At 39.7% G+C, this 120,730-nt stretch overlaps 1 protein-coding gene and 1 non-coding gene across 3 annotated transcripts; one reads left to right on the top strand and one right to left on the bottom strand.

The window, feature by feature from the left end:
* Positions 1-4,496: 4,496 nt before the first annotated feature.
* ASXL2 (ASXL transcriptional regulator 2) lies at positions 4,497-120,478 on the bottom strand. Of its 2 annotated transcripts, XM_066378710.1 has the most exons (12): positions 119,782-120,478; positions 88,258-88,340; positions 62,399-62,507; positions 57,786-57,936; positions 39,763-39,878; positions 38,483-38,615; positions 36,909-37,052; positions 25,678-25,841; positions 20,898-20,994; positions 17,468-17,573; positions 13,601-14,315; positions 4,497-9,460 (listed from the first exon to the last, which is right to left on the bottom strand). In XM_066378710.1, exons 1-12 carry the CDS (start codon positions 120,103-120,105, stop codon positions 6,989-6,991), a joined length of 4,614 nt encoding a protein of 1,537 aa, XP_066234807.1. In that variant the 5' UTR covers positions 120,106-120,478; the 3' UTR covers positions 4,497-6,988. The 2 variants fall into 2 exon arrangements, with proteins under 2 accessions (XP_066234807.1, XP_066234808.1); XM_066378711.1 differs by lacking the exon at positions 88,258-88,340 and having other exon boundaries at positions 119,782-119,900.
* Positions 98,270-98,377, top strand: LOC136401687 (small nucleolar RNA U13). The gene has a single exon (XR_010750697.1). It is a non-coding gene; the product is annotated as a small nucleolar RNA U13 (small nucleolar RNA).
* Positions 120,479-120,730: the final 252 nt, after the last annotated feature.

Genomic DNA, 120,730 nt, shown 5'->3' with positions numbered 1-120,730 from the left:
ATTTAGAGTTCTGTTCTTTTGGATAGCTCAACTATCTTCAATGTGTTTGGGCAACCCCAATGTTTGAAATTTCAATTGTTAAAAAATAGTAAGGCTGTCTTTTAAAAAGCATTCTATGTAAACTTATTAATTTCCAAAGTATGCTATTTTTTTTTTTTTTTTCATTTTTCTGAAGCTGGAAACAGGGAGAGACAGTCAGACAGACTCCCGCATGCACCCGACTGGGATCCACCCGGCACGCCCACCATGGGGCGACGCTCTGCCCACCAGGGGGCGATGCTCTGCCCATCCTGGGCGTCGCCATGTTGCGACCAGAGCCACTCTAGCGCCTGGGGCAGAAGCCAAGGAGCCATCCCCAGCGCCCGGGCCATCTTTGCTCCAATGGAGCCTTGGCTGCGGGAGGGGAAGAGAGAGACAGAGAGGAAAGCGCGGCGGAGGGGTGGAGAAGCAAATGGGCGCTTCTCCTGTGTGCCCTGGCCGGGAATCGAACCCGGGTCCTCCGCACGCTAGGCCGATGCTCTACCGCTGAGCCAACCGGCCAGGGCCTAAGTATGCTAGTTTTAACAGTGAAAATAACTAGAACTGAGCAATTTGGGGGAGTACTAGTAGACTACAATGAAGTCAGTTTCATGGGTCTTTGGAAACATTCTTGGAATTCTGACCTTATTTTCTTTCAGGTCATCAAATAAATATGTATATATTATCCATTTAAAAGAATGAGCTATATACCTTTATTTCCAAAGACTATCTAGGTATTACTTTCCTTCCTCAAGCATATCCTAAACCCAAGAATTTAAAACCACAAAATTATTTCTCTTAGACATCAGGATCTGATTGTCTCTTAATTACAAACAATGGACAATTAATGTCTAACATCTGGTTTAGTCCAAAACCCAAGTTTGCCAAACTACTCCCTCTCCCTCTCTAGATCAATCAGGCACAAAAAACTGGCTATGAAACTTCTCAGAAAAAAATTGGGAAACAGAAAAATTGTTCTATTATCTTCATGACATTACTTCTTCACACACCCCAGGCCTGGAAGGTGTTGGCAGTGAATGTTAATCAATTATTAACCAGTGGGGAGAAAGGAAAACCTACTTGCCCCTGAGATATTTTCTTACCATTCTTTGTTTTTAAAGCAAACAATGGGCATATTTAAAAAAAAAATTTTTAATCAATAAAAAAAGATTGCCCTTATTTTTTCTCTTTTGTAGTTTTACTTTCCCAGTTACATCAGATGGTTAGGAGACAGAGTTTAAGGGTGAGGACATATTAAGAGAATTTAACATTTTTACTCTAGCTCTGTAAAAAATGCTACCCTTATTTATCACCAAATTACTCATTTTACTCCCTTCCATACAATCAGTGGTGACCTTCCAATAGTAATGTAAGGCAACTACTGAGGGCCCTTACCCACACCGCTCTCAGATGTATGTCAATCTCAAGATTCACCAAAAACTCCAAGGTTTTAATTTTCACTTTAATTATCTTTTACTTAATAAAATGAAAAATAAGAATATATGAATACACACAATCTATATACATATATTTATTGCAAATACTTAAAATTCTTATGTAAAATGATTTTTCTATATTTGTGAAAAAATACGACTTTTTAAATGGTGTTGACACCAACTTCTCTGTACATACCCTCAATTCCAATGATAACAATTCCTTTAAAAAGGCAGAAAGACACAAAAGTTTAGCATTTACCAAACCAGTCTGTACAAACCTTATAGCTAGAAGGAAAAAAAATTAGCTTGTGGTAAATAAGTCAATTTTCCTTTAAAATAAAAGATAAACTCCAAAACTATCCCCCTTATTGCATTTTTGGGAAATAATCTGTGTCCTTAGATAACTTCCTTTGAAATCATTTGTGCCTTAACAGCGAGGTCCTACATTAAACATACCATATATGAGAAATTCAAAGTCTTCCACTGTCACTTTTTACATAGATATTAAAATATATATTACTTAAAATATATTACTGGAAAGCTATTTTTAAAATTGATCTTTAATAGTTGTATCAAATGTAAAGCATTAATAAAAATAAAGTAACCAAGAATCTATGAAGCTCTTCAACTTGAGGAAACGTTTTACCTATTGTTTTCTCTCAATAAGTATGCAGATATTGAAACATGTTAGGAAAGATCCCTGCCTATCATCATGTTTCTCAGTCTCTTTGGACTATTCTATAAATTGAGCTGAAAACTAGCCTTAGCCAAGTTTTTAGCACACGGTTGCAATGCAACGGGGAGACTTTTCCCTCCTTGTCATGAAGTCAAATCTCTATCTAGGTCATAGAGAAAAACCCTGTCACTGCTCATTGACAGTGAGTTCTAGAAATAAATAGCAGTGTAATGACCATAGGAGACCCCCTCATTACATCTAATCATTTCACCCCAGAGTTTTTCAAGGACTCTAAGGCAGAGAACGGCAATAATAAGCAATTAGGATGGCGACTGTCAGGTCATTAATATGTATGAATTTACACCTTCACCTGGAAGGCGATGAGGTCTTCCTTTGGCTATGTAATTAAATCTGAGATAATTTCCTACAATAACTACATCTGAGTGCCCTCTCAGCCCATGCAAGTATGCTCCCCTTACCCCCAAGAGAAAGTACACATTTGTCAGATCTTCTTTAAAATGTTACATGGGATGCAACAGATAGCTTCAATATCTTGAGCACAGGAGTTGAGGAATAAAAGCAGAGCAAACAACTCCAGGTTATTTAACTTTATTTTCTATTTAATAGGATGGAGAATTTTAGTTAAAATTCTTTAAGATTTAAGATTCATGGAGCCTTCTTTACTAGACAACGCACAACATTCTAAGCGAGACTGAGATGATATACTGTTGGTGCTCCCTCTCCAAGGTGACCTAGTGGGAGGTATTTCAAGCACACTTGGAGGCATAAGCATCAGGCATAATGCCTGACTAGTCATTCGAAACAGTGCAACTTAATACCATAAAAATAAGCTTAGCACTTACTAGACTGAATTATAAATTCTGAAAACCTAAAATAAAAATTGTTTTAAAGGTACTGGAGTGCCATACTTTAATAATTTAATGATTTTGTTTCTTCTTATTTTCAAAAGAGCCAGACTGTATTTCTTTTCTTCCTGTTCAGTTCATGACTTTCAGGTCGAAAGCACTGTTTTAAAACAAACTGATAAATGAATTGTACTCAATTTATTGCCAACGTAAGGGAACCCAATATTTGGTCAATATTGAGGCAGTGTACCTAGTTCACAATTTCTGTTTTAGGGGCATTAATAAATGCAAAGGTTTCATTAGCTGGGTATTATATTACTTCTTAAGAAAATCTGGTAAACAGTAAATCTTAGGACCATCTACAAGAGCCTGGGTCAAGAAGAGGCACAATATGGTTTGCTCTCTAAATGAACTTAAAATCCCTGATTCCTTTCCTCCTTTCCTGATTCATCTATCCATCCTTAGATTAAGGTAACCACTTTTTATTTCAGGAAAGGTGAGAAGAAAGCCACTTTAATCAACCCAAATTGGTACTGTAACTGTGTACCATGTGGTTGGTCAGTTCTAAACCCACAACTTCCAGCATGCAGACCAGCCCTCAGTCCTGCCACTAAAGTGCAGCGTGCAGAAGCTGGGCATGGGAACTTTTAACCAGCAACAGGTCTTTTAAAGCCTTCCCGCCCCCAAATAACCCAGGGTACTAACAGAACCATGTTTTCTGTTTACTGGCTGAAGAACTTAATGAACCTTATCCCTGAATCCTTGCAGCTTCCATTTCCCTTAGCTATGTGTGTGCTGAAAGAAAAAGGGAAGCCAGAAGGACATCATATGGTCTCGGCTGAAATAAGAACGTAGGTATTAACCCTCTATTTGCCTTGGACCAAAAAAATCCCCCCAAAATTAAAAATAACAAAGTAAGGAGTTTCTTATGGAGTTTGAAAATATTTAAAGAGTGTATAACATGGAGGGACAGGAGGTGAGGGTAGCAGAATGGGGGCCGAGCAAAGATAATTACTGCTACTTTCTCCTGATCTGGAATGTGACTTAACAAGTTTACACTGTTCTGCATGTTCTAAATATCACATCCTGAATATTAAGTACAACTACAACTGTACTACGTTACAGCAGTATTTTTACTTTACATAGTTGAAATTAGAAAACTTGAAATCAATATGCAAATGATGCACACTGCAAAACCTGATTCTTAAATACCAATTCTGGTAAACTGTAGACTTACTTCAATGTTCTTTAACCATGATCTAATTATATGTACTCAAAAATTCTTTAGTTGCTAGATAAAGGCTTAAATACACAAAAAAGAAAACAAAAAATAAAAACAACAAAGCTTTGGAGGTAATCTCTCTCCTTTCTAGATATCCCCTTAGCCATTCTAGAGTTCTCTTTAAGCCCTTCACTGAAGCCCCTTTACATTAGAAGTTTCTAGAACACACAGTAGACCGCAGTAATCCAAAACAGTGGGCATATTTTTTAAAACAGGAAAGGTGTCTTTTTATAAGTGTGTGTGTGTGCATGCGCGCGCATACAAGTCTTCAAAGTAACATAGTTAGATTACTCCACACTCCTCAGATGCCAGGGAGGTCAGAACAGGTTTAACAGAATGACAAATGTGGTATTAATGAGATTTCCACCTGCAGCAACAGCTGAGTCCAGAACATGTGGTAAAGGATTGGGAGAGAAGAAAGAAGCTACCTGTTTCTAATGTTAAATCCTTTCCCAAAGTTCTCTTATATTCAGTTTCAGCACCTTTACTGCCCTTGCTCAACAAAACACATAGTTCAAATCACTCCATCACTAACCCTTTCCTGTTAATTTTATACTAATATTTCAAACCTGTTGGTAAGCTCCCACGACTAAGTACTTGGATATTATTGCTGGAACTGTTGCCCTGCCCAGGCTATGGTACACAAGGGGCTAGAGAGGCATATCCTTCATGGACCACATTCACTGTATCAGGGCAGGGGAGTGGGATTAGGGAATAGCAGGGACCCACAAATTAAATGCAGAGTGCTTGGCAACAGTATTGGCTTATGGTAGCCAAGAACTAAGTCAGAGCTTTCAGAGTTTGAAGTAGTAGCTGTGAAATTAATACCTTATCAAAAGTTTGAACTTAAGAAGTTTCCATCTAAGGTAAAGGGACTGACTATGTAAACCCTGAATGTGTATTCTGCAAAGGATGAATAAGCCACATAAGACCTACAGGTAGACAGTCAAGACATAATCAGTACGAAGGCTCATTTCTCCAAACCTTTCATTCCTTCCTCTTCCTAGCCTCTTAGGAAAGGACAGAAGGGAGACAAGCTTCCTTTAACTCTGCATGGCATTAAACTTTTCAAAGAGTCACAAAGTATTGGGTTGGGGAATAAGTTCGCAGCGTTTTTACCGGAGACTTTAATTAAACAAAAAACAATAATTATATCAATAAGTTAATCAATTATATATTCGCCGTTGCTGTTTACAACCTCTTCCCACCTCTCGACCAATTTGTTGATGCCGTTCCGCCAAAAATTGCCTGGTCTGGTGTCAAAGAAGTTGTTGAGCCAGTTTTTAAGGACCTCTTTGTTATCGAAGGTAACGCCCTTCATATGGTTTGACAGGGAGCGGAAAAGATGGTAATCGGTCGGTGCAAGGTCCTGAGAATACGGCGGATGCTGAAGGACCTCCCATTCGAGCTCTTGGAGTGCGGCTTTGACGACTTGTGCAACATGGGGCCTGGCGTTGTCGTGAAGGAGTATGGTTTGACCACGTCGATCAGGTCTTTTCAGTCGAATAGCCTCATTCACGCGGTGTAGCTGGGCAATGTAGAGCTCCTTGTTGACCGTGGCATTCTTTTCAAGCATTTCCCAGTGCACCATGCCCTCCCAGTCCCACCAAACACATATCATGATCTTCTTTGGATGAAGGTCCGGCTTGACTCTCGGCTTTGGCGTATCTCCTGGAGCCACCCACTCCTTTCTTTGCTTCATATTGATGTATAGGCACAATTTCTCATCTCCCGTGACAATTCGGTACAAAATGCGCTGTTTATGACCTCGTGTTGCTCGATGGCGGGTGAGATGCTGAGAAGCAATTTGAAGGCGACTTTCTTTGTTTTTTTTTGTTGAGCTCATGAGGCACCCAGGCTCCCAATTTTTCGGTAAATCCCACTGAATGAAGGTGATTGAGAATCGTCTTATGATCGCAGTTCATTTTTTCTGCCAATTCACGACTGGTTTGGCGACCGTTCTCCTTCAAAAGTGATTTGAGACGTTCTTCATCGAATTCAGAAGGCCTTCTGCTGCGGGACGCGTCATCGACGTCAAAGTCGCCATTTTTGAACTTTGCAAACCATTTCCGTGCTGTAGACTCGCCTATGACACCTTCTCCATACACGTCGCAAATGTCCCGGGCTGCTTCGGCAGCTTTTTGACCTCGATGGAAAGCAAAGAAGAGCAGGTGTCGAAAATGTTGATTTTTTACCTCCTGGGTATTCCATTTCTAAGCCTCAAAAATAATAAAAAATTAAGTAACTCAAAAATACAATTAACATAGTTTTGTAGAGCAGAAAGAGTTTTATCGAATGAATACTCACCCTTTGCCAAACAGCAAACAAATCGTTGTAAAATAAAGAAAATATAAAAACGCTACGAACTTATTCCTCAACTCAATAAAACATAAATTTGAATTCAAAGTAATACATTATTACCTAAAAACACTTGGAAAAATATTAAAACAAAATGTGACATATTTACATGATTTTGAAAGTGCAAACTTGTCACAAATTCACAAAGTCTTGCTTGACTCAGACTTACTATACAAGGTGCTCTTCCTCTAAAATGTAAGAACTGGACTCTGTATTCCTGATTAAATAACATTTGTCTCTTGACAACTGAAACCTACTTGTTTATTTCTGTGATTCCAAAAGGACGCAAAAAACACATCTTGCCAACCCTTCCCTTCCTGCCTCCTTTTAGTGTGTTCTCTTTCTAGACTTATTATCGAACAACAAGGCAGGAAACACACAGTTTAGAGGGGCCAATGCAATCATCGTGACAGAAAGCTCCACACCCCTTGCACATGATCATGGCTTTCAATCGGCAATAACATTTCGAAGGTGTGTCCTCTATGCTGTTCTCTTCAGGAAATGCCTGAACAGGAATGGTCTGGCCATGGCTGCTGGGATTCATAGCTTGGCTAGCAGGGATGGTAGTGACCGTCACCGAAAAGGACATGACATCACCTACACTGCTAGACACCTGGCTGCAGTCAGGCATCCCCGGTACAGCAGAATTATGGTCCATGTCAGATGAGGTGGAGACATTGATCATGCCTCTGTAGCTTGGCCCAATCTGTGTGGGGCTTCCATACAGCTTTGGAGTTTGCAGTGGTGGAAGGAGGAGAGGCTGACGGGTGGGGCTGTCCGGTGGAGGAAGAGTAGTGGAATTGAAAAGCTCAGAGCTGCTATGCATTGTCTTACCTCTCACTGCATGAGCCATTTGCTTCTGTGCTGCCTGAATAAAATCTCTGGCTAGTGTCTTTTCATCAAATGTTTGGCCTCTAGTGAACAGGTAATTCTCCTTGCTTAAAGTGGTTTGCTCACGCACTGGTGTCTCTGCCTTCACGTTCTTTTTAGCTAAACAATCAGTGGATAGGGTTTCTCTACTATGGGATCCTGAACTTGCTTCACACTTGCCAGAACTCTGGGAAACCTGGGGCTCCTCCTTCACCATGACAGATTCTTGCTCATCACCAGTACTTTCCTCATCAGTATCTTCTTTGCTGCTGCTACTGTCTCCTGCTGCATTTTTACAGTCTGTATATCCCATTTTCAAGGCTTCAGTGGGGCTATTTAGACAAAAACGGTCTTCAGGGTTTACAGAATGGGTCCTCCTAAAGCTCTCTGAACCTCGGCCATAGGTGGAAATGTTAAGCAAGTAGTGGCCTGCCATTGCAGGCTTTGATGTCCTTCTGCCAGCAAAACCCAGCATGAACCGCTGGCTTGTGGAGATGTCTTCTAAGTGGAAACCTGAGTGAGTGAAGTTGAATTGGGAAGGCTGCACAAATGAGAGAACATTCTGCCTCTGAATATGAACCCTTTGGATAAGAGTCTGAAGGATCTGATCTTGGGTTGTTTTACTTAGTCCTTCTTGGTGTGTGTCAATGCTAGAGTCCCTCAGATCCTTACCTGAAAAGAGCTGAAGGGGTCTGGAAACCTGGGGGAGATGCTTACTTTGCAAGGTTTTACCCAGCTGCTGTATAGCTGGATAAGAAGGCCTCTCATGACTTTCCTCTCTGGTGCTGTTTTCCATTACGTTGGCACCTGTGCATGATCCTATCCCTATTTCCTCTTTTGTAGTCAGTGGAACAGTTTTCATTTCAACTTTGGTAAGCGGTTTAGGCAGAATTTGCTCCATGGGGACATCTTTACCCTGAAGCAGCTGAGTGACCAAAGGATTATTAGCAGGGATACTAGAGCTTGGCCGTGAAATGGGTCCATTCATATTTAAAGAACTTCCTGGAGTTTTAAGGCTAGAAGCTGCTGGCAAAGTGCTCAAGGATGGCGCTTCTCCAGTAGATGCTACAGTTACACTGACCTGGGGTATAGAAAGCTTTTCTAAAGTGGCTGCTATTAATAAAGATGTTAAGGGGGAGGAAGTTATATCCACTGAAGTCCTGGCAGTTGTCTCTGCTGAGGTTGAAGGGTTTGCTGTACTCTTATTAGAACCTGCTTTGGGCTCAACTGTACCATCAGCTGCAAAATAAACAGGTGAGGCACCTGAGATTAGAGCAGGACCTGCTGAAGCAGAAGGTACTTTCTCATGCCTACAATGACTGGGCCCTTTTGGGTGGCTTAGAGAGGCCACTGTGGCTGCTGCCCTGGTGGCATTCCGTTTTTCATTATTCAATTTCTCTAAAGCTGGTGGGGATACATTAGTATGAGCTGGTGATGGGACGCTTGTGCGTGCTCCACTGATGGCGTATGTTGGAGGCACTGAGGAGGTTTGCTGTAGTTGTGCTCCAGAGACACTATGAGGCTGTGGCTGGCCTGGGGTGTTGGTCTCAGATTGGGGCTGAGTCTCTGTGCCACCACAGGGTAAAAGCTCTCTCGTACTTCCCCTGCTTCCAGTTCCTGCCAGTTCCAGTGTGGGGTCCTTTCCAGTTTCTCTGACTCTGTCTGAGTCTGGACTCCCTCCTCTAGCAGTTTTCCTTTCACCACCGTCTCCTGGACTGTGTCCACCCCCTGGGCCAGGTCCTGGAATGGTCCCTCCAACTGAGGCGGCTGCAGCAGCTGCGGCTGCAGCAGCAGCTGCTGCCCTCTGTGCTTTGACCAGCTGGGCTTTTGCTTTGATGTCTGCAAGAGTTCTGGCTCCTGTTCTGTTAGGACTAGTGATGGAGATTGGAAAACGAGCCCTGGGAGAGACCTGCGATGTAGAAAACAGCATGGGGGAGATTCTGGAGACCGGGATCTGAAAGAAGTAGGGGAAAAAACAACAGAGCTTAGTTTTCATTTACAAGAATAACAAAATTTCATTAATACTTACGTTTTTAAAGTAGGATGAACATTACAACACCTGTGACAACGACGGGAGGTCTCTGCTGAGAAACCAAATCATGCAGATAGCAACACAATTTTGTTTCTAGGGTCCTTACACCTCCTTTTCTGGTGCCAAAGGCACTCCTCACTCAATATCCACTCCCACCTCTTCTCAACTCTCTCCTAAGGTCATAATTACAACTGCTTATTGTTTAAGATATAAACCTTTCTACCGTATCTGCATTTTCAAATGTGAGAGAGGAAACAAGCAGAAAGAGGGGAGTAACATAACACACCTGTCTTTTGCTACTTGTAAGCTTTACTACAAAGGTTTAGGGGGCAAGTCTTGCTCTCTCTTGTTCTATGTGTGCGCCTGTGAGTGCAAGTCTGCACAATTAAGTGTATAGGCTGAGTTATCTCAAACTACAGTGGCTTCTAAATCACACCAAGAGGAAGAGTGTACATGTGGCTCCGCAGGTGCACCTTACTCTGCCCATCCACATGATGGAGTATGAATGTAATGCGTATAATGTTCACTGGTCACTCCCATCCCTGGATGGTATTATACGTAACCTGGGGAGCTTTTGAAAAATACATATTCTCTGAGAACTATCCCAAAATTTACAAATCAGAACCTGTCGTGGGAAAAGTACTTTTCCAAAAAGCTTCTTGTGAGATTCTGATGTATCATCAGGTTTGAAACCATTGATTTTCATATCATATGTCATATGTGGGAGGGGGTGAGGAAACGGGGTCAAGGTGAAGGGATTGAGAAGTATAGACTGGTAGTTACAAAATAGTTATGGGGCTATAAAGTACAGCCTAGGAAACACAGTCAATAATATTGCACTATATATGCTGCCAGTTGGGTGCTGCTGGAAATATCAGTGAGAACACTTTGTAAAGTATATGATTGTCTAACCACTATGATGTACACCTGAAACTAATACAAAATAATATTGAATGTAAGCTGTAACTGAAAAAACTTTAAATTTTTTTAAAAAGAAAAAAAATCTTAAAAACTACTAAACCTCATAACCTTACTACATATTTAAATACAATCATTATACCAATAAACTAATGAAAAATTAAACAAAAAAAAATACCATATTGGAAAGAAATCTGATTTGTTTGACCAATACTTTGAGAACTACTGGTGTTAATTAGAATCCATCAAGATCCAGACCCTTCTAGTGGTTGGTGAGAGTTTGCAGATGGTCTAGGACATTTAACTTTAAAAAATAATAAGTTACAGTGCTCTAAGAAAATGCATGTCATCTTTCTGGGACTCCTTAAATTAAAAATAATAGTCACTAAAGATTGTTATTTGTAGTACCCATTTCTGAACAGGCCAGCAGTCCTGAAAAACTGGATCCTGTCGTTCAGATGTTAGAGCTGCAGGACTGTTAACAGTTGTCAGAAAGTCCACACACTTCACATCATGAGATATACAAAATCTCTCTTAAAATTTAAAATGAACCTATATTACATTTAACTGTCCACAGTAATTTAGAAGCTGCCCATAGTAAGAAAGAAGCAGTATCGCCTCTTGGTAATTATCATCTAGAAGGGATCACTAGTGCAGGAAAAAAATAGGTTAAACTAAAAAATACAAGAAAGTAAAAAAAGTACAGCTATTCAGGTGACAACAACCTTGTATTAGAATAACTGTGAGTGTAACAACATACCTAGCACAATAAATATCTATTATAATGACTGAAATAACATGTTGAATAAGAATAATCATTAAAGGTGGTTAAAATGAAAAGTTTTAAACTTATTAAAATACTTTTGTTATTTATGTAAATAGCCCTGTTACCTTTTTATATGGAATAAATGAGATTATACTTTCTTTTTAAGTACAGTACCACTCAAAGGCACCGAAAATGGTTTAATTTTTGCTGATAAGCCCTACCTGGTATAGAAAAGGAATTAAGATTTCCTTCTTGGTCCTCACCAGTTGGCTCAGTGGGTAGAACATTGGCCTGGCGTATGGACGTCCCTGGTTTGATTCCCCGGTCAGGGCACACACAAGAAGCAACCATCTACTTCACTTCCCCTCCCTTTCCCTCTTCTCTCTCTCTCTTTTAAGTCTCACAGCCACTGGCTGGATCATTCTGAGCCTCAGCCCTGGGCTCTGAGGATAGCTCAGCTGACTCAAGCATCAACCCCAGATAGAGGTTACTGGGTGGATCCCGGGGAGTTCACACAGCAGTCTGTCTCACTATCTCCCCTCCTTTCATGTAAAAAGAAAAAAAATTATTTTTCTTCTTTTGAAATGTGTATTGAATGGAAAAAAAAAATACAATGTGTATTGAAGATTTCCATCTCCCCTTCCATATATGAACACACATTATATTGTAGTATATATAACATACATATGTGCATATATACATGTATAATATTTGTAATAAAATTCAAAGTTTGTTCTACTTAAATTTTGTTTAAAAGGTATTTTTTTAAAACTAATTTTAGAGAGAAGGGTGAGGGAAGCATAAACTTGTAGTAGTTGCTTCTTGTATTTGCCTTGACCAGGCAAGCCCAATGTTTTGAACCGATGACCTTAGCATTCCAGGCTTGACGCTTTATCCACTGCACCATCACAGGTCTAAAAGGTATTGATTTATCATAAATTAATTTAAGCTTTGACTAAGAAAGTGGAATTTGAAGTAAGAGTCTTAAGGTAAAATTAGAGTTACTAAAGCAACTTCTGGTAGCAAGTCTTTTTTGGGGATATGAGGAATGAGAAGTAAAAGGGAAAAAGTTAAATAGTATTAACTTGATCAAAGTGGATTTAAGTTTTCAGCCTTGAGCGTCTTTGAATTAGCAGACTATGATGTAACTCAGCCTCTTTACAGATGAGGAAACAAATGATGGCTCTTACACCAAGTGTCATTTATATAAAGTAAAACCTAAACTGTAACTCATCTCTCAGGTCTGGAGATTAGTTCTCATTGACATTTATTACAGAAAGGTTTCTAATATCTGGCAAAGCATGACTGAGTAAAAAATTATCAAAAAATAAAGAGATTAGTTAAGTACCGAAACCATATTATCTTAAAAATAAAAAGTAATGAGGAAAGCAAAATGAGAGAGAGGAGTCATATGGTGCATGAAATGGGTCAAGTACTAGTAACTGAATGTTTCCAAAAGATATTTCCTGTTAGAACTAAGTTAAATTAAAAAAAAGGAGGGGGAGTATTTCTATATGGCTTATTTTTCTACTTAGGTCCTAATATGAATGAATGCCTAGTGCCCATAATAAATAAAATGATATTAATAAATACTATTATTAAAAAGTATTAATACATACTATTTATTAAATGAATGAAAGGACTAAAAACTGATATTAAGAAGACCAAGTATTAATCTTTATATCACAAATATAAATGTGATTTTTTTTCAAAGGTACAGTACTGATCAGATGCAGTCTTTATATGCTGAAATAGACAGACTGCTATAGGAATTTAAAAGATTTGACACATAGCAATGTAAGGTTAAAAAGGAAATTAATGACATATCCTAAGCAGCAGAGCTTAACAAGACTATTTCATCTCACCAATGTCCTTCAAGCAACCAACAGTGACTATGGTAGCCACTCACATTTCCTTTAAAAGGATGGAACTAAAGGTGGCTCTTGACCTACACAACATCCAATAAGTTACAGCAGTAAGAAAAAGGCCAAGGTACACTTAAATATAATGGCTCTTGGTACAAATATATGATCTCTTGGTTACACAAATAGCCTCATGTTTATCATTATACTTCTAATTTTGCCACAAGAGACAGAATAATTTCCACAACAGTCTTAAGAGACAATAGTAGCCAGCAGGGGTGTGGGTGGAGGTGTTTTACATCAGATATCTAGGTACCTTACATATTCAAACACCAACAAAGATCTGTAGGAATGCAGTTTTAAATGGCTGTTTATTAATAAGAGATCACAGTATATGAAATATATACAACTGCTTCTGCATTAAGAAATACCACAAATTACTTGAAATTTGATAGCTATGACCAAAAACTTAGTGTTTAGGTCATTTCTTTCTTTCAGTTCTTCCCATTCTCTTACCTTGAGAGGTGGTACTCTCCGCACTGGGATCCTGTCCCCTCTGTTGAGAAAGGGCTGTGGAGAGACTTGAAATGGCTGCTGGTGCTGACGATTCTCAGTGAAACGCGGCCTTTTCTCCCAGCTCATCGGGTCCTCCTCTTGGGTGAGAGAAGATTTCCTCTTGAGGCTTTCTGGGCTGTGATCAACCAGAGTTGATGAAGGCTCTTTCATAGAGGTCTCCTGTGGAACAGCTTCTATTATAGGCTTCATTTCTGGTTTCTCCACTTCAGGACTTTTGGGTTTGCTTGGAGATTTAACTAAAGCTTCTTGGCTTTCATTTTTGTTATAATTAGAAGCTGCAGTGAGATAATTCTCTTTTTCAGATTCCTGTTCGGCAGAAGCAACTGGCTTCTGTTCCAAGACCTCCTCATCCTTCGGGCACTTGATGGGAAGAACGCTGATCAGCTCGTTCATGTCAGCAGCACAGGAAAGTAGCGGCTCAGTGGAGTTCGAGTTTGGCTGCACCTTATCTTGGCTTTCACGCTCTTCTTTTCCGACTGGTGATGGCATATGCACTACTTCTTTAGCTTCCTCCTCGAGAATTACGGGGACTATGCTGACAGGAGAGGCCTCTGAAGGAAGCATGGATTTTGGTTGCTCAGTTGGGGTTTCCTTTCCTTTGGGATCACTGGGTGAAGCGGTCAATTTCTTTGAATCCTCAAGGCTCAGGCCAGAACTAAAAGGTGGAAGAAAAAATATTCTAGTTGAGAAACGGTCCATGTTACTGAAAGCATTATGAAGCACTGCCTAGAAGAACCTGACACATAGAAAGTATTCTTTATATAGTATCTTCACTATTATTAGTGAAGGCTCTGGAGCCAGAGTACCTAGATTCAAATCCTGGCTGATACAGACTATCCATGTGATACTAAGTTAGCCTTCTATACCTTAGGTTCTTCAATTGTGCACTGAGCTTAATCATTTCCTAGTGTTGGTATGATGATTAAGTTAATATACGTAAAGTATTTAGAACAGTAGCTAGCCCATAATAAAAGTTCAATAATGTTAATTATTATTAGTATTTCCTGTTATAAAGGGGCCACATTGTTGGAGACATGAATCACGGGCTACCCAAAAAAGAACTAAAAGAAGGCCAAGACACACGTACCCTGAGATTGTGGGTTTCCAGGGGTCCCCAAACTTTTTACACAGGGGGCCAGTTCACTGTCCCTCAGACTGTTGGAGGGCCGCCACATACAGTGCTCCTCTCACTGACCACCAATGAAAGAGGTGCCCCTTCCGGAAGTGCCGGGGGGGGGGGATAAATGGCCTCAGGGGGCCGCATGTGGCCCGCGGCCGTAGTTTGGGGATGCCTGGTTTAGACTGTGATCAACTCTCTTCTGCAGCACCTGTAGAAAGACTAGCCAAAAAAACCAGAGACCCTGAAGAAATAGTAGGGGGGTCAGCTGTCAATGTTCTCCAGAGGTTGAGAATTATAAATGAGCGTTTGGAAAGCCTATTTAAAGTTCAGTTGGTAGAGCTCTATAATTCTGAGATCCAGTGCCTCTGAGCTATCCTTGGGGTAAAGGCCAATTGAGACTTTCATAGTGTAGCCTGGCTAAGAGCTTGGATACTCTGTAGGGGTAACTAGAGACTTCTCCTAAGGTTTTTGAATGCTGTTTAATGGGAAACACTGGTGGTTCAGTGGTAGGATTCTTGCCTCCCACTTGGGAGACCTGGGTTCCATTCCTGGCCTATGAGTTCAGTTTCTGACCTACACATTCTAGAATATTATTGAATAGGCAAAAACAGGCAGCCTTCTTCGGTGACTTCAAATAATCAGTACTGCACTGATGAGATGCAATGGCTAAGGACAAAACTGGACAGCAATCAAAAACAGTCCTTCTATAAAAGCTGGCAAAAAGTGCTAAAACTGAAGGATACAAGAACTGCTATAGGCCCTGGCTGGTTGGCTCAGCGGTAGAGCGTCGGCCTGGCGTGCGGGGGACCCGGGTTCGATTCCTGGCCAGGGCACATAGGAGAAGCGCCCATTTGCTTCTCCACCCCCTCCTTCCTCTCTGTCTCTCTCTTCCCCTCCCGCAGCCAAGGCTCCATTGGAGCAAAGATGGCCCAGGCGCTGGGGATGGCTCCTTGGCCTCTGCCCCAGGCGTTAGAGTGGCTCTGGTCACGGCAGAGCGACACCCCGGAGGGGCAGAGCATCGCCCCCTGGTGGGCAGAACGTTGCCCCTGGTGGGCGTGCCGGGTAGATCCCGGTCGGGCGCATGCGGGAGTCTGACTGTCTGTCCCCGTTTCCAGCTTCAGAAAAATACAAAAAAAAAAAAACTGCTATAATGCTCTAATTGCCTAATGAGGAGAGAATGAACAGTATTTATGGAATAGCTGATATATGTAACAATGGTCTAAATGTATATACACACACCATCATTTCTATAGAAGAACTCAAACCTCATACCAAGAATATAGAAAAATCAGTATATGAGACTCTTAATCTCAATAGGAATCATTTCCTAAATGACTATGAAGGGGGTCAATGAACACTACTTGGAGATAAGGAAGACAGCAATAGTTCTCAAGCTGTGGTTATGAGGTCTCTTTAAGGTCTGCCATTAGGTATGCAGAAGGAAGGAAGGGAGACTAACAATTAAGAGTCTGTGTGTTCAATCTTATTTCAAACAACACAGCTCCACTGTCACCTATTTAAATGTCCCATGTTAGGACTTCACTTGGATTTCTTTGTTAGAAAAAAACTGATTTAGACTACAGACCCTTGAGAATAGAATTTAAATCTAGCTTCAGCTATATAAATCTCCCAGAGTGTCCTCTATAGAGAAGAGGTTGATTAATTATACATTGGAGCCCTGGCCAGGTGTCTCAGTGGATAGAGTATCATCCCAGTGCGCCAAGGTAGTGGGCTCAATCACCAGTCAGGGCACATACAAGAAGCAACCAATGAGTGCACCACTATTTGGAACAACAAGTTGATGTTTCTCTCCCCCCCTTCCCATCTCTCACACACTCTCTCTTTCTCTCTCTCAAATCAATGGAAAAAAATTTTTTTAATTGGATATAACAGTCCTTATTACAGGATTCTTAAGGATTCCTTAGTAATTCTTGGTAAGTTCTCATACTGTGGGATTAAAATGAACTACAAGAAATATATAGAACTTCTATATTCTTATATCTTATAAAGTTATCAGAAGAAAAGCCAATCTAATTCAAGATAATTAAAAAAAATTTTTGTAAGTATGTGTGACAGAGACAGAGAGAGGGACAGATAGGAACAGATAGCAAGGGAGAGATATGAGAAGCATCAAGTGTTTGTTGCGGCACCTTAGTTGTTCATTGACTGCTTTCTCATATGTGCCTTGACCAGGGGGCTAGAGCAGAGCGAGTGATCCCTTGCTCAAGCCAGAGATGTTGGGCTCAAGCCAGCGACCTTGGGCTTCAAGCCAATGACTTTTGTGCTCAAGCCAACGACCATGGGGTCATCTATGATTCCATGCTCAAGCCAGCGACCCCGCTCAACCTGGTGAGCCCGCACTTAAGCCAGTGACCCCGGGGTTTTGAACTTAGGTCCTCTGTATCCCAGTCCAATGTTCTATCCACTGTAACACCACATGGTCAGGCAAAAAAAAAATCTTTTTTTTTAAAGTAAACCTTCCACCCACAATGGTTATGTTTTAAGAATTAAGGATTGTAAGTAATCCAACTCTGTGCATTTGGGATTCATAAAGAGAAAAAATTTTCTAGGAAAAGAAGAATTAGTGAAAAAAATCAAAGGAAATTGAGGACCTAAACTTCCAGAAAGGCAGTAGGATGAAGCACTGCATGATATGTGAGCATGAACAGAACCTGTCGTCACATTACCTCTGACCATAGTAGCTTTCAAAGAATTGTTCTTTCCATGGCTCTACTTTTTTCTCCTTCTCAATCTCCTGTCGAATTCTCACCTGCATCTCAGGTGTAAACTCACCTATAATGTACACACATACACACACACAAAAAAATCAATACAAATATGCTGTTCACAACTTTTAACTATTTATAAATCAAGAAAGACTCATGAAAGAGTCAGAATGCTATCCTGTGAAAACAATAGAAATTTGCCCAAATTCCTCACTGTACTGGAGCATCTAAGTGCCATTAGCTGAAATAAAAACACTTGTACACTAGGCCGTGTACTTTTCAGTACACAGTTGAGGCCAATTGGGCCTCTTTGAATTTTCCTTGTAGTTCCTCCTCCCTCTCCAAACATCAGAGTCCCTACAGAGTTCTTTTATCACCTTTATCACCAACCTTGAATTTGTAACAGCTTTTCATTGGAAAAATACTCATGATCTTTCAGTAAATAGTGCCACTGGACATTTTATTATTTTAAAATTATGTTTTCTCTAAAGCAACGTGTACTTTAGGACTTCATCTCAAACTGCATAATGAACAGTGCTGGCCCTGATTAAAGGCATTTGAGATTCCAGTGCAAAGGTAGGGAGTTATTTTGGAGTTGTCAGTTTTCTAATTGCACCAGTCTTTTGCTCTAATAACAAAGCAGGCAACAAGCCAAAGACCCAGCTACTTTGAATATGCCATTTATTTGCATACACTACCAACCACCTTAATCCTTCCCACTCCATCAGCAGAGAACAGTTAATGTGCTTGGCAGGCCATCTTCAAAGTTGTGGCTCAGAAAGGTTGCTCCCTTTTATACTTAAGACACTAAGAATAAGAGGTAGAAATGGCTGACTTGAAGTTTAAAACTTCCTGGGAGAGAGAAAAGGGAAAGGGAAAAGATTTAGAGAACAGCGAAAATCACAGTCCTGAGCATATGAGTACAAAAAAAGGAATTTGGCTGTCTATACTTCCCAAAGCAATGTATAGATTCAACACAATTGCTATCAAGGTATCAATGGCATACTTTACAGAAAGAGAACAAATATTCCAAAAATTTTTATGGAACCACAAAAGACCCCAAACAGCAACAGCAATCTTGAGAAAGAACAAAGTTGCAGGAATCATAATACCTAATACCAAACTATATGACAAAGCTATGGTAATGAAAATAGTCCAGTATGGACACAAAAACAGATTAGATCAACAGAAAAGAATAGAGAGCCCAGAAATAAACCCATTCCTTTATGGTCAATTAATATTTGAAAAAAGAGGCAAGAATATACAACAGGGTAAAGACAGTCTATTTAATAGATGGTGTTGGGCAAATTGGACAGATATGTGCAAAAAAAAAATAAAAAAACAACAAAAAACTAGACCACTATGTTACACCATATACAAAAATAAAATAGCCTGACCAGACGGTGGCACAGTGGATAGAGCATTGGACTGGGACACGGAGGAGGACCCAGGTTTAAAACCCCAAGGTTGCCAGCTTGAGCATGGGCTCCTCTGGTCTGAGCAAGGCTCAACAGCTTGAGCCCAACGTCATTGGCTTGAGCAAGGGGTCACTTGCTCTGCTGCAGTCCTCTGGGGTCAAGGCACATATGAGAAAGCTGCAAGAAGAATTTATGCTTCTCATCTCTCTCCCTTCCTGTATGTCTGTCCCTATCTGTCCCTCAAAAAAGAATAAACTAAAAATGAATTAAACCATAAAAATCCTATTAGAAAACATAGGCAGTAAAACTTGGACATTTCTCATAGCAATAATATTTCTGGCATACCTTCTCAGGCAAGAGAAATAAAAGAAAAACAAACGGGACTATATCAAACTAAAAAGTTTTTGCACAGCAAAGGAAACCATCAACAAAATGAAAAGACAACCCACTAAAGGGGAGAACATTATTTATAAATGACACATCTGATAACGAGTTAATATCCAAAAATCTAAAAAAACTTATACAACTCAACTCTGAAAAAACAGTGTAAAAAATGGGCAAAGGACCTGAATAGACACTTCTCCAAAGAGGACATTCCAATGGACAATAGACACCCCAATAAATTTAATAAAAATTTTAAAAAAAGAAAAAGAAAGAAAAAAAGAAAGACAGACTGAAGCTCAAGCACCATCCTAGATCAATTAGGGCCCTAGCCAAGTGACTCAGTATATAAAGTGTCATCAAGGTCACAGGTTCAATTCCCTGTCAGGGAATGTAGGAAAAGCAATCAATGAGTGCACAACTAGAACTAAGGGAAATGAGTTTATGCTTCTCTGTCTCTCAAATCAATGGAAAAATTAACAGAACAAATGGCTGGATAGCTTGGTTGGTCAGACTGTTGTCCCAAAATGCAAAGGTTGTGGGTTCAATCCCCAGTCAGGGCACAGCCACGAACAGATGGGTATTTCTCTTTATCTTGATCTCTCTCCCTCCTTTCCTTTTTCTCAAAAATAAATAAATAAAAATTAAAAAAGAACTGCTAATATGTTTTTGTATCTCTCAAATTAATAAAAATAAAACTGCTAATATGACTAATAGATAGTACATGCTGTGCAAAAGCAATCAGTCACTTTTACACTTCATAATTTATTACTGGTAACTGTTAGATCATAATCAGAAACAAGGCTTACATGACAAATCAGCAATTCTCAATCATCCTTCTAAAAATTTTTTTAAATTTATTGACTTTAGTGAGAGAGAAAGGGAGGGAGAGAGAGAGAGAAACATAGATCTGTTTCTGTGTGTGCCCCGACTGGGGATCAAATTGCAATTTCTGCGCTCTGGGATGATGCTCCAACCAACCAAACTATCTGGCCAGGAATCAGCCATAATCTTTATTTATTAAAATGCTCTGAATGCACTGAAATGTACACTTCCAACAGGTGAGTTTTATAGTACGTAAACATTTTTCAATAAAACAGTTTGTGTGTTTTTTTAAAGTTCTTAGTGATTCTTTTTACTGTTGGTTTTACTAAGGTTGGACAGTAATAAAAAGCTTGTCTCACTGCTTACCAAACCATAATTCATAGTGCCATGAAATAACTCTAATTTGACACTGTACTTTTATGGAGCTTATTAAATTTTATTCCTAGGAATTAATCTAGAATTAATTAGAATCTTTAGAAATAACGGCCTAAACAAATGTACCTTTACAGTTTCCCAGGTGACTTTAAATCCTTAAAAGAAACATATTGTTAGATTTCGTCTGGAGCCAAACCTGTTTACACAGGCTCAGGATGAAAAAAAAGTCTTGCAATGTATTTTACAAAGGCTAGGTGTCCTACCCTATGGAAACATACTGTCCTTTGCCTTACAAAACTGTTCAAACATCCATTGAGGCGCAGAGTTGCCAACACATCTCATAGTGGCTCCAAGTATGCACCCACATTAGGAAATTAAGGCTGAACACTTACCTTCTGAGAGTCTTTCCTTCCAGCCTTGGGCTGCAGAAGTGAAGAACTCATTGTTAAGGGCTGAGCCATTTAACTTCATCAGACCATCTGGACCAACCTGAGTCAAAGAATAAGCAAAAGAAAACTTACAAAGAAAGCTAAATGTAGCATGTAGAAGTTGACTTTCTTTTCTTTATAGAAAAGAATGCATGTATGTTCAATTTTACAGAAAGATGACTATCTCATACCATGCTGCTTATTATGGATATTTCTGTTATAATGTAATCTTTTTCCTAATAAATATATTTCCTCTTTACCTCTTTTCTCTTTTTCCTCTCATTTCAATTCTATGCCCCATTGATTTATACTAAAAAAAAATCATCTGCAAACAAATACGTAAGAGTTTTTCTTCTGAGAGGTTTGTTATCTGTTTTATAAAAACTGTGACTAAGTTACATACACTGCTCTGAATCTTACTTGGCTCATGTAATACACTGGGGAAGTCTCTCCAAATCAGCGGGCATAATTTTAGTACCTTTGTAATACCTGCATATTATTTCACTGTATAATGTACCTCAATTCACTTAACAATTTCCTATTAATATATTGTACTTTGTTATCCATAATCAACAAAGCTATACTAAGTACTTTGATAAAGATAAATATATGAGAGTTTTATATCTTTTTTTATTTTTTTATTTTATTTATTTATTTTTCTTTTGTATTTTTCTGAAGTTGGAAATGGGGAGGCAGTCAGACAGACTCCTGTATGCGCCTGACCGGGATCCACCCAGCACGCCCACCAGGGGGCGATGCTCTGCCCATCTTGGGGCATCACTCTGCCGCAATCAGAGCCATTCCAGTGCCTGAGGCAGAGGCCACAGAGCCATCCTCAGCGCCCGGGCAATTGCTACTCCAATGGAGCCTTGGCTGTGGGAGGGGAAGAGAGAAACAGAGAGGAAGGGGGGGGGGGGGGTGGAGAAGCAGATGGACGCTTCTCCTATGTGCCCTGGCTGGGAGTCGAACCCGGGACTACTGCACGCCAGGCCAATGCTCTACCACTGAGCCAACTGGCCAGGGCTTATTTCTAAGGGATAGGTTCTGAGAGCAAAGAAATATTTGTGTGTAACTAGATACAGAGGTACCTTGAGATACGAGTTTAATTCACTCTGTAACCGAGCTCGTAAGTCAGTCAACTTGTATATCAAACAAATTCCTCCCATTTAAAATAACTGAAATAGATTTAATCCGTTCCAGCCCTGTGAAACATCCCCAAACCATCCTAAATTATAAAAAAAGACATGTATTTAATTAAGAAACACACATGTATACTTTACCAATGCATAATAAAATATATGAAATAAAAGAAAAAAAAGTGTTATTTAGTACTGTATTCTTACCTTGGAGACAGGCGAGTGTGGCTAACGGAGGTGAATGGCGGAGGAGGAGGGAGGGATGGAGGAAGGGATGCAGGTACTGTAGACACGTAAACCTAAACTGCACTTTCTTAACACTAAATGTAAACTAAAACTGCACTTTTACTTAAAAATGAAACCAGAAAAACTTGATTGTAAAAAAAAAGCACTTTCTTAACTTTAAACTTAACCTAAGCTTAACATTACATATTTTTCATTTAATCATCACCTATTTTTGCCTTTTTGGCGGCACTTTCACTTGCAGGACTTTTGAATAAAAATCTATCCAAAGAGGTTTGCTTTTGCCTGCCTTTTAAAATGTTACGGAAATGTAACAAACAAGTGTCATTAAAAAGCACTGAAGCACAATCCGTTGAAACTTTTTCTGGGTGTTTCTTTTCAATGAAACAAGAAAGCTTCTCTCACATTGCCGGCATGTCTTTAATTTCACTTGTAGAAATCACTTCCTCCGACTCTACCTCCTCCTCACTACTAATCTCTTACAGAAACTCCGTATGTTGCATCATCTGTAGCTCCTTCAACTCCTCAGTTGAGAATTCTTCCTCATGTTCCTTGACAAGCTTGTTTACGTCACCCTCATCTACCTCCAAACCCATCGACTTTCCGAGGGACACAATTTCCTCCAACGCTTCTACCTCAGTCTCTGGTTCGAATCCTTTGAAGTCCCTGTCTGCAACAACATCAGGCCATAACCTTTACCATGCTGAGTTCAAGGTTCTTCTTGTAACCTCTTCCCATGCCAATTCAATAATGTGTAAACATATCACAATGTTGTAGTGATCTTTCCAAAATCCTTGAGGGGTTAGAATTGTATTCTCAGTCACCTCAAAGCAGCGGCGGAACAAGTGCTTTGTGTAAAGCTTTTTAAAGTTGGAAATGACCTGCTGATCCATAGGTTGCAAGATTGAAGTCGTGTTGGGAGGGAGGTAGAGGACTTTCATGAATTTGAACTCATTGAGAATGTCATCTTCAAGACCAGGTGGGTGGGCTGGAGCATTATCAAGGATTAGTAATGTTTTCATTGGGAGTTTATTTTCTTGAAGATATTTCTTCACTGCAGGATCAAAGACAAGATTTACCCATTTAATAAAAAACTGCTGTGTAATCCATGCCCTAGCATTGGCACGCCTCATAATCTGCAGTTTTTCTTTAAGAATCTTGTGAGTCTTAAAGGCTCAAGGATTTTCAAAACGATACACTATCAGTGGCTTTACTTTACAGTCACTGCTAGCATTTGCACAAAATGCAAGGGGGTCAGATGGTCCTTCATGGGTTTATGGCCTGGCAGCTTCTTCTCCTCTGAGATGATTAAAGTCCTCCGGGGCATTTTTTCCCAAAACAATCCTGTTTCGTCATAGTTGAAAACATGTTGGGGGATGTAGCCTTCCTTTGCGATAAGCGCAGCAAAACGTGCGATGTACTCCTCAGCTGCCTTAACGTCAGCACTTGCAGCTTCACCATGCCTCACCACCAAGTGGATGCCAGATCTCTTCTTGAAATTTTCAAACCAGCCGTGACTTGCCTTAAATGTATCTTCTGCTGCCTCTTTTGAGGTTGACGGTTCTTTCTTCTTCAAGTTGCTGTAAATAATACGTGCCTTTTTGCATATTACAGTATCCGTCACTGTATCTCCTGCCAGCTCTTTCTCTTTCACCCGCACCAGCAGAAGCTTCTCCATTTCTTCATGGATATTTGTCCTTAACTGGGACAGAATTGTAGTTCCTTTTGCTGGATTTGCGCTTTTGATGGCATCCTTTTGTTTAAGGATGGTACAAATTGTAGATGTATTGCGGTCATACAGCCTTGCCAGTTAATCACTCGTACACCACGCTCATATTTTTCTATTATTTCTTGCGTTACTTCTATCAGCATCATTCTCTTCTTCTTCTCACTACTGTCCTTTACACTCACATTCTTCGGCCCCATGATAGCACACAAAAAAGTTAGAAAAAATGCAAAAATGATGCAAGTATGAGTGCACGAAATTCAACTTGATTCTGTGGGTAACATGTGAGAAAGAACGAGATGCTGGTGTTGTGCTGCTGATACTGGACCCGTACGCCAACACGTCAACTAGTGGCAGCTTCCCGAATCACAACTCGTATCTCGGAATTTTGCTTTGATCTCGAACAAAAATACGGACAGAGTCGCAGCTCATATCTTAAAAAATTTGTATGTTGGTCTGCTCGTATCACAAGGTATGACTATTATTTTCTAAAAAGGCTAAAACAATTCACATTTTTACTAGAAATATTTGAGTGTACCTTTTACCCAGCAAACAGGAGATGTTAATATTCTATTTAATTTTTGCCAACCTAATGAGTTTGAAATGGTAAAAATTCCCTTTATCCTGTGTACTAGAATGTTGTGCATCTTTTTGCACGTTTATTGAATATTTATATTTGTCATCTATAAAATGCTAATTCCTGTCATTTGCTCATTTTTCTATGAGGCTGCTTATTTTATTATCATCTTGTGAAAATCCTCTACATATTATTAAAAGTAAAAATATCACAGGTCAAAATATTTCACCCAATCTGTATATTGACTTGGTTTGTGATGCTATGAGATCTTGCCAAAAGGTTTTAAGAGTCTTCTTTTTATTACAGATTTTGGATTTCCTGTCCTGGTTTTAAAAAAAAAAAAAAAATCACAGAATTTTATTTAAGGGCATAAAACACAAGACCTAAAAAAAACCTTTTTTTTTTTTTAAAAAAAAGTGTAATTTATATTGGGTTTTATAAGTTCTTTATAATGAAAGCAATAAATATTTATTTATAAAATTTAACATAGAAATAAAAATAATATTCCTTTTTTAAAAGATCTGTTGATTTTACAGAGGCAAGGGAGAGCAGTGGAACGAGAAGCATCAACTCATAGTTGCTTCATTTTAGTTGTTCATTGATTATCATTATGTGCCTTGACTGGGCAAGTCCAGGGTTTGAACTGGTGACCTCAGCATTCCAGGTTGTTACTTTATCCACTACGCCACCACAGGCCAAGCAAAATAATAAATATTCTTGATCACTTCAAAAAATCCATTCAAAACCTCTCTGCAATGCCTTAAACAAGACAACTCTTCCTCCTGAACTGTATCCTACGAATGCCTACATCCTACTATGATAGCTAGACAAATTTTATTCTATAACCCTGACGTTTTGACAAGAGAGTTTTTTTCCTTTATAAACTTTACAGGGCCAACCTATTAAGAACACTTACATAAAAAATTCTTATTTTTGTTTACTACCTTTAATATCACCTCTTAAGTACAAATACAAAGTTATTTAAAAAGCCTTAAAAAGTTCTAAACGAAACGAGTGAAGTAAGCTTCAATCATAAAACTGCTTATGATTGAAATGACGCACCTGTCGATCCACCTCTGGAAGCAGTAAAAGCAATCGCTGTTGGCAATCTCCAGGAAGGACTGAAAAAGTATGTTTGTTGATCAGTGCTCGAAGATTTGTATTAACCAGAATGGAGTCTGGTGTTTCAACATCAATTTCAGCACATTTAGTCCTTTTCATCTGCCCTACAAAAAACAGAATGAAAGAATCATTTTATTCTCTTTCACATTCCTGTTTCTATCTCAACTACAGCTTGCTCTGCAGTGAAAAAAACAACTATACTTGTAAGTACTTTAAATATCACACTGTGAAGAAGGTAACACTTAAGTTTCTTAGAAATTTCTTCTAAGACAAAGAAAGTGTTGTTTATTCATAAAGCATAAAAGAATATAATTTATCGTCTCTGCAAAAAGAGAGCAAGGTCTATAAAAGTGAACCATTTGCCATGTTAAAACTACATTTTACGTATGAGACTTGATTGTTTCCCAAGTAGAACTGTGGAAGTTTATGAAAAATAATACATATACAAAATTTTACTTAAAAAATAGAAAAACTCAAATCTATATATAAATTGTACTGAGGCCCTTGTTCTCTTCCCATGAGAAGCTTTTCAACAATCTAAATTTGCGTTACCTAAAAATGTTATGATTGAATGCTCAGCAGTTTCAGAAAATCTGTTCACAATCAGAAGGTTACAGTGTTTTCAAATAATGACGGATTTGAGTATACAAAGTTTTAAAATGTAAATAACAAAAAAATATATATATTTTTAATATATTTATTCATTTTTTTAGAAGGGAGAGAGAGAGAGAGAGAAAAGAAAGAGAGAAGGGGGGAGCAGCAGCATCAACTCCCATATGTGCCTTGACCAGGCAAGCCCAGGGTTTTGAACCGGCGACCTCAGCATTTCCAGGTCGACGCTTTATCTACTGTGCCACCACAGGTCAGGCACAAAATATATTTTTATATAAACAAATGACTAACTAGGCAAAATGTCTGAAGGCTATGACCAAAAATTCATATTAAATGTGAATTTGTAAATCAAAAGGAAAAAGACAAGTATCACCAAGAGAAACATGAGCAAAGGAAATTAATAGACCGTTTATAGCTGATTAACTATAAAAAGATGCTAAGGGAGCCCTGGCCAGTTGGCTCAGCGTGCCTGGCATGCGGGGGACCTGGGTTTGATTCCCGGCCGGGGCACATAGGACAGGCGCCCATTTGCTTCTCCACCCCCCCTCCTTCCTCTCTGTCTCTCTCTTCCCCTCCCGCAGCCAAGGCTCCATTGGAGCAAAGATGGCCCGGGCGCTGGGGATGGCTCCTTGGCGTCTGCCCCAGGCGCTGGAGTGGCTCTGGTCGCAGCAGAGCGACGCCCCGGAGGGGCAGAACATCGCCCCCTGGTGGGCAGAGCATCGCCCCTGGTGGGCGTGCCAGGTGGATCCCCGGGCGCATGCGGGAGTCTGTCTGACTGTCTCTCCCCATTTCCAGCTTCAGAAAAATACAAAAAAAAAAAAAAAAAAAAAAAAGATGCTAAGGGGCCCTGGCCGGTTGGCTCAGTGGTAGAGCGTCGGCCTGGTGTGCGGAAGTCCCAGGTTCGATTCCCGGCCAGGGCACACAGGAGAAGCGCCCATCTGCTTCTCCACTCCTCCCCCTCTCCTTCCTCTCTGTCTCTCTCTTCCCCTCCTGCAGCTGAGGCTCCATTGGAGCAAAGATGGCCTGGGTGCTGGGGATGGCTCCTTGGCCTCTGCCCCAGGCGACAGAGCAACGCCCCGGAGGGGCAGAACATCGCCCCCTGGTGGGCGTGCCGAGTGGATCCCGGTCGGGCGCATGCAGGAGTCTGTCTGACTGTCTCTCCCCATTTCCAGCTTCAGAAAAAATACAAAAAAAAAAAAAAAAAAAAAGATGCTAAGGTATCAATACCTAAGAAATACCAGTTAAACCATGAACATATTTTGCCTATCAAAACAGCGCGCGCGCACACACACTCACAGAGTTATTATTGTTGGCTATTTATATAAATAATGCTTCAAATAACACCAAACTTTAAAATTTAAAGAAAACAAACCCAGCAAATATTGCAATATAGTCATAGGACTATGCAGTGAAAAAGCAAAAACTACTTTCAAATACTGGTGAGGCTAAAATTAGAATAATCTTATTAGAAGAAAAGTTTTATAATATACAGCAAAATTTTAATATGCACAGGAATCCAAAATCCAGAAATTCTACATTTAGAAATACCTGCACAAAGTTACACAATTCTGGATGTGGTTAACCTCTGGCTCTGGCCCAACTACATGCAAAAGTACTCTCTCACTCTCTTTTTTTTTTTTGTATTTTTCTGAAGCTGGAAACGGGGAGAGACAGACAGAATCCCGCATGCGCCCAACCGGGATCCACCCGGCACACCCACCAGGGGCGACGCTCTGCCCACCAGGGGGCGATGCTCTGCCCCTCTGGGGCGTCGTTCTGCCGCGACCAGAGCCACTCTAGCGCCTGGGGCAGAGGCCAAGGAGCCATCCCCAGCACCCGGGCCATCTTTGCTCCAATGGAGCCTTGGCTGCGGGAGGGGAAGAGAGAGACAGAGAGGAAGGAGGGGGGGTGGAGAAGCAAATGGGCGCTTCTCCTATGTGCCCTGGCCGGGAATCGAACCCGGGTCACCTGCACGCCAGACCGACGCTCTACCGCTGAGCCAACCGGCCAGGGCCAAAAGTACTCTCTCTTAAGAGGAAAGGATTTCCCTTAAATTAAGCTCATAGAATTCCTACAATTTAAAATCCAGTACTACCTTACAAAGATTATCTTGACAAACCAGACAGTATGCTACTATGAGAGTCAGCAGAAACCAGAAAGAAAAGATTAAGACCTAGAACTACATGAAAACTGTCACTTACATAGAATACGGAATAGCTATGTATAAAATGATTTCAAAAATAAAAGATGTAATTGTAAGGATGGGGGTAGTTAGGAATAAACACAAAGATTTGAAAAAATAAGAGTTCTAAAAATTATAATAAAAATTGCTGAAAACAGATGCTATGACAAGATTAAACAAAAGTTTAGATAGTGTAAAAGGGAAATCATAACCTTGAATACATAGCCATTTTGCCCAGAATATGAGAAAGACATATAAGGTTAAATATTTTGAGTGCTTCAGCAGAAACATGAAGGATAGAATGAGTTCTAATGAATGCTTAATTGAAGACCCAGAAGGAGAAAATAGAATGGAAAAAAGTATTTGAAAAATTGACAGTACTATATATATGAGAATTGATGAAAACTACAAATGCCTGGCCTGGGGTGGCAGAGCAGATAAACTGTCAGCCTGGAATGCTGTGGTTGCTGGTTTGAAGCCCCAGGCTTGCCCAGTCAAGGCACATATGAGAAGCAACTACTCTGAGTTGATGCTTCCCATTCCTCCTCCACCTTTCTCTCTCTTTAAAAATCAATAAATAAAATATTAGAAAGAAAACTACAAACCAAAAGATCGAGATCTAGAGCAGTGATTTTCAACTGGTATGCCATAAGAATTTTTAAAACATGTAATCCCTATCTATTCAAGAGCACTGAACTCTTTCCCTTTAGATCGTCAAAAAAATGACAACAGTCTCAACAATAGTTGTCTGGTGTGAATGAATCAAAAATTATACTTCTTATTTGTCAGATCAGCAATAAATATATTATTTGGTGTGCTACAGAGAATTATAGTAAATACAATGTGTCTGTAAAGTCATGGTGCACTTTTGACCGGTCACAGGAAAGCAACAAAAGACAACAGGAATGTGAAATCTACACCAAATAAAAGGAAAACTCCCAGTTTCATACCTATTCAGTGCAGTTCGATGTGGGCTCAGGCACAGATTTTTTAGGACTCCTTAGGTAGCTATCCCGTATAGCCTCTACAGACTCGTCACTGACTGATGGCCTACCAGAATGGGGTTTCTCCACCAAACTGCCGGTTTCCTTCAACTGCTTATCCCACCGAGTAATGTTATTCCTATGTGGTGGCGCTTCATTATAAACGCACTAATATTCACGTTGCACTTTGGTCACGGATTCGAATTTTGCGAGTCACAGAACACACTGAACTTTCCTCTGTACCGTCACATCTCGACTGGCATGGCCGTGGGCTGCTCTGCTGTATACATGGTGTTATGTCATCATCTGCGCATGCACACATGCTGTCACATCATCCTACAGAAACTGGGAGGGTTTTCCTTTTATTTGGTGCAGATTTCACATTTCTATCGTCTTTTGTTGCTTCCCTGTGACCGGTCAAAAGTGCCCCATGACTTTACGGACACACTGTAGTTTACGTGTGCTATGAGATCAAAAAGGTTGAAAAATCACTGATCTAGAAGCATAACATAAATAATTAAAGCAGGATAAAAAGGAATCCATGCCTAGACTTATCTCAGTAAAACTGCTCATGAAAGACCAAGAGAATAGCTTGATAGTATGCTTAAGTAAGGGAAAGATTTCTTTCTTTTTTTTTTGTATTTTTCTGAAGCTGGAAACGGGGAGAGACAGTCAGACAGACTCCCGCATGCGCCAGACCGGGATCCACCCGGCACGCCCACCAGGGGCAACGCTCTGCCCACTAGGGGGTGATGCTCTGCCCCTCCAGGGCGTCGCTCTGCTGCGACCAGAGCCACTCTAGTGCCTGGGGCAGAGGCCAAGGAGCCATCCCCAGCGCCCGGGCCATCTTTGCTCCAATGGAGCCTTGGCTGCGGGAGGGGAAGAGAGAGACAGAGAGGAAGGAGGGGGGGGTGGAGAAGCAAATGGGCGCTTCTCCTTGTGTGCCCTGGCCGGGAATCGAACCCGGGTCCCCCGCACGCCAGGCCAATGCTCTACCGCTGAGCCAACCGGCCAGGGCCAGGGAAAGATTTCATAAGAAGGAAAACAAAACAAATAACGGCAAGCTTCTTAACAACCAAGTAATCCAGAATAAAGTGTTTAATAGCTATAAAAGGTTGAGAGAAAATAACCATCAACCTCTAATGGTATATATACCAAAATCTCCATCAGGAATGAACATGATAACAAAGATATTTAGAGATAAAAATTGATACCATTTACTATCAAGAGACCTGTTCTGAATAAAATTCTTAAAAATGTATACTATAGGAAAGAAAATCATTATAGAAAGATGGGTTAAATTACAATGAAGAACAGTAAACATTTAGATCAATTTACATCAACATTGTTGTACAAAACAACAGTCTAGTGTCTGATTTGTGAGATTAAAAAAGAACAGAAATGTCAGACAATATTATTTAACTGCAGATATAAAATATCAGGGCTAAATTTTTATAAAGCACTTCTGTTCTGGAGAAAAATCAAAATGATTACTTTTTTGCTAAGATAGTTGTCAATAACAGTAGCGGTAAACACTTACATAGGCCTCCTAAGCACCAGACACGATTTTAAACTTTGGCAAGTATTAACATTTATTTTTCATATAATCCGATGAAGTAGGAATCCATTTCAAAGTTGAAGAAATTGATGCCCAGATATGGTAAGCAACTTGCCCAACAGTATGCTATTAAATTACATGCAGGAATTAGAACCCAGACATGTGGCTTCAGTCTTATTTATCACTGTATTTCAGAGGCACAGGCATTATACAGTGCGTGATTTCTGATCACAAGGAACTTAAGCTAAAAGTTTATAACAAAGACATAAAAATCCCTATATATTTGGAAATTGTTTTTTTAAAACTTCAAAATAACTTATGGAACAAAGGGGAAATAATTAAAAAATTAAAAACTTTTCAAACTAAATGATAATAAAAATAGTATTTGAAAGATAAAGGTAAATGTTCCAATTGGAATAGTACCAAAATATATAAAATGTAAAGTTTTCTACATTCAAATCCAGTGTACCTAACAAAAATGGAATTTTTATTTGAAGAAACGAAATCAGTATACACACTAATATTTTTTCTTTCACTGAATCCTTTGAACATCTTTCCAAACTATTACCTACAAATTCACCTTTTTCTTGTAAAAAAGCTGCACCATATTCCAAGGTATGTATGATTCATTAACTGGACACTCATTGATGATGACACTGCCTTGGCTCTACAGACCCAAAAGAAACATTGTAGCTTCCTTTTTTTTTTTTTTTTTTAAACAGAGACACAGAGAGAGAGTCAGAGAGAGGGATAGTCAGGAACGGGAGATGAGAAGCATCATTTTTCGTTGTGCGTTATGACACCTTAGTTGTTCATTGATTGCCTTCTCACATGTGCCTTGACCACGGGCCTTCAGCAGACTGAGCAACCCCTTGCTCGAGCCAGCAACCTTGGGCTCAAGCTGGTGAGCCTTGCTCAAACCAGATGAGCCCGCGCTTAAGCTGGCAACCTCGGGGTCTCGAACCTGGGTCCTTCCGCATCCCGTCCGATGCTCTATCCACTGCGCCACCACCTGGTCAGGCGCTTCCCTTTTTAATATATATAGATAGCATAGGAGTGTCAGCATTCCTTGAATAGTTTTTACTATTTTGCATTCACGGTGTACCTTTTCATGAGAATCAAGCTTTAGTTAAATTTTAACAAGTGAAACTGAGAAGTAGTTGTAAATTATTCTGATCAAATAGTGCCTTGAGGATACTTTTACATACCTTAAAGGTGGCTTATTTTTAAATTTAAAGTTTAAGTCCTCTAATTTTGGTAAAGTTGACCTTAGTTTTTTTCAGTTTATGTTGCCTTATTCTATTATTTTGTACTTGCAATCTGATCTATTTATTCTTCTTATTGAATCTGGGAAGTAAAAAATATATGATATACTATTAATTTTACTGAAGCTAAAACAAATACCAACATTAACTAAAATAATTTCATGTATATTACCTAATTGTTTTATCATTTATGTTTTACACAAAATGAATAGCTTCTTTCATGTTTTGAAAATACTGTGGCAAAATGTATAAATTTCCATTATTTCATTTAATATTTATTTGCATGAAAGAAGACAAACTTTCACCTACTTTTTGACCATTAGGTCAAACTTAAATAATATCATGCTGTTGGTCAAATAAGTTTGCAAATATGATACATACATTTGCTAGCTTATAGTTTGCATTGTGTGGGGGGGACAGGCTGTAAGCAGGCAGGGTCGTTATAGCCTAAGGCTTAGTTTTCCCACCCTAAGTGACTTTGTATCAGAGACTTCCTTGTTTGTATATTGGATTAAAGGTTTTGATTTCTACACTATAAAATGGGGGCAGACCGGGAGTTTGCTCTCTTGGTTTCTGAGATTAGCATTAGAGAGGAGAGCAGAGAAAGGCCACGTGGAGGAGAGGAGAAGCAGCCAAGATGGCTGAGTGCTGAAGGAGAAGCCAGTTTGTACAGAGAGAAAGGGATGGGGAACAGAGGTGAGTAAGGCTGGTTAGGTAGAAACCTTTGATTCTAGGAAACTCGGATAAGTCAGTGGATTTAGGAGCCCTGAATGGAAAGGGAAGTGTTTTCCCACTGTGTGTATTTCTTGCCCGCCCGGTGCAAGCTAGGATTAAAGCTAATGGCCCACCAGTTCTTGGCTCCATTGTTTTATTACCATCTGTTCAAATCAAATGCGAACCTGCATTGGCCAGGCGGCTGTGATGGTGGCCGTGGCTACTGGCTTTACACATGCCCTTTTTTTTTTTTTTTTTTTAAGAGACAGACAGAAGAGCCAAAGAGGAAGGGAGACAGATGAGAAGCATCAACTCATAGTTGCGGCCCTTTTGTTGTTCACTGACTGCTTTCTCATACATGCCTTGACTGGGGGTTGGGTGGGGCTGCTCCACTTGTGCCAGTGACCTTGGAGTCATGTTTATGTTCCTACGCCCAAGCGAGTGACCCTGGGCTCAAGAAGGATGAGCCTGCATTCTACCCACTGTGCCACCACTTGGTCAGGCTCCCACCATGCCTTCTTTCTTTTTTTTTTTTTCTGAATTTGGAAACGGGGAGGCAGTTAGACAGACTCCCGCATGCGCCCAACCGGGATCCACCCGGCATGCCCACCAAGGGGCGATGCTCTGCCCATCTGGGATGTTGCTCTATTGCAACCAGGACCATTCTAGCGCCTGAGGCAGAGGCCATGGAGCCATCCTCAGCGCCCGGCCAACTTTGCTCCAATGGAGCCTTGGCTGCGGGAGGGGAAGAGAGAGACAGAGAGGAAGGAGAGGGGGAGGGGTGGAGAAGCAGATGGGCGCTTCTCCTGTGTGCCCTGGCCGGGAATCGAACCCGGGACTCCCGCACGCCAGGCTGATGCTCTACCACTGAGCCAACCGGCCAGGGTCACCTTCTTTTCAAAATGGTTACTATTTCCTAAATTTGGAAATTTTCAGTACATAATTTCTCTATTTTGTACATCCATATTTCTACTTCTATTTAATATAGATACTAAAATTGTGACTTTAAATGAACTGAAGTTAAATATAGGCCCAAGAAGAAACTTTGTTCCGTTCACTGACATGTCTCCAGAGCCCTGAACCAGTGCCTAGCATGTTAGTGTATCTTCTGTAAGAATTTGTTTAATAAATAAATATTTTAAACCTTTAGCAGTAGAATTAATAACCAAAGGGCATATTCAGTTCATGGCAGATACTATCTCTAGGAAGAATACACCAATTTATAATCACACCTAGAATCAAACCATATTTTTATAAAGAGGTTGTCCAAAGTTCTATTCTCCAACTTCATAATTTGGAAGGGGTCTAGAATATATAAAAGAGAGTAGAACTTTCCCTTGGAATTATGTCTGCATTGCTGCACGACCTTTTAGTTCCTATGCTGCTTCTGAGATGTCTGTGATTCTAATTTTTGAATCTTTATATATAAGAATTTTTTATCTTTCTGGGGGCTTTTTTACAAATCATCTCATTATCCCAGATGTTTTGAAAATTTTTAAAATGTGCCTTGGAATATGTTTCTTTTTATTCATGTTTCTTGACATCAATTATGTACTTCCAGTTTGAAAACTGTGACTTTCAATTCTATAGATCTCTCTTATGTTATTTCTACTTATTATTTACCTTCCTTCCAATTTCTGGGTTTTATTTTATTTTATTTTATTTTGAGAGAGAGAGAGAGAGACAGGAAGGGAGATAAAAGTTGTATCACTTTCGTTTTTCATCGATTGCTTCTCATATGTGCCTTGACTAGGGACTCAAGCCAAGCTAGTGACCCTTTACTCAAGACAGCAACCTTGGGCTTCAAGTCAGTGACCTTTGGGCTCAAGCCAGCAACCCTGAGATCATGTTGATGATCCCACACTCAAGCTGGTGCACCAGCACTCAAGCCAGATGAACTCACCCTCAGGGTTTGGAACCTGTGACCACAACATCCCATGTCGACACTATCCACCCACCACCACTGGTCGGGTCTGTTTTTTATTTCTGACGGTCCTACTATTTAAGACATCGAACAGCCTAAGTTTATTTTTCCATTTTCTTACCTCCTTTCTCCTTAGACTTCTACACTGGGAAATTTCTTTACTTTGAATGTTTTTCTATTATAATTTATTTCCACTACCACATTATTTAACATCCTAGAAGTCTGTTTACTCTCTGATATTTAATACAGTAATCAGGTGCAATATCATCTTTTATTTCTTTTTGTGGCTATTACAGTGTTAAAACTTGTTTTATATAGAATTGTATACCTGAATCCTATAATTTTATTATCCACTGTTACCCCAATAAATTCAATTAAATAAATAAGTAAAAATAAATGAATAAAATAAAGTTAGTTTGTTTCTTTTGAGTCTATATTTATTTTTTCTTTTTTTGACAGAGACAGAAAGAGAGTCAGATAGGGACAGACAGGAAGTGAGAGAGATGAGAAGCATCAACTCTTTGTTGCAAGCTCCTTAATTGTTCAGTGATTGCTTTCTCATATGTGCCTTGACCGGGGGTGGGGGTGGGGTGGGGGTGGGGCTAGAGCAGAGCGAGTGACCCCTTGCTCAAGCCAATGACCTTGGGCTTCAAGCCAGCAACCTCTGGGCTCAAGTCAGTGACCATGGGGTCACGTATAGGATCCCACGCTCAAGCCAGTGAATCCTCGCTCAAGCTGGTGAGCTCGCATTCAAGCCGGTGACCTTGGGGTTTCGAACTTGGGTCCTCTGCAACCCAGTCCAATGCTCTATCCACTGTGCCACTGCCTGGTCAGACTGAGTCTATATTTCATATACTCTCTCACACAATGGAGGCTTTCTTCAAAGGTGATCCTTAGTAATTATTATTAAAGACAGACATTTTTAAAAAGTTGACGGAAAACTGAATGCAATGGGTGGGTTTTATAGACTGGAGAGCACCGCAGAAGTGTGACCAAGATGACTCAGTTTAGCAGGGAATCTATATATCTGCCTGAAGAAATCGAGGTTATTCCATTTCTTTAGTTACCAATCCACCTATCTCCTGCTGCAGCACAGCTGAGGAGGAACTAGTGGCAGTAGAAATATGCCTCACTACTAGTAATTTGGCAGCCAAGCAGGAGGATCATTATCCAGTATTCGTATTTTGTTTAACAGCCCTAATTTCAAACATGGCCTCATTGTCTGCCCTCCACTATGTGTAGCATCTCTGAAATTTAGACCTGTATAGTTTAATTTCACTTCAAAATAAAACTCCTGTGTCCTACTAGGGTGAGGCATTCAACTGCTTCTTACTAACTTTTAAAGAATGTTCTTCTTTTCAAACCCATGCCTCACCCTCTCTACTGTAATACATGATCTCTCTAATTCTGGAACCTTTCTGGTATTCTATAGCCTTAGCTAGCTGGCTTATTACTAGCATCTGCTCCTCAGCTCTGTGAAAAACCCTATTCAGTTTTCATCTTTCAAAACTGTTGGCACTGCCTGCCCATTTATTGTCTCTCTTGTGTTCTTCACCCTTATAGATTTAAACTTTTATATTTCCATATTCTCATTTTAGTGGAATTCAGAGGGAGCAGGAAAAAAGGTTCAGTTTGCCATGTGTAATTATAAATCCTTCTACTTTCTGTGCAGTTAGGGAAAAAACCAAATAATGTGCTGGACAAAGCAATTTATTATCAGAAAAAGAAATAAACTACAAAATGGCTAATACCAGATCTTACTCTGAATAGTTTTGGTAAGGATAGGACAGGAAGAACATGAACACAGTCAAGTCCTTGCAGGTGAACAGGAAGTAACAAGTAAGCCAGACAGCTATGAATTTCAGACATGGAACTTATAAACTGATTTTAAAAATAATCTACAAAGAAATGAAGTCTTTGTAAATTAACTTACTTGTGTGGAGTCTGTCAGACCTTTGGAATGACTTCTTCCCCAAACCTAGCAAAGAAGTTTCCACTTTAACCGAAGAAGAAAAGCTAGAGTTTGAATTCTGGGGGATGCTTGACTGTCCATCAGATTGCTTTCCTTCCCATATTACTAGGGAGAAAATATATACAAGACTGGTGACATTAAGGTTTTAGATAGAAATCAACTAAACAAACAATTAATTCATTCAACGCTAAATAAAAGTAGCTACATATGAGGCAATGTGACCTTGCAAATGCGTTTTGGGTATGAGAATTAAGCCTCAAAAAGGAAAGTAAAAACTACTTCTTCCACTTAGCACATTATTTGTTTCTAGTGGTAAATTTCCTTCATAACATAAATGCAAAGTTTTGCAAGCCCCAGTTTAAATATGGCAGGCACATATAATCAGCTGGCATCAAACTGAATTGTGTAATAAAACAAAAAATCTGTATCCAGACCAATTTAGATTAAAAACAAAACAAGTATCAACAAAAAATCTGAAGGCCTATAATATGTCCAATGGAAACTCAAAAGTAGCATGTATTCCTAGTAAAACCTTTTATTTTTAAAGGAGAAAACTGATACAGAGTTTGAGTATCTTTTGAAAACATCAGCTTTCTAAGGTTTTTGACTGGAGGCTTCCAAATATTTTTAAGTAAGACATCTTCGAAGTTAAGTTAGTCATAGATCTCATTTTAACATACAAATCCTACTGATGTATTTTTTAAGTAACTGCGTAATTTTGCATAAAATTTCCACTTACCCTGGAATGATTTAAATCAATGATTTGGCAGTACAAGGATTATGTAAATAAATACAAGAATTTTAGCTGTGGCCGGCTAGCTCAGTGGTGGAGCATCAACCCGGTATGTGGAAGTTCTGGGTTCAATTCCCAGCCAGGGTACACAGGAGAGGTGCCCTGCTGCTTCTCCATCCTTTCCCCTCTCCTTTCTCTCTCTTCCCCTTTTGCAGCCAAGGCTCCCCTGGAGCAAAGTTGGCCTGGGCACTGAGGATGGCTCCATAGCCTCCACCTCAGGTGCTAGAATGGTTCTGGTTGCAACGGAGCAATGCCCCAGATGGGCAGAGCATTGCCCCCTAGTGGGCATGATGGGTGGATCCCAGTTAGGCGCATGCAGGAGTCTATCTATCTGCATTCCTACTTATCACTTCAGAAAAATACAAAATAGATACAGAGATACATATATACATACAAAATTTTTAAAATAAGTGATATAGCATACAAATTAGTAAATCAACACAAATATACTAGAAAAAGGAACTTCCATTGATAAAGGGATTAAGAAAAAATAAAAAAAAACCTCATAGACAAAACAACAGTATGGTGATCACCTGAGGGAAAGGAGAGTGGAGGGAAGTAGGAGAAGTTAAAGGAGAATAAATGGTGATGGGAGACTTGATGTGAACACACAATATAATATACAGATAGATGATGTATTTTACAAGTGTACCCCTGAAACCTATATAATTTTATTAACCAATGTCACCCCAATATATTCAATTAAAAAAACTTCAATTGAAAAGACACCCCATGTGCCTACCAGGTTTGGCAGTTACAGAGTCACTGGCTGCTTTGACAGACTTCAGAGAGAGATGTTGACTAGAGGAGATGGACATGCTTGGCCTGCATTGCTGCTGCTGCTGCTGCTTCTTCTGCTGTTGCTGTTTTAGAGCCTATAAAAAGAAAACTGACTATAATAAACAAAAAAATCAGTTTTTAATAATAAAAAGTAAATGACTTCTTTTTAAGTGGTAAAGAGCCTACAAGATTTTGCTACTACAAACTTTAACACAATATTTTTGTTTTTGTGTGTATGTATGTATGTACATATTTTCCCAAAATGTTCAACTGCTTTAGTTATGAAGTATGTGTATTTAAGATTTTAATAAATACTACAAAATTTTTCTCCAAGTAACTATAACAATTTATATTCTATCAGCAAACTATAAGTAGCCATTTTTCTATACACTTGCCAAAACTTGATATAATTAAGACTTTTATACCAATCTAAGGATAAAAGTAGTCTACTATTTTAATGTTTCCTTAATTACTAGTGAGTTTATATTTACTGGTCATTTGCATTTCAAAACATTTGAAAGCAAACTCTTTGAAAAGACTAATAAAATAGACAAATTGTAGCAATTAGCATTGGGAAAAAAGATACAGAATAAATGAACAACACTAATAAAGAAAAAAGACATAAAAATACTATATACAACTTTATGCCAATGTTTGAAAAAATCAGGTGAAATGGATCACTAAGAACAAAATCCACGCTAAAAATCTTAAGAAAATTCCATAATATACTTAAAAATATATAACAAACATCTAGTTTATTTCAGAAAGCTAAGTCTAGATTAAAATTTAAAAATCTAGTCATGGGATTCTGTATGTTACTAGATTTAAAAAGAAAAGCTACCAGATTACCTCAATAAATGCTGCATAAAACAAAACAGAAAAATTCAACACCTACTCATAATCTGAAAAACCTCTTAGAAAATTATAAACAAATTAAAGTGATAAAAAAGGATATAAAGGCCCTTTCAGGAAATTTTCAATGGTTCTCAGAGTCATTTTTTTTTTTTTTTAAGATTTTATTTATTGACTTTAAAGCAAGAAAGGAGGAAGGAATGGGAAGAATCAACCCATAGTAGTTGCTTCTTGTATGTGCCTTGACCAGGCAAGGCCAGGGTTTTGAACCGGCAACCTCTCAGTACTCTAATATCGTTTTATTCACTGTACCACCACAGGTCAGGCCAGAGTCATGCATTTTTAAAGTAGGAGATTATACTTCTGATAAACACAGACTAGCTTGATTACCTGCTTTAGTGCCTTCTTGCTGTGCTTCTGTGATGGAGAAATGACTTTACCTGCTGGAATGGTGGGTGATGGGCAGCCTGACTGGGGAGAGGATGGCTGTGACAGTCTAGACGATACTAGGGGGAAAAATAACAATGAAAATTTCGTTATCAGAGCTGATATCAAGCACCATTCCTTCCCCAATCATATGCTGCTACCTGTATTAAGAACTGTGACCAAACACTTTTGGAAAGGATCTTCTTTTTGGAGCTCTACGGCAAACAGCCTCCCTTTTCAGTTAATTTCCTCAGAAAGTTCTAGTGAAGGATGATAGGATGGGGAAGGGGTGGGTGTTAGTATTCATCACTTTTCATTCTTTAATTTTTCAGTAGAAATGACTGAAGAAGTAGGAAGCAGAATATAAACCATTAGTCACCAAATTAGAAAACCTTAGAAAAGATTCTAGAGCCTTTTGGACAGTATGTAAATCCTTTAAGAGTCTAACATGATACAGTGGATGAAGCCTGGATTGATAGAATGGATCCCAGTTTTTCCTATTTTTTAAATAAAGGCAGTAAGGCCATTCCACCTCAAAATCTCTACCACAGCCCTGGCCAAATAGCTCAGGTGGTTGGAGCATCATCCTGATATGCCAGGGTTGTGGGTTTGATTCCTGGTCAGGGTACATACAAGAATCAACCAATGAATACATAAGCAGGTGGAATAGCAAATCAATGCCTCTCTTCCTAAAAACAAACAAACAAACAAAAAAACACCAAACAAACCTCTACCATAGTTTTAATATTGTTATTCCTATATCTTTCTTAAATCAATAATATTAGGCCTACCAGTGTTGAGAGGGCACTTTAAGATTTCTCTAACGGAACAAGGTAGATTTACAAAATGTAACCACTCTCTGCCTCATTACTAGCTATTTTATACCTGAGAGTTTAGCCAAATCTTAGTCTTATGTGAATGACGGTCTTCCTCTTCAAGAGCCTATACCTCTTGTAATAAAGAACAATTGGGCCCTGGCCAGTTGGCTCAGTGGTAGAGCGTCGGCCTGGCGTGCAGGAGTCCCAGGTTCGATTCCTGGCCAGGGCACACAGGAGAAGCACCCAACTGCTTCTCCACTCCTTCCTCTGTCTCTCTCTTCCCCTTCCGCAGCCAAGGCTCCACTGGAGCAAAGTTTGCCGGGGCGCTGAGGATGGCCCTGTGGCCTCTGCCTCAGGTGCTAGAATGGCTCTGATTGCGGCAGAGCGATGCCCTAAGATGGGCAGAGCATCGCCCCCTGGTAGGCATGCCGGGTGGATCCCGGTCAGGTGCATGCAGGAGTCTGTCTGACTGCCTCCCCGTTTCCAGCTTCGGAAAAATACAAAAAAAAAAAAAAAAAAGAACAATTGATATTTATGGTTTTATAAAGTTCAACAGTGTATTATTTATAAAAGATAAATTGTTCATTCAGACCTCTTAATAATAAAAATAGTAAAATAATCACTACTGCTAGTGATGACTTTGAAGAACGTATGTTTACTAATCCCATCTCCTTTCATAGCAGTTGGAATGAAAAAGTTTGATAGCAAAATGGCATTCCATGTTGTACGGGCTAAAGAGCTTTAAGATCCCATAAAGTACAATATAAAATGCAGAAGCACTGTTCACTGGAATACACAAGTTTTGGAATACAGCATTTCAATGGACTCTTAGACATTCTAAGAAAATACACAGTAGATAACACTTAAAGAGGACAAAAATGGGCAATATTAAGATGACATATGTAGGTAGCTTTAGCTTTGCATCCCAACCCTTATGATGATTTATATGTGAGGAAGAACGAACAATACAGTAAGAGGGACATTAAAAAATGTTCATTGTACCCTGACCAGGTGGTAGCCCAGTAGATAGAGTATCAACCTGGGATGTTGAGGACCCAGGTTCAAAACCCCAAGGTTGCCAGCTTGAGCATGGGCTCACCAGCTTGTCCGCATGGGATCACAGACATGACCCTATGGTTGCTGGCTTGAACACAAAGATTGCTGGCTTGAGCAAGGGCTCACTGGCTCAGTTGGAGCACCCATCCACCCTGGTCAAAGCACACGAGAAAGCAATCAACGAACAATTAAAGTGCCACAACTATGAGTTGATGCTTCTCATCTCTCTTCCTTCCTGTCTCTCAACTGATCAATCAAGTTGGATAATTCCCGAGATGGCTGAACAACAAGAAACCATATCCTCAGTGCATGCAGAGGTTGATCTGTTTTTAAAAATAACAGCTTTACTGAGATATAATTTGTACATCACACAATTCAAAGGCTTTTAATATATTTGTAAAGTTGTGTGACCATCATAAAACAATTTCATTATCTACTGAAAAAAACCGTGTATGAGTTATCTGTCACTCCTCTTTCTCAACTGTATGCTATGTTTTTAGTACTAGGCAACAACTAATCTACTTTCTGTCTCTATGCATTTTCCTATTCTGGGCATTTCATATAAATGGAATCATAAAATATGTGCTCTTGCGTGATGGCTTTTTTCACTTAGCATATTTTGAAGGTTCATCCATGTTAGAACATGTATCAATACTTCATTACTTTTTATCACTGGATACTATTCCATTGTATGCATTAAGTCACTTTTTTTTCATAGCTAATGTTCATTTGAGTTATTTCCACTTTTTTGGTCATTACAATGATATAAAGAACATTTGTTTAGGGAGATATTGTATTGAACATGTTTTCAATTCTCCTGGGTTCATTCCTAAAAGTGGAACTGCTGGGTCTTCTGTAAGTGTACATTAATTTTTTAAGAAACTGCCAGATTGTTTACCAAAATGAACACACTTTTCTAACAATTCTACCAGGAATGTATAAGATTTTGAATTTCTCCACATCCTTGCTATTTAATGTTTTCAAAGGGACATAATAATAAAGTTTAAAACTATTAATATTTAACTATGTTTATTTCATTTTTTAATGGTTTGCATAAATCTGAAAGTAAACATTTCCTTATCTGCTTCAAATACTGCCTAAATATAAACAGAAAATTACCAAACCCCATTAGAAAATATAAGAATTCTACTTTGAAGCCTGGAAAAGAAGATAACAAAGCTATCTGTAAATGCCATGGCAAAAATGCTTGGAATGTGTCCTTAAGGCAGTGGTTCTCAAACTTTTTGAAGTTGGGGCACATTTAAAATCCTACAAATAATTGTAGGCGCACTATATACAAATTTCTGAGAAATGTTATAATAATTAAGTCAAATATTAAAGAAAAAATATAAAGTCCAAGTGTGCTTTTATGGTAATTAAAAGAAATATGACAAATTTATTCTGACTTCAAAAAACATTATGTTACTTTTTTTTTTTTTTTGTATTTTTCTGAAGCTAGCAACGGGGAGAGACAGTCAGACAGACTCCCGCATGCGCCGGACGGGATCCACCCAGCATGCCCACCAGGGGGCGAACCTCTGCCCACCAGGGGTCGCTGCTCTGCCCCTCCGGGGCGTCGCTTTGCCGGAACCAGAGCCACTCCAGCGCCTGGGGCAGAGGCCAAGGAGCCATCCCCAGTGCCCGGGCCATCTTTGCTCAAATGGAGCCTCGGCTGCGGGAGGGGAAGAGAGAGACAGAGAGGAAGGAGAGGGGGAGGGGTGGAGAAGCAGATGGGCGCTTCTCTTGTGTGCCCTGGCTGGGAATTGAACCCGGGACTTCTGCATGCCAGGCCGACGCTCTACCATTGAGCCAACCAGCCAGGGCCATGTTACATTTTTTTTTTTTTTTCCATTTTTCTGAAGCTGGAAACAGGGAGAGACAGTCTGACAGACTCCTTGCATGCGCCCGACCGGGATCCACCCGGCACGCCCACCAGGGGCGAAGCTCTGCCCACCAGGGGGCGATGCTCTGCCCATCCTGGGCGTCGCCATGTTGCGACCAGAGCCACTCTAGCGCCTGAGGCAGAGGCCACAGAGCCATCCCCAGCGCCCGGGCCATCTTGCTCCAATGGAGCCTTGGCTGCGGGAGGGGAAGAGAGAGACAGAGAGGAAAGCGCAGCGGAGGGGTGGAGAAGCAAATGGGCGCTTCTCCTGTGTGCCCTGGCCGGGAATCGAACCCGGGTCCTCCGCACGCTAGGCCGACGCTCTACCGCTGAGCCAACCGGCCAGGGCATGTTACATTTTTTGAGTTATGCTTTTTAGAATTCATAAACAGGGGTTAGACATTTTTTTTTTTGGTATTTTTCTGAAGCTGGAAATGGGGAGAGACAGTCAGACAGACTCCCGCATGCGCCCGACCGGGATCCACCCGGCACGCCCCTGACCAGGGGCAACGCTCTGCCCACCAGGGGGCGATGCTCTACCCCTCTGGGGCGTCGCTCTGTCGCGACCAGAGCCACTCTAGCGCCTGGGGCAGAGGCCAAGGAGCCATCCCCAGTGCCTGGGCCATCTTTGCTCCAATGGAGCCTTGGCTACGGGAGGGGAAGAGAGAGACAGAGAGGAAGGAGGGGTGGGGTTGGAGAAGCAAATGGGTGCTTCTCCTATGTGCCCTGGCCGGGAATCGAACCCGGGTCCCCCGCACACCAGGCCGACGCTCTACCGCTGAGCAACCGGCCAGGGCCGACATTTTTTTTTTTTAATGACAAAAAAGTCATCTTTTTATATATATAGATACATTCTTAGTAAGATTTAGTAAATTCAGCAGGACCTGGTGCAAATGTGTTAAGTTTTTCCATTCTTGTGTTTATGAGAAACATGAACCTGATGTGTCCTAGCAATTTCTTCAACGTTTGGGCATATATTTGAAAGGTAAACTCTCATTGCCTCATCAATACATTGAAGAATTCCTTTCTTTTTACTCTTGTGTTGAGGGTAGAAAATCCTAATTCACATAAATAGGATGTTGAAAATTATAGTAAAATGTTCACAGCTTTTTAAGGTATTGCCACATATTCTTCTTTTATAGAAATCCAAAAGGCTTTAAGAGACAATTCCTTAAGTTTAATCATCAATTCACAATCAGTGGATATAGCTGCCAGTTCTTCTGCTAATGTGAAACCAAAATCACTTGAAGCTTCCATGAATGGGTTTCTAACACAATCGTATTATTCAGTGTTAGGTGATGGAAAATGCTATAAATAAATTCTGCCCGTCAGCCTTCAAGTCCTATTTTATTTACACTTAACTTTTGCTCACTTTCAGAATCAGATTCTTTAATATAATGCTTCTTTTTGAGAAATCTATTCATTTTATTTGGGTATATTTATCTAAAAATAATATAATGATGTGTTAATAATAAATATAATAATGATGTGTTAACAAAAAGAGCGGTATTTCCATAATGAAATGGTATAATAGAGTAAATATTTATTTATATATATGGGCACATATTTCTCTGGAATACCATTGGGTGGACCTGGAAATCTTCTAGGGTGCACCAGTGCACCCTGGCGCACACTTTGAGAACCACTGCCTTAAGGCAAAAGCCCTTTCTAACAAATGAAATAATAAACATATCTCAAAGCAAACTTAACTAAATAAATCATAAAGATTCCAGTATCCACCAGTGAAGAACATCTCCCAAAGCTGACTTAAAGCCAACTATTGGTCTCATAACTTCTATGAAACTTAAATTCTGTCCTAACAATTAAATATTAAAGGCTAAGAACTACAAACAGCAAACAAGATTTAAATACAAAGATTTAAACACATGTTGGGAAACTTATCTCTTGTGATTCCTTTTAGTGGCTACACTGTCTTCAAAAACACATAATTTTATTAGAGCAACCAAAAATTAAATATCTTCTATGTGCCCAGCAATCTGTGCTAGGTTTACTGGAATAAGATTTTATTTATTTATTTATTTATTTATTTATTTATTTTTAGATTTCACTTATTAATTTTTAGAGAGAAAAAGAAAGTAGGGAGAGAAACAGGAAGCATCAACTCATAGTAGTTGCTTCCTGTACATGCCTTGACCAGTCAAACCCAGGATTTTGAACCGGCAACCTCAGTGTTCCAGGTTGACGCTTTATCCACTGCACCACCACAGGTCAGGCTGTAACAGGATTTTTAATCCTTTAAGGTGGTTACAAGTTCTGTTTCTACCCCCATCAAATTTCCTCCAATTCTACCCTCTGAAATAACCAAATAAAATATAATTGGATTGCCATCCTTACTGGTATTTTTCTATACAAATAAAATTATAAAATGATTTAAACATATATTTATACACAAATTTTATACACATTCATCTGCATATTATGATACTATTTAAATTTTATGGATCAGGATATTTAGCTTGCCAAAGGGGACAACTACATAGTAAGGAGCACAGTGAAGCTTTAAACTTTGTGTAATTTTAGAATGAGTGTCTACTTGTAGTTGGCTAAATGGTAGTCACCAAAAAGGTATGTTTATATCCTAATCCCCAACAACTATAAATGTCATTTAGGAAAGGAGCCTTGGCAGATGAAGTTAAGGATCCTGAGAAGAGATTATTGTTCTAAATCCAATGGCAAGTGTCCTTAGATACATAGAGGAGACAGATACAGAGAAGGCAATATGAAAACAAGGCAGGTAAGTCAGTAATCACAGAAACTAGAAAATACAAGGAACTGATTTCTACCCTGCAGAGCCACTGTAGACATGTGAACCTGCTGGCAACTCAACTTCAGACTATTGGCTTCCACAATTGCAAGAAAATAAATTTCTGTTGTTTTAAGGCAGTCAGCTTGTGCTAATTTGTTACAGCAGCTTTGGAAAACTAATACTAAACTTAAAACTAATTTTCTCTCTAAAAGTATTATTATCAACTCATATACCATTATATACTTGAAGTCAAAAGCAACTACTACAAATTTAGCACTCAAATTGTCCTCTTTTGGGATTATGGGAGCTCCTTCAAGTAGTAAACTATGTATCTTTGGAACATGGCTTCAACAGTATCTAACTGCTTCCTTGCAGTCTAGCACCACAGAAAGTCACAGGCAAGTCTTGTATAATTTCTTTGCCCAGAATTTGATCAGCTACTTCTCGAAGGAGCTGGTATCTTTTCATTGGAAATGGTATTAAAATACCATGTGCTGCACACTTGTGCTGCTCACTGCTACTGGGTTTCCATTGGTTTTAGGATCTTTCAATTTCTGCAATAAGAGAAATCTTTTTTTAAAAGGAGAAAAATTCATGCAGATATCAAATTCAAATTTTGGATAACAGGATTGGCACTTAACTTTTCTGATTTTATGTTTCTACCACTTTTCTTCTTTCCTGATAGTCCTGGTTCCCCAAAACATTGCTGTACTTATTAACTTGTTATTATCATTCTAGTTTCAAAAAACACATACCAATTTAATTGCTGAAAATAAGACTACTGAATGCAGTTTAAGATTTCTTTGTCTCTGAACTCCAACAGCTAAGACATAGCCTACAGTAACTTACTGTGGGGAGGGCAGCTGTGTTAGGCTTGCTCGCTGGTTTCCAGGCTGCAAGCACTTCTGTAGGGGTATAGGTGCTCTTCCCAAGGTAGATTAGAGCAGATGGCACTCCTACCAATGAGAGGTGTGGTTTGTTTCCTGATCCCTTGCCCTCCACTGTGAAAAGCAGATTCTCCTTTGTTTAATTTTCTTTTCTTCTTTTGGCTTGCCTGTCTCTGTGAGCCTCCAATAAATTTATATGGTTTATCATTTTCAGGCTCCACAGTTCCTTTACCATCTGCCTGAATTCAACACAAATCTGCATGGCCACAACCACCGGCCTCACACTTGCATATGTTGTTATACAACAAATTTGATGTATACTTGAGTTTGCTTTAAGTTGTTTCATATTTCTAGATAGTATATTTAATTTTTGTTTTAATTAAGTAAAGCTATAAAACAAGCTACTTTTACATAAGTCTAACTCCCACCCTTGTCTATAGTACTTTATTACCTCTTCCCTGTAGATCATTTATATTAGTTTTATTTTTATTCTTGTGAAAACAACATATATATATATGTATATGTATTTTAATACCTTTACTTATTTCTTTAAACAAAATATTGTGTATATTAAACTGTCCAGTAACTTCCTTTTCTTTTTTTTGAGAGAGAGGCAGGGAGGGAGAAAGAGGAACATTGAGCTGCTTCTGTATGTGCCCTGACCAAGTAATTGTACCGGCAACCTCTGTACAGGTATGATGCTTCAACCAAAGAGCTATCCAGGGCCAGGGTTTTACTGATTGATTTTTTAGAGAGAGAGAGAGGAAGGGATAGAGAGAAAGGGATAGAGAAGAAGAGAAAGGGAGAGAAAGGGAAGGGAGAGAGAAGCATTCATTAGTTCTTACACTCAGGTATTCACTGGTTGCTTCCTGTGTGTGCCTTGACTGGTGATCAAACCCACAATCTTATTGTTTTGGGACAATACCCTTAACTGACTCAGAAAAGCGGCCAGGGCCCACCAACCTCTTCTTAATTAAGATATCCTAGGGAATATTCTAGAACAGAACAAAGAGATCTTCTACTTCCCTTTTAAGAGCCACATAGAATTCCATTGTGCAGATGTAGCACTTTGATAGTGCTACATCTAGACTTTGATAATATTTTGTTTTTGCTCTTATTACTCCAATGAGCAAACTAGACTTTGATAATATTTTGTTTTTGCTCTTATTACTCCAATGTCTTAACCAAGTGGTTCTCAAACTTTTTGAAGTCGGGGCACATTTAAAATCCTACAAGTAATTGTAGGTGCACTATATACAAATTTCTGAGAAATATGTTATAATAATTAAGTCAAATATTAAAGAATAAATATAAAGTCCAAACGTGCTTTTATGGTAATTAAATGAAATAAATGTGACAAAATTAAATTTATTCTGACATTAAAAAACATTGTTACATTTTTTGAGTTATGCTTTTTAGAATTCGTAAAAAAGAGGGGTTAAAAAATTAAAAAGTGATAAAAAAGTTATCTTTCTATATATATAGATACATTCTTAGTAAGATTTAGTAAATTCAGCAGGTCCTGGCACAAATGTGTTAAGTTTTTCCATTCTTGCGTTTATGAGAAACATGATGAGCCTGATGTGTCCTAGCAATTTCTTCAACGTTTGGGCATATATTTGAAAGGCATACTCTCATTTCCTTGTCAATACATTGAAGAATTCCTCTCTTTTCACTCTTAATTGTGTTGAGGATAGAAAATCCTAATTCACATAAATAGGATGTTGAAAATTGTAGGAAAACGTTCAAAGCTGTTTTAGATATTGCCACATATTCTTCTTTTATAGAAATCCAAAAGGCTTCAAGAGACAATTCCTTATCTTTAATGATCAATCCAAAAGCCCCACCATTCATATCATCTTAACTTTACACCAAACAAAGGACAGAAGAAACCTGCCTCCTGTCTTTCCAGGGAACATGGAGGGTAATGTAAGCAATCCAGCACCACAGCTTAACAGCCTTTTGCAACCTAATCAGGCAAGTGAGGTGGGGGTTGGGCAGACTGTCAGTTTACAGCCAATTCCCCACACCTCTGTCCCCCAAAAATCTAAACTCCAAAAACCCTGTTGGTTTTTTTGGTCCCCAGAAGGCACATATTTCTCTGGAATACCATAAGGCACACCTGGAAATCTTCTAGGGCGCACCAGTGCACCCTGGCACACACTTTGAGAATCACTGTCTTACCAGTGGTCCCTTAAGGTGTTGTACAAAGACCACCACCATAGTTACTTAAAAATCTGTGGGAAACGGGAAATTACTGGATCCTCGTTCAGATCTATTAAGTCAGAAACTCTGAAGAGAAGGCCAGGAATAGGCATCATAACCCCTGCAGGTGATTCTGAAGCATGCTCAAGTTTGAGAAGCACTGGTCTTAGATATGCTATGCTATTTTGCTTTTTTCACAGTATATCTGTGGATTGATTCTTAGAAGGAGGTTTGCTAAGTCAAAGGATAAAAACATACTTTCACAAAAACAGAAGTTTCTGTTGTTAAAGACCTATTCTCAGGTTTTAAAAGAAATTTTCATACATTTTCCTTTAGTACTTGGTTTTCACTTAAAAACTCGCTTTTACCTTTTCTATATCTTTCATATGTCTGGAATTTCAACTGAGATAAAAAATTTCAAGTTTATCCAATAATCAGATCTGCACACAGGTAGTTCTCCCTTCTCCTGTCATTTATTATACCAAATGCTTACTTGTGTTGAGATAAATACTTCTAACATAATGTTATATAGGCATACCTCAGGGATATGCAGGTTCAGTTCCGGGCCACTACAATAAAGTGAGTTGCACCAAGTTTTTGTCCCAGTGCATATATAGGCATGTTTACACTACACTGCAGTCTATCAAGTGCACAACATTAGCTAAAAAAAAAAAAAAAAAATATATATATATATATATATATACACACACACACACACACACACACACACACACACACATACCTTAATTTAATAATACCTCATTGCTAAAAAGTGCCAACCATCATCTGAGTTTTCAGGAAGTTGTAATCTTTTTGCTGGTGGAGGGTCCTGTCTCACTGTTGATGGCTGCTAACTGATCAGAGTGGTACTTGCTGAAGGGTGGGGTGACTGTGGGAATTTCTTAAAATAGTACAACAGTGAAGTCTACTGTATTAACCAACTCTTTCTTTCATAAACAATCTCTCTATAGCATGCACTATATTGTTTGACAGCATTTACCCACAGAACTTTTTTCAAAATTAGAGTCAATCTTCTCAAAACCTGCCTCTGCTTTATCAACTAAGTTTATGTAATACCATATTATAAATATATATTTTGTGGTCATTTCAACAATCTTCCCAGCTTCTTTACCAGGAGTAGATTCCATCTCAAAAACTACTTTCGTCTGACCTGTGATGGCAGAGTGGGTAATGCTTGGACCTGGAATGCTGAGGTTTGCTGTTTGAACCCCTAAGCTTGCCCAGTCAAGGCACATATGAGAAGCAACTACTATGAGTTGGTGCTTCTCATTTCTCCCTCCTTCCTCTTTCCTTCTCTGCCCTCCTCTCTCTAAAATCAATAAATAAAACCTTAAAAAAAACCAAACTACTTTCTTTGCATAGAAGCAACCCTCACCCATTCAAGTTTTATCATGAGATTGCAACAATTCAATCACATCTTCAGGCTCCACTTCTAATACTAGTTTCTCTTGCTATTTTCACCACATCTGCAATTACTTCCTCCACTGAGGTCTTGAATCCCTCAAAGTTATACACAAGGGCTGGAATCACCTTCTTTCAAACTGCTGTTTGTTGATATTTTGACCTTTTCCCATATACCACAAATGTTTTTAACAGCATCTAGAATGGTGAATCCTTTCTAGATTTGTTTACTTCGCCCAGAACAATCAAAAGGATCACTATGTCAGCTATAATCCTATGAGAAAATGTATTTCTTAGTAAGACTTGAAAGTTGAAATTACTCCTTGATGCATGGGTTGCAGAAAGGATGTTAGCAGGCATGAAAACATTAATCTTGTTGTACATCTCCATCACAGTGCTTGGATGACCAGGTGTATTGTTGATGAGCAGTCACATTTTTAAAAGAATCTTTTACTGAGCAGATCTCAACAGTGGGCTTAAAATATTCATTCAATAAACCAAGTTGTAAACAGACATGTTTTGTTGTTCCATTTTTGTCCCAGGCTTTGTTGTTCTGTTTTTAAAGCACAGGAAGAGAAGATTTAGTGTAATTCTTAAGGACTCTGGGATTTTCAAAATGGTAAATGAGCATTGGCTTCAACCTAAAGTCACCAGCTACGAAGTCACTCTGTCCTTTAAAGCCAGGCATTGACTTTTCCTCTCTAGCTATGAAAGTCCTGGGTTGCATCTTCTTCCATTATAAGGCTGTTTTGTCAACACTAAAAATCTAGAGTAGCTGCCTTCACTGATTACGGTACCTAGATCTTCTGGATAACTTGCTGCAGCTTCTATATCAGCACTTGCTGCTTCATCTTGCACTTACATGCTACAGAGACTGCTTCTTTTCTTAAATTTCATGAACTAACTAACCTCTGCTAGCTTCAAACTTGTTTTCTGAAGTTTCTTCACCTTTCTCAGACTTCACAGAATTCAAGAGATTTAGGGCCTTGCTCTGGACTGAGGCTTTTGCCTAAGCAATGTTGGGTCTGGTTTGATCTTCCATCCAGATCACTGTAACTTTCTCCATACCTGCAATAAGGTCTTCTACTTTCTTATTATCCAACTGTTCACTGGAGTAGCACTTTGAATTTCTTTCTCTCCATGATATGTCCCTTCTTCACTAGAGCTTATATTCTCAAGGAAAGGATAGTATATTAAATTTTTCTGTATCTCATAGAATACTTACTAACCCAGGAAAAGGTAACTATTCTCTTCTCTAATTCTGCCATAATATGATAAATATAAACACGTTATTTATTAAATTACTTGCTAACTACCTGCTTATTTTCTATACCTCTCAGTATGGGTGGAACCCACACCTTATTCAAATTGGTTTTCCAAATACATGGCAAATGGTATATAATAGAAAAAGATTGAGTGTAGTAAATAGTTTAAATAGAGATGGTTCTTTGGTTTTGTAAATAAATAATGACCTAAACAATACAAATTATACCCTGATCAAGAGGTCCTCCAATGTGAACTGCTCAGTAGAGTAAAAGCACTCACTTAGAAACATAGTTAGGTGCCCTGGCCGGTGGTGCAGTGGATAGAGTGCCACCCTGGAGCACTAAGGCTACACCTGGGGTTGCTGGCTCCATCCCAAGGGTGCTGACTTGATCCTGAGGGTTCAGGCTTGACCCCTGAGATTGCCAGTTTGAGCCCTGGTCAGGGCACATATGAGAAGCAATCAATGGCACAACTAAGTAGAACAGCGAATGGATGACTCTCTCTCTCAAAGTAAATAAATACATACATACTTAGTATCTGATTAGAAATAAAAATGCTTGCTTTCATATAAAAATGTATATGAATAAAATATATTAACACAATAAAAAGATTAACAAATTCTGGTCAAAAGATCAGCAGTTACTTATTATTTGATTTTAAAAAGAAACAAGCCTGACCGGGCGGTGGCGCAGTGGATAGAGCGTCGGACTGGGATGCGGAAGACCCAGGTTCAAGACCCCGAGGTCACCAGCTTGAGCATGGGCTCATCTGATTTGAGCAAAAGCCCACCAGCGTGAACCCAAGGTCGCTGGCTCCAGCAAGGGGTTACTCAGTCTGCTGAAGGCCCACGGTTAAGGCACATATGAAAAAGCAATCAATGAACAACTAAGGTGTTGCAACGCGCAATGAAAAACTAATGATTGATGCTTCTCATCTCTCTCCGTTCCTGTCTGTCTGTCCCTGTCTATCCCTCTCTCTGATTCACTCTCTCTGTAAAAAAAAAAAAAGAAAAAAAAAAGAAACAAAAAAATATCAACCCCCCCAAAAATAGAGCAACCTGATGGAGAAACTTTTAAAACGTTTAAAATTAAGTTTTGAAACTTGGTACTCATTAAAGCCAATTTTGTATTATTTACTAAAGTAGTTTCAGGTTGTTGGATATCTATGTACTACCCACTGAGTATATATTGAGAAGATACTACTTTTCAGATATATTATAGCATTGAGAATGAATGGCTATTATATTGAACAAGGTCAACAAGGTATGAACTATTCATAAAAGATACACTTAAACTTAAAGCTTTACTAAATGATCATTGACATTATGTTCTCCCGAAAACATCCCTTAGAAATATTAGACTATCAAAAACAATGAAGCAGTAATATGAAAATTAAAACTCTGTTTTATATAGCTGGAAGTTAAATTAATAGCTGAAACAGTGATAACAACTGAAGTTTCCAAAATTGTTTTAGTCTTCAAAAACAGTAATACCTATTTCCCTAAAGGGAAAGTTCTTATTTTCATGGTAGTCTTTCTTTAGAGGAATTTCATTTCCAAAAGTAACTGTTTTAGTTCTAAGCCCCACCTTCCCACAGCAAGCATAGTCTACTCCAAACTGTGCAGACTGTGGTTCCTGATAATAGTCAAACAAGTCTCCTCATCAAAGATGGAAAGGCCACACCTGAATACTTACCCTTGCTTCTGAATACCCTATTTAAGTCCTAAAAGTGTAGCCATTTTTAATACGTGACAGACCTAAAACCTCCAACTCAGCCACAAACCACCCCAGAGCAGAAAGAGAACATCTCTCCCAAAGTTAGTTAACTCTGCCACAGGAGTTTTTCTCCTCAGTATACTTTTTAAAAGGAGACAGTTCTATACATGATCATCCCCATTCAGTAACTTAACACATACATAAATGATGTTAGAGGGCAGGGAGGTCTAACATTATTTAAACTGCAAAGACAACATATATCTAATTTCTGATTTAAAGTAGTTCTGAATAAGAGGTAAAATTAATCTTTTCAAGCCATGCTCCTGAAAAGAACTAGTTAATTCCTTGATAGTTAAAAAGGCGTATGTCACAATTTTTTTTAAAACATTTAAAAGCACACCAATATCTAACAAACTTTTCTCTATTAGAAGATAAAAATAATACTTCTGCAATAGCTTCATGCTGCAATATTTACATGTTATTTGAGGGAAAAGGTAGCTATGAACCTACCAAAAAAGGTACAGAAAAAGTTGATTTTAATAATTTTTCTGGAGTCATTCCACCTTACCGTGACTTGTAATTCCATAAAGCTCTTCTCTGAACATTGTTTCCTGTCTGAAAATTAGGAACTAAAACTACAAGCTTCTAAGTTCTTCCACTTTACATGACAATCAATAAATTAGTTTTAATATTGGGCTGAATTTCAAAGCCCTGTTCTTTATTCTTATTTGGCTGAAAGGTATACCTATATCAAGAGAGTTTCTATCAATTTTCAACTAGAAGTATCAGTTTTGCTGTCAGAGCTCTTTATTTTTGTACATAAAAGGAAGTGGGTTTTGATACTATCTCAGTGTTCTTCCTGTCTTACAATGCATTTGAAATAAAGTGATGTCAGATTGAGAGTAAAAGCCCTAAATAAGAAAAAGGAATAGGCACAATTAATTTGCTTTACCTTTAATTAATAACTGCAACTGATTTAGAACTGCTTTGCTGCATGCTGTTACTATCTCTGCTAATTACAAGTTTTCCACTTTAATTTGCACTGGGCTACAAAAACATTTATAAATATATACTATATATCTAAAAATGTACATAATCTATGCTATATGTATAACCCATAATGAATGAATAAATCATTCTTCATTACTGGTAGTCAGCATTTATCCCTATCTTAAAGAGTATCAGAGCTACCAGAGTAAGCAAGAATTCCATAACATCACATGCACCTCTCACCTCCACCTTCCAAAGACCACATATAGCCCATTCTACTCTGTTTAACAGACTACCTATAACCAGAAAAAATCTTGATAGAACATCTCATTGTAATGTAAACTGAGGATAAGTATTCAGCATTGCGACAATATCTAGAAAAGGAATCAAAGGCAGTTCAAAACAATTTATCAAGACCACAACAATTTTGATTTTGCTATTACCTTGCTGTGAGTATTTTCTATTATTATGCTGAGTATTGGACAAGGTTATGCTACTTAATCCACTTCATAAACTACTGACAATGGGGTTTTGTTATTTCTTAGATTTTCCTCTATCATAATACATTTATCTTCAATTAGAAATAGCCTTTAACAACCATCTAGCAGCCACTATTCAAAACAGCCACTGCAGCCCTGCCTGGTTGGCTCAGCGGTAGAGCGTCGGCCTGGCGTGCGGGGGACCCGGGTTTGATTTCCGGCCAGGGCACATAGGAGAAGTGCCCATTTGCTTCTCAACCCCCCCCCCCTCCTTCTTCTTCTCTGTCTCTCTCTTCCCCTCCCGCAGCCAAGGCTCCATTGGAGCAAGGATGACCCGGGCGCTGGGGATGGCTCCTTGGCCTCTGCCCCAAGCGCTAGAGAGGCTCTGGTCGCGGCAGAGCAACACCCCGGAGGGGCAGAGCATCGCCCCTGGTGGGCGTGCGGGGTGGATCCCGGTCGGGCGCATGTGGGAGTCTGTCTGACTGTCTCTCCCCGTTTCCAGCTCCAGAAAAATACAAAAAAAAACCAAAAACCAAAACAGCCACTGCAGCACATGTGGCTACTGAAAAGCCAAGACCTCAAAACCATGATTTCGTTTCCAGTTTACCAGTCTGGCCTTCTTCAATATTGATTTCCCTGTTTCTAGCCACATCCAGACATTATGAATCTTATGTTTGTTTCTCCAGCCTGATGACTTGGAACTGGTTCCTAATTTTTGATCAACAATTTCCAAACTTGAAAATTTGAAACTAAGGAAGCACAGAGGAGAGACAGAGCTTTAAATATGTTAAGCTCTACACAAAAGACCTTAATGCATAGGAATACAGGCCAGATGGACCAAAATTCCTTTCACTATTGACAGGGATTACTTTAAAAATATGTATCAGAAAATTGGCCACAGGTTCTGGCTTTGTCTTACCTTTATTCTATTTGTTCCCAATATTGAGGTATGGGTTCCTCTCTAAGTGGCTGTGATCTTAAAGCTAAAATTCTCACAATCACAAAATTTCCCCAGATGGCACGTATAGTAGCTATTCCAGGGAACCCAGATGGTGCCACCAATTACTTCAATTCTCTCCAGAAGTAGCACATACATTATTAGCACAGGAATAATAATGAATAAAACTATTTTTCTGATATAGTTGTACATCAATAGGTCTAAAGGCATGTAAAATTAATGAATCAAGTATTATGAAAAACGTTTAGTCTCGTTTCTAGATCCAAAGACAGCTCATCTAAGAGGCTATCCAAGCTAGGGAAACTCTTGGATGTCTATTTTGCTCTAGAAAATCATTAGAGTAAAGAACCCTTTTATCAGTCCTTATAACGGAAACATCCCAAGTTGGCTTAAAATCCACCTTGCCATGTACAGCTAAATTTATTAATACTTTGGTATAAACAATTTGCCCTCTTCAAAACTCTGACAGGAAGCTACAGGTAATTAGCAAGGATAGGTAGTAAAATGTATCCGTAAGTGGAAAATCCATCCCAGGGAAGTAGAGCAATGAAGACACTATTCCTTAAAAAGTTTCTTGGGTAAGTTATGATGTAGGCACCAACCAAGGGACGAGAGCAAAGACCAGCAAATTAAATTTAATCTTTGCTAGCATAAATGAAAAGCATTCTTTTCCTAGTAAGGAGAGAGTTGTTAGAGTAGTAACTGCTCAAATTTTAGAAGAGAGGATTACAGGGGCAAGTAAAATCAGAGCATCCTTAAAAAAAGGCTATAGGCCCTGGCCAGTTGGCTCAGCAGTAGAGCGTCGGCCTGGCGTGCGGGGGACCCGGGTTTGATTCCCGGCCAGGGCACATAGGAGAAGCGCCCATTTGCTTCTCCACCCCCCCCCCTTCCTCTCTGTCTCTCTCTTCCCCTCCCGCAGCCAAGGCTCCATTGGAGCAAAGATGGCCCGGGCGCTGGGGATGGCTCCTTGGCCTCTGCCCCAGGCGCTAGAGTGGCTCTGGTCACGGCAGAGCGACGCCCCGGAGGGGCAGAGCATCGCCCCCTGGTGGGCAGAGCGTCGCCCCTGGTGGGCGTGCCGGGTGGATCCTGGTCGGGCGCATGCGGGAGTCTGTCTGACTCTCTCTCCCCGTTTCCAGCTTCAGAAAAAAAACAAAAAAAAACAAAAAAAAAACAAAAAAAACAAAACAAAACAAAAGGCTATAGATGGCCAAGAGCAGACAATAAACCTAAAACCTAGAGCTGTGTTGTCCAATGTAGTTGCCACTAGTGACAAGAGGCTACTGAAATTTAAGTTAAAATAAAATAAAAAATTCAGTTCCTCAGTCACACTTGCCATATTTCAAGTGCTCAACAGACACATGTAGCTACTGGCTACTCTGTTGGGTTGGAGAGCATAAATACAGAATACTTCCATGACTGTAGGAAATTCTATTGGACAGTATGGAAGACGACTGACTGAGGGTCTGGAAAAAGAGGACCTACTAACAAGGGCATTTGTCTTACAGCATTCAGTACTTTAGTAGAGGGATCAGGTGGGTTTACCTTTCCTTTTCCACCTGTTCTTTTTTCCCTCCTTGTTGCTGCCACCATCACTGCTGCTGCTGCTGTTCTCAGAACTCTGAGAATCTGACTGACCATCACTGCTTTCTTCTGAACCTTCTGATAGCTCTTTCACCCCATCCGGCACATCTTTCTGAAAATGTAGGCATCCAATTAGGATTAATCATTATCATTTCAGCAAGTAGGAATTAAGTCTCTGATATGTATTGTTGCAACTTAACTGTGCTTATCAATTTTTAGTATCATAGAATCCAACAGCAGAACCAGTAATATTTTCTGAATCCCTGTCATCCCTCTTCTTTGGGTCAAATTAGGTAATGTGTCCATCTATATCCAAAGGTAAAACTTACATGACAATCATTTGTAGGCACAACACAGAGACTTAAATTAGACAAAAACTAGATATAATAAGTCAGGCAAATGATTATATGTTCAGGATTTAAAAAACGATATAATAAAAATTTTATAAAATGCGTATATCCATCACCCACATAATATACCATATAATATGTATGTATGTGTGTGTGTGTGTGTGTGTATTTTAGTACCACTATGTATTGTGAGTGTAATTAAGAGTTTGTGTAGCAAAAGACAGTCCCTTATTGAATCTAACCAGTCCCTGAATATTGGTTAGTAGCTAGCAGGAATCAAATACAAGAGACATCCTTTTATTTTAAAATCACATGAGTATTTGGTTTCTGCACTGGATTGTGAAAATATTAGTCAGAAAGGATACCTGTGTCAGCATAGTATGTAAGAGCTATAATAGGATGTCATAGGATAGTTGTAAGACCAAATACTAAGAAATTAAGACTTTCTGGGTTTGAATTCTGGATTTACCTTTTCCTGTGTCGCCTTCATCAAAGTTTTAACCTCTTATGATGAAAAATAGTGCCTGGCATATAATAAGAGCTCAATAAATATTAGCTACTATGTAGTATATAAAAATATACACATATAATGAATGTTACTTCTAAGTGATAAAATTATGGATGGTTCTTTTTCCTTCCAGTATGTATTTTATTTCCCCCCATAATTTATTTTTCAAATCAGATAAAAATAACCCTGACATGTGACCCTCCTACCTACAACTGGTTCTCATAACAGACAAGATAGTAAACTCTGATCTAGTAAGGAACTGCTTTTTTCCATTTACATTTATATCCCAGTGCCAATTCTTTTTTTTTTTAATTTTTTTTAATTTATTCATTTTAGAGAGGAGAGAAAGAGGGAGACAGAGAGAGAGAGAGAGAGAGAGAGAGAGAGAGGAGAGAGAGACAGGGAGGAGGAGCTGAAAGCCTCAACTCCCATATGTGCCTTGACCAGGCAAGCCCAGGGTTTCGAACCGACGACCTCAGCATTTCCAGGTCGACGCTTTATCCACTGCGCCACCACAAGTCGGGCATCCTAGTGCCAATTCTTATGTTATAATACTTCATTAAAATACATGCCCCATATTTTTCTATTCTTTCCTTCAAAATGCAGGATAACTTTTTATCGAGTTAGCTGCTAGCCATACCTCTTAACCTGCAGGTTCAACAAGTATTTTAAATACAAATATAACTAACTTCTTTTCTTTTCTTTTATTTTATTTTTTGTATTTTTTTCTAAAGGTGGAAATGGGGAGGCAGTCAGACAGACTCCCGCATGCGCCCGACCAGGATCCACCTGGCACGCCCACCAGGGGGTGATGTTCTGCCCATCTGGGGCGTCGCTCTGCTGCAACCAGAGCCATTCTAGTGCCCAAGGCAGAGGCCACAGAGCCATCCTCAGAGTCCGGGCAAACTTTGCTCCAATGGAGCCTCAGCCGGCCGCAGGAGGGGAAGAGAGAGACAGAGAGGAAGGAGAGGGGGAGGGGTGGAGAAGCAGATGGGCACCTCTCCTGTGTGCCCTGGCCGGGAATCGAACCTGGGACTCCCGCACACCAGGCCGACGCTCCACCACTGAGCCAACTGCCAGGGCCCTAACTTCTTTTCTTAAACATATAATCCCACTAGGATCATGTCCCAAATCTTGGAATCATTTCATCCATTCTTTTCCTCACTCCATATATTATAAACTTTATTTCTCTAATGTCCTGTGCTTCCATCTCTTTTACTATTTTTGTATTTCAGGGTAATTATCACTTTCAAACAACCATAATGATCTTTTTGACAAGTTCTCCTGCTTTATCCTTAAACATATCCTAATCATCTTCCTAAATATGTAAGGCAGGTAAATGATTATATGTTCAGGATAAAAGAAACAACAAAAACTGTATAATAAAAATAGATTTGATCATGCTATTTTCCTGAAAAACCTCAGCCATCTCCTCAACACACATGCTCTCTCTCTCTCCCTCCCTTTCTCTCTAACTGCTCAGTCAGGTTTTCAAAAGCATCCAAAGTTTGATCTTTAGCTAACATTTACCCCCCCCCCTCAGACCTGACTCCCTATATTACACTAGCCCACACACAGAGCATCTAATCTCTCCAATTTACTTTCAAAGCCATTCTGAATCTTATCTGTGCCTTTGTTTAAGGTATTTCCTTGTTCAAGAAGACCAACTTCTCCTTACTTATCTGCCCAAGTTCAACACAAATCTTACAAGTTTAAAAAAAATACCAGGAAATGCTGAGGTCGCAGGTTCGAAACCTTGGGCTTGCCTGGTCAAGGCACATATGGGAGTTGATGCTTCCTGCTCCTCCCCCTCCCTTCTCTCTTTTCTCTCTCTCTCTCTCCTTTCTAAAAAAATGAATAAGTAAGAAAAAAACAAACTTTCTAGATCCCTTTATTTAAAATTAATCTTTCTCGGTCCTGGCCAGTTGGCTCAGTGGTAGATCACTGGCCCGGCATGCGGAAGTCCTGGGTTCGATTCCCAGCCAAAGCACACAGAAAAGCACCCATCTGCTTCTCCACCTTTTCTCCTCTCTTTCCTCTCTCTCTCTTCCCCTCCCACAGCCAAGGCTCCATTGGAGCAATGTTGGCCCAGGCGCTCAGGAAGGCTCCATGGTCTCTGCCTCAGGCGCTAGAATGGCTCCAGCAGCAACTTAACAATGCCCCAGATGGGCAGAGCATCGCCCCCTGGTAGGCACCGGGTGGATCCCGGTCAGGCACATGTGGGAGTCTGTCTGACTGCCTTCCCACTTCTAACTTCAGAAAAATACACACACAAAAAAATCTCTATACCATCACAGTACTTGACAGTATATTACTTTATATCACAGTAAGTTTGGTCAAGGTGCAATTACATATTTCACTAACTATATGAGCTTCAAAAGCTCAGGGGTCAGAGTCTATCCTTCTTTATAGCCTCTACAGTGTCCATTACGGAGTATGCATTTAATAAATGTTATTGGTTATTAACAATACAGAAAGTCTAAAATGGCTAGAACCTAAAAGAAACGTAGAAAACTCCATGTGGGACTACAGCCCTGTAGTCTAAGAAAGTTCAACACAATGCATAAAAAGGAGGTATTATAGGTAAAAATTATATATTTTTAATGTTAAGGGGTTGCATACAACCACTGAGCACAGTGATACCTATAGCTCAAAGCTAAAAAAAGGGGACAGACTCACACATAAATATGGACAAAATCATCACATGCTAAGCATTAATTCTCCTGCTGGTAAATTTCCTTTTGGCAACAACCCATCTTCCCAGTTCATCTGGCTTGAGCAGGCTTAACTTCAACCTCACATTAAGGGTAATCATGAACCTAAGAGTAGCCAATAAGAAGATCAATACACTAGGCAACATCAATCACTCAGGTATACACATAGGCCAAGCCAAACTAAGCCAAATCAAAACTAACGGTTCCTACTTTAGTTTCTGAGACTATTTCCTCTCCAGACTTTCAGTTTACAGAGTGGGCACTGGGAGTGAAATCATATACAGTGAGGAGACAGCCTGCCTCAGAATGAACCCAAAAAAAGTGAAGAGACCTGATAACATCCCTGTTATCAACTGTTACCAATCCCTGATAACATCATTTCATGTCCTGGATCAAGGATGAGTTTCACTAGAATTTTCATTTATATGAACTAATAAATTCTGTTTTACTCAAGTTCATTTGAGTTGGTTTTCCTTGTAACTGAAAGGACACTAATAGGTCAAGGTCCTTTCTCAGTGTAGAAATTAAAAGTTAGCAAGCCTGCTACAGTAAAAAGAACATCAGCTTAGAAATTTAGTCAGATCTGGGTTCTGATTCTGATACTACTTGGCCAACACTAGACAAGAAAACCCAATCTTCTAAACTTTAGCTTTCTCCTATAAAAAGGCAACAATAACCACAACTCTGAATCATATCAGCTGTATGCTCCACCGTAACCCTCATTTTTATTCAAATATTGTGAGGCCCTTGAAAAAGTTACTAAGAGTCATTTTCATTCCATCCTTTCAAGATATTATCATAAACAAAAATAAATTTACTTCTCTAATCTATTTACAGATGGTTACAGATTAGTAAAAGAAGATATTGAATAAAGAGTTGAAATATTACCTCTATCCAAAAATAAGTCCTTCAAGAACCAAATTGTCCTCTATGATGCAAATATTATATATGCAGTCACTTCATGATTCACTTTTTTAATGATTCCCCAACAAAAATATTTACCTTCAAGGTATATACGCCCATCCTTCCTGGAACCTTATAGAAGATGCCCTCCTCGCCTCGGGAGTTCGTGTGCAGCATTGCGTTCAGGCACGCAAGAGGGGAAGTCCCACTGCAAAAAACAAACAAACAAAAACCCACAATGATTAGTTTGTCTCAGAATATCCAATGCAACACCAATTTAGGATAAAAATTAACTGATCGACACTTGTTTGACATAAACACATTTTACAAACTATAAAAAGTCTGTCAATCTACAGAGAGGCTGCCATGAAGAAATGGATGTCAAATTCATTCTCATATATCTAAAGTAAAAATAATTATTTAATTTTCTTAATCCTCATTCAGTATTTAACATTTACACCAAGAAAAATTTATCTCACAGAAGTATCACAAATACAACGTGTAAAAATTCTTGTCAGGCCCTGGCTGGTTGGCTCAGTGGTAGAGTGTCGGCCTGGCGTGCAGAAGTCCCGGGTTCGATTCCCGGCCAGGGCACACAGGAGAAGCACCTGTCTGCTTCTCCACCCCTCCCCCTCTCCTTCTTCTCTGTCTCTCTCTTCCCCTCCCGCAGCCAAGGCTCCATTGGAGCAGAGATGGCCCGGGTGCTGGGGATGGCTCCTCGGCCTCTGCCCCAGACGCTAGAGTGGCTCTGGTTGCAACAGAGTGACGCCCCGGAGGAGCAGAGCATTGCCCCCTGGTGGGCAGAGCGTCGCCCCCTGGTGGGCGTGCCGGGTGGATCCCGGTCGGGCACATGCGGGAGTCTGTCTATCTCTCCCCGTTTCCGGCTTCAAAAAAATACAGAAAAGAAAAAAAAAAAAACCTTGTCAATTAAGTTTGTCAATTATACTTCAATGAAGCTGAATTTTAAAAAAACAGACTATCTCATTCAGGCCCTGGCCGGTTGGCTCAGTGGTAGAGCATTGGCCTGGCGTGCAGGAGTCCCAGGTTCAAATCACGGCCAGGGCACACAGGAGAAGCGCCCATCTACTTCTCCATCCCTCCCCCTCTCCTTCCTCTCTGTCTCTCTCTAACCTCTCCCGCAGCCGAGGCTCCATTGGAGCAAAGATGGCCCGGGTGCTGAGGATGGCTCCATAGCCTCTACCTCAAGCGCTAGAATGGCTCTGGATGCAACAGAGTGACGCCCCAGAGGGGCAGAGCATCGCCCCCTGGTGGGCATGCCGGGTGGATCCCGGTCGGGCGCATGCGGGAGTCTGTCTGACTGCCTCCCCGTTTCCAGCTTCAGAAAAATGAAAAAAAAAAAAAAAAAAAGAAAAAAGAGACTATCTCATTCAGCACAAGCTTTAAATGTTCTGAAGTAAAAAAGTAAATCAGAGGGGAAAAAGAACACACAGATTCCAATAAAAAACATTAATCTCCTTGCCTAATGCCCTACTAGACTAAATATGAATTGTGAAATAAACACATTTCAAGTCTCTTGATTTCTTTTTTTGGCAATATAATTGACAAATAGTTTCAAGTATACAACAGGAGTCCATATTTTTATTACTCTACTTGAATTTGGACCTATTATGAGATCACTTAAATGTAGGCTTTGGTATAGCTATTTATCTTCTATATCAGTGGTCTCCAACCTTTTCTGGGCCACGGAATGGTTTAATGTCAGAAAATATTTTCATGGACCAGCCTTTAGGGTGGGACAGATAAATGTATCACAAGACCAAGACAAGCGTCAAAAGTGAGTCTTAGACAGATGTAACAGAGGGAATCTGGTCATTTTTAAAAAATAAAACATCATTCAGACTTAAATATAAATAAAACGGAAATAATGTAAGTTATTTATTCTTTCTTTGCGGACCGGTACCAAATGGCCCGCAGACCGGTACCAGTCCGTGGCCCGGGGGGTTGGGGACCACTGTTCTATATAACAACAACATGGTTAAATATTTGCTAATTCTAACACATTTACCATGATTTCTAGAGTTTTTCATATATAAAAAAGAATCTGTAAAAAGTAAATTATTTTCCTTTCTAATTGTAATCAGATTTCATTTTCCTTTTTTTGTACTTAATAAATAAGCTTCCTAGAAGAGACTGCTAGATATCTTGGGTGTCCCTAAAGATAAGAGTTCTCTGTGGGTCAGAGCAAGGCCAAAGGTCTATTGTCTTCTGATACTGTGCAAGTGTTGAAGACAAAGAAAGTAACGTAAGACCTTTTGCTGAAGATTCAAGTTTTGAGTGTCTCCATGATGATTTTAATAGTTATGTTTTTCTAATTTGATTATTTCCATGTTAAAAATACATATAACATATTTGACTAGGCGGTGGTGCAGTGGATAGAGAATCAGCCTGGAACACAGAGGACCCAGGTTCAAAACCCTGAAGTCACTGGCTTGAGTGTCGGGTCTCTCGTTTGAGCATGGGGTCATAAACATGACCCCAGTTCTTGGCTTGAACAAGGGATCACTCGCTTGGCTACAGCCCCCCAGTCAAGGTTCAAATGAGAAAGCAATCAATGAACAACTGAGGTGCCACAATGAAGAATTGATGCTTCTCATCTCCTTTCCTGTCTATCCCTATCTGTCCCTCTGTCTCTCATGCTAAAACACAAAACAAAAAACACATAATTCTAGTCAGAATCCCAAAATTTATATCAAATAAATGCAAAGAGAGGTAAAAGTAGATTTACAGTTATGAGTACACAAAACAGACTTTTTCTTTTATTATATTAGTTGTTGTATTATTTTTCATATAAACAACTGTAAACCTACTTTTGGCCACCCCTGTATATAAAAATCACCAAGAAACATCTCAAGGAAACATGATGGGAGAACTGCTTAAGAAGATATTAAAATATAGTGTAAACCAGTATTATTGAAGCAATACATATCTGGAATAGGATAAGTAGGGAAATGAGCACTCTTTCTAGACTGCTAGTGGAACAAAATAAAAAATGCAGAAACATCATAGTAAATATAAAAGGTACTATTCTGTGTAGTAAGAAGATGATGCCGCCTGACCAGGCAGTGGCGCAGTGGATAGAGTGTCGGACTGGGATGCAGAGGACCCAGGTTCGAGACCCCAAGGTCGCCAGCTTGAGCGCGGGCTCATCTGGTTTGAGCAAAAGCCCACCAGCTTGAACCCAAGGTTGCTGGCCCCAGCAAGGGGCTACTCGGTCTGCTGAAGGCCCGCGGTCAAGGCACATATGAGAAAGCAATCAATGAACAACTAAGGTGTTGCAACGCGCAATGAAAAACTAATGATTGATGCTTCACATCTCTCTCCATTCCTGCCTGTCTGTCCCTGTCTATCCCTCTCTCTGACTCACACTCTGTCTCTGTAAAAAAAAAAAAAAAAAGAAGATGATGCCATCATGATATAGTCACCTGTGGTTTGACTACCTGGCATCTGTTCCCTCTTCTTCTGGAAAAAATACCTAAATTTCTTGTGAAACATTATCCCTTTCCCACTATTATGCAAGTGGTTGAGATGGATTTAATCCCATGCTCATCAGAGGTATAAATCCAAACTGTTAAACCTGCACATCCTGGTTGGAAGAGTCAATAAGTATTTCTGTGTGCAACCCACATCCCACCCCCACAGTGACAGATTCAGAAACAGTTATATGACTAACACAGGCCAACAATCCAAACCGCTATTTACTTGGGCATTTAGAAAAAGAAACTTTCTCTCCCGGGAAGCTTCAGCAAGAGAGACTCTGTCCTCTCCTGAGTAGTATGAACAAAAAATGCCTAAAACTTTCATAGTCACTATGTAACCATAAGGGAAGTATCTGGAATTGTGGTAGAAAAACACAAAGGACAGACAGAGGAACACCTAAATAAGGATTACAGGGGAAAAAATTCAATACCCAAGAAGGAAGAACTAAGAAAAGAAGAAAAACAGTCTTAAGCCACTCTTATCCTTTGGAATTTTGTTGAGGTTTTAAGTCACAAGAACTAAAGAGTCCAAAATACAAATAATTTATTTAATAAGTAGTGCTGGGCCTGACCAGGCAGTGGCACAGTGGATAGAGCGTCGGACTGGGATGCGGAGGACCCAGGTTCGAGACCCCGAGATCGCCAGCTTGAGTGCGGGCTCATTGGTTTGAGCAAAGCTTGCCAGCTTGGACCCAAGGTCGCTGGCTTGAGCAAGGGGTTACTCGGTCTGCTAAAGGCCCACGGTCAAGGCATATATGAGAAAGCAATCAATGAACAACTGAGGTGTTGCGACGAAAAACTGATGATTGATGCTTCTCATCTCTCTCCCTTCCTGTCTGTCTGTCCCTATCTGTCCCTGTCTCTGTCTCTGTTTAAAAAAAAAAGTAGGCCCTGGCCGGTTGGCTCAGCGGTAGAGTGTTGGCCTGGCGTGCGGGGGACCCGGGTTCGATTCCCGGCCAGGGCACATAGGAGAAGTGCCCATTTGCTTCTCCACCACCCCCCTCCTTCCTCTCTGTCTCTCTCTTCCCCTCCGGCAGCCAAGGCTCCATTGGAGCAAAGATGGCCCGGGTGCTGGGGATGGCTCCTTGGCCTCTGCCCCAGGCGCTAGAGTGGCTCTGGTCGCGACAGAGCGATGCCCCGGAGGGGCAGAGCATCGCCCCCTGGTGGGCGTGCCGGGTGGATCCCGGTCGGGCGCATGCGGGTGTCTGTCTGACTGTCTCTCCCCATTTCCAGCTTCAGAAAAATACAAAAAAAAAAAAAAAGTAGTGTTGGCCTATCATGTTGTACCATCTGGGGAAAAAAATTCTCACAAAAACATATTCCCAATGGATTAAAAGACAAAATGTAAAATGGTAGATTCTACAGGATATGGAAACCTTCCAACAGAAGAGAGGAGAACTAAAAATCACAAAAGAGAAAGCATATTGACTAAATAAAAGAAAAAATTTATATACCAGAAAAATATGATCAATGAAACCATAGGAAGTACAGCAAGCTGAAATACGTAACTGCAAAACAAGTGACAAAAAATTAGTCCTAGGAGAGTGTCTTTTAGAAAAACATAATCAAGTAGAAAAAAATGGATAAAGAATAGGAATAAATGACCATAAAACATGCAATGTACATAGCCAATAAATCACATTAAAAGAACACCTAACTTAACAGTGGTCAAATAAAAACAAATCGAGATACCTTTGGTTAGACTAGGATAAATCAAATGAATTCAAATCTTAGCAGAAGTATACTACATTTATATAAGATGTTACCACTAGATGAATCTGGATGAGGCATATATGAGACTATTTTCAAACTTTCCTGTGAGCCTATTATTACTTTAAAATAATAAATAAAAAATTAATCACCTGACCAGTGGTGGTACAGTGGATAGAGTGTCAACTTGGGATGCTGAGGTCCCAGGTTCAAAACCCTGAGGTCGCCGGCTTGAGCGCTAGCTCACCAGCTTGTGCACAGGGCCACCATCTCAGGTGTGGAATCATAGACATGAACCCATGGTCACTAGCTTGAGGCTCAAGTTTGCTGGCTTGAGCAAGGGGTCACTAGCATGGCTGAAGAAGACATGAGAGAAACAATCAATGAATAACTAAAGTGCTGCAATTACAAGTTGATGCTTCTCATCTCTCTCCCTCTCCTCTCTGTCTTGCTTTAAGAAAGAAAAAAAATCTATAAAATCTGTTGCTGGTCTCTCTCCAGTCTGTAAAATAAATAAAACCCTAAAAAAACCCCCAAAACTTGGTGATAAAAGGTACGGGCAATTGGGCAATCTTATACAGACCACTGGTAGAACATGTATATAAAGATTAATTTACAGCATTGTTGTGTCCAAGGACAGAAAATTAAAGTCCATTAATAAGGGAATGGTTGCCCATATTTTAGCAAAGTAACAGGATATGAATAAATAACGGCTACATTAACAGTAAAAAAAGTGTTAAATTCCAGAGAGCATTCTGTTTAGCCCTCACAAAGATCCTTGAGACAGGCAAAATATGTAATTATGCCATAAAAACAAAAAAACTAACGTATAGAGGTGTTAGTAGGATGTTCAAGATCACATAAATAATAAATGGTAAAGCTAGCATTCCCATAGGAAGGAAGAAAACCAAAACAGAACCAGAAAAGACTACTTTAAAAAATATAATAATGGGCCCTGGCCGGTTGGCTCAATGGTAGAGCGTCGGCCTGGCGTGCAGAAGTCCCGGGTTTGATTCCCGGCCAGGGCACACAGGAGAAGCGCCCATCTGCTTCTCCACCCTTCCTCCTCTCCTTCCTCTCTGTCTCTCTCTTCCCCTCCCGCAGCCGAGGCTCCATTGGAGCAAAGATGGCCCGGGCGCTGGGGATGGCTCCTTGGCCTCTGCACCAGAAGCTAGAGTGGCTCTGGTCGCAACAGAGCGACGCCCCGGAGGGGCAGAGCATCGCCCCCTGGTGGGCGTGCCGGGTGGATCCCGGTCGGGCGCATGTGGGAGTCTGTCTGTCTCTCCCCGTTTCCAGCTTCAGAAAAAATAAATAATAATAATAATAATAATAATAATGCCTGACCAGGCAGTGGTGCAGTGGAAAGAGTGTCAGACTGGGATGCGGAAGACCCAGGTTCGAGACCCCAAGGTCACGGGCTCATCTGGCTTGAGCAAAAAGCTCACCAGCTTGAGCCCAAGGTCGCTGGCTCAAGGAAGGGGTTACTCAGTCTGCTGAAGGCCCGCGGTCAAGGCACATATGAGAAAGCAATCAAGGAACAACTAAGGTGTCGCAACGAAAAACTGATGATTGATGCTTCTCATCTCTCTGTTCCTGTCTGTCTATCCCTCTCTCTGACTCTCTCTCTGTCTCTGTAAAAAAATATATATATATATGATAATAAAGAGTGTGTATACATATATACGTGTGTGTGTGTGTGTGTGTGTGTGTGTGTGTGTATACACAGTGTGTCCATAAAGTCATGGTGCACTTTTGACCGGTCACAGGAAAGCAACAAAAGACGATAGAAATGTGAAATCTGCACCAAATAAAAGGAAAACTCTCCCAGTTTCATATCTATTCAGTGCAGTTTGATGTGGGCTCACGCACAGATTTTTTAGGGCTCCTTAGGTAGCTATCCCGTATAGTCTCTACAGACTCGTCACTGACTGATGGCCTACCAGAATGGGGTTTCTCCACCAAACTGCCAGTTTCCTTCAACTGCTTATTCCACCGAGTAATGTTATTCCTATGTGGTGGCGCTTCGTTATAAATGCGCCGATATTCACGTTGCACTTTGGTCACGGATTCAAATTTAGTGAGCCACAGAACACACTGAACTTTCCTCTGTACTGTCCACATCTCGACTGGCATGGCCGTGGGCTGCTCCGCTGTATACACGGTGTTACATCATCATCTGCGCATGCGCACATGCTGCCACATCATCCCAGAAACTGGGAGGGTTTTCCTTTTATTTGGTGCAGATTTCACATTGCTATCTTCTTTTGTTGCTTTCCTATGACCGGTCAAAATTGCACCATGACTTTACGGACACACTGTATATATGGTCCTGGCCAGCTGGCTCAAGGGATAGGGCTTTGACCCAGCACATAGATGGCTGGGTTCAGTTCCGGTCAGGGCTTACAGGAGAAGCGACCCTCTGCTTCTCTCCCTCTTCCTCTTCCCCTTCTCTCTGTCTTCCCCTCTCACAGCCAGTGGCTTGACTGGTTCAAGCACTGGCCCCAGACACTGAGGATAGCTCTGTTTTTTTGAGCATCAGTTTCAGGCGCTAAAAACAGCTTGGTTGACTCAAACATCTGCCTCACAGGGGGGTTGCCAAGTGGATCCCAAACGGGACCCATGTGAGAGTCTGTCTCACTACTTACCTTCCTCTCACTTAAAAAAAAAGTAACATTTGGGGGAGGGGAACATTATAATTGGTAATTCAATAACCAACCATCTTGTAAAATTTGCCCCAACTAATGGATTCAATTTCAATATTAAGTATCTACCCTGTTAATGCCACCAAATTAGGTTCTGTGGATCCAAAGAGAAAAGCTTTCTTAGCTTAGACTCTGAAACGGAAGAGAGACAAGGGAATAACCACAGCACACTCTAAATTATTATTTTTTAAGATTTTATTTATTGATTTAACAGAGGGGGGCAGAACAAAAAGTATCAACTCATAGTTGCTTCACTTTAGTTGTTTGTTGCTTGTTTGTAATATGTTCCTTAACCGGGCAAGCCCAGGGTTTCAAACCAACAACCTCAGCATTCCAGGTCAACCGTCTTTTCACTGTGCTACCACAGGTCAGCCACATTCTGATTTAATCAGTGCCATTAACACAGACTGCTCAAATACTAAAGGCCAAGTGTTTCAGACATAAAAATCTTTTAGATCTTTAGAAAAGTAAATGGTATGCCTTATGTGATAAAATGCCACCAGGGAGTTTAGGGCAGCACCCCATAACCAAACAGCAAAACACAAATATTCACATTAACTGAGATAAACAAAGATTACATGCAGTTTCATGTCAGTTCAAGAGAAGTACTGTCAAAGGAATTTTAGTAACAAATGTACAGAAAAAACGTTCCCCAGCATTTTAAAATTAGAAATTATGGAATAGAGATCACATACATACATACAGCGCTTCGGGTCAGAGAGAAAGAAACAATCAGGTCTAGGGTTCAGTACTTAGAACCAAACCAAACCAAACAAAAAATATCTGACACCAAAACAATAAAAAGCTTAAAGTAAAACCCATAAAATGAAAGTAAATGGCACATATATCTCATGAAAAGATGTGGTAAAAGAAATACAAACACAATCATAATTTTTTCCTTGCAAATCTGGGTATAATTTTCCAATGTAGGAAATAAAGTTTTGAAAAGCCCATAGGACACATAGAACATTGTACTGTTTAAGACAAGTATTTAGATTTTATTTCAGGAAAATATAAGAGGTCAGAGAATCCTGGCAGAGTCTAATTTTATAAATAATGAAGCAATGGCAGAAAGTAAAATAGACAATGCCCATAATGACAGAAATATATCTTAAAGGGAAGTAACTCCAGAATTATATAACTGAATAAAAATAACTGAATAAGTTGAAGAAATAGGCATCATCTACATCGGTGATAAAACCCTTGTACTGAGATCTATGTCAACATAAAGCTAAGTATAGCTGACCCTTGAAAATGTAGAGTTAGGGGCACGAACATTCTGTGCAGTAGAAAATCTGCATGTAACTTAGGACTCCCTCAAACTTAAGCTGTTCCTTGGCAGATGTGGGTAATTGGTTTCAAGACTCCCAGGAAACCAAAATCCCCTAACAAAAATGGTGCAGATCAACGCAGTCAGTCCTGAACATACATGAACTCCAGACTGCAGATCGAAGACAGCAGATATTTATGGGAAAAAAATCCATCTACAAGTAAACCACACAGTTCATATCTGTGTTGTTCAAGAGTCAACTGTAAATATAATAAGTCCTATACCCAGCTGCAACAAGAACACTTCAAACGATTACATAGCTATGATGAGACAATGCAGCTTTTAATTTTCCATGCTCATGAGGTGAGTTGATAAAAGGGGGGAGAACAGTTTTGGTTTTTTTAAGGAAAAAAGTAAGCAATGTTATAATTTTATGCTGAATCTACCTCATGTAAGAAAATATACTCAGATATTTCCAACAAGGCCCAAGAACAGAAGTAACTTCAGTCATATTGTCAATAGCCTTATTTAGTTCCCTCTGCTGTGAAAGTGGTTCCTTAGCAGTAGCTATTAGCTATCTGGGCTTAAAGACCTGAGGTCTATAATTACACTGCTCAGATGAAGCAAATATAGTAACTCATGAAAGGAGCATCACTGTGAGACCCAAAGAGGCACATTCATGTATTCATACCAATCTGAATTCACTTCACATCTGATTATGGCCACAAAGAGATTCAGTAGTTGTGGTAGTAACCTTAACAAATGGCTTCCCAACTCCAGCCTGGTGTTCTAGTGTTCCCTATCTCAAGTGATAGAAATTTCACACTCACTCCCATAACCTTTCTACTCTGAAGCCAGAGTGACCTTTTTAAAACAAATATGACACCTCTGTCCAGCTTAAACCTCAACCGTGGTATCATGTTCTTAGAATAAACTCCAAAATGATCAATATGATCTGACCATGACCATTCTCCAACACCTCTCTGCTCCATCCTTTCTTCATTTTATAACTTATAGTTGTTCTGACTTTGTACTAGTTAATGCTTCTGCTGCAATGATAATAACCCTCACCTTTTCTTCTAGCAAACTCTTCAGATTTCATCCTTAATGTTTCTTGTCTGAGGAAGCCACTCCAATGTTGTATAAAACTAATACTTCTCCTAAAAACATAGCATTTATAACTACATATATTGTAATAAAAATTTTTAATTTAATTTGTGACTTAGTTGTGGGCCAGCCAGATTCAATGGAGTGTAATTTCCTTTAAGGTCTCTGGTAAGTACATTCTCTCTTCACTTCATATAGGTTCTACAAGCGTAATCTTACAAATATGATAAATGAGCTCGATGAAAACAGAACAAAAATAAAGGAAGCAGAGCTGAGATACTGATCAAACTCCTGGTGCACCTGAATCATGTTCTGCCTGTTTATTTTACTTTTATTACATGATTTATATCCTTTAATGTTTAAGGTAATTTATATTGCATTTCCTGTTATTTACATCTAAAAATACCTTAACTGACATACAACACCTAGGTCAGTGGTCGGCAAACTCTTTAGTAAACAGAGCCAAATATCAACAGTACAATGATTAAAATTACTTTTGAGAGCCAATTTTTTTAAACTTAAACTATATAGGTAGGTACATTCCTTATCAAGGTAGTACCTGCATGTGGTATTTTGTGGAAGAACCACACTCAAGGGGCCAAAGAGCCACAAGTGGCTCACGAGCCACAGTTTGCCGACCAAGAACTTAAGTCAAAAAATTTTTTTTTTGGTGACAGGGACAGAGGGACAGACAGGGACAGACAAGACAGAAAGGGAGAGAGGTAAGAAGCATCCATTCTACATTGTGGCACCTTTGTTGTTCATTGACTGCTCTCATATGTGCCTTGACCAGGGGCTACAGCAGAGCAAGTGACCCCTTGTTCAAGCCAGTGACCTTGGGCTCAAGCCAGCGACCATGGGCCATGTCTATGATCCAACGTTCAAGCCAGTGACCCTGCACTCAAGCTGGAGAAGCCTGAACTAAAAGTCAGCGACCTTGGGGTTTTGAACTTGGGTCTTCCATGTCCCGGTCTGACACTCCATCCACTGCACAACCACCTGGTCAGGACAAAGCATTCTAATTGACAGAGAATATCACAGGGAAACAGAAGAAAGGCAAAAGAGACTATTCAAAGGTAACAACTTCCTACCAATGAGAAAATATTACATTTATGAATAGCATAATACAATATGATAATCTAAGAGGTATATTAACACAACCACCATTCAAGTCCAACAAGAGGCTGAAGATGAAACAGAAAGCTTTTATGCAAGTATCCAAGAAATTGATCACACACAAAATCAAGACATGCTGATATATATGACTGGAGTGCAGAAACAGGAAATAAAGCAGAATCAAATGTTGAAAAATTTGAACTAGGGGTCAGAAATGAAGAAGGAGATCGATTAAGCTATTTACCTTCAAGCAATAAAATAAATTACTATAGCAGAAAATAACCAATATAATAAGAATCTATGCCTAGCCAGGCAGTGGCACAGTAAATGGAGCGACAGACTGGGATGCAGAGGACCCAGGTTCAGGACACCAAAGTCGCCAACTTGAGCGCAGGCTCATCTGGTTTGAGCAAAGCTCATCAGCTTGGACCCAAGGTTGCTGGCTCAAGCAAGGGGCTACTCCCTCACAGTCAAGGCACATATGAGAGAGCAGTCGTGAGCAACTAAGGTGTCGCAATGAAAAACTAATGATTGATGCTTCTCATCTCTCTCCATTCCTGTCTGTCTGTCCCTATCTGTCCCTTTCTCTGACTCTCTCTCTGTCTCTGTAAAAAAAAAAAAAAATCTATGGCCTGACCAGGCAGTGGCTCAGTGGACAGAGCATCAGACTGGGACACAAAGGACCCAGGTTTGAAACCTCGAGGTCGCCAGCTTGAGAATGGGCTCATCGGGTTCAAGCAAGGCTCACCAGCTTGAGCCCAAGGTTGCTGGCTTGAGCAAGGGGTCATTCAGTCTGCTGTAGCCCCCCGATCAAGGAACATATGAGAAAGCAATAAATGAACAACTAAGGTGCTGCAATGAAGAATTGATGTTCTCATCTCTCTCCCTTCCTGTCTGTCTGTCCCTATCTGTACTTGTCTCCGTTACAAAAAACAAAACAAAAAATAACTATGAGTTCATAATGATACAAATAAGTGAACAAATTAATAAATGACAGAGAATTCCTTGCAATAGAATTCCAACTAACAAATAGAAAAAAATGATGGAATGAGAAAATGACCATATGTGGAAACCATATTTCAAGCAAGTATTATCAATGAATGCTGTGGTGTACATAATCTAAAATGACCCCCAATTAGCCCCACTTCTTGGTACTCACACTCCTCCCTTGAGTGATAGCGGTACCTGTGACTTCCTTGTAACCAATAAAATACAGCCCAAGAAATGGGATGTCACTTCAGTGACTGAGTTACATAAGACTGCAGTGTCCTTCAGAGGTGACTCCCCCTTGTCCTGGCTTCGAGGAAGCATGAGCTGGGCTTACCCGGTCAAGGCATGTATGACAAGCAACCAATGAACAACTCGCAGGCATCCCCAAACTACGGCCCGCATGTGGCCCCCTGAAACCATTTATACAGCTCCCGCCGCACTTCCGGAAAGGGGCACCTCTTTCACTGGTGGTCAGTGAGAGGAGCACTGTATGTGGCGACCCCCCAACGGTCTGAGGGACAGTGAACTGGCCCCCTGTGTAAAAAGTTTGGGGACCCCTGAAGTGAAGCAACTATCAACTGATACTTCTCGCTCCTCCCTACCTCTTCTCTCTGTAAAATCAAATAAAATCTTAAAAAGAGGCCTGACCAGGCGGTGGCGCAGTGGATAGAGTGTCAGACTAGATGCAGAGAACCCAGGTTCGAGACCCTGAGATCGCCAGCTTGAGCGCGGGCTCATCTGACTTGAGCAAAAAAAAAAAGCTCACCAGCTTGGACCCAAGGTCGCTGGCTCCAGCAAGGGGTTACTCGGTCTGCTCAAGGCCCACGGTCAAGGCACATATGAGAAAGCAATCAATGAACAACTAAGGTGTCACAACAAAAAACTGATGATTGATGCTTCTCATCTCTCTTCGTTCCTGTCTGTCCCTATCTATCCCTCTCTCTGACTCTCTGTCCCTGTAAAAAAGAAGAAAAAAAATCTTAAAAGAAAGAAAAAGAAATGTAAAAACTCTCTAGATGGGCTCAACAGTAGAATGAAGATAACAGGATAGAATCAATGACAGGTCATTAAATTTATCAGGTGTGAACAATAGAGAGTAAATAACACTAAAATGAAAAAAGAAAAAACTCCAGAAACTCAGGGAGTTGTGAGATAATAACAAAAGGTTCAAAGTTCATATCATCAGAGTCCAAGAAGGAAAAGAAAAAAAGGACTTAAGAATTAATGGCTGAAAAATCCTTTTACTTGGTGAAAAATAAACCTACATATTCAAGAAACTTAGGGAATCTAAACAGGATAAACTCAAAGAAGTCCACACACCACGACACATCATAATTAAATTTCTAAACTCTAAATACAAAAAAAAAAAAAAAAAAGTCCTGAAAGTAGCCAGAGAGAAACAACACACTACTTATTGGGAAACACTAAACTCAAATGACAGATTTCTCATCTGAAACCACAAAGACCAGAAGGAAACGGCACATTTTACAAAGGATGAACACAGCAAATGTTACCTCACCCATTTCCAAGCTCATAAATATTTTCGTTATTAATCTGCAGAATACTAGGTATCTCAATGCTAGTAAGTCAAATGATGATTTAATAAAATTAAATGTAGAGTTTCTAAAATTATGACCAAATAATGCTTACAAAATGCAAGTACAAAAAAGTACATATAATATAAATAAAATATTTACATAGGAATCACTCTCAGTTTCTAGACTAATTATATCATTTCATAAAATAAAAATCATGCATACAAAGGTGAATTCAATTAAACTTGTAAAAGAGTTTTTCAATAAATTGTGTAATACTTCTTTAAAATAAAATAATACTTCTTACCTTCTGGAGTTGGAATGCACCCCAAGAAAATAAAAGGAGGGAAAAAAAAGAGCTTTTAATTTTTCTTCACAAAGCAACAATAACACCAAAAAATAAAATCTCCCTTCCCTCCCAGCAATGTCCACAATTCTTCAAATTAACACCCTCCCCTCACTCTGGTACATAAAACATTATTAATTCCTTCCTTACAATTTGCAGGTTAAACCAAAATATCACTATGTTTAACAATACACAATTAAGTTCAGCTAAACAGTCTACACAATTTCAGGTAACAGTTTTGGTACCCTAGTCATATGGCAAAGTAAAACTATTATAGTAGTTTAGAGTTAAATGTGGGTACAATGAATACTCCCCATTTTTTAATATTCTTCCCATGCATTTAAATTTCAAGGAGCCATCAAAAAGCCATCAGCTATGGACTCTAAGGTTTAATAGCTTCCCTTTGATCCATAATGGAATTCACTGTGAAACTTAGAACAATGAAAAGAAATATTTTCTGTCAATATCCAAGCATTTTTGCCTGACCTGTGGTGGCACAGTGGATAAAGCGTCGACCTGGAAATGCTGAGGTCGCCGGTTCGAAACCCTGGACTTGCCTGGTCAAGGCACAGATGGGAGTTGATGCTTAGCTCCTCCCCCCTTCTCTCTCTCTCTCTCTCCTCTCTCTCCTCTCTAAAAATGAATAAATAAAAAATATCCAAGCATTTTGGTTTTGCTGTTGTTGTTAGTCCTTTTTGACATCCTCACAAGGTTTGTGGGCCTGACAGCAGACTGCAACTAGCAGATAATGAAAATGCAGGCCAAACTCAAAGGTTATCAGCCAACCTTTGGCCTGACCTGTGGTGGCACAGTGGATAAAGTATCGACCTAGAATGCTGAGGTCACTGGTTCAAAACCCTGGGCTTGCCTAGTCAAGGCACATAGGAGAGTTGATGCTTCCTGTTCCTCCCCCCTTCTCTCTCTTTTTCTCTCTCTAAAAATAAATTTACATAAAATTTTAAGAAAAGGGTATCCACCAACCTTAGATAAATATGGTACTAATTTAATTATGTTCTTCATTCTTAAATCAAGCTCTTTCTAATAATAACTTCAAGGCAATTCAGCTTGGCAAACAATCAAATGAACTACTCTGTGGGAATGATTTCTGCTGTAAAGTAGTAAGTACAGAACATTGACTTTATTTCCCTGGCTGTATAATTTTACATAAGAAGAGGTGGGGGGAATTAGGTAATAGGATTCCTTTTTGGTATAAGGTGAGCTAACACATTTAAATACCATGTGAGATTATTTTGTTCACAAGTAAATGTATTAATACTAATCAGATGCAATGGGGACTCCTCCAAAAGGTCAAATTTCTTTCTTTCTTTTTTTTTATTTATTCATTTTAGAGAGAAGAGAGAGAGAGATAGAGAGAAAGAAGGGGGGAGGAGCAGGAAGCATTAACTCCCATATGTGCCTTGACCAGGCAGCCCAGGGTTTTGAACTGGCGACCTCAGTTCAAAGGTCGACGCTCATTTCCAGGTAGACGCTTAATCCACTGCGCCACCAGAGGCCAGGCAAGAGGTCAAATTTCAACCTGCAAATGTTTATTGAGCATGATCTTTGCCAGATGGTTCCCAGAATGCTTTACAATTCCAACTCTAAAAGAGCTTGCTTGGGACACAAGACTGAAATATTAGAAAAACTACTTGCTAGGTAACAATTTTGAGCTCTGTATAACAACAATATAAAGATCTATTTAAAAACTCTGTTAGGATAAGTTCTTTAAAAACATACTGCCCTTTTCAGAAGCCAAGTTATTATATGGCTGCAGTTTTAATTTTAAATTCTTCCAGGTCGTTCACAGTTAGAAAGCAACTAACCTATATTATTGTATGTCAGCACCATAATGTAAGTCTGAGTTGAAAAATAATAAAGCACATGTGCTAATAAGGGTAGGAAAAATTATGGATGTAGAGGTGCTATGATATACTGAAAAGTGCAAAACCAGAAGCAATAAGCCTCAGTTTCTAATTTCACTGAGCTAGTATAACCCTGGCCAAATCTCGATCTCCATGAGCCTTAATGCTTTAATAATAAAATGAGATGTAACTATAATATCCCTATTATCTTTTCCAGCTATAATATTCTAAGACTGAATAATGTGAATGGTTTGAAAAAGCAGCTGGGGGGTGGGGGAGAGAGGATGAGGAATGCAATAGAGATTACCCACTTGGGGTTATTGTTAATCAGGAACATCACACTGTACTATAACTAACTAAACTTCATTTGTAAGGAATGCATGTACAATGTTTGTCCCCAAATTTGTCAGTATTACTATATATAAGTAGCATTTACACCTTCCTTTCCAGGTCTTTTCCCATAAACAACCAATGCTTTTAAATAGTTACTAACTTCTTTCTGAGGTAACAAATAAGTAATGATCACCTAATTTAAAAACTAGGCAGATGGCTACACTCATTTATTAGCTACATAACTTACTGATCTACAACAATCTTATGGTGTAAAAGATTCAAACTCATGACTCACCAAAAATTACTAATTATTATGTATCATAAACCCTTGGGACCACTCATAAATAATCTAATTTAGAAAATACTCTAGCTATGAATGATAAATTTATAAACATCAAGGGTCTTCCTAATTTCTCTTTCCTCTTCTACTCAAGAACGGAAGACAAGAAAAACTAAGAGAATAGGGTCTCGGAAAATGAATAATACTCTTCTTTCTTCAAAATTCTATTTGCTGTTAATAAGAGTTAAGATATCCAGCTAAATGGATGAGAAAAGCAGGTCAGACTCCACTGGGAGAGATGGGGAAGCATTAAAAGAGATTTTAGAAGGAAGGCCTGAAGTCCTACACTTAATACATAAAAGCATATTTTTAAACATTAATGGCAGCCACAGCCAATGGACAGAAAAAAACCTGCTACAGAACAAATTAAAAACAGTAGTAATGAGTTGTTGATAACAGTAAAGGGTTAGCAGGAATAGTCACAAAGTATACATGAGCTCTTTTGATTTATGTATTATTCTGTGTATATGTTTTATCAATAGTATCATGTATGCTTAATGTCTATATTTAGTTGGTCTGTTTTTTTTATTCATTTTAGAGAAGAGAGTGAAAGAGAGAGAGGGAGAGAGTGGGGGGGCAGGAAGTATCAACTCCCATATGTGCCTTTTCCAAGCAAGCCCAGGGTTTTGAACCTGCAACCTCAGCGTTCCAGGTTACGCTTGATCCACTGTGCCACCACAGGTCAAGCTAGTTGGTCTATTTTTATAACAATCCGGAATATCCAAATTGCATACAAATACCCTCTTGAGTTCTCATCTGTTAGATACATAGTGGAATGTTGGAAGTAAAATGCCTAAGGTTTACTTCAAAACAGTCTATAGTAGGAGGACTATTTATAATTTATACTAGAAAATGCATACTTTTTAGTTTGGAATTTCCCAAAAGTAAACCATTATTTATATTTAAAAAGCTGTCTTCAGTAATTATTATTATTATTATTATTATATTTTTTAATTCAGTGAGAAGACAGGAGGCAGAAACAAGACTCCCACATGTGCCCTCACCAGGATCCACCTGGCAAGCCCACTAGGAAGCGATGCTCTGCCCATCTGGGGCACTGCTCTGTTGCTCAGCAACCAAACTCTTCTTAGTACCTGAGACAGAGACCATACAGCCATCCTCAGTGCCTGAAGCAACTTGCTCCAACTGAGCTATGGCTACAGGAGAGGAAGAGAGAGAGAGAGAGAGAGAGAGAGAAAACGATAAGAGGAGAGAGAGAAGCAAGTTAGGGAGGGGTAGAGAAGTAAATGGGTGCTTTTCCTGTGTGCCCTGACCAGGAATCAAACCCAGGACATCCACATGATGGGCCAACACTCTACCACTAAGCCAACTGGCCAGAGCCATTCAGTAACTAATTTATAAACCTAGACTGTAACATAAATCAAAGTATATTATTACAAAAGAAAAAGAATTTTTAGATTCTATAACACACTAGAAACTACTCATCAACATCCAAAACAGAGATTAGATAATAATCTCTGAAAACAGATTCCTACTCTACATACAGGTCCAGATAATTGCTACTTTTTAATTGCTGTCTTGACATTTATAACAAAACCATTCCCCACACTTCAATACCTCCTCATCCCTTATGAGGTTCAAACCTTTTTATTGAATCCACCATCTATGCTCAATGAGATCCCTTTTTTAAGCAACCCCCTCACTTGTCCAGTTTATTCCTCTTCTTCCTCCCTACAGTAAGTGGCAAATATTAATAAAGTCTAGAAATAATTTTTTATTTCTTCCTTTCACCTCCCATATCCAGTCAGTCCTGAAACACGTATCTCAAATCTGTCTATTCTCTCCAGCCCTACTTACTTTCACCCTAATCTAAGCCACATTTTGCTTAATTTACTAACACAGGCTCTTTATTAGTCTCCTTAATCCCTTAAAACTCTTGACCACTGCAGTCCATCTTCATAACTTATATTTACCTAAATATATATATTTACCTAAAACACAAATCAGGCTACCTATCATCTTGTAATTATCAGAAGCAAATGTTTGAGGTATGTATATTAATTCCCTTTGAGGACTGACACATACTTAGATAGGGCAATGGTTTCACACTGATTTGTTGCATTCTTTTTTTTTTTTTTAAGTGACAGGAGGGGAGATAGTGAGACAGACTCCCACAAGTTCCCCAATGAAGATCCACCCAGAAATCCTGTTTGGGCTGCTGTTCCCAATGCTGGCAACTGAGCATAGGTTATTTTTAGCAAATGAGGCTGACGGCTCAGACGAACCAAGCTATTCTCAGTACCTGGGCCCACACTCAAACCCACTGAGCCACTGGCTGTGAGAGTACAAGGTTTCTTTTAGGGGTGATGAAAATGTTTTGCGTGAAGGTACTTAATAAAACCACTAAACTATGTTATCAAATGGTGATTTTTACGATATGTAAATTATATGTCAAATTTATTTATTTTAGGCCCTGGCTGGTTGGCTCAGTGGTAGAGTGTCAGCCCGGCATGTGGATGTCCCAGGTTCACTTCCCGACCAGGGGACACAGGAAAAGTGCCCATTTGTTTCTCCACCCCCTCCCCTCTCACTTCTCTCTCTCTTCTCCTCCCCTCCTGCAGCCATAGCTCGAATGGCCCGGGGCACTGAGGATGACTCACTCCATGGCCTACGCCTCAGGAGCTAAAAAATGGCTCTGGTTGCAATGCAGCAAGGGCCCCAGATGGGCAAAACATCACCCCCTAGTGGGCTTGCCTGGTGGATCCTGGTTGGGGCACATGCAGGAGTCCACCTCTGCCTAACCTCCTCTTACTAAAATAAAAAAATAAAATTTATTTATCTTAGAGAAAGAAAGGAAAGTAGAGGGATATTCATGTATATACACATCTATATTGCTCACAAAAATTAAGGAATATTTCAAAATGAATATGAAGCGATAAAAAAATCATTTGCTTAGGGTTAGGGTTAGGAAAAAAAATCATTTGCTTTTTTTTATTAAACAAGAACATCAGAAAAGCAAATGACAAGTCAGAGTTTGAGTATGCAAATGAGATGCAAAACCAACTTTTATTTCATTGGTGAAAATGAACTATACAAAAGGCTGAAAGTACTGGACTACCTGCATGTACCCGGATTCCCTAGTTTTTGTGAACAGTATATATACACATGTACATAGGCAATGGATAGATAGGTAGAAAAAAACAACAATTTGTTGTCCCGCTTCTTTATACATTCATTGGTCGAACCCACAACCTTGGTGTGTTAGGATGACGCTCTAACCAGCTAGGCTACCTGGACAGGGCTGTATGTCAAATTTAAAAAGCAACTTTCTAAAACACTTAAAATTAAGAAAACTGGCACCCTAGAAAATAAAAACCTGATTCATATAGGGGTATATAGTAAATAATTTACTCTTACATGTAAGGACAGGTCTGGCCTTTGCCACTGGCTTCTATAAGATAATCACTAGCCCCAATGAGGGCCTTAGGTAAGCCAGCAGTAATATTATAATTTAGAGTAGAGGCTCTGAGCCACACCAACAATGTGATTTAAGGTAAAGGCTTGGGTCACATGGTATCAGCTGACTTCTAGAAGGGCTAGACACTAAAAACAGATCAGTGTCGTGAGTAATGAATCATGGCTACATGATGGACCCTCAAGTAAAACTCTGAACAGCAAAGCTCAAGTGAGCTTCCTTGGCTGGCAAAACTCCCTGCGTACTGTCATACACTGATATTGATAAATAACACTGCGATTCCCAGTCAGGGTACACAGTAGAAGCAGCCATGTGCTTCTCTACCTCTCCCCTTCCCACGTCTCTCTTTCTTCCCCTCCCATAGTCATGGCTCGGTTGGAGCAAGTTGGCCCTGGGCACCGAGGATGGCTCCATGGCCTCACCTCAGGTACTAAAATAGATAGGCTGCTGAGCAATGGAGCAGCGGCCCCAGATGGCCAGAGCATCATCCTGTATGGAGCTTGCCAAGTGGATCCCAGTCGGGGCACATGTCTCTCTGCCTCCTCGCCTCTCGCTTAATTTAAAAAAGGAGAGATAATTGACATTGTCTTAAGTCACGGAAAGATGATGACTGGAAGCTCTATGTTTGGTACTTTACCTTGACTCTGTCCTATGTGTCTTTCTTCTCTTGGCTAATCTTAATCTATATCTTTTCTCTGTATCCTTCCCGTAACATGAGTGTAATAGTTTTCAATGAGTTACACAAGTACTTTACTTCTAGCAAATTACTGAGCCTTGAGAGTAATCTTGGGGATCCCTGAACAATGCAGGACTACAGCCTATAGCAAAGGCTTTGAGAACTGAACTACTGTTCACATCTTCAACTAACCCTGAGTGGCACATACATAGAACAGCTCCAAAACAGGAGAGCACTGGCTTTGAAAACTGAACTGATTACTGATACAGCACCTGTGGAGGTAAGACAGACCATGCAGTCTGAGAACAACTAGGTTGACTGCCTATTTTAAAAAAAGAAAGAAATCACCATTCTTCAAAGATTTTTAAGAGAAAATAAGAGCCTAAACTGCATAATATTTAAAATGTCTCAAATACAACTTTAAAGATCTCCATAAACAAAGATCCAGAAAAATGTAACAAATTCTCAAGGGAAAAGATAATCAAAGTTAAAAATCCTGATATTATCCAGATGATGGGCTTACCAGACAACTACTTTAAAGATTTTATTTATTCATTTTAGAGAGGGGAGAGGAGGGGAGAGAGAAAGAGGGGAGGAGCAAGAAGCATCAATTCCCATTTGTGCCTTGACCAGGCAAGCCCAGAGTTTTTTTGAACCATTGACCTCATCGTTAGAGGTCGACACTTTATCCATGGCGCCACCACAGATCAGGCTCAGATTAAAACTTTAAAGCATTAAGGCCCTGGCCAGTTGGCTCAGCAGTAGAGCGTTGGCTTGGCATGTGGAAGTCCCAGGTTCGATTCCCAGCCAGGGCACACAGGAGAAGCGCCCATCTGCTTCTCCACCCTTCTCCCTCTCCTTCCTTTCTGTATCTCTCTTCCCCTCCCGCAGCCAAGGCTCCATTGGAGCAAAGTTGGCCCGGGCGCTGAGGATGGCTCCATGGCCTCCACTTCAGGAGCTAGAATGACTCTGGTTGCAGCAGAGCATCTCCCCCTAGTGGGCATGCTGGGTGGATCCTGGTCAGGTGCATGCGGGAGTCTCTCTGCCTCCTCGCTTCTCACTTCAGAAAAATACAAAAAAATTTTTTTAAATAAATAAAACTTTAAAGCATTCATAATTACTATACTTCATAGGGTAAAGATAAATAAACTTTAAATTAATGGAAAGACAAGTTTTCAGCAGAAAAATAGAAACTATGCAAAAGAAACAAAATAGGAATTTTGGAACTAAAAGATATAATGTCCTTTTTTTCTTTTTAAGATATTATTTATTCATTTTAGAGAGGAGAGAGAAAGAGAAAGAGAAAGAAAGAGAAAGAGAGAAAGAGAGAGAGAAGGGAGGAGAAACAGGAGGCATAAACTCCCACATGTGCCTTGACCAGGTAAGCCTAGCGTTTCAAACTGGAAATCTCAGTGTTCCAGGTTGACACTTTATCCACCGTGTTACCACAGGACAGGCATAACGTCTTTCTTTAATAAAATAAAAAAATCTCACTGAATGGACTCAATATCTGAATGTAGAATGCAGAGAAGAGAATCAGGGAATACAACAATAGACCAACAGAAATGATCCATTCTGAAATACAGACAGACAAAGGTCGAAAAAAAATTAGCAGGGATTCAGGAAACTGACCAAGTGCTTGGAGATAATCATGCCACTGTAAGAGAAAGAATGTGGTAAAGAAAAAAATATTTGAAAAATGGCTGAATGTTTGCTATATTTGGCAAGACAAAACTACAGATTCAAGAAGCTCAGTGAATACTAAACAGATTATACACAAAGAAATCCACACCTATATAGTGAGGGGAAAAAACTGAGGGCCTCCGTGCTTCTCACTTCAGAAAAAAACCCCCACAAAAACTGTAAGAAACAGGACATCCTCAATGATAGTATCTATTTCATTCTATAACCTGTCCAAAAACTTTAAAGATTATAAGACTACCATTTGACATATAAGATAAATAAATTATAACTACATTTGAATGTAATCTTCCAACCACTGATATTTTATATGTTCATTAATAAGTAGGTTTTCAATATTTGTTATGTACCAAGCCTATGGGAGAAGCTACATGACTTTTTAAGATCACAAAAAACCTTAAGTGTTATGAAGAACAAACACTATAATAAACTAAATGCCCAGGCCAGATAGCTCAGGTGGTTGGATTATAGAGGTGATGTACAAAGATTACAGGTTTGATCTCTGGTCAGGGCATATACAGGAACAAATGGATGTTTCTCTCTCTCTCTCTCTCTCTCTCTCCCTTTCTCTCTAAAATCAATAAATAAATTTTAAAAAATAAAAAAGGAAAATGTGATCTACACCATAAATTCTAAAGAAGACATTATCAAACTGGCAACTGAAAAATAAAAAAGTTTTGTGAGGAAAAGTATATTCCTTACTAAAGAGATGTACAAAGACTGAAGTGGGAAGCAGGTTCCCTGCATATTTGGAACTGACAAGCCAAAAATGATATGTAAAGCTATGAGAATAGACAAAAATGCACTTAAGTTGGAAAAAGGTAATGAACAACAAAAGAAAGGAGAGAAAAGGAAAGCTCTGAGAGGAAGGAAGAAAAGTAGGAATGTTTATGGTCACTTAAGGTAAGAAAACAGACTTTCAAGAAGAAGGTAGTAGCTGTGATAAATAATGCTACAAAGAGAGGTGAGAACCAAGTCCCACGGAGCTGACAAAATATAAGTCACTGATGACTTAGACTAGGCTATGGTCACATAACTGAAATCACAAGTTCCTTCTTTTATTTCTTCTGTTCTTTTATTATTCTTCATTTACTTACTGTTCTTGCTGCTCCCTAGAAATGATAATGACAAGTTTAAAGTCACAGAGCTAGAAGACCCTGCAACTGTCATTTTAACCTAAAGGACTGGTGGAGTCTGATTCTTGACATACCAGACTTCCTGACCTATTTCCTCAGTGTTTATCAAGTCTAACTTTATGAAATCTCTACCTCATTCCTATTCTATAAGACCCAGTAGGATTATAAAAGAATATTAGAATGCCTTATCAGAATTCCCTCCTCAGAGGCACAATAGTCATCTTATCCTCTTCTACAGCCTTACATAAAATTGGTATGTGATTAAATCGATAGTGTATTTTAATTTAATCTAATTCAAATAAAAATTTAGAATTCTATCATTGTTAAATACTAATTAAACTTCATTGTTTTGTATTAATAAAGCAAATCTACTTTATTCCATGCCTACTAAAAAATTTTACCACAAAAAAATTTTTCACTGCATTAGTAAAGTAAGGCCAATAAAAAAATCTCAAATTGCCTTGTATGTTAAAAAAAAATGAGAATTAAAATCTAGAATATGTAATAACTACTTTTCAAAAAATATAGTTGTTTATTTACAAATAAATCAGCATTACTCACTAGTTCTCAATAGGAATACTACTGGAATCTGAGCTGAACAATTCTTCAATGTGAAGGGCTGTCCAGCACAACGGAGACATTTAACATTCCTGCTCCAAGCCCATTAAATGCCGTAGTGCTTCTTCCTTTCTAGTCACTGTGATCATCAAAATTAGCACTCAAAAATTAGAATACTTTCTCAAGGTGTTACACAATACCACTCCCAGTTGAGAACAACCAGTAAAGGTTTTAAAGCAATGCAATCTTCTGTATTTTATCATAATGGAAATATCTCTAATGCAGACTCCCAGATTTCTGCCTTCACCTACAAATTATGTTGAACATAATTTTAACATTTCTGGGAGACAAAAGGTCTTGATTATGAACACTAACTATTATGTGTAACAGAGTATAAGTCTCTTAGAAATTAAAGGACTGCATTTCCCCATGTATAAGATGCACCCTTTTTTGAAAAATTAGGGGTCTAAAAACTGGGTGTGTCTTATACAGTGGTTGTAGATTTTTTTACTTGCATTTCTTGCTTTTTTGTACTTGTTTTTGCGCTCATTGTTGAAGACAGTGATTCGTTATCAGACACAGATGAGGACAAGCTAATGGATGGGAGTTATGATAGCGATAAAGAGTTGCATGAATTTTATGATGAATAAAACTTGAGTACAATAACTTTATGTAATACTTTTTTTTTTTTTCAAACTTCAGGCCCCAAAATTAAGGTGCATCTTATACATGGAAGCATCTTGTACATGGGGAAATATGGTATGTTTATCTTTGATGGTGACAGTAATTGACTACAAGCTGTTTAATTTTAACATAAGACAATTATCTGAAATATACACTCTTTATGTATCTTTTCCACTGTATTCTTTGTGGCCAAGGTTATTTCTTCCTAGACTGCCTATCTCTAGCACTCTCCCTGCACTACTTCTTATCTAATGACCAAGCTTATTAAATCAAAAGCCTGGCCTAACCTGTGGTGGTGCAGTGGGATAAAGCGTCAACCTGGAACACTGAGGTTGCCAGTTCGAAACCTTGGGCTTGCCTGGTCAAGGCACATATGTGAGTTGATGCTTCCTGCTCCCCCCCCCTTCTCTCTCTCTCTCCCCTCTCTCTAAAAAATCAATAAATAAAATATTTTTAAAAATTAAAAAAAAAAATCAAAAGCCTGACTGATAGATGAAGACTTAAGGATGGCTCAAGGCCTTCCTAATAATTAAACTGCATGAGTATATAGTTACCTTCTAAGAATTTTTAAACACTACACTTACTTTTGGTTTTACAACTGTACTATGACTGAAAACTCCAAAGATCTGACAACTGAATCAGAAATTAACACTGCAGTTATCACTAAATAATCTTCTGGACTAAAGTATACTGTTATATCAGGGGTCTCAAACTCGCGGCCCACGGGCTGCATGCAGCCCGCCGAACAATTTTGTGCGGCCCGCAGACTAATCCACGAAGTTCAAAATATTTTGGATAAAATTAAGTAAGCCTAGGGGCCTACTTGTATTTTTCATTTCTCTAGCATCTTGCTCTGCGGCCCACATGCTGAGTTGAGTTTGAGACCCCTGTGTTATATACTATAAAATACTCTAATCATGTATTATAACTATTACTAATAATACATTTAAATAACTCACCTGATTTCTTTTAGTCCTTCTCTCTGGATAACTTGAAGAATTTCTTTATGACTCATGGGTGTATTGGGGTATTTTTCTAAGACCTGAGAAACAAGTATATAATAATAAATTATTTCTTCTTATTTTAACTTATTAAGTATATTCCTTATTCTTATTAAAACTATGTATAAATTTCATCCAGCACACATATCCAAAGACATTATCCCTTAAAAGTGAAAAATTAATGTACTATAAATAGGATTTTCTCTTCTTTAGTCACAAACAAGTCAAATCTGAAGCAGAAATAAATCAAAAGAATATGATTAATAATTCAATTACTGTCTGGCTGGTGGTAGTACAGTGGATATATCAGTGACCTGGGAAGCTAAGGTCCCGAGGTAGCCAGCTTGAGCAAAGGCTCATCCAGCTTGAGTGCGAGATCACCAGCTTGAGTAGCCTGAGCATGGCATCATAGACATGCTCTCATGATCACTGGCTTGAGCCCAAAGTCACTGACCTGAGCAAGGAGTCACTGGCTCAGCTGAAGCAGTACACCCCCTCAAGGCAAGTATGAGAAGCAATCAATGAACAACTCAAGTGACACACCTACGAGTTGATGCTTCTCATCTCTCTCCCTTACTGTCTAGCTGTCTCTCACTCTCTCGCAAAAAAAAAAAATTTTTTTAATCTAAAATTTTATATGCCTTTTTAGTGAGCACTTACCTTATTTTCTAAGTGCGTTGCTCTTTAATCAAATAAAATATTTTTAAAAGCCAGTTAAAACTGTTTAAGTAATGTTTACCTTCCTTTAAAAAAAAATGTAGTGTCTGACCAGGCGGTGGTGTAGTGGATAGTGCGTCGGCCTGGGATGCTGAGGACCCAGGTTGGAAGCCCCAAGGTCACTGGCTTGAGTGTGGGATCATAGATATGACCCCTGATTGCTGGCTTGAGCCCAAAGGTCACTGGCTTGAAACCCAAGGTCACTGGCTTGAGCAAGGGATCACTGGCTCAGCTGTAGTCCCCTGGTCAAGGCACATATGAAAAAGCAATCAATGAACAACTAAGATGCCACAACAAAGAATTGATACTTCTCATCTCTCTCCTTTCCTGTCCCTCTCGCTGAAAAATAAAAATAAAAATAAAAAGGAAAAGTAGTGCCTGACTGGTGGCACAGTGGATAAGGTGTCACCTTGGAACGCTGAGGTCACTGGTTCAAAACCTGGGGCTTGCCAGGTCAAGGCACATACGAGAAACTATTACAAATTACAAGTTGATGCTTCTCATTCCTCATCCCCCTTCCTCTCTCTCCTCTCTCTAAAAAATCAATAAATAAAATCTTTAAAAATAATTTTTTTTCTTCTTTTCCAAGTGAGAGAAGGGGAGATAGACAAACTCCCACATGCGTCCTGACCGGGATCCACCCGGCAACCCATCTGGGGCAGATGCTCAAATCAACTGAGATATCCTTAGTGCCCAGGGCAACATCCAAGCCAATCAACCTACTGCCTGTGGGAGGGGAAGAGGGAAAAAAGAGGGAGAGGGAAGGGGAGAGAAGCAGATGGTCACTTCTTCTGTTGTGTCATGACTGGGAATCAAACCCAGGATGTCCAGACACTGGGCTGACGCTCTGTCCACTGAGCCAATTAGCCAGGACCAGAAAAATGTTTTCATTAAAAACTTAAGTACTCTTTATTTTTTAACTTTTTATAATGTAAACTTAAAACATATAAAAGTAGAGAGAACACCGCAATCAACAATTATCAACACAAGTTTATCTTGTTTCATCTATACCTACAGTTCTTCCCCTTCATAAACTGGATTATTTTTAAGTAAATGTCAAACATTTCATCCATAAATACTTTAGTATACATCTCTTAAAAAAGAGGCCCTGGCCGGTTGGCTCAGCGGTAGAGCGTCGGCTTGGCATGCGGGGGACCCGGGTTCGATTCCCGGCCAGGGCACATAGGAGAAGCGCCCATTTGCTTCTTCACTCCCACCCCCCTCCTTTCTCTCTGTCTCTCTCTTCCCCTCCTGCAGCCAAGGCTCCATTGGAGCAAAGATGGCCCGGGTGCTGGGGATGGCTCCTTGGCCTCTGCCCCAGGCGCTAGAGTGGCTCTGGTTGCCGCAGAGCGACGCCCCGGAGGGGGCAGAGCATCGCCCCTGGTGGGCGTGCCGGGTGGATCCCAGTCGGGCACATGCGGGAGTCTGTCTGACTGTCTCTCCCGGTTTCCAGCTTCAGAAAAATACAAAAAAAAAAAAAGATAATGACTCATTAAAAAAAAAACTAAAATGCCATTTTATACCTCAGACAGTAACTATATAATTCAAATCAATATCCAAAGAAGATTCATACATATCACATTTGGCTAACAGAGGTCTTTAAAGTCTCTTTTAATCTATGGATTTCTCCCTTCTTTCTTCCAATTTATTTATCGAGGAAGCCAAAGTATACTGCACTTTCTGTATTTTGCTAGTTGTATAGTACTCTATCCCTTGTGTTTCTTGAAAATTAGAAATAACACCTAGAGAACTGCTCTGATTCATATTTTATTTTAGCAAGAAAAGCTCACAGGCAGTGTTGTACTCTTCCTATCACATCACATCAGAACACACACAAAATATCTGCAGTTTCTTTGAGATGCCAGGATGTATCGGGGACAGACGTTTTCCTAATCCATCTATCATAAAGTTTCCCATCAGCGTTCCAACCTAATTGTTTTAGTAACCACTGACGATCTTTTTATTTAGGTGTTGAAAAATAGCGATAGTCTAACATTCCTTTTTCATTTATAGATAGAATCCCTATAAAAAGTAACTTTCCTCCATGTACTATTTAGTTACCTAAAGTACACACAATTCACACAGAAGGAAAAAAAGCAAGATAAGTGCTGTATTCTGACCTTTTATTCACTAATTTTCAGATTAGCTCATTTCACTAACATGCTCCAAAGGTGAAGTAGTTGTTGCCACCAACAACTTAACAATGTTAAGTACCATTAGAAATATTATGAATATAATTTTATAAAATACCATTATAAAATTTAACATATTTCAAATCAATATATAAAATATTAAAAAAAACTGAGGGAAAAATAGAAAAACAAAATGACCATATATATTTCTGAGCAAAAATACAGAATTCTATTACTATTACAACACTACTACCACTGTATTGCAATACTATCACATTGTACCACAGGTTTCATGTCAATGGAAATACTTGTTTTATTAAAACATTTAGCTTAATTTAACCACAAGAGGGCAGTGTTTATCAAATAAAACATTCCATTGAAACTTTATGGAACATAATACAATTTTTAGGAACTATTTTATGACAATCTGAAAAACTGCTTAGAAGAATTGAAATCAACACTAGCCAGAATTAAATCACAATAAAATAGTTTTTTAAAGCATGCTTAATGTATCTCTTTACTTCTAGATGCTCACATCTAGCTTTTTAGATATAAAAATACTGAGTCTGGAATAATCTAGAGAGCCTTTAAGATTTGAGTTTGACTTTCCCCTAAATAAACGCAGTATTTCAATTACTGCTGCACTTATGTGAGTTCATTCCAAATATGCAGCTATGTAAAGGCTGCATTTTTTGTAATCTAGATAATTATATTTTACATTTTAAATTATAGCACAGACAGCCTGACCTATGATGGTGCAGCGGGCAAAGCGTCAACCTGGAACGCTGAGGTACTGGTTTGAAACTTGCTTTCCTGGTCAAGGCATATACAGCAAGTAACTAGGAGTTGATGCTCCCCACTTTTCCCTACTCCCTTTTCTCTCTTTCTTTCTCTCTCTCCCCTCTACATAAAATAAATAAAAATCCTTTTTAAAAAGTTTTCAAATGTACAGATAAAACATGGGAATCTTTATGGATTTACTTCACTGTTATGAGGTTTATTTACTGTCAAAAAGCTTTAAGCAGGTTAACCAATGTCCCAGTAGTGAATGAGGTCATCCAGGAACTATGCAGAATGAGAAGTGATGAGAGCCTATGCTACAGAGCCAATATACCAATGTTTAAGAGTCAGAGAAGATGCCTGGCCTATGGTGGCACCGTGAATAAAACACCAACCTGGAATGCTGAGGCTGCCGGTTCAAAGCCCCGGGTTTGCCCAGTCAAGGCATATAGGGGAAAGTTAATGCTTCCCACTCCTCACCTCTTTCCTTTCCCTTTCCCTCCCTCCCTTCCTCTCGCTCTAAATAAATAAATAAATAAGAACTAGCAAATAAACTAAGGAGTAATGTAATGCCCTGGCCGAATAGCTTGTTTGAGTTAGCGCATTGTTAAGAAGCACAGAAATGGCCAGTTTGATCCGTGGTCAGGGCACACAGAGGAACAGATCAATCTGTATTTAGCAATAAGAAACTCTTTAATTAGCTTTACAAGTTCAGAGTGTATTTAATCAGGGGGGAAGAAATCAAACTGGAGGGCGTTTAGGACTGAATGGGAGGTCCAGAGGTGGCAACAGGGAGTTTAAAACTCCTAGAACAGTGAAGGAAATAAAGGCAAGGAATTTTGTCAAATTGATGTGAACGAGTTTCACTGGACAGGATAAAAGGTCCGAGACAGAAGTACCTAAGCTATCTCAACTTTCCCCATCCAACATGAGAGATAAATAGATTTAAATACAAATGAGAGACAAATCCTTCATTATCTGAACTTGTGCTCATCTGACACTCAGAAACAAAATTAACTCAGAGACTATAGTGTCCCTCACCTAACCAAATTCTCACTATACAAATACTATGTGAGATCAGGAGCTGAATAGATAATAACAAGGAATCCATGGAATTTAGACAGAAGAAATAATAAAGCTAAATATTTGAAAAAGAAAGGTGGAAAAGAACCTTACCTGGCTGCTTAGCAGTATCTCTTGATCACTACCTCTGTCCTGAGATGCACTTCTTTGTTCAGCTTCGGTGACACCAGACTCTCCTTGTTTCCCTTCTACCTCCCCATAAGCAACTTTTCATTCTCCACAATCTTTTAATACTGATCTTACTTAGGATTCTCTTGTCTTATTTTCTTTTCTCCTTGGGCATTTTCTCCTCTCAAGATTTTAAAAATAATTATGCTTTTATAGCAGCACTCTATACACCCCCCAGTACTGCTTACTACATTGTATTTAATATAATTGCATTTTAAATCATCTGTCCTGATCACCAGTACATAAGCTCCAGGAGGGCCGAGACCATCTGTCTTGTTCATCTAGTATCCCTAGTGCCTATCTATGGTAGGTCTAAAACATGTGATGGTCGACTGATGAAATTAGGAACACAGGTTTAGACAACAGGAAAAATGCCTCTTTTTTGGTTGCCAAGAAACATGAAAGGTGAGTGCAATTGCAAATGTCTATAGATTTGGGGACAGAAATTTGAATGTAGTAAGTGGCTGAGAATATTTAAACACAAATCTGTACCAAGAGGCAGCTATGAAAAACCAGAGATGATTGCATAGGCTAGCTTCATAAATCCAGGGATAGTTGTACCTCAATTCTAAACAGCTCTATCAAGTCATTCTGATATAGTTCACTCCTACCCTAGATTCTTTCTGATTATCCAAGAAGTCTGAATGTTATGCGCACTCCCTAGTTCAAGCAACAACAAAAAATTTCTCAAAACCTAATTTTCCCAAAACTCTAAAGAATTAATAATAACACTTAATACTTATCTAGTATTTAAATGCCAGGTACTGTTCCAAGTACTTTACATATATTACCATGTTTCCCCGAAAATAAGACAGTGTCTTATATTAATTTTTGCTCCTAAAGACGCAATAGGTCTTATTTTCAGGGGATGTCTTATTTTTCCATGAATAAGAATTCACATTTATTGTTGAACAAAAAAAAAAAAAAATCAACATTTTTTTTGTTTTGGGGGTTTTTTTTTGGTGCCCTCTCTGAGGCAATCAACATTTATTAATACACTGTAGTCATGTCATCACAAACATCAGCATAACCAGCCAAACTCTGAATTCCATCAAGAATTTCTTGTGACTCTATTTCCATGTACAACAATCTACCCTGTTTCCCCAAAAATAAGACAGTGTCTTATATTAATTTTTGCTCCTAAAGACACACTAGGTCTTATTTTCAGGGGAGGCCTTATATTTCTATGCTTGAAAAAAACTGCACTAGGTCTTATTTTCAGGGAAACAAGGTAGCTCATTTAATCTTTACAATAAACCTATGAGGTAGGCATACAATAGCGACATTTTTTCAGATGTAAAAACTGAGGCATGGAGAAAATAAGTCACTTGATCACGGTCACATCAGCTAATAAGTAATAGAGAAGAAGAGTCTTTGCTTCTAAGCCTTATACTATACACTCCCACTCCAACAATTACTTTCATTTTCTTTTTTTTTTTTTTGTATTTTTCTGAAGCTGGAAACGGGGAGAGACAGTCAGACAGACTCCCACATGCGCCCAACCGGGATCCACCCGGCACGCCCACCAGGGGCGATGCTCTGCCCCTCCAGGGCATCGCTCTGTTGCGACCAAAGCCACTCTAGCGCCTGGGGCAGAAGCCAAGGAGCCATCCCCAGCGCCCCCAGCGCCCGGGCCATCTTTGCTCCAATGGAGCCTTGGCTGCGGGAGGGGAAGAGAGAGACAGAGAGGAAGGAGAGGGGGAGGGGTGGAGAAGCAGATGGGCGCTTCTCCTGTGTGCCCTGGCCGGGAATCGAACCCGGGACTTCTGCACGCCAGGCTGACGCTCTACCACTGAGCCAATCGGCCAGGGCCAATTACTTTCACATTCTCCTAAAATTAACTCTTACTTTAATGGACATTTACTAAGTACTCCTTAAGTGTCAAAAACTGGAGATACAAAGATGAATAAGAAACAAGCCCTATAGTTCCCAACTAAGGTAGAAAGGTGGGGGAGGGTGAGAAACAACTACGGATAATATGAGAATATTTTAAAAAGGTATAAAGAACTACAGAAACAAAGGTAAAGAACATTTCATTGTTCCTATAAAAATTAAGCATTATGTCAAATAGAGAGGAAACAAAATAATAAGTGTTACTAACTAACAAGCTTTGTCAAATCCACAAAGAAAAATGGAAGAACTTCCGCCTGACCTGTGGTTGCGCAGTGGATAAAGCGTCGACCTGGAAATGCTGAGGTTGCTGGTTCGAAACCCTGGGCTTGCCTGGTCAAGGCACATATGGGAGTTGATGCTTCCAGCTCCTCCCCCCCTTCTCTCTCTCTGTCTCACCTCTCTCTGTCTCTGTCTCTGTCTCTCCCTCTCCTCTCTAAAAAAAAAAAAAAAAAAAAAAAAAATGGAAGAACTTCCTGAAGAGAGAAATGTTCTATAGCTTGACTAGAGTGATGGTTACAAGTGTATACATTTGTCAAAACAAATTCAGCTGTATATTTAAAATGTATGCATTGTAATATAGGAACAATAACCTGGCATTACTTCAATAACTTGACTTTTAAAGAAACTAAAGCAAAATGAAGGAATAGTAGGAAAATATACCCCACTCCCCAAAATTCAAACACAAGCACAAATTAAGGGAAAAAAAGAAATTTGAAAATGGGTTAAGATGACAGTTATGATTTGCATTAGACTCAACTTACTCATATCTGAAAATCAGACTGTTTCTTAATATTTGACCAAAAGAAAGGCAGTGAAGTGATGCCCAACAGAAAGGGTTGTAGAGTAAAGGTACACGAGGATCAGAAAGAAAAAAGTTATCCACTTGCAAATAGATAAATAAGTGAGTAAGTAAATAAATCCATCCATACATTTTTAGGAAAAAAAGATATTGCATCCATTGTATCTATCAAACAAAAATAAAAACAAGATGCCAATAAATGATGGACAATATACAGGTCCCTGCTTTTAAGAAAGTAATTCTAATGGTAGAAACAAACAATAAATATGTAAGCATAAAAAAAGTTTTAAGATAGTGGTTTAAAATGTAATAAACAGCCTGACCAGGCGGTGGCACAGTGGATGGAGTGTCGGACTGGGATGCGGAGGACCCAGGTTCGAGACCCGGAGGTCACCAGCTTGAGCGCGGGCTCATCTGGTTTGAGCAAAAAAGCCCACCAGCTTAAACCCAAGGTTGCTGGCCCCAGCAAGGGGTTACTCTGTCTGCTGAAGGCCCGCGGTCAAGGCACGTGTAAGAAAGCAATCAATGAACAACTAAGGTGTTGCAATGCGCAATGAAAAACTAATGATTGATGCTTCTCATCTCTCTTCGTTCCTGTCTGTCTGTCCCTGTCTATCCCTCTCTCTGACTCACTCTCTGTCTCTGTAAAAAATAAAATTAAAAAAAAAAAAGTAATAAACGAAAGAACAGGGTGATAAGGTTTACAGTGACTGAGAAGAGAGGTAATTATGAGTAGTCAGGGCTCAATGACTACTCTGCCAACATCTTTGCTCGTGTCGCTCTCTGGATCTGACAAACCTTCCCCACTCCATTCTATACCTGAAAGTCTGTCACTTAATAAAATAGCAAAAATTTTCAAAAGTAGAAATATCCAGTCCTTCAAACATTCAGTAAGAGAGGCACACTACACAGCTGCGAAAGTAAACTGACATACCTTTCTGGAAAGCAATTTGGCAACAAATCATTTTAAGTGCTTTTCAAAGATTGACATCCTTTTACCCAACAATTTTTCTTCAGCAATTTATAAAAGCATAATAACAGAAAATACATAAGATCTAGACTCAAAGGTGTTCACTGCAGTGTTATTTGTAAGTTAGAAAAATAAACAATCGCCTGATCTGTGGTGACGCAGTGGATAAAGCGTTGACCTGGAATGCTGAGGATACCGGTTCAAAGCCCCAGGCTTGCCTGATCAAGGCACATACAAGAAGCAACTATGAGTTGATGTTACTCCCCCTTATCCTCTCTCTAAATTCAATACATAAAATCTTTTTAAAAATAAACAATCAAAATTCCCAATATTAAGATAATAAATCAATTTAATTCCCCTCCTAAAGAGATCTAGTTCAATAGCAAAGCAGAAACCATAAGTCCCTTTATCTATATAGCCACACCATACTGAAACACAGGTATCATGCAATAAATTATTTCTAGTCTGACCAGGTAGTGGCGCAGTGGAGAGAGTACAGACCTGAGACACTGAGGTCCCTGAGTTCACTAGCTTGAGCACAGGCTCACCAAGGTCACTGGCTTGAGCCCAGAGGTCGCTGGCATGAGCCCAAGTTCACTGGCTTGAGCAACAGGGTTATCACTTTGGCTGGAGCCCCTGGGTCAAGGCACATGAAAAGCAATCAATGAACAACTAAAGTGCTGCAATTACTAGTTAATTTTTCTCATCTCTCCCCCCCCCTTCCTTTTTTTCTCTCTCTCAAAAAGTAATTTCTAAATTGAAAACTGTGATTATGTTGTCATTAAAGATATCTTGAAGCACAGTTTTCGGTAAGAAAATGTTTATGATATACAAAATCCATCTGCAAAATTGAATACAAAATAAGATTTCAATTAGGGCCTGACCAGGTAGTAGCACAGTGGATAGAGCATCGAATGGGGATGCGGAGGACCCAGGTTTGAAACCCCAAGGCGATGGCTTGAGCAAGGCTCACCAGCTTGAGCCCAAGGCTGCTGGCTTGAGCAAGGGGTCACTTGGTCTACTGTAGCCCCCTGGTCAAGGCACATATGAGAAAGCAATCAATGAACAACTAAGGTGCTGCAATGAAGAATTGATGCTTCTCATCTCTCTCCCTTTCTGTCTGTCCCCATCTGTTCCTCTCTCTGTCACAAAAATATAATAATAAAATAAAATAAAAAAGATTTCAATTAGGTAAAGAAATAATCAGATCGCCTGGCCTATGCTGGCACAATGGATAGAGCATCCACCTGGACTGAGGTCTCCAGTTCAAAACCCTGGGCTTGCCAAGTTAAGGCACGTACGACAGGCAATCAATGAACAACTAAAGTGAAGCAACTATGAGTTGAAAATTCTCGTTACCCATCCCAAACCCCCCTCTATAAAACCAATAAATAGAAATCTTAAATAAATAAAAAAAGAACCACATAGATCCTTTTGATATTAGTTCATAAGCGTGATGATTGGGTGCTCATGCTCTTGTGTGAGATGTGCCTCCCACAAACCTTATTACAACATCAACACATTACCTGGCTGACATGAGAACAAAAGAAAGAACCATACAGAATGATTAGAAATGTCAAAATGTTGATATTACGTCAGATCACAGTTATTAACTTACAGTCTTGGCTCTCAGAATATACAACTGCCTTCAGGATTCCAAGAATCCCTCTGGAACTATTTAGAGTTTGTATTTTTAGAAAAAAATACACTACTTTCATCAATTTCCAAAAGGGAACTTTACTAGAAATACTCTTCTATTTGGCAAAATTAAAATAATTTTTTTCTGCTTCTTTACCTTTTGTGGATTTTTTATTGATTATTTTTGAGAGAGACAGAGAGAGGGGAGAGAGAAGAATGAGGGAAAAGGAGAAGGTAAAGGAGAGAGCAGCATTCACTTGTGTTCCACTTAGTTGTACATTCATTGTTTGCTTCCCATTATGTGCCCTAACCAAGGATTGAACCCACAACCTTGAGACGATGCTCTAACTGGCTGAGCTAACTGGCAAGAGCTACACTTTTGTTTTTAAACTTTCCATAAGCACATTTATTAGTCAAATAATCAAGGAAAGGGAAAGGGAGAAATTAGGTAAGTGTCCACAGTGCACAAAAATAAATTATTAATCCCTAACAAAAAAACACAGTTTCCATTTGTTTTAACACTTCTACTTTCTGATCTACACTGGAGGACCAATATTTCATAATGGGTCAAGCCAACAAAGAAGGAATGGGGTCTAGGAAACCTATGCTGGTAGTGTCACCCTACAAATATAATGCATTACTATAATAGAAGAATTGCAAACCCAAACCAGGTAGCTCAGTTGATTAGAGCATCATTCTTATATGCCAAGGTTGCGGATTCAATCTTGGTCAGGGCACACAAAAGAATCAACCAATGAATGCATAAATAAGTGGAACAACAAATCAATGTTTTCCTCTCCCCCTCCCCATTGCCTTCCTCTCTCTAAAAACATTTAAATTTCAATAAAAGGAATTTCAGCAGAAGAATTATATGTCGCCTGACCAGGCGGTGGCGCAGTGGATAGTGCCAGACTGGAACACAAGAGGACCCAAGTTTGAAACTCTGAGAGGTCACCAGCTTGAGCACAGAGCTCCCCGGGCTTGAGCACGAGGTCACTGGCTTGAGCCCAAGATTGCTGGCTTGAGCAAGGGATCACTTGCTCTGCCGTAGCCCCCCAGTCAAGGCACATATGAGAAAGCAATCAATGAACAATGAAGGAGCCACAACGAAGAACTGATGCTTCTCATCTCTCCCTTCCTGCCTGTCCTTATTTGTTCCTCCCTCTCTCTGTCCCTCCTCAAAAAAATTGTTATGTCTAAAAAATAGGCTCCAAATTCTAAGGTTGTTTGACCATTTCTGATAAAAATTTCCAATAAAATAAAGTGGGTTAAACCATATACCAGGGGTCCCCAAACTTTTTACACAGGGGGCCAGTTCACTGTCCCTCAGACCGTTGGAGGGCCGGACTATAAAAAAAACTATGAACAAATCCCTATGCACACTGCACATATCTTATTTTAAAGTAAAAAACCAAAACAGGAACAAATCCAATATTTAAAATAAAGAACAAGTAAATTTAAATCAACAAACTGACCAGTATTTCAATGAGAACTATGCTCCTCTCACTGACCACCAATGAAAGAGGTGCCCCTTCCGGAAGTGCGGAGGGGGCCGGATAAATGGCCTCAGGGGGCCGCATGCGGCCCACGGGCCATAGTTTGGGGACCCCTGCCATATACTAAAAAAAAAAAAAAATAGTATAGCAATCATAGATCCTAATTAAAATTAGGGTGCATCTCTCATCTCAAATTTTCCTCTACCACAATTGTCATTTATGATTACAATATAGAAATTAAGAGTATGTAAATGGCCCTGGCCAGTTTGCTCAGTGGTAGAGCGTCGGCCTGGCGTGCAGAAGTCCTGAGTTCGACTCCCGGCCAGGGCACACAGGAGAGGCGCCCATCTGCTTCTCCACCCCTCCCCCTCTCCTTCCTCTCTGTCTCTCTCTTCCCCTCCCGCAGCCAAGGCTCCATTGGAGCAAAGATGGCCCAGGTGCTGGGGATGGCTCCTTGGCCTCTGCCCCAGGTGCTAGAGTGGCTCTGGTCGCGACACAGCGACGCCCAGGATGGGCAGAGCATCGCCCCCTGGTGGGCATGCCAGGTGGATCCCGGTCGGGCGCGTGCGGGTGTCTCCCCGTTTCCAGCTTCAGAAAAGTACAAAAAAAAAAAAAAGAGTATGTAAATAATAAAATCAGTAAGGTAGATTTCAAAGATATACCAAACTTTAAACTCTAAAAAATTCTACATTTAAAAAAAAAAAAAATTCTACATTTTTCTCAATCACACCAATAAAATATTTAGAAAAACTGCCTATTTATTAGGAAACCTCAATAATTTAAAAAAAACATAAAGGGATCAAACTTATGTTCTGATCGTAATACAATAAAGGCATACATTACAGCTCTGGCCAGGTAGCTCAGCTGGTTAGACCATCATCCCGATACACCAAGGCTGCAGGTCTGATCCCCGCTCAGGGCATGTACAAGAATCAGCCAATAAATGCATAAATAAGTAGAACAACAAATCAATGTTCTCTCGCTCTCCCTTCCTTTCTCTGAAAATCAATAAACAAGTGATGTTTCTCCCCCTCTCCCCACCAAGAAACAATAAATAAAGCCGTGGCTTGATAGCTCAGTTGGTCAGGGCACATACAGGAACAGTTCAATGTTCCTGTCTCTCTCCCTCTCTCCCTCCTTTTCTCGATAAAATGAATTTTTTTAAAAATTATAAATAAATAAATATTTTTTAAAAGAAAACACTTTTTAAAAAATCATAGCCTTAGGCTATGGTTTTATTGACATTTTTAAGAACCAATATTATTTTGTTGATTTTTGTCTATGATTTACTGTTTTCAGCTCCACTGAGGCTAGAGAATAAAGTGAGAATGAGGAGTCACTGATAATAAGTAAATATAAAAAAGACTGAAAACAGAGAAGATTAATTAAATCAAAAGCTGTTCTACTAGGCCTGTGGTGGCGCAGTGGACAAAGTACTAACCTGGAACACTAAGGCTGCTGGTTCAAAACCCTAGGCTTGCCCAGTCAAGGTACATATAACAAGCAAGCAATGAACAACTAAAGTGAAGCAACTATGAGTTGATACTTCTTGCCCTCCACCCCTGTAAAATCAATAAATTTTTTTAAAGATTTTATTCATTTTAGAGAGGAGAGAGAGAGAAAGAGACAGAGAAGGGGGGAGGAGCAGGAGCATCAACTCTCATATGTGCCTTGACCAGGGAAGCCAGAGTTTCAAACTGATGACCTCAGCATTCCAGGTTGACACTTTATCCACTGCACCACCACAGGTCAGGTAATAAAAAAATCTTTAAAAAAAAAAAGAAGGCTGTTTTTTCAATAGATAATTTGATAAACTTCTTAGAAGATGGACAAAGAAAAAGAAAAGATACAAATTATCAATATTGGGAACAAATAAGAGATTATCACTACAGATTCTTCAAACAGTAAGGGAATACTACAAACAGCTCTACAGACATAAATTCAACAACTTAAATGAAATTCCTGCAAAATCACAAACTACTAAAACTTACCTAAGAAAAAAATAGAGAATCTGGGCCCTAGCTGAGTGGCTCAGTGGATAAAAATCAACCTGGTGTGGCAGAGGTTGCAAATTAGACCCCTCCAGTCAGGGCACAGGCAAGAAGCAATCAATGAATACACAACTAAATGGAACAACTACATGAAACAAGTTGATGCTTCTCTCTCTCAAATCAACGGGAAAAATAATAATAAAAACAGATAATCTGAATAGTTCTATAATTATATAAGAAATTGAGGCCTGACCTATGGTGGTGCAGTGGATAAAGCATAGACCTGGAAATGCTGAGGTTGCCAATTCAAAACCCTGGGCCTGCGTGGTCAAGGTACATATGGGAGGTGATGTTTCCTACTCTTCCCCACTTCTCTCTCTCTCTGTCCCTCTCTCTCCTAAAATGGAAAAAAAAAAAAAAGAAAAGAAGAAATTGAGCCCTTCCCTTTTGCATCCATCATAGAAGCACCAGAGGCCCTGGCCGGTTGGCTCAGCGGTAGAGCGTCAGCCTGGCGTACGGGGGACCTGGGTTCGATTCCCGGCCAGGGCACACAGGAGAAGCGCCCATTTGCTTCTCCACCCCCCCCTCCTTCCTCTCTGTCTCTGTCTTCCCCTCCCGCAGCTGAGGCTCCATTGGAGCAGAGATGGCCCGGGCGCTGGGGATGGCTCCTTGGCCTCTGCCCCAGGCGCTAGAGTGGCTCTGGTCCAGAGTGACGCCCCGGAGGGGCAGAGCATCGCCCCCTGGTGGGCAGAGCGTCGCCCCTGGTGGGCGTGCGGGGTGGATCCCAGTCGGGCGCATGCGGGAGTCTGTCTGACTGTCTCTCCCCATTTCCAGCTTCAGAAGAAAAAAAAAGAAAAGGAAAAAAAAAAAAAAAAAAAAAAAAAAAAGAAGCACCAGAGGTCAAAATGAAGTTTGATCCCTTTGTGACTTCTCACTGGCGAAAGAACCTTAAAAGGCACTTCAGTGAAACTTCCCACAGTTGCAGAAGATTGTCTTCTCTTTCCAAAGGGCTGAGACAAAAGTACAATGTTAGATCCAGACCTATACAAAAGGATGATGTTCAGGTTGTACAAGGACGTTACAAAAAAACAGCAAACTGGCAAAGTAGTCCAGGTTTACAGGAAGAAATATGTTACCTACATTGAATGAGTGCAATGGGAGCAAGTCAATGGTACAACCATTCATGTGGACTTTCACCCCAGCAAGGTAGTTATCACTATACTGAAAGCTGGACAAAGACCACAAAAAGATCCTTGAATGTATAGCCACATCTCACCAAGTAGGAAGAAACTGATCCCTGGCAAGGTAGCTCAGCTGGCTATAGCATTATCCTAATACACCAATGTTATAGGTTCAATCTCCAGTCAGGGTATATATATAAGAAGGTCAGGGTATTTACAAGAATCAACCAATCAATGTATAAATAAGTGGAACAACAAATTGATGTTTCTCTCTCTCTGTGTCCTCCCTCTTCCCCTCAAATCTCTCAAATCAATGGAGAAAAAAATTGAATTCATGTAAAAAAAAAAAAAAAAGCCTCCACCAAAGAAATCTTCAATCTCAGAATGTTTCACTGGTAAATTCTATCACACATTTAAATAAGAAATAATACCAGTTCTACATACAGTCAATTCTCACTATTCACAACAGTTAGGAACACTACATTAGTAAATACTGAACCATTACTATTAGAGCAAATACAGAGTTGGGTTCCTGCAAGCCTCTGGTCACATTATCAACTGATCACTACATTACTTAATTTTTTTAATTGATTTTAGAGAGAGCAAGAGGGAGGGAGAGAGGGAGGAAAAAAGGGGAGAGGGAGGGAGGGAAGAAGGGAAAGAAGGAAGGAGGGAGTAAACAGCAATTTGTTCTTCCACTTATTTCTGTATTCATTTGTTGCTACTTGTAGGTGCCCTGCCAGGGGATCAAACCCACAACCCTGGCACACCAGGGCAACACTCTACTTACTTTTTTTTTTCTTTTTCTTTTTCCAAAGCTGGAAACGGGGAGGCAGTCAGACAGACTCCCGCATGCGCCCCACTGGGATCAACCCGGCATGCCCACCAGGGGGCGATGTTCTGCCCCTCTGGGGCGTCGCTCTGTTGCATCCAGAGCCATTCTAGCGCCTGAGGCAGAGGCCACAGAGCCATCCTCAGCGCCCGGGCCATCTTTGCTCCAATGGAGCCTTGGCTGCAGGAGGGGAAGAGAGAGACAGAGAGGAAGGAGAGGGGGAGGGGTGGAGAAGCAGATGGGCGCTTCTCCTGTGTGCCCTGGCCGGGAATCGTACCCGGGACTCCTGTACACCAGGCCAATGCTCTACTGCTGAGCCAACCGGCCAGGGCCAGGGCAACACTCTGACTGAACTACCCAGCCAGGGCCTATATAACCTTGTTTTTAACATTTCTGTTTAAAAACATTTTATTTAATATGGCCCATAGCACTGTAACTAATGCCTAACCTAAACTTATCTAATGGGCATTTTCTCCATAAGACACATCACAACTGTTTTGCACTTAAGAATATAGACAGCAGGCCCTGGCCGGCTGGCTCAGTGGTAGAGCATCAGCCCGGCATGTGGAAGTCCCGGGTTCGATTCCCAGCCAGGGCACACAGGAGAAGTGCCAATCTGCTTCTCCACCCTTCCCCCCCTCCTTTCTCTCTATCACTCTTCCCCTCCTGCTGCCAAGGCTCCATTGGAGCAAAGCTGGCCTGGGTGCTGAGGATGGCTCCAAGGTCTCCACTTCAGGCACTAGAATGGCACTGGTTGCAATGGAGCACAGCCCCAGATGGGCAGAGCATTGCCCCCTAGTGGACTTGCCGGACGGATCCCAGCTGGGCGGGGAGTCTTTCTCTGTCTCCCCACTTCTCACTTTCAGAAAAGTAATAACAAAAAAAGAATATAGACAGCATACTTTAGCATTATACTTGGGGGGCATTTTAAACAGAGAAGAGCACCAACAAAAAGCACAAAAATGCAAAAATAATGGTTCTAAATAGACCACAAAAAGGACACGTTTTCACCGGACCAGGTGATGGCACAGTGTCCCAGCGTGTTGGCCTGGGACACTGAGGACCCAGGTTCGAAAGCCCTAGGTCGACAGCTTGAGCACGGGCTCATCCAGCTTCAGCCTCCGCTCACTGGCTTGAAACCCAAGGCCACTGGTTCAGCCAGAACCCTCCCCCCAATCAAGAAACATATGAGAAAACAAACAATTTAACAATGAACAACTAAGGTGTCACAACTATGAGTTGATGCTTCTCTCTCTTTCCTGTCTATTTTCTGTCCCTCATTCTCAAAAAAAAAGGACATGCTTCTGAGAACTGAAACAAGAAGGCAGAGCATCATTGTTTGACCTCAGCAGGGACCACAGCTGTCTGTGTGCAGCAGGTAACCCAAATTTTTTGCCACTCTTCATATCCATGTACGACCACAAAAGTGTCTTGTGTATTGACTTGGAGGTTAAGTAAATTTTAGCAAGGTGAATTCACAAATATTGAATCCATGAATAATAAGTATCAACTGTAGTCTCTCAAGAAATAGGAAAAAAAAAATCACAGCTTATTTTTTTACAGGCCAGCAATATCTTGATACCAAAACCGAGACATACACAGTACAGAACTATAGATTAATATCCCTCATTAACATAATTGTAAATGTCAACAAAATATTAGCAAGTCCAGCAATATATAAAAAAGTATAATATACCACAACCAAATATTCCTGCCCCCAAGAACACAAAGCTAATTTAAAATTTGAAAACCAGTGTCATCTACCATATAGTCTAAAAATTATAAATAAATGATTTTATCAATGATTCCGAAAAGCATCTGACAAAATTGAACATCTCATTCATGACATAATGGAACTTCCTCTATCTGATAATAAAAGGGAAGTTAGAAATAAAAGAGAACTTCCTCAACCTGAGAAAACACCTACAACTAATATACTTAATGATAAAAAACTGAGCTTCCCCCTATAATCAGGAAGTATCTGCAAATCACATATCCAACAAAGGACTTGTACCCAGAATATATAAAGAATTCTCAAAACTCAACAAGTAAACCAATACCCAGCTAAACAGTGAGCAAAAGACTTAAACACTTCACCAAAGAGGATATACAGATGGCAAATAGGCACATAAGATGTTCAAGATATCATTAGAGAAATTAAAAATCACTATGCTATACCACTACACACCTATTAAAGTGACTAAAATAAAAATGCTGATAATATCAAGATCTAGCAAGGATGACCTAACTAGGCAGTGGAGCAGTGAATAAGAGTTGGCCTGGGATGCTGAGGACCCAGGTTTGAAACCCTGAGGTCATCGGCTTGAGCGTGGGCTCAGTTGGCTTGAGAAGGCTCATAAGGTTGAGCACAGGGTCAATGGCTTGGGCAAGGGGCCACTGGCTCAGCTGGAACCCTCCAGTCAAGGTACATATGAGAAAGCAATCAATGAACAATGAAAAATTGATGCTTCTCATTTCTCTCCCTTCCTGTCTCTTGATTGTACGCACATTAAAAAAAAAAAGATCTAGCAAGGATGAAGAACAACTGGATTTCATATATATTGCTGGTGAGAATAAAAAATGATATACAGCCACTCAGAAAAAGTTTTACAATTTTCTTATAAAATTAACATATATATATACCATATTATCTAGCAATTCCACTCTTGGGTATTTTTACCCTAGAGAAATGAAAACTTATGTTCAAAGGAAAATCTGCTCACAAATGTTTACTGCAGTTCCATTCTTAACTGCCAAAAACAGAAACAACCTACATGTTCTTCAACAGTGAATGGAAAAACTATTATACATTGGCACAATGAACTACTCAGCAATAAAAAAGAACAAATTACACAAAACAACATGGATGAATTAAAGAAACCAGTCTCGCTTGACCAGGCGGTGGCGCAGTGGATAGAGCGTCGCACTGGGATGTGGAGGACCCAGGTTCAAGACACCAAGGTTGCCAGCTTGAGCGTGGGCTCATCTGGTTTGGGCAAAGCTCACCAGCTTGGACCCAAGGTCGCTGGCTTGAGCAAGGGGTTACTTGGTCTGCTGTAGCCCCACAGTCAGGGCAAATATGAGAAAGTAATCAATGAACAACTAAGGCGTCGACAAAAAACTAATGATTGATGCTTCTCAACGAAAAACTAATGACTGATGCTTCTTATCTCTCTCCATTCCTGTCTGTCTGTCCCTATCTATCGCTCTCTCTGACTCTCTCTCTGTCTCTGAAAAAAATAAAATAAAATAAAAATAAAGAAACCAGTCTCTTGGCCTGGCCTGTGGTGATGCAGTGGACAAAGTGTCGACCTGGATGGAACACTGAGGTCGCCGGTTCAAAACCCTGGGCTTGTCTGGTCAAGGCACATATGAGAGTTGATGCTTCCTGCTCCTCCTCTGCTTATGCTTCTCTCTCTCTTCTCTAAAATGAATAAATAAAATCTTTTTTAAAAAAGAAATAAACCCGTCTCTTGCCGTGACCAGATAGCACAGTTGGTGAGAGCATCAACCAAAGTGCAGAGGTTCAACATGAAGTAGAATAACTGGGGAAAGAATTTTGCTTTCTTTTTTCCTTTCAAGAATGGTACAATACTGTTGTGTTGAAGATCATTCCAAAACTACCTATATGTGTGAAAACTTTAGAGAGCTGAGATAGATATAGGTGGAGCAGGTAAGAAGAAATGAAAAAAATGACATAGGGGAAAAGAAAAGCATACTCTCTCCCACCGTTTTAATTCAAAGAGTCTTACTTTAACCTTCATAACCTCTCTACAGCTACTGTTCAGCCCTCTACAATAAATCCCACAAATGGCCCAATAGGATTGAAACACAGATATGTTATCTACTGTATAAAACCTCTACAGCCCTGACAGAGTAGCTCAGTTGGTTAGAGCAGTGGTTGGCAAACTCATTAATCAACAGAGCCAAATATCAACAGTACAACGATTGAAATTTCTTTTGAGAGCCCAATTTTTTAAACTTAAACGATATAGGTAGGTACATTCCTTATCGAGGTAGTGCCCGCACATGGTATTTTGTGGAAGAGCCACACGCAAGAGGCTAAAGAGCCGCATGTGGCTTGCGAGCCGCAGTTTGCCGACCACTGGGTTAGAGCAGGGGTCTCAAACTCAACTCAGCATGTGGGCCGCAGAGCAAGATCATAGCCGTTCGGCGGCCGCACTAGGTCTACAAAAGGCAACTGTTACGCAACACTTTTCTCACTGCAGTTGAAAACAAAAAAAATCAGTACAACATTGTTCAGCGGCCGCGAGTTTGAGACCCCTGGGTTAGAGCATCATCCTGATATGACAAGGCTGCGGGTTCTATCCCCAGTCAGAACATAAACAAGATACAACCAATGACCTGACCTGTGGTGGCACAGTGAATAGAGAGCACTGACCTGGAACACTGAGGATACTGGTTTGAAACCCCAGGTTTGCCTGGTCAAGGCACATATAGGCACTGATGCTTCCTGCTTCCCTTATCTCTCTCTAAAATGAATTTTTAAAAATCTAAAAAAAAAAAAAAAAGATTCAACCAATGAATGGATAACTAAGTGGAACAACAAACCGATATTTTGCCTGACCATGTAGTGGTACAATGGATAGAGCATGGACCTGGAACACTGAAGATCCAGGTTCAAAATCCCAAGGTCACTGGCTTGGCTGACGCCCCCAGTCCAGGCATATAAAAGAAGTAATCAATGAACAACTAAAAAAAGACTGCCACAGCTATGAGTTGATGCTTCTCATCTCTTCTTATCTCTCTCTCTCTCTCTCTCTCTCTCTCTCACACACACACACACACACACACACACACAAAATCAATGATTCTCTCTCTCCCCCTTCCTCTCTTTCAAATAAATAAATAAAACTTAAAAATAACTCAACCTCTCTACAGCCCCCAGAACAAAAATACTTGTCAGCCTGACTTTTGTACCTCTCCAACTTTTGGCACCAACCAACTTTTTCTGGCATTATTTTTCACTACACTTCACAATACTGAAAGGTAAATTAGCCATCAAAATACCCTGGCATGTTTCAGCATTTCCTCTTTTCAGCTCTTCTGTCTGCCTGGAATGTCCTCAAACATACTAATCTGTAAATGTTTTATCCATCATCCCTGACTACCCAAGCCAAACTGTCTCTAAGACCAACCCTGCCGCAGTCCCCCTCCACCAAAATTTAGTATTACTACTAGTTTGCTATTGTACAGCCCCAACACAAATTTCCCTGTTTATATGTGTAAGAATTCTGGACATGTGTTAACTGTATCTTCTGTTTAAGGCAGCGGTAGTCAACATTTTTATACCTACTGCCCACTTTTGTATCTGGTTAGTAGTAAAATTTTCTAACCACCCACAGGTTCCACAGTAATGATGATTTATAAAGTAGGGAAGTAACTTTACACCCAGTAGTGGGTGAGAGGGACCAGGTTGACCAGCACTGCAAAAGTGGGCAGTTTTTATAAAAAGGTTCGCCAACACAGTACTAGGCTGAAATCAAAGTTGTCAGCTGGGACTGTGAAGTCATCTGAGGCATGAGGTTCTTTTCCAAACTTACCACCAAGCTTACTTGATGGCAGGTTTCAGTCCCTTTCCGTTTTGCTGGCTCCTGGCCAGGCATCACTCAGCTATAGGCTGCCTGCCATGCCTTCCCACATGGCCTTCTCCATAAACAGTTCCTAAGGTGTAAATCAAGAGAGTGAGATTTGGTAAAGAATCTCCTAAACCAGGAAATGAACGGGTTCCCAAACTTGTTCACAGTCTCTGTGTGGTTACACACTGACCTTCAGAAACAAGTGGCAAATGGTAACCCTGAGGTTAAGACTTTTTGTTAGCACTGTCTTGGCCCTGGCAAGTTGGCTCAGCAGTAGAGCGTCAACTCAGCGTGTGGAAGTCCTGGGTTCCATTCCTGGTCAGGGCACACAGGAGAGGCGACCATCTGCTTCTCCCTTCTCCACCTCCCACTTCCCTTCCCGCAGCCATGGCTCAATTGATTCCAGCACATAGCCCAGGCCCTGAGGATGGTGCCATCGAGGCTCTGCCTCAGGTGCTAAAAATAGCTCAGTTGCTAGCAGCCCCAGATGGGCAGAGCACTGGCCCAAGACAGGGGTTGCCAGGTGGATCTCTGGCAGGGGTGCATGCAGGAGTCTGTCTCTCTGTATCTCCCCTACTCTCACTAAAAAAAAAAAAAAAAAAAACTGTCTCAAACCTCTGCAATTCTTTGAAATAACAACATCTTTACATTATAGAGTTCCCATTCAGAAATATAAAATGATCTACATTTATAAATTTTTCAGTAATAAGTGTTCTTAATATATAATACACTAGTGATTATATAAAGAACTTTTCATACATTCTCATCTATCACCTAACATCCCAAATGGGAAGTCTACTAAAATCTCTATTTTAAAGTTGGGGAAATTAGAAAGCTTAGTGTAAATCCCTACAACTCAAAAAGTGGTCCTTAGACCAAAGCATCAGCATCACCCAGGAACTTGTTAGAAATGCGGTGTCTGGCTATATCGCATACGACTGATAAAAATCTGCATTATAACAAGCTCTCCAGATGATTCTTATATACATTAATGTTTGTAGAATGGTTTAAATAACTTGTCCAAGCTGACACAATAAATGATAGAACCAAGATCATATCCAGATTGTTTAGGTTATTTCCAAATTGGTACTAAAAATAGGCCTTTATTCTCCATTGTTTCTTTCATGGGTAATTAATGATATATATGAATACTTTTTTCTATTATTTTTCTTGTAATCCATCTTTTTTTTACATCTACACACATACACACACCTTTCCTAATATATTAATATATTTCATGGTACCATCTCTTTAAATTTACAGAATTTGTCAGAACCACTCAAATCACATAGAAAACTAATCACTATAAATTAACAGCAATACATTTAAATTTTTATGTTACTATCTAGAAATAAGTCACTAACACCACCAAGCACTTTATTTGAAACTGAATATGGCTAAACCAGCTACTGAATAATTCAGGTATCAGTAGGTTAAGATTCAGGATGATTTAGGCCAATGGTTTTCAACTGCTGGTCCACTGACAGGTGCCTGTCTACAAAGGAGTTAACCAACCTGATGTTGTATGAAGATTACAGAGTCTATAATCATTGGGTCTATTATCATCAAACAACATCAGGGTTGTTAACTCTTGTGAACCAGCACTAAATTTCTGGTGGACTGGTGGTTGAAAACACTGATTTATGCCATCCCAAACTGTGAACTCCAATAAAAGTCCATTCTAAATGAAGTAGAAACAGCTAAATGTCAGTAAACCAAATAATTTTCAAATGAAAAATCTTTCACAATATAAATCTTATCAAAAGATGCATCAAATTACTCAAAAGACACTATAGTTGAGGTTTACACTGTCCCCTAATGCCCAGGACCAAGTACACATGTATTTACCATTAGATAATTTTAGTGTCAAGCAAGATCAGAATTATTATCACAGAAATTTCCCAAGGTCCAAATGTGACTTGAAAGGGTCTTTAGAGGCAAATACCCAGGTGTCCCTTTAAATAAATTTGTTTCACAAACAAGAAATACTCAGCCTCCTTTCCTGGCAAACAACACAATATAGTGTAATTGACTAAATTTATTAAAATTGTGCTCTCTTGAGTGAAAAGAATGTCTTCTTTTACCTTCAATTAAAAAAGATTTTTTTTAAAATTTAGCCCTTGTGCAAGAAAATGAGTTAAACTCCACAACTGCTGCCTTTAAGGACCATAGTTTTACTGATATATAAAAATTTCCTCTTACTTATCCACAGTAAAATATGTATTTTATTTAGGAAATATATACCTTCTGAGCTAAACATTTTTTTAAACCACTCAATTAATAATCTTTAAGTGGGGAAAGTTTTCTTAATAGGACTCAAAATCTAGAAAAGTACAAGATGCAAAAATTGATCAAGTTTTTTTACATTAACATTAAAAATGTTTGAGTAGCAAAATAAGATGTATAAACTAAGTCAAAGGCAAAAATGGGATCAAATCTACAAAACATGACAAAAGGCTAGTTTCCTTAATCTACATATCACTTAGAAATTAGTAAAAATAAAAAAGATCAGGAAGCCAAAAAAAAGAGAATCTACAGTAAACGGACAAGTGAAAAATATACAAATAGTCAAATACAGGAAGTTACTTCACACCTGCACTATCCAATAATGGTAGCTATAAGACAAATATGGCCATTTAAATTTTAAGTAAAAATTAAAACTCAGTTCCTTAAGTCACACTATCCGTATTTCAAGTGCTCAGTGTTTACATGTGACCAGTAGCTACTGCATTGGATAGCACAGATAAAGAACATTCCCATCACCTGACCTATGGTGGCACAGTGCATACAGCGTCCACCTGGAATACTGAGGTACCGGTTAGAAACCCTGGATTCCGTGGTCAAGACACATACGGGAATTGATGGTTCCAGCTCCCCCTACCCTCTCCCCTCTCTAAAGTAAGTAAGTAAATAAATCTTAAAGGAGGGGGAAAAAAGAACATTCCCATCAAGTTCTACTAAACAAAACAACAAAAGAAATACTTTGTTAATACAGCAAAATGGCAAAGTCTAAAGACAGATATATTCCTTGGGCTACAAACAAAAGTGGGGAAAAAACTGGAACTCCCAAATTTTTAAAGGGAATATAAATTGACACACATTCAAGTTTACAAACTCATTATCTTAACTATTCCATTCACGCAGATGCACATACACAACCACAATGTATATGCATACATATATACTGATGTATATATTGAAGTCTCTGTTAAAAAAAAGGGGAAAGAAAACTATAAATGACCTATAATGTCAAATAATCAAGGGCTGATTTTTTTATATAATACATCCAAAAACAATGGAGTATTAAGAAACCATTTCAAAGAATGAGGCAGACACATAAGTAATGGCATTAAAAAGATATCCCTGATATTCATAAAGAAAGCAAGTTGCAGAGCTGTATTAAAAATATATACCATATTTCCCCATGTATAAGAGGGTACCATGTCTAAGACGCACCTTAATTTTGGAGCCCAAAATTTTGGGGGGGAAAATGTATTACATAAAGTTATTGAACTCAAATTTTATTCATCATAAAATACATACAACTCATCACTGTCAAAACTCCCATCCATTAGCTTGTCCTCATCTGTGTCTGATGATGAATCACTGTCTTCATATATTGCCTGATCCTCAGTTCCATCTATGGCATTTGAAATGCCACACTTTTTAAATGACTTGACAACCACTGTATAAGATGCACCCAGTTTTTAGACCCCAAATTTTTTGGGAAAGGGTGAGTCTTATACATGGGGAAATACAGTAGGTATACATATTTATGCCTATTTCCACATACAAAGTTAAAAGTCCAGAAAGCTATACTCAAACTATTAACTACAGTTAATTTCAGTATAATTATAAACATCTTCAATATTTCAGTATGTGAACTTTCACTTAATCAGTTTTTCAGTAGTAACTCATCCAAGATTAACTCTACATATTTCTGTTCTATTTGGTTTTTTTTAAATAACGAGCCTATATAACTTTAATAGAAACTCAAAGCAAGTAATACCATTGTTTTGAAGTCATATTTAAAGAATTCAAAAACTTAGTATATTCAATTACCTTTTAAGACATTAAAAACATAAATCAAACTGTACTAAAAACTCTAAATTGCATGCAACTATAAACTATGATGGTAGCCTCTATGAGATATGGAAAAAGAACTAGAGGGGCATTCAGAGATGTCTTTTGTAAAACAGACAAAAATAGTAGGTTTTAGCAAACCCTACTTGGTTAGTTCCCCATAATTCTATCTTCCACATACTGGCCTCCTCCCAGACAGTTTTTGTAGTGAAAACATGATGCCCTTTCACCGACAGCAAAATTGCACAGCCTTTTAAGGGTGGGATAGATTCTGTGGGTGATGAAACAGCAAGAACTTCTACAAATCCAACCTTATTTTCTCAACTCTGTCAGAATTCTAGGAGATGCAGTAGCAGTAGTGGCTTTCACTGAAAAGTTTGTGTCCCAAAAAAGAAATTTTTATTTTTTTTTCTTTCAATAAGTTAGGAGGTTTGTGGAACATAAAAACAGGACAGAAGTGAAGATAAACTGAAAATGATTAATACAAAATTCAAAAAGCAAAACACAGGGAAACTGCATTTCATTATCATGGCAAGAAGATCATAAGAAAATGTTACATCAAATCACCAAGCACAAACTGACTTGCAGATAGCAATTTCATAAATGTATAAAATATCTTACAATTTTTTGTCAATTATACCTCAATAAAGTTGAAATATAACATGCAATTATTATTTTAAAATTATGAAAAGAGATGCCTGACCTGTAGTAGTGCAGTGAATCAAGTATTGACCTGGAATGCTGAAATGGCTGGTTCGAAATTCTAGGCTTGCCTTTGCTTTGTCAAGGCAAATATGATAAGCAACTATTATGAACTGACGCTTCTGCTCCTCCTCTCCTCTTTCTCTCTCTCTCTCTCTCCCTTCCCCCTCTCTAAAATCAATAAATAAAATCTTGAAAAATTATGGACAGAGCAGTTTTTCAATCTTTTAACCGTGCACCTTACAATACTATCTCACTATTTTTTTTATGTACTTCACAACTCAAGATTTTTCCCAGTTTCGTTTTCTACAGTCTGTTATTACAAAAACAATAAATTTGTTTATTATGTTTTTCCAAAATGCACACATTGTCCTGGAGATTCTAATACAACTACAAATATAACAAAAATACAGACTTAAAAGGACGCTGGCCTGGTCGATATATACTCAAGAGACCATAACTAGGCCTGCCGTTATTTTTTTTTTAATTTACTCATGGCCAAGATTAAGAGAACTGAAAATTTCTAATACAGTACATCTATTTTTTTAATGTGCATTTGTTAAAAAGTTTTTCTAAAGTTCTAATCATTATATCACCTGACCAGGCAGTGGTGCAGTAGATGGAGCATCGGAATGGGATACGGGATACGGAAGAACCCAGGTTCAAGACCCTGAGGTCGCCAGCTTGAGCGTGGGCTCATCTGGCTTGAGCAAAGAGCTCACCAGCTTGGACCCAGGGTCGCTGGCTCGAGCAAGGGGTTGCTTGGTCTGCTGAAGGTCCATGGTCGAGGCACGTGTGAGAGAGCAGTCAATGAACAACTAAGGTGTCGCAACGAAAAACTAAAGATTGATGCTTCTCATCTCTCTCCATTCCTGTCTGTCTGTCCCTGTCTATCCCTCTCTCCGACTCACTCTCTGTTCCTATAAAAATAATAAGTAAAGTTCTAATCATTATATATTTTTATCATTATACCTTTTTTTTAAAGACTTTATTCAACTTTTAGAGAGGAGAGAAAGAGAGAGAAAGAAGAAGGGAGGAGCAGGAAGCATCAACTCCCATATATTCCTTGACCAGGCAAGCCCAGGGTTTTGAACCAGCGACCTCAGTGTTCCAGGTCGACGTTTTATCCCACTGTGCCACCACAGGTCAGGCTATCATTATAGCTTTAAGTAATTATTTTACATTTTCTATACTTCCTACATCAAAGTAATTATTCTATGAGTCTTATTCCTTCAACAGAAATTTCTATCTTCCATTTTATCCTCCAAAGTTAAGTAACGTTAGGTATATGACAATAAAAATCTATGTACATTCAAAATAATAAATGTAAGTGAAGATCATATAAATATAATGCAAAAAAACCTTTTTCTGCAGTCTACAAACCATATGCTAAAGATACACTAGACTGCTGTGCTCCTCAACTCTAACCCCCACACTTTCCTTTTCATACTTTGACCACTTTACTCCCCAAAGATACCCAAAGGTACCTGTAGTGTACAATCTCTAAGGTCTGTGTTTCTGTCTCTTACACCTATAATCACAACAAATCTGTCCTCTTAGGTTAATTTTCTCTTTTAACACTTCCCTTGTTGTGGTGAGTGACGAGAGAAAAGCCAAAAAAAAAACAGGATAAAGATTATACTAATTTGAAAGTTTGACTTTGCAAAAACAGCTAAATTCCTCAGGAATGTCTTCAGATATTTAGATGAGACATTGTCTTAAGTGTGTGAGCATAAGTGTGAACATTAGAGCCAAGTGTGATGGTTCTCATTATTTCTGGCTTACTAGAAATTTTTCTATTTAAATTGCACCAAAGCCTTGGCTAGGTAGCTCAGTTGGTTGGAGCATCGTCCCAATATACCAAGATTGCAGGTTCGATCCCCGGTCAGGGCACATACAGGAATCAACCAATCAATGCATAAAAAAGTGGAACAACAAATCGATGCTCCTCTCTCTCTCTTCCTCTTTCTAAAAATCAATAAAAATTTAAAGCCTGACCAGGTGGTGGCACAGTGGATGGAGCCTTGGAGTGGAATGCAGAGGACCCAGGTTGGAAACCCCGAGGTCAATGGCCTGAGCATGGGATCAGAGACATGACCCCACGGTCGCTGGCTTGAGCACAAAGGTCGCTGACTTGAGCCAGAGGTCACTCGCTCTGCTGTAGCCACCCCACCCCCACCCCCATCAAAGCACATAAGAGAAAGCAATCAATGAACAACTAAAATACCACAACAAAGACTTGATGCTTCTCATCTCTCTCCCTTCCTGTCTGTCCCTATCTGTCCCTCTGTCTCTATGGCCCCCCCAAAAAAATTACTTCCAAACACTATCCTACAGATCTCTCATGCAAATCATTTCATCACAACCATCACTTGCCACCCTTAAATATAAAAGATGAGACTTTTAACTAAAAGTCTTGTAACTAGTGTAATTAAATAAAGCAAATATTAAGAAGATCAACAGGGAGACTCTATTATCCCTATCTGCTGGTCTTAGTTATTAGAGCCAGTCTGTTCATTTTTTTCAGCTTTTTGGCTTAATAGCATAATTTTATTATCAATCCTTATGAATCCTATTTTGCTTTTTCCAATTATTCATAGCAACCTTACATCAATCAATGTAGCTCTCTCATATTCCTCACACACACTCACATCCTATATAGGATATACACATACATAATTGACTGATTTTATATATCTGTTGCTCCGCTGTCAGGAATACAACCTCATTTATTTTTCTATTTTTTTCCTTCATAATTTTTAGAAATTAAATTTAATGGGATGACATGGGTCAATAAGAGTATGTAGGTTTCAGGTAAACATTTCTATAGCATTTAAACTGTTGATTGTGTTTTGTGCCCATCAACCAAAATCAAATCATTTTCCATAACCATGTATTTGTCCCTCTTTACTCTTCCAATAACCACTTCACTTTTATCTTTGTTTATGCCTCTAACAACCCGAATTTAATAGTGCTCCTTAAAACAGGACAGCTCCACAATGCAGGTACCAAGAACACAATAAAATAAGCAGATATTGCCTGTATTCATAAACAATTTTTATTATTTCCTTGCTGAAACTGTTCCTAGACTATTTTATTTGACCTTAATGCTATGAAATAACTTTAAAACTTACTTCTAGTCTTCTTGATCTTATAAATATACACATCATTTCTTAATTTAGGTCAAAATTACTTTCATTTGTCAAATCAACAATTTTCTCTCATTCTACAGTCTGAAATATTAAAGTTATACTTTTGTTTATTCATCCTACATTTACTTCTATTCCTCCTACAAACAGAAACCTTTTGAACACTGAGGTATAGTTTAATCCCTCCCTTTATAGATGATAATACAAACCAGAAGCACACCATTTTCTAGATTTTGCTACTAAAAAAAGAAAAAAACCATTTCACTGTCACCCTTCTTTCTAAAATTCATTTTCACTTAGACTGAGGCCTTACACATTTGCCAGAATCAAATAAAAACACGAAGCCACCAATATACTAATCCCTTCAGTAACTCACTTAGAACACTACTAATTAAACTAGGCTTTCCATCTTTAAAATACTATTTTTCACATAGGCAACTGGGCATAAAATGTTTATTGTAAATAAGAAAATACAGTAATGCATTATAGGAAAATATAAACAGATGCAGACAAATTTTACCAACTGTCACAATCTCCCAATGCGGACTATTTTATCCAAAGAGATCATAATTCAAAAAGTACCAAGATTCTAGAGACTTTAAATTAATTAACTTAACAAGGATTGGGGTCTGCCTACCAAAATTAAAATTCAGCATCACTTATTTAATAAAAGGAAGAGGTCTTGAGGTAGTCAAGTAGAAAAACGTAAAACAGTCCTCTGTGAAGGGGTAACTTCCCAACCACCAAGAAAAGTATTTCTGTATCTATAGCTTTTTATCTTTCAGAGGGAAACTACCAAGCAGTTACAATTATGAAGATATACTGTAAACACTCAATAAATAAAATATGCTTTTACTTTTTCACATTTACAACTAAAACAGAAATACAAGATTGACTGATCATCCCCTCCCCCAACACATACCAAAAATGTTAACAGATACAGCTGAGGGGTGAAATATGTGATTTTTTATTTTCTTCTTTGTATATTTCTATAATCTTCCACGTTTTCCCACAGGATTCATTTATTACTTTTATATTCGGAAAAACCTCATTTAAAAATAAACCTAACAGCCCTGGCTGGATAGCTTGGTTGGTTAGAGCATCGTCCTGAAGCATAGAAGTTGCCAGTTCGATTCCCGGTTAGTGCACAAATCGAAACAGATCGACGTTCCTGTCTCTGTCTCTCTTTCTCCCTTCCTCGCTCTCTAAAATCAATAAAATAAACATTTAAAATAAATCAATAAACCTAACATCATATAATAAAGACTCATTTAGAAGGGCTCCCCCCATGTTGTATAAGTGTTACCGACATGAGTCACCACTAAAGATAATGCCCCCACACCTTCTCACTTCAAAACACTAAAACGCTGTCTTATCCTGTGACCCTCATTTCTACATATGCACACGCTTTTAATTTTCTCATAAAACTTAAATTTTTCATTAACCCTAAATAGCCCTATTTTTAAAACCTACCTACCTCTACATTTCATTATAACAAAATTAGAAAGGGAAAAAAAAGAAAAAGATGGTTTTACCCACTAAGTATAACTTCGCGAGACCACCATCACTTTAGCTACGGAAAAGTCAAAGCCGGGTAAACTACACGTCCCGCCATGCATTGCTGCCTCGTTCAGAGTAGGTCTCTACGGAAACAGAAAAAAAAAATTCTACAAGTCCCACCTGTTACTTGGTTTCTAAACACCTCCTGCACTTTCAGTTCCAACAGCAAACAAAAACAAGAGCCGCGTGACCTCGCGCTGGATCTAGGAGCCCGGACGAGCCGGGAGCCCGAGGCCAGGCGGCTTGTCTGCTCTAGCAGGTCAATTCCACCCCGCTCCTGCGCTCCCCTCTTCATTCCCGGGCTGGGTGCGCGCACAAGTCTTCTCCTATCTGCATCCAATGGGGGCTCTTCAACCGCACAAGGGAGAAGAACCGGTTACTGTGCAAGCGTAACAGACTTGCCCATGCCGGGGCGGGGGCTACCACAGGGTGCGGGTGAGGGTGAGAGCGACGTGACCCGAGCCTGCTTCCAAACACCCAGAGGACTCGTCGCATCGCAGGGAGAAACCACAGCCCCGCGGCGACCCTCTCTCGCCCGGCGCCTCCATTCCCACAAGGATCATAACCCGACACTAACCGCCGCCTCTCGGAGCGGTTTTCTGCCCCCTCAGCCCGGTCGCTGGGCCAGTGACCTCCCTTCCCCTGCGACCGGAGGTTGGCGAGGGAATGAAATCCTCCCGGCCTTTCCCGTCGCTCCCTACCCCTTACCGTCTTGGCGGCCTCCGCCCAGGTCCTGCCCTTCTTCCTACGGCCCTTTTCCCTCATGTCGGGTCTTGAACTGACTGGGAGTCTCCCGTGTCCGGGCTCCGGCCGCCCTCCCTGCCTGCTTTGCCCTGCGCTGTTTTTCCCGCGGTGCCGGGAAAGGTGGGAGAAAGGGGAAGTCAGGCCGGAGGAGCACCCAAGCAGAGGAAGCGGCGGGGGTGGCGCGCGGGGGGGAGGGTCTATGGGGCGGCCGGTCGTCCTGCTGCCGTTGCCACTGCTACCGCCGCTGCCATATTGGGTCCTTACTGTACAGGCAGCCGCTACGGTCATGTGACCACTCCCGCGCGGCCGTCACTACTGTACGCAGCCGGCAGCGCGAACGAGCCCGCTCGCGCGCCCGTCCACAGCGCGCGGCTGCAGGGAAAGCCAGCCGGCGGTCCGCGACTTTTCGCCACGCCCTCGCTCTTCCGCTCTCCGCCTCTCCTTCGGAGCCTGCGCATGAGGACGGTCCGACGCTAGCCTGCGTGGGGCGTCCTGCTCTCACGCCGTCCCTGAAAAGCTGCCTGCGGAAGCGGAACTTGCTCCGTCCCGGAAGGCTTATTAAACTGATTGTGACTGCGTGTGAGACGGCACCTTGGCTGTAGAGACTTGAAATAGCCTCTTCCCTCACGGGGATACCGTCCCAATCTACACCTTCAGTAAACCCTGCACTTGCGTTTTTTCATTTGTCCATGTTTTTCTTTACAAGGGTTATCTTTCTGAAGACTTGCAACAATTATCCTCTACTTAATGGATGGCACAATTTGAAATTGAGTGATTTACCAAGCTCACATGACTAGGATGTAGAGAAACAAAAATGAGATTGCCAGCGCAGAACCTTTTCTTTCTCCCCGGAATGCCTGTCAAACTTGATGAGCTTAGTTCCGTCACAGTATCTGTACATATAAGACGCCCA

This window comes from Saccopteryx leptura, chromosome 3 (assembly GCF_036850995.1).
Source record: "Saccopteryx leptura isolate mSacLep1 chromosome 3, mSacLep1_pri_phased_curated, whole genome shotgun sequence".
Taxonomy (NCBI): Eukaryota; Metazoa; Chordata; class Mammalia; order Chiroptera; family Emballonuridae; genus Saccopteryx; species Saccopteryx leptura.
This window is presented reverse-complemented; position numbering and strand designations above follow the sequence as displayed.

What these genes read in the sequence shown, in the direction of transcription:
- ASXL2 (XM_066378710.1), bottom strand. Translation starts at nt 120,105, where the DNA reads ATGACCGTAGCGGCTGCCTGTACAGTAAGGACCCAATATGGCAGCGGC. An exon ending in GAAGGACTAAAAGAAATCAG is followed by an intron (nt 62,508 to 88,257) that starts GTGAGTTATTTA and finishes TGTTTTTTGCAG; the next exon opens with TGGGACTTCCCCTCTTGCGT. An exon ending in TTCCAGAGGTGGATCGACAG is followed by an intron (nt 20,995 to 25,677) that starts GTGCGTCATTTC and finishes TCTTTGACTCAG; the next exon opens with GTTGGTCCAGATGGTCTGAT.